General features: G+C 34.1%; 1 protein-coding gene and 1 long non-coding RNA gene across 2 annotated transcripts; both read left to right on the top strand.

The window, feature by feature from the left end:
- The first annotated feature begins 57,545 nt into the window (after nucleotides 1-57,545).
- LOC128237958 (E3 ubiquitin-protein ligase rnf213-alpha-like) lies at nucleotides 57,546-117,917 on the top strand. Its single transcript, XM_052953533.1, has 50 exons — nucleotides 57,546-57,634; nucleotides 57,896-58,169; nucleotides 58,527-58,683; nucleotides 60,356-60,576; nucleotides 60,976-60,993; nucleotides 62,706-62,952; nucleotides 64,486-64,719; nucleotides 64,864-65,011; nucleotides 65,281-65,417; nucleotides 68,039-68,113; nucleotides 68,640-68,746; nucleotides 68,994-69,135; nucleotides 69,535-69,730; nucleotides 70,735-70,975; nucleotides 71,729-71,849; nucleotides 74,141-74,333; nucleotides 75,276-75,444; nucleotides 79,185-79,294; nucleotides 81,199-81,402; nucleotides 81,616-81,762; nucleotides 81,952-82,072; nucleotides 82,336-82,577; nucleotides 83,838-83,943; nucleotides 84,971-85,081; nucleotides 85,212-85,304; nucleotides 85,939-86,079; nucleotides 86,545-86,708; nucleotides 88,822-89,044; nucleotides 90,642-90,812; nucleotides 91,092-91,154; nucleotides 93,009-93,118; nucleotides 97,581-97,718; nucleotides 98,833-98,998; nucleotides 100,369-100,448; nucleotides 100,778-100,922; nucleotides 102,248-102,441; nucleotides 102,587-102,772; nucleotides 103,200-103,308; nucleotides 104,190-104,360; nucleotides 106,956-107,095; nucleotides 107,697-107,892; nucleotides 108,219-108,513; nucleotides 108,711-108,852; nucleotides 109,725-109,890; nucleotides 111,255-111,476; nucleotides 111,905-112,092; nucleotides 115,544-115,729; nucleotides 116,279-116,527; nucleotides 117,357-117,480; nucleotides 117,642-117,917. The coding sequence occupies exons 1-50, from the start codon at nucleotides 57,546-57,548 to the stop codon at nucleotides 117,915-117,917; spliced, it is 8,148 nt and encodes a 2,715-aa protein (XP_052809493.1).
- A 5,556-nt stretch (nucleotides 117,918-123,473) lies between these two features.
- On the top strand, nucleotides 123,474-124,225 carry LOC128239374 (uncharacterized). The gene is made up of 3 exons (XR_008261868.1): nucleotides 123,474-123,551; nucleotides 123,749-123,802; nucleotides 124,037-124,225. It is a non-coding gene; the product is annotated as an uncharacterized LOC128239374 (long non-coding RNA).
- The last annotated feature ends 19,954 nt before the right edge of the window (nucleotides 124,226-144,179 follow it).

Genomic DNA, 144,179 nt, shown 5'->3' with positions numbered 1-144,179 from the left:
TTTCCACAAAACATAAGGGTTTTTCTTCTGTGTTTCACCTTAAAACAAGCCTAGCCGAATAAATAGTTACTAGGCGATACTGATAATACATCATTTTGCGCGGTTTTAAGGTTTCATCGCTGTCTCAGCAGAGTTTAACCTTCTAAAAAATGCACAGAATGGATTCCAAGTTTATAGTGAGCATATTTAGCATGTAAAAGTCACATAATTAGTACAGATAAATATACAAACGTTATTTGCAACATTTACTGGGATTTACATGGTAGAAAAACCGAGTACATTTCGAACTGGAAAAATATGCAAATATCGCGTCGTAAGCGATATGATACACCAGTAAGTGAGATTTAATGCGCTGTACATAACCATAAAAGTTTTATGTTTAGTATTAGACAATTGTCTCGTTTTCCTGTAATGCAATCATCATCTGCAGTCTTGTTGCTTTAATATTATATATTTAAAATTTATATATTCTGTGAAATAATTGCTTTCAAACATTTTGAAGAGCTGCATTTGGGTATTGAATACAGTAGTTTAAAACTGCACTCTTACTCTTACCTATTAAAATTGTTGATTTAATATTCCATTAAAAGATGCATAAATGTCGAAAACAATGGTTCTAACGAATGATTCCGAGTTTAATTTGAAGAGAAAGGTGCGGCAAACAGGATATTTTTACCTTATGAGACTAAAGAAGATCGAAGAAAATCTTTAAGCACTTTTAGCATTCACCAATCTTTTCATAAGTTTGCGTTTGCAGCTATTAAGAAAAGCGGTTATAATCTTGTTATCAGTAATTAGTATTTTCCATAGATGTATTATTAAGTATTTACCAATCATCTTTGTCTTTTGGTGTTTGTTGCCTCTGCTGGTCTGTAAGATGATGATGCTCCTGGTGTTCTTAAAGAGTGGTGTTCTTGTAGTCGGAGTTGTTTCTCTTGTAGACAGTATTATTACTCGTGTAGCTCGTGTTGCTGTTGTTTTTGTTTAAGATGAAGTTGTTCTTGAAGCCGGAATTGTTTTAGTTTAAGAAAGTGTTGTTTTTTTTGTAGATGGGGTTGGTGTTGTTGCTCTTGTAGACAGAGTTGTTCTTGCAAGAAGTATTAGATTGGGTTCTGGTAGATGGGGTGTGAGTTGTTTGTGAAGCTGTAGTTTCTCTTATAGAAAGTGTTGTTGTTCTTGTAGATGGAGTTGGTGTTTATGCTCTATTAGGCAGAGTTGTTCACTAAGCTGTCCGTACCAAAAAAGCGTCGCTTAAGCTTCGCAAAAAGGCAAAGCATGCAGGGATAAAAACACAGCTTTAAAAAATAGCTTAGCATTTCCACCCCAAAATAGGTTAGCTTTTTGTCAAAATAGCTTAACTTTTTACTAAAATAGCCAAAATAGCCCAGCTCGTTCAATTCCATTTTCTGTTAATACAATTTCCAATCGTCGCAGCGATAGTTCTCTGCACAGAAATCGCAGCGGTAATCTTCGAAATAATCATGGCATGAAAGGGGGATACCTTGAATTACAAAAAAGTGAACATCATCACGTCTCTTTTGAACTTTTCCCTTGTGCTTTTCTTAATGGTGCTGAGGTAATCATCCCTTAGCTCTCTCAAGAAACGGTCGCTAGTTCCTATTTAACCAAATTCCTTATAGTATCGTTTCCTTCCTTTAATGCGTGCTAGCGCAACTGGATGGTTCAACCAACAAGCAGGACAAAAGCCGTTGTGTTGTCAAAACCAAGCCTTTTATCACCCGATAGATATTTTGACATTTTTGACACTTTTGGATCTGTATTGGCTGTATCGGCTGTCATATTTTGTTTGTATGTTTGTTTGAGTTTACAAAGTGTTACATGTTTTGTAGCCACCACTAATAATGGAATACAGAAAATGGGTGTGAAAATATTCCATTTCAAATTTACAAAACTTTGCAGTTTGCTTTATAAACCATATTTTTGGACCAGAAACCTGATTTGCTTTTCACTATTGCAAACACTATTTTATATTTGCTGAGCATTTGGCCAAGATCTTTGAAAATCTTAAAAATTGTTCAACATTTCGCTGAGGAACTGATTATAGAGTACATATTTCCCCATAACCTGAACTATGTTTTAAAAAAAGATAACAAACGTACAGCGATAATCCAATATGAAGCGAAATGTTTTTGCGTCCTTCAATTATCAAATGTGGCGTCACAAATCACGTGGTATGTCCACAATGTTTATCAAAATGACATAATGTAATTTTTATAAACCATACAATAAACGGAATAAGAAGTTGTGCGTTTTTGCGCGTGACTCGTCCAGAATGGACTGTGCCAGATGGAATCTTGCAGCACGGCACAACTCACCGGTAATGCCATTCCGGTCTGCAAGAAAGGCTGTGTCGCAGTTAAGATAATTATTTAAATCAGGATCCATGTGGTCATTAAAGCCCGGACGACTTTGGGTGTTAAAAAAACTGGGTGCTGGTTTTTTCGGTTATTTTTCGGTGTAAATCTAAGTTTGGGTATCCTAGAGGGCACTATAACAAAAATTGTTCATAACTTTTCATAAATAAATTCACAGCAGCCTTCAACTTTACAGGGCGTTTTTAACCACTTATCGGTCGACCCCAATAAAAAACTGTACGACTATGGAGCTAAAAAAATACGTATTTTCACTCGTACTAATCCAACAAAAATCCCACCAGTAGTTATTTTCCGCGCAAGTATCGGCCAAAAATCACGGTACCAAGGGATATCCCCGATCACCAAGCATCGCCAGCTCGACCGAAAAACTGCGCTCAATTTTTGGGTTAGCACCTAAAACCCTTCGAAACTTGGTTTTTCTTGTTCAGAAAACCTTCAAGTAAAATCTAACACCAAAGTGACAGGGGTGCGGCCCCTTTTTACCATGAATTATCGCCCTTTTGCTAACCCTAGGGTAATATTAACCAACTAGGGTTAGGGTTAACTCCTAAAAGGCCCGGAAACTTCCAAGAGCGTAATGAGAAACCGGGGTACCCCCCTTACTTTTGCCAAATATTATTCGCCTTCTGAAAATGACGGCCTAAAGGCTGGCTAAGGTTATCTTGGGGTCATTTTGGCCAAATGGGGGTTTTGGTAACCCTAAGTAGCCCACTCTTGGTAACATAAATACACTAGGAGTGCCGGAAGTGCACTAAAACACCATTATTCTTGATTTGGGATTACTAAAGAGAAAACCACAATTCTTCCTGTCTCCGGCGGCAGGAAAAATACTAGGCATACCCTGCAGGGGGTGGGGATAGGGTTTGGGTGTGCGGGTAGTTCCTGACTTTTTTTGGACAAAAACTTTTGCATTTATGATTATTTTTCATCGCTTAAACCAGCTATATCGCGGAAACGGATACCGTAAGAGAAATAAATCGAAAAAAATGGGTCAGGGCGATAATTACCAACATGTCCCTAGGCCACCCCCATCCCCAAACACACAGATGGGGTTGAGATATCGCAAAACGGATTTCGGATTCGTGTTCAGCATCAAATCTAACTACTAAAAACAACTTTGATACAAAATCCTTGATTTTTGGCTAACCCCAGAAATTTCCCTGATTTCCTTGGTGAAATGTTGGGATTAAATTTTTGGATTTTAATATCGACTGATACTTTGATATATTGGGTAAATGTGTGCGCTGAGCACGAATCTGAAGTCCGTTTGTCATATTTTAATCGGTTAAAAAGTTATCAAAAAACGGTTTTCAGGTTTCGATTCAGCGCTAAATCTAACCACTGAATAACCTTTAACATAACCCCATTCGCCCCCGTTTAGATTTTTCACACATAGGATAAAGAAGGCTAAAATTTTTATTTCTTAAATTAACACAAATATTGCTTGGTGAATATGTATTGTATATGTTTTATGACACGGTGAGAAAGAATCTGAAATCAGAATTGTGATATCTCATTCCGTTCTCGAGATAGAACCACTTACGGTACGAAGGCCACCAGTGAAGGGCGCCGGATGTAGTTCTTTGGGGCGATTTTGACCAAAAACTATTAACGGCATAGCGTTTGGCGCATCTTCTAGTGAGCATACGAACACGCACAGCATTTTTTGATACGGGTCAATTTAACGGCCATTTTAGCTGCGGGGATTTCTTTTATAAGCAAAATACCCGGAATATATTCAAAAAAAACCCAATTATGTGTCCGGTATATCTATATGCTAGACGTACAGGTGAAACTGAATGCAAAAAAGCAACGTTTGTCCGCCTCTCTGAGCGCCAAAGTGGAAGCAGTGCTAGTACATGTAATCATAGAAGCGTACTGGTTTGAAACTTGTATTGTAGCTTTATTTTTTGAGCAGTGCTACTGAAATTTGGCCAGATTTTAATATAATCTATGCCTGTTTTAACGCTAAAAGATTTATGGACGTATCTTTGTTCGTTTGTCCTTACGAACTCGTGGGAAATACGAATAAGAAAAATGTGCTGTCTATCACGTCCGCGCGATCTGTTTTTCTTTAATAACTTTTTTGTCTTAAGAGGTATCTTACTGAAACTTGGACAGGCGCATTTTTTAAAAACAAACAAACCCGTCCAACGGTGTACAATACCGGGACTAGCACAAAAATGACCAACTCCAAAGTACAATTTTCGCGAAATGTGTTAAATTGCGCACTGAACAAGAATCTGAAAACCGTTTTTCGATATCTCAAATATTAAGAAAGTTATTAAGGTTAAAGCAAATTAAAGGGACCTTTGACCCATTTTTGGGGTTGAATATTTTCACTACAATACCGACTTTTAATATCATTTATAATGGTAAATTATGCGCTGAGCAAGAATCTGAAAACCGTTTTTCGATATCATAAATATTAAAAAAAGTAATGAAAAGTTAAGCGATGTTGAACGCAAAGTAAAGGGGCCCTTTAACAAATTCTGTTTTTGAAGTTTTGGACTAAATATCACATATATATATGTTTTCTGGGGGTATTTTTTGACGCTGATTTCAAATCTGAAAACCGTTTTTCGATAGCTCAAATATGTTTTTAACCCCAGATTTTTTCCTGACGTATAGCATGGCAAAAATTCTGCGTTTCGGCAAAAATTAAAAAAAAAAATCGACAAATTTGGTTATTATCGTGAAAGATTTAGTGCTGAACTAGAATCCGAAAACCGTTTTGCGATATCTCAATTAATAAAAAAGAAATTCGCGAAAATGAGTACTTTTTTGGGTATGGTTAGTATCGCACTGAACTGATAAGCCCTATCGTATAAGATAGTCAACTACTAAACAAGCAACAAAACACTCTAGTTACAGGTATTTCACGTCTCGAAAGACAACTTAACACTTTAGAAACCCCTAGTTCATGTTTTTGATTGTTTTTTAATATTTTCTCAAAGTGAAAAAATGGGCTTTTTTACGATAATATCGCCTAAAACTTTCATATATGTGGTAATTGACGACGCTGAGAACGATAATGAAGTCCGTTTTTTCATATCTTAAAAAATAAAAATGAAATATGGGTCAGGGCGAAATTAACCAGATTGTGAAAACCACCCGTCCACAGATTTTGGTAGAACGGATACAGATATCAAAAAACGGTTTTCAGATTTGAATTCAGCGTTAAAACTACCACCTAAATAAACAAAAAGATGAAAAACTTTTCCCTAAACCCATAATTTTTACTGATGTCTACCCTAAAAATAAAAAATCAACAAAAGTGGTTATTTTGGTGTTAGTTTTTATGCTAAACTCAGAGCTGAAAACCGTTTTACGATATCTCAAATATTAAAAATGTTATTCGCGAGAAACGGGTAATTTTGGGAGGTGATTAATATCGCCCCGAAATGATAAGACCTAACCCATTAAATGGTCAATCACTTAATAAGCGAACAAACACTCTAGTAACAGGTATTTCACGTCTCTAAACACGAAAAAAACACATTAGAAACCACAATTTCGACACCTAGATTTTTTACGAATTTACCATAACACGCTCGGGGATCCTACCACCCCCCCCCCCCCCACAGCTCGAAAACGGTTTTTGACACTGAACACGAAAATGAACACGAAAATCCACGAAAACCCAGCTAAAGATATGCGAGCAAAACTACCCAGGGCGATAATGACTACCGTAATCTTTCCCAGGGCGATACTTACCATTTTCAGGGCGATACTAACCAAAAAAAACTAACCCTAACCCTAACCCTTATGAGTTTACAATGCTTCCTCTGGAGTTCCGTAGATACATAATATACACGGTCGCTAACTTCTTTCGTGGGACCGAAGGCGGAAGAAAATTATAATAGTTTCGTTTTCGAGAGGATTTTCATATGACTCATCAAACAGACATTCTTCAAAATGTGTCTGATTTCTGCAGAATGCAGATTAGCTCTAACTAACATACGTACGAAGTTAAAGAAGTAACGCGCAGCACATTTCGATTGTAATAGGCTATCATCCTTTGTCAAGTTATTTGCTTAATTGAAATGTATATATCAATACCTTATTTAAAATATATTCTTTTAATGTTAGATATTTTGATCTAACATAGACAAAACGACATAAATAAGTATTGTTTTTCTTACTAATCTAATGCTATCAACAATAAATTGATGAATATTAAAGTGATATTTCAAATTATAAAATAAGCACAGCAGGTAAATTTATCTCTATTGCAGTTGCAAGAAAATGTGACATTTAGACATGTGAAGCTAAATGTATCATTTAAGTCAAGGAAATAATACTTTTTTGGCTCAGAGTACATAACCGCGGCAAGCATCCCATATAGACAGGTAGAGAGCCTGACAAGCAAGCACCTGACAAAATAGTTCAAGAGCGTTTTTTGGGGTTTATGGTCGAATCCTTTTTAAATTAAACCTTGTTTTCTCTAAAAAATATTATTTTGATAATTTGAACAAAACAAAACACAACACAAAACACGTGTTTCTTTCACTGCAGTGAAAATATAAAAAATGATACTTTTTAATCTTTTACTGTTACATGTTTTATTAATATATTAATCCAAATTCATTTTTTTAAAACATACTGAGCAGTACCTTGTGCAGTGTCATTAAGACATTAAAACAGCACTAGAATATGCATAACAATAAAAGTAACCACTGCATTGAAATGATATATTTGCAGCATTACCTGAAGAATATTTGAAAAAAATAGAGGGAAAATCTATCTTTGTCACTAAGTGTAGATATCGTTTGGAAATTTGTTTTGTATAATGTTCTTGTCTTTTATTCCTGTTTATTTGTCAAGCAAATTCAATATTTAAAGTGCTGAGCCATTGGGCATTATTTTGAAAGTAATAACCAGAGTCGATTATAAGACATACAATAAAAATAACTTCTTATCAATTGTCGTATCAGAAAATAAGACCAACAAAAAATGATGGAGAACATGACAAGACAGACCCCCCCCCCTAAATTCGTCCAAATTTACTTTTCATTTACAATATCATTACCCCCCTCAAGCGTCGAATCCTGGATCCGCCCCTGGTGTTCACAATACCGTAAGACAATTTGTTTGTTTATAGGCAAGTCCATGATAAACATTATGTCGACTGGTATATAAGTCACTGTGGTATTTTTCGAATATGTTTTAAGTTTGACATTGTGTCTAAGGTAAAATGCTTTTGGTAACCATACTTTGGTTAGTGGCTTCAAGATCTGAAAAAATAAATATTTTATTAACAATGCCATAGATATTGAATAGGGGCAACCCGTTTGTTAACCATCTGTGCCTCTCGAATGACTGGTATCGACTATTCCTTCTATCTATATAACTTAAGACAAGCGTATACAAACTTGTAAAGACAAGATGAGAATTATATAATGCTTAATGATATTTAAAGATAACCTGGTACGGTTACATCATACTTAATCAAAAAGTTCCTTTTCCTATCAGTATTATAGAAAGAAATTTTCTTTTCGAAATTTGGTTATTTTGAGTTTATTAAAAACATGTTTTGACATATTGTTTGGTGTACTATTTTATTGTGAGATTGTCTTATTGATGCATTTTTCGCTCTCTATGCATTGTCGTTTTTAACTCGTTTGACTTAAATTATCAAGGCAAAATTACAACGTATGAATTGGTTACAGATAAAAACATATATGCGACATTTTGGCGCTATTTTAACTGGGGGAATTTGTGTACACGTAGCTATTTATTATTAAACACATTCCTAAAGGCTAATCTTTGTTTTATATCTTTATTGTGCGCCTTTAAGACAATTAAGTTAATTGACACAAACATATCAGGGTAATCGAGTGTACGAGTATTTGCCTTCTCATGTACGAACATTTCGCATTTTCAGCCTTGAGTGTTCGTCGACATTGTTTATTTTAACAATAATAAGCCAATCATTGTCGGTTGACTTGCTTAGTGACACGCTGACTTACGGCTGATAAGGTTTAGATTTCTGTAGTTTTTCACATAAGTATTGGGCATTTAATTACATAAATATGCCTTTGTCAATCTTGCTAGGTATGCACTTCAATATTGAAATAGTGGATAATACCATTGCCTTATTGTTTCATATTTGGTCACTTATCTTTACATCATACCAGCATGGTGTCTATTATCCAGTGTAGATGAATAAATGCGTGTTATCGTCTTAATCAATGAAACAGGTTGTCGACATGATATATACATTACGGGGTTAAAGTAAGTGACCCGATATTTGAAATACGGGGTGCAGGTAATCATTCTCAGGTTCGAGCTTCCTTCTCACCTGAGATGGTTTCCTTTACCCCATTTATCCCATATCTGGTCACCTACTAACCCCGTTACTTTATGTGATATTATATCACATATGTTTAGTGAACGAACGCTACATACACTTGACCGCCATATGGAACAGACATATATAAATGATGTGTGCAAATACTTATCATCAGTAATCCGTGGAGAAATAGACTAAGATGTTACAATGTTACTATTGCAAACTGTATATTGAATAGATCACAGTCTAAAACTCTGAAAGACGTATCACTTTATAAATGCTTGTTTTTGCATTATGTTGATATGAAATATTCTTCACATTAAATACATGTTACATGTTTTACATGTTTGTTCGTAAATTGAATAAGCTTAACAATTTAACAATTCATATTTAGCTGATCTCATTAGCAACTAAATATTATGCTCTGTTTTTTGTTTGCTCTATAATAATGTAAAACAATTTGTTTGTCAGGAACATATTTCCTCTTTTATTATTTCTATTTTTAATTTGGTAATTACAAATATTTTAATATTACTAATTAAATCATTATGGGAACTTAAACCATTCTTCCATATCAACATCAAACCACTTTAATTAAAGTGAGACGTATCACATATACTATTTTCTTTTTACATTGTTTTCAACGTAGATGTTTAACACCGCACAACCTTCACTTGTATTTCGTTTCGACAAGTGCGGGTATTGGTGCCTAACTCATCTAATATTATTTCTACAGTTATCATCCCTTGCCAATTCATCACCAATCTAAGTTATTCGGCAAATCTACCTTATCAACAACACCATTATTAACCTAAACTTCTCTGTACTCTAGCCATTGCCTTTTTACGATAAACGAGTACTCTTCTTCCTATATTTCCTTTGCATAAAGTTTAATATTATATAAATGTTCTTACTTTTTTGTCACCAAATACTAGTATGATTGTGTTTGAGAGTGTGTAATAATGTTATAATTTGTTCATGGCATGTATGTGATATTGCATATAATTCATGATATTTCTATGACTGTTTATTATGTGTAACACTTGTACTATTTATTTAATTTGTATTATTTATATAATTAATCACTGTAATGGTGGAAATAAAGAGAATATAATATAAATATCAGTATTATAGAAAGAAATTTTCTTTTCGAAATTTGGTTATTTTGAGTTTATTAAAAACATGTTTTGACATATTGTTTGGTGTACTATTTTATTAAAGTAAGTGACCCGATATTTGTAACCTGAGATGGTTTCCTTTACCCCATTTATCCCATATCTGGTCACCTACTGACCCCGTTACTTACAATATTGTTCACCAATGCCGTCATCATCGTTATTGGGCATAACTCAGTGGTTAGAGTGTGAGCTATCAACATGATGTCTTTTTATTTCGTTGGTTCGAATCCCAATAGAGGGCTTTTTTTGACATGTTTGTGTTTTCGTTGCTTTGCATTCTGCCCCAAGTATTGTAAAAAAGATACCAAATAGTAAACTTTTGACCCCCATAAATAATTGATTATTATACAAATTATAAATTAACTGATTATAACTACCTGCTTAAAGAAGATGTCCCAAAACCTTATACAATAACAAACAACAACAAAAAAACTACAACATCATCAACAAGCTGTACTACTGCTACTACTTATATGCTACTGCTACTGCTGCTGCTAATAATACAACAACAACAATTAAACCAACGTAAACAAAAAATAGAGCTGGAGTAGCTGCAGCGGCACAACAACAACAACAACAACAACAACAACACTATTTTCATAGCTAATTTTATTCATAGCAATAACTCTACTATTGCTGCTACTTTTTCTACTTCTTATCGTTTTACTACTATTTTTACTTTATCAAATACAGTTACAAGTATCTTATGATGGGAATGGGCAGAGTCTATATTCTATACCTGGTGTTTCTAAAAATAGTGTTTTGTAGTTTTCTGAAATGTTATTTCTCGATATCGTGTTTGTTTTACCGTCATCAGTTTGAAAACAAAATATATGTTTATTGTACACGTATAATGCAAAAATAATATAATTAATTAAAGGGACTGTACAACAGATTGGCACCAAAAAAAGTTTTATTCTGTAACGAATCTCAGGATAACTATTTAATAGAATGTGTTACGCTTTGATATCATAATTGTCAAAGAAGTACCAACATGTAAAAAAAAATTTATGTCGGAGTCCGGGTTCGAACCCGTGTCACCAAAATTGCAATCTAGTGTTAAATACACTGTGCTACAGAGGCTTACTTCAATAGAGAGGTATATTTAAGCTATAAAGCTAACTTGGTAATATCAAGTGATAACATCGACTAGCCAATCAAGCATAAGGAATGAAATCTACTAGGTAGACAAACCCAGTAAACTTTAAATGGAAAAAAAATAAGAAATAACTGCTAAACTTAAATAAATTGTAAACAATGTGGTACTTCAGTTAGTAAGTTTCAATGCATTGTACACATTAAAACCAAGCTTATGTCAGTTTTCGACAAGTTTCTTTTTTTCTTGCAATTTGATCATCTGGTGCACAGTTGCTTTAAAACGATAATCCTCTATTTCGATTCAAACCAAATCCACTACATTCCTGATGACTTAACTGAATATAGAAGACAACTTAAAACATACACAATTACTACTTTCTATAGCAAAATGTTTTAAGAAGATTGAATTACTTCAATTATTAATAAAGAAACACGCAACAATTGAAAAGGAGAAATCTTAAACCTGTTTAATCTATCATCGCGCATTCCATTAACCGCGTTTCATTGTTCATATTGGGCGGACTGAATCTTCGAAGTCGTTATCCGATACAAGTATATAATTCTAAACAATTACGAACGAATTGAACGTCAATAAGAACGGAAACGTTCTTTTATCAAATGAACAAATATGTCTGAGTTGTTATTACAATTTACAAAAGATTAGCTTTAACATTTGGCTTATGTTACTTCAAGTGCTCGAGTTAAAATATAGCTCATTATGTGTTTGAAATGATACTTGAATATAAGTGAATACAACTTGGCCTAAATAGTTATGCGTCGTCTTAAATATGATAATACGGTGAAAACTACAGAAACATGATATAGGTCATAGAAGGTCACAGGTAAGCTCAAATTACTAACATTAAAGATGCCTAATTTGACACCCAGATTTATGGATATTTTAATCCCTGCCATATAGTTCACACCTAATTTCTAAAACCAATATTGAATAATATGACAAGTCATGAATAAAGCCTGTTTGTTGTAGTTTAGTGGCAATGGGTATTCTTTTTCTATTTTTACACTCATCGCTATAGTCCGTATTGAAAGCCAGTGCATATATTTATATACAAATACTACTATCGTTTTATTTAATCGTGTTCAATTGATAAAAGTTTCGTTAACTTTACTGTACACGAATAATAAAAAAAATTAATTCATCATGGCAATAAATATCCTTTGCTTGGGATCGAATCCACAAATTTTACGATGATTTAACGGAAAAGAGTAAACCATTTAACCACTACGCAATTGCAACTCTTAAGAGAAATATGCTGAAGTAGATTGAACTACTTAACTTATTGATAACGATACATTCAAAGAACTGAGAGTGCTAAATACGGCAATGCCGTGTCTATAATTGATGGTAAACGAAAAATATTGTCTTAATACTAAAAACTTTGTTTATATGGCAACATCAGAATTTTCAAATTTGCGATAACATGTACACATAGATTAAGTTAAACAATGTGACGGGTAAACAGGCAGACCATTTTAGTTTTATTAATGATCCCAGCAGGCACAAAAACGTTGAAAATCAATTCTTCAACGTTGAAACGTCGGTGAATTATGGTTGGTCTCAAAAAGTTGTAGAAATTGAGATTTAAACATTTAAAATACTGTGAAGTGTGTTGTTTGAAGACTTTGATCTTAGATTTACATTAGAGGATGAGTATATAAGTATCTAAGTAATATTAGTCATTCTGGACAAGTAGGCATTCTTACAATTTAGATTTATACTTTTACATGAATGTATTTAAGCTCAACATTGTGATCATCTCATTCTAAACCAAATCCAATCTTCAAGTCTCCATTATGTACAGTGTTATGTATATATTAATTTTAACTTTTATAATAGAATGTAAAAAACAAAACATAATATTGCAACCTTAATTTAAATGAAAGTGTCCAAAAATAGAACATAATTGTTCAGGAAAAATTGTCAAAAATTGTTTACGTATTTAAAGGTAAAATACAAAATATATACAACGTCACAAAGTCAACGTTGAAAAAAAAATCTTTCAATGCCGCGAAAACGTTCTGTTCTGATTGTTAAATGTAGTTTATCGCCCGAGCTCAACTTCTAAGTTACAAGAACAAGAGGGACGAAATGACTCTTCATCACTGACCTGATTAAAATGACCAACAAGTACTGAGATTTAAGGGAAGACAGGCATTGTCAGCTGGTTGTACCCAAGGATAATGGATGTGGTGTCAATGAAAGCCGACTGATATGGAATTAAATGGTTGCCAAAGAAATTATTTGTTGATTTGGATGCAAATAGTTTTGAAAAAATGAAATTGGTTTCTTAAGAGGAAAGGAAAGCCTTTGCTGCTATAAAAAAGGTAGTTATTAAGCTATTCTTTGGTCGCTGTGAATGACGGTAGTTGATAATGAAGACTTGGTAGTTTATGAAGTCTTTAGTTGCTAAGGAAGTAAGTGGATGCTTAGTCATTGGAAATTATTGGTTGCTATGGGTTTAGGTTTTTGTTAAGAAGTAATTGGTAACTAAGGAAGTCATTGCTTCATAAAATGGAAGTGTGTGCCAGGAATTTTTTGGTTGCTAAACTAGTCAATGCTCGCTAAGGAAGTCTTTGGTTGCTAATGACGTCCTTGGTGGCTAACCAAGAAAGTGGATGCTAAGGAAGTTATTGGATGCTTGATAGTCAATGGTTATTAATGATGTCTTTGGCTGGTATGGATGAGGAAGTCATTGGTTGTTACGGATGAAGGTAGTTGGTTCGTCGATCATCGGATGCAAAAAAGTCATAAAGTGCTGTAGAGGTGAGTGATTGCTAAGTAAGTCGCTGGTTCCTATATATCGAGGAAGAGGCTAAGGAAGTCACTGGCTGGTAGGAAAGTCAGTGATTTTGAAAGGGCGTCATTTGGTACTATAAATGATGGTATTTGAAAAGAAAGTCATGGTTGCGAAGATAGTCATTGGTTGCTTATGATGTAAGGTGTTGCTTATGAAGTCATAACTTGCTGAAACTTCATTGTTTACTTAGAAGGTAAGTGAATTTATCTGCTGACTAAGGAGAGCCTTTGGTAGCTAAGAATGTCATTTGTTGCGTTAAATGTAGGTAGTTGCGAATCTAGCCATTTATAACTTGAAAAAATGATTGGTTGCTATGACTGTAGAAAGTAAATGGTTGTTTAAGTTATCATTGATAGTTAAGACAGTAAGTGGTGGCTAAGTCAGGCAATGTTAGCCTAGGAGGTCATTGGTTGCTATGGAATTAAGTGATCGTTTAGGAAGTCAATGGTTGCTTTGGAGATAATTTTTTTTGCTATGAAAGGAAGTGGTTGCCTAGGAAAGTATTGATTACTTAAAACGTAGTTGGCTGGAAAGGAGGTGATTGGTTGCTAAGAAAAGCATTGGTTTCTAGGGAGGTTGCTGGTTGCTGAAGAACACTTTGATTGCTAAGGAAGTCATTGGTTTCTACAGATGTAGGTACTAACTCAACATGACCTGATACTACAAACCAAATATCAACGGTCTTTTGTCTTGCGGTTTTTAGAAGATTTTAGTATATACAATTTAAGTATAAAAAAGACCTGGGACACCTGGGCCGGTATTCAAAACACATTTCAAGTCATTTCCAACTTTAAGTTATCTTTCTCAGTTACGTATCTCACTGTTCATATAAAATTTTAATTTCACTGAATTATATCAAGACTTATAAACTTTATTTTTGATTTGCATACCTTCATGTTAAAATCCTTTGCATTTTTCTTAACTATTGATAATGAACAGTTTTGGAAATTGACATCAGTTAAGAAGTTGCTTAACATGTTTAATGAATACCAGGGTCATTATTTAAACATTTTTTTGGTATTGAAAAAGCCGCTACATGAAGCTACATACCAGATATAAATGGTCTTTGGCATGTATTTTCGATGAATATAAAAACATCAACACTATAAGTATATAGAAAACCTCGGACCAGAGAGGCAAGTCCAGCTTTGACTACAGGAACTTCATTTTGAACACACTTTGTTAAGAACCAACAAAAACCACGAGGCTGTACAAACTGCCCCTTGCGGTTTCACAGAAAAATATTTCAATGGTTTTTACTTCATTAGTATAAAGAAATCCACAGGACAAGGCCAGCTTTGACCACACATGAGGCTACATACAAATTAATCAAAGGTTTGGCATGTGGTTTAGGTTCATAATTTTAACAATATCTAAAGGACCACTACATTAAGCTGCATTTAAAATGTCAAGGGACAGGGCCTTGCGGTTTTAGAGAACAATGTTCAAAAGTTTACAATATAAAAGTAAATAGACCCCTGGAGAAGGGCAAGGTTTTTACCTAAAGATTAACACTGCGATTTAAACAAGATTGCTTAAGTGCCACTGCATGAGACTGAATATCAAATGTCAAACGTCTGAACACTGCCGCTATTAAGAGGAAGATTTACAAAGTGTTATGTACATGTATATAGAGCTTTGACTCAAGCTCCCTAATGAGGTCCATCTCAACAAAGAAAAGGTGCATACACTTGCTTATTCCGGTACACAGGCGGTTGAATTCAGTCCCGACGAAAAAGGGCACTCGATTAATCATGTTCAATGTTAATGTTAAATGTAAGCTACATTAGTGAAAAAAGCTGAACATTTATAATAAATATTGTTTACTTTGGTTTATAAACAAGCATGTGTTAAACGGTTCTAATTACTCCATAGTATGTTTACAAAATAACCAAAACACGTGTGAATATATATTTTTTCTATGGCACTGCATTCCTCGATTTTTCAAATAAGCTCTCAGAGTCGTGATATGAGGTAAAATAATGTGTCATACTTACTTTATGAGGGCCTCGTGCTCGGAAGTGTCATTGGAGGAACTGGAGACGCAAAATCATGAAATCATAAAATGTTTGTTATGAATATGTACGTACCTTGTTAATGTTACTAAATCCCATATTCCTGTGGTAGTACTTAAACAAATGTTAACAAATATTGATTTCAACCTTTTGTTAATAATCTTCAGTTGCTCGAGTTAAAATATAGGTCATAAGGTCTTTTAAAACACATCTTTCGAAATACAAACCAGATGTTATTACTGCACAATAAAACAGATTTAAACCCGATTATGCGTAACTGGATACCCAAGAAATATAAATCAACATAGAGAAAGTGCTTTGTCATTATCACGGATTTGTATCTGTAAAGAATCTTTCTTTATGCGCTATTGGATCTCTAAGTAATATATATCAATATAAAGAACATACTTGTCAACATACCTTTCTGCAATTTTTACCATATTGGATGCTTATCACAAAGTTTGCACTTTTAATTTCTGAAAGTTGAACCTTCACGATTATCAAGACTTTTCGGTTCAAAGAATAGTTTGCCTAAAAACAACAAATTGTTCAATGTTTTTTAGGATTAAATATATGGAGGTTGTGAAGAAAGCACGTGCATAAGATTAAAAACAACCTTATATTTCATTTGTATGCATTAAAATGTGGATAACATGTCAGTATCATTCCTATTTTTCACAAAACGTAACTATTTTTCATTATTTTGCAATACTATATCTTTAATATTGCACTACTCCTACAAGATCACACCATGAACGAATCTCTTTAAATTTCATCAGTTTTTACAGTTTGCACATGGACTAAGCATTTGAACGGTTTGAAGGATCGAAAAATCGTTGGCGGTACTATGCCCATGGAACATTAAGGCTTTTCGTACCAATTAAAAAAACCGCCGGGACTATGAGCGACTGGCGAGATATGTAATCTGACTGTAACTGTACTAACGAGGTGGTGTTAAAATCAAGTTTAATTTTCTGCTTTTGAGCTCATTTTATCCTTGAAGTGGTTTAAAGGCAGCTCAGAGGTGTCAGAGCGGTAAAATATGTCGTTCCTCTCGGTGAAATATATCATTCCGATCGTGCCTTGTTTAACTAGTCGGCAAGCGTTGCTTGCTATGATAAATTGCAAATAGGAGCTCTTTGGAACTAAATGACATGTAGTTGTACTTCTACTTGCATTATTATTTAAATGCCCTGTGGACATAAACTGTAGACTCTCTGTTAACTCGTGTGGAAATGTAACTTAAATAAGCCAAATACTGAAAAACGTTTGTAGGATGTATAGTTCGTACGAATCAACCTGACTTCAAAACGCGCTATTTTTGCTACAATTTTGACACGAAATAATTAAGATGATGACTTAAAATTCATCTTGGATGTCGTGGTGTTTTGCATTATTTTTTTAAGTTGTGATAAATAGTTTAGAATCTACTTTAAATTTAGAAAAATAATGAGTATATAATAATTTTTGATACTTGTCTACTGATTTAACATTAAAGAGATATGGAATGACGACCTTTCAATATTTCCCTACGTTTTGCTGCTTTTAATTATGTTCAATATGATGTTCTTACGTGATGAGTTACTTTAACTTGTTTAATTATTGTTAGATTCACACATTTGGAGTAATTTTAGAATAGAAGATGGGGACAGGATGGACATATGCTTAATCAGGAGTGAATTCAAATAACATATTTAATATAAAAATACAGCCAATCAAGAAAATAAATCTGTTTTACCTTCTTTAAAAACATCATGATTTGGGTTCTAGAACAGTACAAGAACGTTTGAGTGGCCGGTTTTATAGCTTATACTGTATAATAACTTGATGTTTTACTCGCCATCTAACGTTTGTGTAGTGTTTAAGAATCAATTTGCTGAATTGTTCAAGAACTGGTCTTGAAATTTAGTCAGAGTGTTTGCTTTTTTGAAATTTAATTGAACTCATAACGTCAAAATAAATGTTAATTGGTGAAACATGATCCAGTAACACCCCTTTTGCGTTATTGGGTCCTAATATTATCTACCAAATCTCGTCTATTTATTGTAACGTTTCAACCATGTCAAGTAAAGCACTTTATTTACAATCAGATGTGTGTACTAATTCTACAGGCAAAAGTGAATATTAAATACTAAAACGCATTTAATTTGCTGACAAATTATCATATGTATATCTATGTTTTTGTTAAAGGCTCGTTCTTATGTCCAAAGCTGGGATATTAAGGGCCATTCACATATAAATTGAATGACTGTCTTTTACCAATAAATCTAAGAAACATGAACCATAACGATATAGTTAATTATTCGTTGCAAATGGTCAACATTGATGAAACACCAATTTGATAAGTCTGCCCTAAATTTATTATATTAAAAACATTGTTATTCTTTTCACATAAGAATCACAAGAAGAAATCATGTAAAACGACAATGATCAAGTGTTCTAAACCTGATTGTCTGGGATCAGGACAAGAAGGGGAGTATTGCGAAGACTGTGGTTTCGCTTTAGGACAAAAACCCAACAAGCCAAAAACAATCAAATGCAATGGCATTCGCAGGAACGATAGCAAGCCTTGCACTGAAATCCTTATCGAAGGCGAAACAAAGAAGTTTTGTAAAGGTTGTGGAAACAAAATTGATCCAAATATATTCCTAGACGAACAGAAAACGGAATACTGTCAAGAATGTGGAGCAGAAAAAAATGTTGATGCAGAATGCGAAACATGTCATCAAAACAAGAGTATGTGTTTTTAATGTAACTTATATAAGGATCTTAGTTTAAGAACATCTTAATAGTATACTGGATCGCCAATAAGTTTATTGAAACATTTTTTGACGAATTGTTTCTTAATATGTTATTTGTTTTTGTTTTATTAACTCACAATCTTTATCTGGCGTAATTATAGACGCACCTGCAGAAAAGGATAAACCAATAACTGATGATACAACCGCAAGAAACATTTCACAAACACACAGTCCACAACAACATGTTCACACCCAAAACACTGCCCAACGAAATACGACACCAACATTCGGTGCACAACAAACTCCTTCCGAAATAAGTGTTTGTCAATTAAGCAAAAGTCAACCAATAATAACTTCACACATTGTACAATCACGAAATGGGGAACAAAACATTGCAGTAATTAACACATCAGAGCAAAACAAGTTGCAAGTAAGCAATCAGGAGCAAAACAATACACAAGGAACTACCTTTGAATTAAACAATTTGACAACCAACATTAGACAAGAAAATCCGGCCTCAGTAAATACCGCCCAGCCAAACAATTTTCAAAAAAACAGTGGACCAACAAACACTGAACTCAACCAAAATGCACAACCAAAAGCAAACAAAGAAAAAAGCCAGTCGCAAGCCGCGAACAAAGAAGACAAGCAACAAACTCAAGCGATTTCATCGGAAGCTCGCAAAATTTGTCCGGTATGAATATGAATGTTTTTTTTGCTGTTTATATGATCGCATAATTAAAAAAATAATTCAGACATGAGTTTTCAGTTGTACATCTACAACTATTTATTTATGCAAAGCGCCCGTTCAGTCTTGAAAATAATCAAACCAATTAAAAGTAATTTATTTTAGACGGTTTTTGTCGATTTGCTAATCATTAAAATCTATTATTTATGTTTAAGGTTGGTAACAAGCAGACGTATAACCCTGGAGGTGCAGCGTAAGTGTTTTAGATCATCCATTTCGTAGGACGACAATATTGATAAAGATCAACACAAAGAAGGGGCACTTAAGAAGGCTTAAACAAGGCCTAAAAGCAACATAACAAAGAAACAAAGAGCCTTTTTAAAACATGAAATTTGATCTTTAACAAAAAAAACCCGCCTTTTATATATATGTTTATCATTGAAGATTTACATACGTTCAATATTTTCTATACACATATATTTCGGGGAACAAACAAAACCTCTGTCTATGTAAGCTGTTCTTTTGTTGCTAACGTTATGTCTACACGCAAATGAAAGATCTGTAACGGGTCCAAACTAAAAGTCGGGGCATAGACTTTTAGTAGAAGACATCTAGCTGATTACAACTTCAAGCTAATGCTATTTACAAAACCTAAGTTATTGAGCTAGCAAATTCGGTAAAAACGTTTTAGTAAGCATTTGTATAAGTTAATGCTACCATGTTTAGTTTAATTTGGGCATTCATATATAAAGAGAGAGAGAGGAAACATGAATCAGTAAAACGAACGATCTATGCTGTTTATCTCTAAACGGTATAGCTTACTTCACTATTTAATAATTAGTCGGATCATAGTTAACATTATACTCATTTTGCAAACAAACTACAATAATATAATTTATTAAACAACAACAACAACAATTGTATACTAAATGTTATTGACAAGATGAGGCTGCGCTTTTTTTGCTGTAATGCACAAACAATAACTAATTATATATTACCATTTATATCCACCGAAAAGAGCTCTTATACACTATATTTTTAGTTATGCATGTATCAAAGTTTGTTGTGTTCTTTATTAAGGACATGTTTTAAAGGATAGATATATGCATATGCATGTTTATAAAAACGTAAAGCAATCTAATTTAAACATGTTAAGATGATAAGAAACTAGTTGAAAGTTGGAATGTGCTTTTTATTCTAAAGTGCATCCATGGAAACAATGATGGATCGCAAGGTCGGGATGGTTACAGTTGTTTTTCACGTTCTTGTTGATCGGAAGTTTGTGTCAAGCGATGCGGATTCGGTCATTCTACAAACTGAATTTGATTGGAATTCGAATCGACATATCATGGACCCAGTCAAGTATGTGTTTTTTTTAAACATTTTTTTTAGATAAACCAAGTTACGAACCGCATTTACAAACGACTTTATTCTCATATGCACATGAAGTTATTCTTTTAATTGATGAGGATTAAGTACAGACAATGTTATTATTAACATAACGCAATCTAAATATTCTTTAAAGAAGTTTCCTATGGGGAAATTAACCAATCATCAACACGAGCATTTTCAAGATTAGCGCATGTACATAACTATATGCTCTGACACTTAAATGCTTTTGATGCCACAATGATAGGGTCAGAAAAATATCTTGAACTTTTATCCAGCGCATCTAACAACATTAACCATACAAGAACCATCTTAAAGGCTGGTTTTTAGCTGTCTTTTTTATATTAAGAAATAATGAAAGAAATAACAAGTTTAAATTGTCCTCTCGAGAACAATCATTTGGACCTTCTGACATAGGAAACATGTCAAGGAAAAGGAGAACCTTTTTAAAAGTATGTTTGAGCAACAAACAAAACATACACATAAATGATGATAAACCTGTTTCCGGTGAGATCCATGCTGAAAGCGCATCGTGTTTTATTTTTTTCTCTCTCTTTTTTTGCATACTATTTTAAAATTTATTTTGATTAACAATTTATCACAATGTTTTTTTTTAAATATATTGAACATTTACTTACATCAAGATTGCACCCTTTTCAAATACAGGTCCATTTTTAATACAACTTTATTTGTTTCATTTCACTGTGTGTTTTATGATTTCTTTCCGTTCTACATGCTTTGAATTTATTAAGAAAATTGTCTTTTGACAAGCGCAGAAAGGATGAAACGAAAACAAAAATAATCGTGATATTGTTATACAAACCTGTATTCCTCCAAAATATCACCGATGTATATTGTATTTTCTGTGAAATGTAGCTAAATGTGTTACACTGTCATCATCAAAGTAATGACAAGCGGTTGTTTTAATAGCAAATTAAAAGTAATTTTTGAATGCCTGCCTACAACAAAAGAAGGAGGAATATATTGTTTCTCTTGTATTATCTTCTTTATGTGCGTTTGTCATTTGCCTTCCTTAAAAATATTCATTAATTTAAATGATGTGTAAGTGTCTTTTCACCCCCTTAAAGTGGTAGGCTTATGTCAATTTACTCCCTTACATTGATGCGTTTATGTCAATTTCCTCCATATGCGCTACTGTCATTTTCTCCCTACAGTGGCTAGCTAATGTAATTTTACGCCATTACATTGGTGCACTAATATCTTTTTCTTCCCTTACAGTGGTAAGCTAAAGTCATGTATGTCTCTAAAAGAGGTGCTAAATAGTAACTGTCAGTTACTTACAGTTGTTCATCAGTGTTATTTTCATTCCTGAAAAGTGTGCGTTATTGGCATTTGTTTCCCTTACATTGGTACATAAGTAACATTTCCTTATCTTACAGTGGTACTTAAGTGTTATCTGCATTCTATACATGGGGACGTTAGTGTCTTTTATTCCCTTAGAGTGGTTCGTTAGTGTCATTTGCCCCTCTAACATTGGCGCGTTAGTGTCATTTGCCTACCTTACATTGGTGTGTTAGTGTCATTTGCCTACCTTACATTGATGCGTAAGTGTCATTTGCCTACCTTACAGTGGTGCGTACGTGGCATTTGCCTGCCTTTCAGTGGTACGTTAGTGACATTTGCCTCCCGTACAGTGGTTCGTTAATGTAATTTGCCTCCCTTGCATTGGTGCGTTAGTTGCATTTGGCTGCCGTACCGTGGTGCGTTAGTGTCATTTGCCTACCTGACAGTGGTACGTTAGTGACAATTGCTTCCCATACAGAGGTGCGATAGTGTTATTAGCATACCTTACAGTTGTGCGTTAGTGATGTTTACCTTCCGAATAGTGGTGCCTTAATTACATACGCCTTCCGTGCAGAGGTGCATTAGCGGCATTTGCCTTCATTAAAGTGGTATGTTAGTATCATTTGCTTTCCCATGCAGTGGTACGTTAGTGTCATTTGCTTTCCCTTACATATGTACGTTAGTGGCATTTGCTTTTCCGACTTTGTGTCTTTTGCCCATCATACTTAGGAGTGTTAATGGCATTTACTCCCAAACAGTGATACGTTAGTGCAACTTGCCTCCCAAATAGAGGTGCATTAGTGCCATTACCTCCAATACAGAAGTGCAGTAGTGGCATTACATCACTTAGTATTGTGTTGACGTTGCATTTGTTTTCCTTTCACTAGTGAGTTAGTACTATTTGCCTCCCATACAGAGGTGCAGTAGTGGCATTTGCCTCCATTTCTGTTGTACTTACGTAGTATTGCTTTCCTTCTACTAGTGTGTTAGTTTAATTTGCCTCTTATACTGCTGTACGTTAGTGTTAATTGCCTTCAAAGAGTGGTACGTAAGTGTCATGAGCCTGCCATACAGTGGTGAGTTAGTGACTTGTTCCTCCCCTTCAGTGGTGCGTCAATTGCATTGGTAAGTTAGAGGTTTATGCCTCCAAAAAGTGGTGCGTAAGTGTCATTTTCCTCCAATACAGTGGTGTGTTTGTGCATTTGCATTTCTTATAGTGGTACGCTAATGCCAGTTTCTTCCCTCGAAGTGGTATATTAGTGTCATTGACCTATCGTATCGAAATTGGTTAGTGAAATTTATCTCCGATACAGTGGTGCGTTAGTGCCATTTTTCTCCCATACAGTGGTGTGCTTGTGACATTTCGTTTCCTTATAGTAGTACGGTAGTGTCATTTACTTCAATGCATAGGTGCGTTTATGATATTGTCTCACCTATAGTGGTACGTTAGTGACATTTGACTCCCATCAGCGGCATTTGCCTCCCTTACAGTGGTGCGTTAGTGGCATATGCATCCAATTGGTGCGTTTTTGTCATTTGCTTCACTCATAGTGGTACGTTTGTGTCATTTGCCTATTATAGAGGGATGCGTTAGTTGCATTTGCCTCCCATACAATGGTGCGTAAGTTGCCCTTAGAGTGGCGCTTTACTGGCATTTTCTTCCGTTACGGAGGTGTAATTTGCTTCCCTTTCAGTGGAGCGTTACTGTCATTTGCCTTTCATACAAAGGTGCATTAGTTCCATTTGCCTTTCATACAGAGGTGCATTAGTTGCCCTTAGAGTGGTGTTTTAGTGTCATTTTCTCCGTGGTACGTAAGTGAAATTTGCCATTCATACAGAGGTGCTATTGTGTTATTTGGTTTCATTCTAGCTGTGCGTTATTAACATTTGCTTCATTTACAGACTTGTGTAAGTGGATTTGTCCCCCATACAATATTGCGTAGATATCATTTGCTTCCCTCACAGAGCTGCGTTTGTGGCATATGTTTTCCTTACAATGATACGTTAGTTTCATTTGCTCCCCTTACAGTGGTACGTTAATATCATTTGCTTCCCATACATTGGTGCAATGCTGTCATTTGCCTCCCATACAGAGATGAAGCGTTATTGTTATTAGCTTCCTTTAAGTGGGGCGTTACTGTAATTTGCCTCCCGTATAGTGGTTTATCTGATTTGTCTGTCATACAGATGTGTTTAAGTTGAATTTGCATGCCATACAGTGATTGGTTAGTGAGATTTTCTTCTATAACAGTGGTGCGCTAGTGGCAATTGCCTCCCATTCACAGGTGCGTAAGTGTAATTAGCATCCAAAACAGACGTGCGTTATTGGCATTGACTTTCTTACAGTGGTAAGTGTCATTTGCCTCCCCTACAGTGTTCATTTAGTGGTAGTTGCTACCGTTTCAGTGGTGCGGTAGTATCATTTGCTTACATAACAGTGGTGCGTAAGTGTCATTTGCTTCCTTACAGAAGTGCGTTACTGGGGGATCCTCCCATAGAGTGGTGCGTAGGTGTCATTTGGTGTAGTGTTATTTGATTTGCTTCCCTTGCAGTCGTGTGTGAATTGCATTTGCTTCCCATTCCGTGATACGTTAGTCATTTGACACCCTTACAGAGTTTTGATAAGGTTATTTACTTCACTTACAGTGGTCAATTAGTGTCATTTGCTTCCCTTACATAGTCGCATGATTGTTATTTGCTTTCCTTGCAGAGGTGCGCGAGTGTTATTTGCTTCCCTTGCAGAGGTGCACTAGTGCCATTTGCTTCCTTTACAGAGTCGCGTGAGTGTTATTTGCTTCCCATGCAGAGGTGCCCTAGTGCCATTTGCTTCCTTTACAGAGTCGTTTGAGTGTTATTTGCTTCCTTTACACTGTCGCGTGAGTGTCATTTGCTTCCCTTACAGAGTCGCACGAGTGTAATTTGCTTCCCTTGCAGAGTTGCGCGAGTGTTATTTGCTTTCCTTACAGATGCGCGTAAGTGTAATTTGTTTCCCTTGCAGAGGTGTGCTAGTGTCATTTGCTTTCTTTACAGAGACGCGTGAGTGTTATTTGTTTCCCTTGCAGAGGTGCGTTAGTGTTATTTTCTTCCCTAACAGTGGTGCGTAAGTGTACTTTGCGTCCCTTACAATGGAGCGTGAGTTTCATTTGCTTCCCTTACAGTCGTGTATGAATTATATTTCATGGTACGTTAAAGTCATTTGACACCCTTACAGAGTTTTGATAAGGTTATTTACTTCACTTACAGTGGTCAATTAGTGTCATTTGCTTCCCTTACATAGTCGCATAATTGTTATTTGCTTTCCTTGCAGAGGTGCGCGAGTGTTATTTGCTTCCCTTGCAGAGGTGCACTAGTGCCATTTGCTTCCTTTACAGAGTCGCGTGAGTGTTATTTGCTTCCCATGCAGAGGTGCCCTAGTGCCATTTGCTTCCTTTACAGAGTCGCGTGAGTGTTATTTGCTTCCTTTACACTGTCGCGTGATTGTCATTTGCTTCCCTTACAGAGTCGCACGAGTGTAATTTGCTTCCCTTGCAGAGTTGCGCGAGTGTTATTTGCTTTCCTTACAGATGCCCGTAAGTGTAATTTGTTTCCCTTGCAGAGGTGTGCTAGTGTCATTTGCTTTCTTTACAGAGACGCGTGAGTGTTATTTGTTTCCCTTGCAGAGGTGCGTTAGTGTTATTTTCTTCCCTAACAGTGGTGCGTAAGTGTACTTTGCGTCCCTTACAATGGAGCGTGAGTTTCATTTGCTTCCCTTACAGTCGTGTATGAATTATATTTCATGGTACGTTAAAGTCATTTGACACCCTTACAGAGGTTCGATAAAGTTATTTACTTCACATTTAGAAGTAAATAAGTGTCATTTGCTTCCCTTACAGAGGCGCTTAAGTGTAATTTGCTTCCCTTACAGAGGCGCGTGAGTGTAATTTGCTTCCCTTGCAGAGGTGCGCTAGTGTCGTTTGCTTCCATTACAGAGTCGCGTGAGTGTTATTTGTTTCCCTTGCAAAGGTGCGTGAGTGTTATCTGCTTCCTTTACAGAGTCGCGTGTGTGTAATTTGCTTCCCTTATGTTGGAGCGAAAGTGTGTTTTTTTCTTTCCATGCGGAGGTGCGTTAGTGTCATTAACCTCCCTTACAGTAAAACGTTAGTGCCATTTGCCTTTCATATTAGGGCGCGTTAGCGTCATTTGATTCTGTAACAGTGGTGCATAAGTGTCATTTGTTTCACTTATTATGGAGCGTTAATGTCATTTGCTGCCTATACATAGGTTCGTTAGTGTCGACTGCTTCTCTTACGGACGTGCGTTATTGTCATTTGCTTCCCTTACAGGTATGCGTTATTGCTCTCTTGCTTTACATACAGAGGTGCGTTAGTGTTATTCGTTTCCATAACTATGGCTCATTAGTATTATTTGCTTAACTTACAGAGGTGTGTTAGTGGAATTTGCTTTCCTAACAGAAGTGCGTTCGTGGCATTTGTCTCCCCTACCTAGGTGCGTTAGTATCATTCGCCTCCCTTCCAGTGCTGCGTTAGTATCATTTGCCTCCCGTACTGTTGTACGTAAGTGTCTTATCCAATCCTAAGACAGGTGTGTAAGTGCGTAAGTGGCATTTGTCTCCCTTACAGTGGTGCGTTAGAGTCACTTGCCTCTATTACAGTGCTGCGTTAGTGTCTTTTCCCTCCCTTACAGTGGTACATAAGTGTCATTTCCATTCCAAAGACAGGTGCCTAAGTGGCATTTGACTCCCTTAGAGTGATGGGTTAGTGTCGTTTGTCCCTCGTACAGTGGTGCGTTAGTGTCATTTGCCTCCCGTACAATGGTGCTTTAGTGCTATTTGCCTCCCGTACAGTGGAACGTTAGTGCCATTTGTCTCCCTTACAGTGGTACGTTAGTGTTATTTGTATCCCGTACATTGGTACGTTAGTGCCATTTGTCTCCCGTTCAGTGGTACGTTAGTGTCATTTGCCTCCCGTACAATGGTACGTTAGTGTCATTTGCATTCGTTACAGTTCTGCGTTAGTGTCATTTGTCTCCCTTACAGTGGTGCGTTAGTGTCATTTTATTTCGTTACAGTGCTGCATCAATGTCATTTGCCTCCGTTACAGTGGTGCGTTAGTGGCATTTGTCTCCCTTTCAGAGGTACGTTAGTGTCATTTGTCTCCCTTAGAGTGGTATGTTAGTGTCATTTGTCTCCCTTACAGTGATACGGTAGTCTCATTTGCCTCCCATACAGTGGTACGTTAGTGTCATTTGTCTCCCATAGTGTGGTACGTTTATGTCATTTGTCTCCCGTACGTAGGTACGTTAGTGTCATTTGTCTCCCGTACAGTGGTACGTATGTGTCATTTGCCTCCGTTAAAGTAGTGCGTTAGTGTCATTTGCCACCCGTACAGTTGTGCGTTAGTGTCATTTGCCTCCATTAGAATAGTGCGTTAGTGTCATTTGCCTCCCGTACAGTGGTACGTTAGTGTCATTTATCTCCCGTACAGTGGTACGTTAGTGTCATTTGCCTCCGTTAGAGTAGTGCGTTAGTGTCATTTGCCTCCCGAACAGTGGTACGTAAGTGTCATTTACCTCCGTCAGAGTAGTGCGTTATTGTCATTTTCCTAACGTTCAGTGGTACGTAAGTGTCATTTGTCTCCCGTACAGTGGTGGGTTAGTTGCATTTGCCTACCTTACAATGGTTTGATAGTGTTATTTGCCTCCGTTACAGTGCTGCGTTAGTGATATTTGTCTTGCTTAGAGTGGTACGTTAGTGTCATTTGGCTTTTTTACTGTGCTGCGTTAGTGTGATATACCTCCGTTATTGTGGTGGGTTAGTGGCATTGGCCTACCTTACAATGGTTTGTTAGTGTTATTTGTCGCACTTACAGTGTTGCGTGAGTGGCATTTGCCTCCCTTCCTATGGTGCGTTAATGTCATTTGTCTCCCGTACAGTGGAACGCTAGTGTCATATGCCTCCCGTACAGTGGTATGTAAGAGTCATTTGTCTCCCTTACTGTGGTATGTTAGTGCCATTCCTGTACAGTGGTACGTTAGTGTCATTTGCTTCACGAACAGTGGTACGTTAGTGGCATTTGTCTCCCGTACAGTGGTACGTTAGTGTTTTTTGCCTCACATACAGAGGTGCGTTAGAATCATTTGCCTTCGTTACAGTGGTACGTTAGTGTCATTTGCCTCCCACACAGTTGTATGTTAGTGTCATTTGTCTCCCGTACAGTGGTACGTTAGTGTAATTTGCCTCCGTTTCAGTGGTACGTTACTGTCATTTGTCTCCCGTACAGTGGTACGTTAGAGTCATTTGTCTCCCGTAACTGTGTACGTTAGTGTCATTTGCCTTTCATACAGAGCTGCGTTAGTGTCATTTGCCTCCGTTACAGTGGTACTTTAGTGTTATTTGCCTCCCGCACAGTGATACGTTAGTGTCATTTGCCTCCCGTACAGTGGTACGTTAGTGTCATTTGCATCCGTTACAGTAGTACGTTAGTGTCATTTGTCTACCGTACAGTGGTACGTTATTGTTATTTGCTTCCCGTATAGTGGTACTTAAGTGTAATTTGCCTCCCATAAAGAGGTGCGTTAGTGTCATTTGCCTCAAGTACAGTGTTATGTTAGTGTTATTTGCATCCTTTTCAGTGGTACGTTAGTGTAATTTGTCTCCTTTACAATCCTGGTACGTTAGTGTAATTTGTCTCCTTTACAATGGTACGTTAGTGTCATTTGTCTCCTTTACAGTGGTACGTTAGTGTCATTTGTCTCCCGTATAATGTTACGTAAGAGTCATTTGCCTCCGTTATAGTGCTGCGTTAGTGTCATTTGGCTTTGTTATAGTGGTGCGTTATTGGAATTTGCCTACATTACAGTGAAACGTTAGTGCTATTTGCCGCCCTTACAGTGTTGCTTGAGTGACATTTGCCTACCTTCCTGTGTTACGTTAATTTCATTTGTGCCCCGTACAGTGGTACGTTAGTGTCATTTGCCTCCCGTACAGTGGAACGTTAGTGTCATTTGCCTCCCGTACAGTGGTATGTTAGTGTCATTTGCCCCCATTAGAGTGGTACGTTAGTGTCATTCTCCTCCCGTACAGTGGTATGTAAAGGTCATTTGCCTCCCGTACAGTGGTATGTTAGAGTCATTTGTCTCCCTTACAGTGGTATGTTAGTGTCATTTGCCTTACGAACAGTGGTACGTTAGTGTCATTTGCCTCCCGTACAGTGGTATGTTAGAGTCATTTGTCTCCCGTACAGTGGTATGTTAGTGTCATTTGCCTCCTATACAGTGGTATGTTAGAGTCATTTGTCTCCCGTAAAGTGGTACGTTAGTGTCATTTGCCTCCCGTACAGTGGTATGTTAGAGTCATTTGACTTACGAACAGTGATACTTTAATGGCATTTGTTTCACGTACTGTGGTACGTTAGTGTCACTTGCCTCACATACAGTGGTGCGTTTTTATCATTTGCCTCCGTTACAGTGGTACGTTAGTGTCATTTGTCACCCACACAGTGGTACGTTAGTGTCATTTGCCTTCCGTTACAGTGGTACGTTAGTTTCATTTGCCTCCCGTACAGTTGTGCGTTATTGACATTTGCCTACAGTACAGTGGTATGTTAGTGTCATTTGTCTCCCGTACAGTGGTACGTTAATGGCATTTGCCTCCGTTACAATGGTATGTTAGTGTCATTTGTCTCCCTTACATTGGAATGTTAGAGTCATTTGTCTCCTGTAACTGTGTACATTAGTGTCATTTGCCTCAGTTACAGTGGTACGTTTGTGTCATTTGTCTCCCATATAGTGTTACGTTAGAGTCATTTGCCTCCCGAACTGTGTACGTTAGTGTCATATGCCTCCCATACAGAGGTGCGTTAGTGTCATTTGCCTCCCGTACAGTGGTACGTAAGTGTCATTTTCCTCCAGTACATTGGTACATTAGTGTTATTTTCCTTCAGCACAGTGGTACTTTAGTGTCATTTGCCGCCCGTGCAGTGGTACTTTTGTGTCATTTGCATCAGTTACAGTAGTACGTTAGTGTCATTTGTCTACCGTACATTGGTACGTTATTGTTATTTGCTCCCCGTATAGTGGTACTTAGTGTTATTTGCCTCCCATACAGAGGTGCGTTAGTGTCATATGCCTTCCGTACAGTGGTATGTTGGTGTCATTTGCCTCCCGTACAGTGGTACGTTAGTGGCATTTGCGTCCCGTACAGTGTTGCGTTAGTGTCATTCGCCTCCCGTACATTGGTACATTAGTGTCATTCTCCTCCCGTACAGTGGTACGTTAGTGGAAAAAATTTCCAACCCGTACAGTGGTACGTTAGTGTCATTCGCCTCCCTTATAAGGTACTTAGTGTCCTTCGTCTCCCGTACAGTGGTACGTTAGTGTCATTTGCCTCCCGTACAGTGGTACGTTAGTGTCTTTTGTCCCCCTTCCAGTGGTACGTTAGTGTCATTTTCCTCCCGTACAGCGGTACGTTAGTGTCATTTGTCCCCCGTACAGTGGTGCGTTAGTGTTATTTATCTCCCTTACATTGGTACGTTAGTGTCTATTTTCTCTCGTAGAATGCTGCGTTAGTGTCATTTGTCTCCCGTACAGTGGTACGTAAGTGTCATTTGCCTCCCATACAGAGGATCGTTAGTGTCATTTGCCTCCAGTACAGTGGTATGTGAGTGTTATTTGCTTCCTTTACAGTGGTACGTTAGTGTCCTTTGCCTGCCTTACAGTGGTACGTTAGTGTCATTTGTCTGCCTTTCAGTGGCACCATAGTGTCAATTGCCTCCCTAATATTGGTACGATGGTATCATTTGCCTCCCGTACAGTGGCACATTGGTGTCATTTGCCTCCCGTACAGTGGTGCGTTAGTGTCGTTTGCCCCCGTACAGTGGTAAGATAGTGTCATTTCCTCCGTTACAGTGCTGCGTTAGTGTCATTTGTCTCCCTTACAGTGATGCGTTAGTGTCATTTGCCTCCTTTGAATTTTGCGTTAGTGTCATTTGCCTCCCATACCGAGGTGCGTTATTGTCATTTGCCTCCAGTACAGTGGTATGTTAGTGTTATTTGCTTCCTTTACTGTGGTACGTAAGTGTCATTTGCCTCCCGTACAGTGTTGCGTGAGTGTCATTTGTCTCCCTTACAGTGGTACGTTAGTGTCATTTGTCTGCCTTACAGTGGTACGTTAGTGTTATTTGCCTCCCAAACAGTGGTACGTTAGTTTCATTTTCCTTCCGTATAGTGGCACGTTGGTGTCATTTGCCTACCTTACAGTGGTATGTTATTTTTATTTTCCGCCCATACAGTGTTGCGTGAGAAAGTCATTCGCCACCCTGTGATAAGTAAGTGTCATTTGCTTTCTTTTTAGTGGATCGTTAGTGTAATTTGCCTCCCATACTGTGGGGCGGTGCGTTAATTGGATTAGCCTACCTTACAGTGATGTTAAAGTGTCATTTGCTTCCATTTCAGTTTTTCGTTTGTGTCATTTTACTTCGCTTAAAGTGGTGCGTAAGTGGCATTTGCATATCTTGGAGTGGTGCCCTAGTGTTATTTGCTTCCTTTACAGTGGAGCGTGCGGGTTATTAGCATCCCTTTCAGTGGTGCGTTAATGATATTTCCTTCCTTTTCAGTGGTGCGTTAATGATATTTCCTTCCCTTTCAGTGGTGCGTTAATGATATTTCCTTCCCTTACAGTGGTGCGATAGTGATATTAGCTTCCCTTCCCTTGAGATTTTTGAGTGTAATTTGCTTCCCTTACAGAGGTGCGCTAGTGTCATTTGTTTCCATTTCAGAGTTACGCAATTGTTATTAGCCTCTCTTATGGAGGTGTGCTAGTGTCATTTGCTTCCCTTACAGATGTGCACGAGTGTCATTTGCTTCCCTTACAGAGGTCTGCGAGTGTAATTAGTTTCCCTTATAGAGGTGCGCGAGTGTCATTTGCTACACTTACAGAGGTCTGCTAGTGTTATTGCAGAGCTACGTTATTGTCATTTGCTTCTCTTACAGTTGAGCGTTGTTGTTAGTTTTCTAAAATACAGAAGAATGTTAGTGGCATTTGCCTCTCATATAGTGGTGCGTTAGTGTCATTTTCTTAATAGTAAAGCGTAAGTGTCATTTGCCACTCATAAAGTGGTGCGTTAGTGTATTTTATCTTATTATAGAGCGTTAGTGTAATTTGCCTCTAATATAGTAATGCGTTAGTGTCGTTTTCCTTATAGTAGAGCGTTAGTTTCATTTGCCTCCATGCATAGATGCGTTGGTGTCATTTGTTTCCCATACAGAGGTGAATTCGTGTGTTTTGCTACCCTTACAGTGGTACGTTAATGTCATTTGTTTCCAATACAACGGTACGTTAGTGCCAATTCCTTCCCGTATATAGTGGAGCGTCAGTATCATTTGCAGGTGCCTAAGTAGCATTTGTCTCCCTTACAGCGCTGTGTTAGTGTCATTTGCCTAAGTTACAGTGCTGCGTTAGTGTCATTTGCATCCCGTGCAGTGCTGCGGTAGTGTCATTTACCTCCCTTACAGTACTGCGTTAGTGTCATTTGCCTCACGTACAGTGGTATAGTAGTGTCATTTGCTTCTCTTAAAGTGCTGCGTTAGTGTTGTTTGTCTCCCTTACTGTGGTATGTAAGTGTCATTTGCCTCCCGTACAGCGGTGCGTTAGTGCCATTTGTCTCCGTTACATTGTGCGTTAGTGTCAATGGTCTTCCGAATAGTGGTGCGCTATAATTTTTTTACCTCCCGTTCAGTGGTACGTTAGTGTCATTTGCCTCCCGTACGTAGGTACGTTAGTGTCATTTTCCTCCCTTACAATGGTACGTTATTGTCATTTGTTTCCCGTTCAGTGGTGCGTTAGTGTCCCTCTCCACAGTCACAGTGCTGCGTTAGTGTCATTTGCCTCCGTTACAGTGGTACGTAAGTATCATTTCCATTCAAGACAGTTGCATCAGTGTCATTTGTCTCCATTACAGTGCTGCGTTAGTGTCATTTGCCTCCGCTATAGTGCTGCGTTAGTGGCATTTGTCTCCCTTACAGTGTTGCGTAAGAGTCATTTGTCTCCAGTACAGTGGTATAGTAGTGTCATTTGCCTCCCTTAGATTGCTGCGTTAGTGTTGTTTGTCTCCCTTACAGTGGTATGTTAGTGTCATTTGCCTCCCGTACAGCGGTGCGTTAGTGCCATTTGTCTCCGTTACATTGTGCGTTAGTGTCAATGGTCTTCCGAACAGTGGTGCGCTATTTTTTACCTCCCGTTCAGTGGTACATTAGTGTCATTTGCCTCCCGTACGTAGGTACGTTAGTGTCATTTCCCTCCCTTACAATGGTACGTTAGTGTCATTTGTCTCCGTTACAGTGGTACGTAAGTGTCATTTGCCTCCGTTACAGTGCTGCGTTAGTGTCATTTGTCTCCCTTGCGGTGATGCGTAAGTGTCATTTGTCCCCTTACAGTGGTACGTTAGTGTCCTTCGCCTCCCGTACAGTGGTACATAAGTGTCATTTGCCTTCCGTACAGTGAATCTTTCGTGTCATTTTCCTCCCGTACATTGGTACATTATTGTCATTTGTTTCCCGTTCAATAGTGCGTTAGTGTCCCTCTACACAGTCACAGTGCTGCGTTAGTGTCATTTGCCTCAATTACAGTGGTACGTAAGTATCATTTTCATTTAAGACAGGTGTATAAGTGTCATTTGTCTCCATTACAGTGCTGCGTTAGTGTCATTTGCCTCCGCTATAGTGCTGCGCTAGTGGCATTTGTCTCCCTTACAGTGTTGCGTAAGAGTCATTTGTCTCCAGTATAGTGGTATAGTAGTGTCATTTGCCTCCCTTAGAGTGCTGCGTTAGTGTTATTTGTCTCCCTTACAGTGGTATGTTAGTGTCATTTGCCTCCCGTACAGCGGTGCGTTAGTGTCATTTGTCTCCGTGACATTGTACGTTAGTGTCAATGGTCTTCCGAACAGTGGTGCGCTATTATTTTTTACCTCCAGTTCAGTGGTACGTTAGTGTCATTTGCCTCCCGTACGTAGTTACGTTAGTGTCATTTTCCTCCCGTACAGTGGTACGTTAGTGTCATTTGTCTCCCTTACAGTGGTATGTCAGTGTCATTTGCCTCCGTTACAGTGCTGCGTTAGTGTCATTTGTCTCCCTTGCGGTGATGCGTAAGTGTGTCGTTAGTTTCATTTGCCTCCCGTTCAGTGGTGCGTTCGTGGCAATTGCCTCCGTTACAGTGCTGCGTTAGTATAATTTGTCTCCCTTAAGGTGCTGCGTTAGTGTCATTTGTATACCTTACAGTGATACGTTAGTGTCATTTGCCTCCCGTACAGTTGTACGTTAATGACATTTGTCTTCCGTACAGTGGTGCGTTAGTGTTATTTGTCTCCCTTACAGTGTTGCGTCAGTGTCATTTGTCTATCGTACAGTGCTGCGTTAGTGTCATTTGTCTCCTGTACAGAGGTGCGTTAGTATCATTTGTCTCTCAAATAGTGGTACGTTAGTGTTATTTGTCTCCTTTAGAGTGCTGCATTAGTGTCATTTGACTACCTTACAGTGGTACGTTAGTGTCATTTGCCACCCATACAGTGGTACGCTAATGTCAATTTCCTCCCTTACAGTGGTACGTTAGTGTCATTTGCCTCCCGTGCAGTGGTACTTTAGTGTTATTTGCCTCCCTTCCTGTGTAGCGGTGCCTCAATGGCATTAGCCTACTTGATGTTTAAGTGTCGTTTGCTTCCATTTCAGTTTTTCGTTTGTGTCATTTTACTTGCCTTACAGTGGTGCGTTAGTGGCATTTGCATATCTGGGAGTGGTGTTTTTGTGGTATTTGTTTCCTCTACAGTCGTGTGTTAGGGTTATTTGCTTCCCCATTCGGTGGTGCGTTAGTGTAATTTGCCTCTCCTATAGTGGTGCCTTAGTGTCGTTTTCCTTAAAGTAGAGCGTTAGTTTTAATTACCTCCATGCATAGGTGCGTTAGTGTTATTTGTTTCCTATACAGAGGTGAACAAGTGTCATTTGCTTCCCTTACAGTGGTAGGTTAGTGTCGTTTGTTTTCCATACAACGGTACGTTACTGCCATTTCCTTCCCGTATAGTGGAGCATTAGTGTCATTTGCTTCCTGTACAGTGGTGCGTCTCTGTCATTTGCTTTCCTTAAAGTAGTACTTAAGTTTCATTTGCCTTCCAAACAGTGGTGCGTTAATGCCATTTGTAATGCGAAAGTGTGTTTAGCTTCCAATGCTGAGGTGCGTAATTGACATGAGTGTCATTTGACTTCCTTACTAAGGCGCTTTAGTGTCATTTGATTCACTTATAGTGGTGCATAAGTGTCAATTGTTTTCCTTTTTGTGGAGCGTTAATGTCATATGCTGCCTATACATAGGTGCGTTAGTGTCAATTGCTTCTCTTGCGGACGTACGTTAATGTCATTTGCCTCCCATACAGGGGTGCGTTATTGCCACTTGCTTTACTTAGAGAGGTGTGTTATTGTCATTTGCTTTCCATACAGTGGTGCGTTACTGTCACTTGGTTCCCTTACAGAGGTGTGTTAGTCTCATTTGCTTCCCTTACAGAGGTGGGTTAGTGTCATTTGCTTCCCTTACGGAGGTGCTTTAGTGTCATTTTCTTTCCTTACAGAGGTGGGTATGTGTCACTTTCTTTACTTACAGAGGTGCGTTATTGTCATATGCTTCCCTTTCAGTTGTGCGTTACTGACATTTGCTTTCCTTAAAGAGGTGCCTTATGCTTTACTTACAGAGGTGTGTTTGTGTCATTTGCTTTACTTACAGGGGTGTGTTAGTGCCATTTTATTCCCTTACAGTGGTGTGTTAGTGTCATTTGCTTTCCTTACAGTGGTGCGTTAGTGTCATTTGCTTCCCTTACAGAGGTGTGTTATTGTCATTTGCGTCCGTTTTAGAGGTGCGTTAGTGTCTATTGTCTCTCTTACAGTGGTACGATACTGACATTTGCTTTCCTTACAGAGGTGCGTAATTGCCAGTTGCTTTCCTTACAGAGGTGCGTAGTTGCCAGTTGCTTTACTTACGGAGGTGCGTTAGTGTCATTTGCTTCCCTTACAGTGGTGCGTTTGTGCCATTTGCTTCCATTACAGAGTTGCGTTAGTTCCATTTGTCTCTCTTACAGTGGTACGATAGTGTCTTTTGCCTCTTTTAAAGTGTTGCGTTAGTGTCTATTGCCTCTCTTAAAGTGTTGCGTTAGTGTCTATTGCCTCTCTTACAGTGGTGCGTTAGTGTCTTTTGCCTCTCTTTAAGTGTTGCGTTAGTGTCTATTGCCTCTCTTACAGTGGTGCGTTAGTGTCTTTTGCCTCTCTTACAGTGGTGCGTTTTACACGGTAACATGTAGTTGAGTATTTTTAAGTGATTGGTTAGTGTTATTTTCTTCACTAACTGTTTTGCGTTGTGTCAGTTCTTCCCTTATAGTGTCGTACTATTTTATTAGCCTCCCTTACAGTGGTTCATCAGTGTTATTTGCGCATTTTGAGAGCCATTGCATTTTAAGGGTCTAGTTGGCTGATTTTGCTTCCGTTGAATTATCAACGATTAAATTTGCATTTACCTTTGTATTTTGTTTTCGTGAATGTGATTCCAGACTGATATAGATTAAATGATTATGACAGCTTTACAAAAAAGACCACCGCCAAAACTCCATGTTGTCATTATATAGTTATAGAATATGGGGTATTCAGCGTTTTGAGCATTTGGAGCTGGTTTGCACAGAGACAATTTGCGCAAACACTAAGTAAATAATAATTAACGTTTGCTTTTAAGAATAATCAAGTTGACTCTTACAATCAATTGCTGCAATCGCCTCACGCCGACTTTATGGTATAGCAAAGCAAAACTTCACAATAATAACTATGAATTAGTAGCTTTAGGTATATTCTGCTTGCCTTAGATGCGTTAAAGCCATGTTTTTGACATGTGGAACGCCATGTTATATTCGTATATACAAATTGTATGTTTATTCAGTATTATTGTTTGAAAATATTTTTTATATGAATTTAAAGACATTTTCTCGTAAGCTATAACCTGTCAGTATTTATACTTGTAGTTTCGATCAGAAATACGTGGAATACCAGTACCAATTTGACGTGCACAAGGACCGGTTGGTGGAAGAAGTCTTGAAGTACAAATACTGTTTGTTCTCAGGCAAAACTCAGACCATTGAATGGGAAGATTACTATGACAAACATGCGGCTTTAGGAGTTTTTATGAATAGAGTTATTCCCTTTCATGGAGAGGTCCTGAAAAGAAAAGGTATCTCTAACGATAAGGTATATTAGTCGTACATTGGTAATTTCTTAAAGAAAAAAAACAACATTAAAACATCACCATATATACATATAAAAAGATGAAGGTCAGTGGAAACATAAAGAATATATTTATCAAACTGTAGTGTTTGTATAATACTTCCAACGTCTCCTTTTCAACTTAAAAGTATGGGCTGGAACCTCTAAAGGGACTCACACAGATTTTATGTTGGGAACGATTTCGTTATACCTTGTTGACATATTGTACCTTATTGGACAAACAATTTGATCAGGAGTTTGTAAGTCCAAGCCTAAAAATCAATTTAGACAGTGCTATATACATTTGATGATTTTTCATCCTTAAAACAAGCATTTTGTTCATATTTTGCACGAATCTCTTTTGTTCTGTGTTTGACTCTATACCACGTGAATCAGTCCGTATAAATGCTATTACATTCCATAAATTGATTTCAAGCATTCTGTATGTTTTTTTTAAATTAGATATACAATAATACAAGCTTGACGGAAAACGCGCTGGACGTTCCAAGTCCTTCCACGGTTCACGTATTTAAAGGACTACTTCAATTATTTGCCTGTATCATGGGCCTTAAAATGTTTGGTTCAGATGGCGAAAAATAGAAATAAGCTTGTTATTATTTACTCATAAACGGCCCGTGCAGGCAGGTACGGCAATTGTGAACGGTTTTATCTCAAACAACAAATGGGACTAACAATAAAAATATTTGATGAACATGTAAACTTAAACATCGTCACTTGCCGTAAACTGATGCAGAATTTTTTTTTATATGTATGCATATCTTCTAATTTGACTTTTGAGTTCAGTCCTCTATAACAAACTATTAAGCAGCAAGATAGTTGTGGCATTGCCTGTAATAGTTTACAAAATATCTTGTAAACAAACTATTTGACACACGATTATAATTTTTAATTCCGCTTTTCGGCCTGGTCAACCGAAAATAAAGAAATCCAATAAATTAGTATCACGGTGTGTTGAACTGAAGTAAATGATTTTTTCCTTAATTAAATAGTTCAGATCAAGGTACAAGGCAATAGGTAAGGTTTGACTCATCACAAACAGTGACAATAATGCCTGAATCGAACAATGTAGATAATGTAAATGTTAACCATTTACTTAAAGATTGAAAACGCGAAAGAAATAATAAAAGTCAAATATAATAGTTTATTTTGTTTTCAGATATTGCTTATCAGCAATGACAGGATATTGTCAATCATGTTAAGAAATACAATGCAGAAATTGTCATACCATTAATGTCCGAGTGAAAATGTTATATTGAGGTTATAGAAGAATAAACCACATACGCTTTATCTCTAATGAAGTGGCATTGATAACATATGATACTGAAATAAACAATATATATACATATATATATATATATATATATATATATATATATATACGCATTTTTGGAAAATGAACGCGTCCAGTTTTAAGGTTAGGGATAGTATTGCTTCATTATTGTTAGTAGTTGAGTAAATGCCATGCCTTTTCTTTAAGGACTTTTTGCATTCATTTGTAGTATAATTGCAATAGAACTCTTGTTAGTAATATTCTTCTATGAATTCGTTATTGATATCTTGATATAAAATGCTTTCATTTGTTCTAAATAAAATGCTTTCATTTGTTCTAAATTTTATTTAATTTACTGTTACATATTATACGTATTTATTGGCATACTTTATTAAATACACAGTATTTTAGTTAAGATGACATTGTTTACAATATAATATTACATGATGATTTCGTTTTGTTTTTAGCTCACCTGAGAACGAAGTGCTCAAGTTGAGCTATTGCGATCGCCCTGTGTCCGTCGTAAACATTTTTACTGTAATCACTCTAGAGGTCACAATTTGGGCACAATCTTAATGAAACTTGGTCAAAATGTTACCTTCAATCAAATCTTGGACGAATTTGATATTGTGTCATCTGGGGTTAAAAAGTAGGTCACCAGGTCAGTTAACACTATAGAGGTCACATTTATGACTGTATCTTCTGGAATCTCGGTCAGAATGTTAATAATAATAATTTCTATGTCAAGTTTAAATCTGGGTTATGTGCGGTCAAAAACTATGTCAACAGGTTAAATTGAAGAAAAAGCGTGTTAGCACTCTAGAGGTCACATTAATGACTGTATCTTCATGAAAGTTGTTCAGAATGTTTATATCAATAATCCTTAAGTCAAGTTTAAATTTGAATCATGTGCAGTCATCAGGTCAAATCATAGAAAAAGATTGTTAGCACTCCAGAGGTCACATTTATGACTGTAATTTCATGAAACGTCAAAATGTATATATTGATTAGTTCTATGCCTAGTTCGAATCTTGGTTATGTGCGGTCAAAAACCAGGTCACCAGGTCAAATTTATGGAAAAGTTTGTTAACAATCTAGAAACCACATTTATAAATGTTTCTTCAAAAGCTGTCTTCTCGTCTACAGCATGTCCAGATGTGATATTGAGCCATTTAAATTAAGCCATATATATACAACAATTTGTTATTTCCCATTTCAGTAATCTGGCATCAATATGATGGTATGATTACAATGCCAAAATTGAAATCCGTGGGGAAGTCTATATACTCATATTTAGCCGGAACATTCACGAAAAAATGTAAAGAGCATGCCGCTGAATTTGCACACACATTTTTCCCACCACTTTTACAAAACTATTTTGCTCTTGGCAAGTCCAGGATGACAAAAGATAGCGTCAATGAATGCTTAGACACTTTTGAAAGCCTTGTGTATGGATTGCGTAAGGTGTATCATATTGACGCTGGTATAGGCAAAACCGAAGCAGAGTTCTTTGAAGAGGTACGTATGTATAGTATTAAACAGCACATGGTTTCATCTGCTCAAATCAGTTAATAGTTCACCTTAAATCTTGCGTTAATGTATGCAAATTATGAACTTAATATATTGACTTTTAGATATTCAAACCTATACTGGAACCGTATTTGAAGTCCATTAAAGCAACAGAGGAAAATGCGATGAACAGTGATAAGACTGTTCTAGCAATACTCCTATGCCTTTGTTTTCATCGGACAAATCAGAGCATTTTCTCAGAGTACTGGAGACATCTTTGTGAAAGCTGTTTAGTCGAAGTCGACTACGACTCAAAACGAAGCAGTACGTTGGAAATCCTCCGTCAAATGTTCGAATCCTAGTGAGTTTATTATATTAATGTTCTGTCTGTATTTAAACATGTGCGTATGCTGTAAGCAATAATATGATTTTCAATAATCTATTCAAAATTGTTAATAATTCGACAACATTTGAAAAACAAAATTTAAAACAGAGTCGTTGTTTAACAAATTGTTTAAGAACAATGTTTTCATGAGTTCAACTTCTAATAATTATTGAAAGCTGATATCATTTTCCACAAATAGTTCAATCGTGGCAGCCGTAATGACTTTGCTGAAAAAACGACCATCAACAGATCCCTCATGGATGTTTTGTCTTCCTTTGTTACACGTGGTCAATGGTACTTGCCGTCCATTTGAAAGTTGCAAAGACATGCGAACATATGATGAAAGGAGCTCTAGTTGGTGGGGAACAACTGGTTTTGAAGAAATGGTGTCTGACACAAAACCAGTGGCGGACAATATGCGTTACCGCAGGTAATGAAATAGATAGTTTTGACAGTTTATGTGAAAAGTTGTATTCAACAAAAGCAATGTTCTAGTTACCGCCGTTACCCATGGAATCATGTGATGTTATTATCACATGGCATATGATATACTGCATGATATTTCCCAAAATATTTAGATAAAACTAAAATGTTTTTGCTTTGATATTTTATGGACATTGGCAGCTTTTTATTTGTTCAAAAAAAAACACCTTTTCTCTATCATTACAGAACGTTAGTAGAAGTGATTGACAAACTGAAAGATGCTTTCCGTTTTGATTCATACTTGCCTAGAAGTATCTTAACGTGTGTAAGCCCGTCTGAACTGGAGTGGATTATCGGGAAAGAAGACTTCCCTGTAGATGTTTGCTGTGCTACACTATCAAACATTTACAGTGTTCCACGCACGCATCAATCTCTCAAAAATGATAACGAGATAAATGAACATGAGGTTTGTTTAGCACATGCATTTTGATAATTGATTACTGATTAGCAAGCCAATCCGTTAGTTTCACTGATTATATTAAAGAGGAAATACGAACATTTATTTACAACGATAGTTAATTTAAAAATATATTTTATTTCTGGGGTTGTTGAACAGTCTTTGATCTTGAAGTTTCCATTGTGTTATGCTGCGGTTTAAATATGCAACATGAATTGCTGTTTGCATATACTGCTAACTAGCATGGTGTAATATCTTTGTATTTTCTTTCATATGAGCTGCGTCAGTTAAGTTTATACTTATTCCTTTAGCTCGATTGCGATAAAAGCCATGATAAACAATTATTTGTGTTAATGACAACTTGAGTTCTCTGATATGTAAGTAACCGATTAATTCATAACAAGATAAAAGCCAAACAGATCCGATTTAGTTACTTAACACAATAGTATTTAATATACTCGTTTATGAGTGTGTGTTTTGTAAATTAAATTTCAGAAGTGTTTGAGGTCCTTTTTGAAGCGACTTCAGAAAACATTTATCGACTGCAAACGACCAGGGTGAGTGTTTACTTTTTGTTTTACTTGGGTTATTTTTACAACACATACCTTCCTGAACGTATCTGCATGATCTTTATTATTATTGCAGCACAACAGACGAAATTGAAGCTGCAAGCACTATTTCACAACAATTGTATGAGTATTCAGCAAAAACGGACAGATTCTTTTCAAGAATATATCCAGCTCAAATACTTCTCTATTGCGTGACATTTGATGACCACTTACATAACAGAACTGAAAGTGACAAAATAACTACTGTGAAAAGCGTTGCGAAAGAACTCTGCGACTGGCTGCAGCAAAACAGGAGTATCAGTGGCTTGATGAACACAAAGCTCACAAATTATCTACAGGTAATGTAATGAAAATATAGCCGAGGTCGAGTGATAACTCAACAATCCCTGGACCTATTGTCATCAATCTTGACATGAAGGTTAGGCCTGACCAGTAGATGACCCCTATTGATTTTAGGAGTCATCGGGTCAAAGGTCAAGGTCTTAGTGACTTTTAATGGTAAAAGGATTTTAAAGCTTGTCCGAATAATAACTGAAAAATGCCTAGATCTTTGGTTATCAAACTTGACATGAAGGCTGGGCCTCACCAGTAGACGACCCCTATTGATTAGAGAGGTCATTGGGTCTAAAGTCAAGGTCAGAGTGACTTGAATGATAAAAGATTGTTCGAGTGAGAACTCGACAATGCCTGCACCCATTGCCTTCAAACTTGGCTTGGAGGTTGGATCTGACCAGTAGATGACTCCTACTGATTTTAGGACAAATTGGGTCAACGAACAAGGTCACAGTGTCCTTGTAGGATAACTTGACAACATCACGACCTATGGTCATTAAACTTGACATGGAGGCTGGGCCTGACAAGTAAATGACCTCTATTGATTGAAGTAGTTATCGGGTTATATCACAGTGACCTTGAATGCGAATATGTTGTTTGAGTGTTAACTGGACAATGCCTGCATTCATGGCCCTTTAACTTGACTTTGGGGTTGGGCCTAAACTAATAGTGATCCTTTTTGCCTTAGGGGTCATCGGGTCAAACGTCAAGGTAACAGTGATCTTGAATGCAAAGAGCTTGGCTGTGTGATAACAATGCCTGCAACCATGCCCCTCAAGCTTGACATTAAGGTTGAGGGTGACCAGTTGATGACCACTATGGATTTTAAGGTCAAATGTCATGATCATAACTCATATTCATCACCCCCTGCTGCTAAGATGATACACTTTTATCTGCAAATTTCAGTCATCAACTGAACATGATTAAAAAAATATAGTAATATTCTTAAAACTGCATCCAATGTCAATGACAAATCAGCTCTCAGTTCGGTCGGTCCATGCATATTTCATTCAATTGTCCAAATAATTCTGACAACTTGGCGCTAAGGGTGGGGGGATGATATTTAATTACTTTAAAACTATAATGTCGAGATGTTTATATTTATCTACCGCCGCCAAAGGATTTTTGCGGATGGATATTGATTTGGCGCAGTCCGTCCGTACTTCCTGTCAATCCTACCAAAGCCATTAGTATATTACTAAAAGATCGGAGTATTAATTTCGTTTGATTATGCATCAGTTTAGGTCAGGAATACAAGATAAAATGCCTTGAATCTAACAACAAAAGCGTTTATTTGTCCATCCGGAGCTTTTTATATGTGTAATTAATTTACAAAAGCAATGGCACGTATACTTAGTCTGTTTTAGTGTGGTGGTGCTGGCCCAAGTTTCGTCTGGATCGAGACAGTAATACACCAGTGTTTGCTCTTCGATTAATAAGAAATAGCTGAATAAGTTATTGCTTTTACAGTAATTACAAAAGCTGAAATTTGCCCATTTATACGTTGCCATTTAATTGAAAGGTTGACTAACTATACGAATAGAAATTAATGCAATTTCATCTTGCATCGAATCGGTTAGAATTAACTGCTTAACGTATATCTATGTCTATCTTTATGTCTATTTGATGACAAAAAATACACAACTTATGAATCGTGATTAATATAAAATGCAAGTGGTATGAGCACATTCAATGCAAATCACAAACCTCAACGTCCAACAAATTTCACTTAAAGAGGTTTGTCTAAAATATAGTTTGAACAGTTTGCAAGTAGTTAATACATATATTAAGTTTCTAAAATGCAGTAAACATTCACAGTCTTCTTTTGAACCTCTATAAAACATATCTAATTCCATTTATCACACTCTAAAACTCATGTAGACAGTACATTTCATATTTCATTCGTAGTTTTTTACGTCGTTTGTATAATAACAAGAACTCAGGTTTATCACAGCATTTTACAACTGTCTTTCGTTTACTTCATAATGCAGTAGATCAGATGTTTATGTTTTGTATAAACCATGTTACCTGTGTCATCACAACTATGGTGGTAAGTTCCATCTGCATTTGTATTTAATCGGTAGATTCATTTGAACCACACACGTATATTTTCAGATATGGGACAATTGCGTTATATCATCAACGGTGTCAGAGAGTGTCTTAGAATTGTGGACGACGTCAGTGACTGGTCACCTTCAACACGTTCTTGAAGAAAAGGTAACACTTAATGACAGTTGTTTACACTTGTCATGTAAATATCATAACTATGATAAGCCCATGTGTCCGCTTTAGAATTCGGTGTACTAACGGAATTTGTTTCAGCAAGTGACAAAAAGGCAATATGTTCTCGACTGGCGCAGCCACGAGTGTAAATATAACTTTCTGTGAACATAAACGTTTCTTCAATACCATGTAGAAGATATTTGTTGAATTTCGGTGTATTATCGACTGATCCTAAATAGCAATATTTTCTGGGGTGGCACAGCCACAAGGGTAAATATAAGGGTCTGTGGTCACGTGCTGAATTAATTGTAATTTTAAACTAAAACAAAAATTCAACATATTTCCGCTTACCTTTTTCAATAGCTAAAAAGCTCAAATTTTGATTGAGTTTAACACCCATTTGACCGTCATTCAATTACCGACAAAACATCTGGGTATACAAATTACGGTTATAGATATTCATACAAACTACTGTTCGGGACATCATAGTCTACATTAGAGTGATTGCAATGCAATAACCCATTTTTCGAATAACGACTGTATATTGAATTAAAATAAACAACAATTGATCTAAATAAATAATATTTCTCGAAAACGAAAAATCATGGCCCATTTAATCGATGAGCTTGATATTTGAATACAACTAGGCGAGTGTAAGAACTCAAATTAAAGGTTAATTATTTAAATCAAATAATCATAGAGTAACCTTTTTACCAACCTATTTGCTTATAAATATATCAGGCATCGACCAAGAATAAATGTTTCGAGGAATTCGATTGTAAATGAAGCTCATTGTTAAGATGGCATAATAAAGCTTAAATATATAAAGTGATATATAAAGTCATATCTGTATAATGTTTTCCAGATTTTTGAGTAAAAACTCTCAATATTTGTTTGTACGTGAATTCCGGCCGCGCTTTCCCATGCTGAGTCTGAAATGAAAGGATTTAATGCATTAACTGAAAACCATATAACTGAAAGTAAAATTGCATGAATCTCCAGTGTTTTCAAAGGTTATAAGTGATATTGTGAAGGATTTTAACAGATCAATATATAACTATCAGAAGAAATATGTTGTTTTTAGCTCACCAGTTATTATGGTTAACTCTCAATTCTGTGATTTTCTCACTGTTCATGCTTTCTTTCACCCGATATATTGTATGTATGCAGTTCTGTATTTTCAATAGCTTATTTACTGTGTTCAATATTTTCTGAAATAAATACTGGTTAAACCAAGGTGAGCTATTGTGATCGGTCTTTGTCCGTCCGTCCGTCTGTCCATCCGTCTGTCCGTCCATCAGTCAGTCCGTCCGTCAACAATTGCTTAAAAACTTCTCCTCTGAAACTACCTTGCCAAATTCAATGAAACTTTAAAGGAAGTTTCCCTGGGTGACCATCTACAAAAATACAACAAGGAGTCAAAATTGATCACTAACAACAACAACAGCAACAATATCAAAATGGCTGACTTCCTGTTCTGCTTTAAAAAAATCTCCTCTGAAACTTCTGCTCCATATTCAATGAAACTTTACAGGAAGCTTCCTTTGGTGACTCTCTATGAAAATACAAGGGGTCACGATTGATCAACAACAACAACAACAACAGCAACAACAACAAAATGACCAACTTCCTATTTTGCTTTAAAAACCCATCTCCTTTAAAACTACCAGTCCAAATTCAATTAAACTTTACAGAAAGCTTTATTGGGTGACTCTCTACAAAAATACACCAAAGGTCATCATTGATCAATAACAACAACAACAACAAAATGGCCAAAATGTTAAGTTCTGATAGTTATGTAAAGTTTACTCTCGAAGCAAGGCAGCAAGTCTTGATATATGGTCTCCCTTTTTGTTGAAGATTTCATTACTTTCTATTTTTAGTAACAAGGTAATAGATTTTAAATCTTATTAAGTCTTCAACATAGTCACTTAAAGGTAATTATTGTTCTTTTTTAAGGTTCATAGATTCAAATAATTAATATTCACTTTATTCTTTAGAAGATATTTCATTTTTATTTAATGATAAATTTAAAAATCAGACTTTTCCATTGAACTTCATGTAGATTATTCTAGGCTACAATCTTATTGTCTGTGTGCATAGTGAATAAGGCTTAATGTCTTTTAAGAAAATTTGGATTTTGAACATGTGATGGAAGGTGATCTTGACCTAGATGGAAGAAGCAATGATATTAGTGGAAGGTGCTGAATGTGTTCTGTTTTATTTTTAGAGCTTAAGGCTGTTTATTGATTTTATTGGATGATGCACTGTGTGTTGTTTGTGTATCTATACTAAAAGTTCTTTCAGTGTGCAAGCAATTTGACATGGTTTTGTCAGTGTGCAACAAAGTCCTGTGTGTGTGTTCAGGCAATTGACCTAAGTCCTGTCAGTGTGCAGGCAACTGAAAAAAGTCCTGTCAGTGTGCAGGTATCTGTACCAAGTGCTGTCAGTGTGCAGTCAATTATCAAGTCCTGTCAGTGCGCAGGCAACTGAACGAAAACCTGTCAGTATGCAGGTATGAGAATCAAATTCTGTCAGTGTGCAGTCAATTATCAAGTCCTGTCAGTGTGCAGGCAACTGAACGAAAACCTGTCGGTGTGCAGGAAACTGTGACACGCCCTGTCAGTGTGCTGGCAACTGTGACAAGTCCTGTCAGTGATTATCCAGGCAACATGTGTGATCAGTATGTTTTCAATATTCTTTGAGAGCAAGTATCAAGATATATTGATTACAAAGGTTAAACTCTTTTATTCGGGTGAGCGATTTAGGGCCATTATGGCCCTTTTGTTTCGAAGATTTACTGAAAACATTTTGAAAACAACTGGAAAAAGAGAGATTTCTCAATTCATACCATCAAACTGTCCTCTCTTCAAACAACCATTTATAACCCTAGCAACTTAAGACAAACATATAACAGAGCATCAATGTCTTGGTAAGAATATGAGTTTCTAAATTTGACATGGAGGGCAGTCAAGTTTTGGTGACTATCTTTAGGCGTGGGCAGCTGCAATGCAACTGCAATTAAGAAAGTCACACTTTTAAATTTTCACCGGGCTTATGTGTCCGGCAATATCCTCGTAGGCGGATCAAGGATCTGACTTTCGAGGGGGACATAACTTATGGGCGCTACTTTTTTGACATGCGCCTCTCCCTCAGAACCAAATTCATTTTGCTTTAATGTGTTAGCAGGGTGTTTTGGGGTACTCCACACGATAATTGTAACAATTTCTAGTCCGAAATGGTGCACTTTGGGCGCATTGTATTACTTTTTGTCTCCAAAATTGAAATAAAAAACATGGACGATTTATAGCCCCCACAATCCCTTTAATAATAAAATAGTACTTACAAATTAGTATTAGATGAACTTTTTTTCTGTGCAATAATATACCTGATTTATGATTGCACGCACTTGCTGTAAATGCTAATTAGTTGTAATTTTCGACAGCTGATGGTCATAAATAAAGATTTCAATGGTAATTTTTCACATAATAATTGAACTCTAGTTTTTGCGTTTATATATATCGATTAATTAACATTGCTAGCGAAGTTTTGCATATTTGTACACATGTGATCAGCTCAATGATCAATGGTAAATTAAGCAAGTGTGACGTTGTAGCTATCGGCCATCATCATCATCATCATCATCATCATCATCATCATCATCATCATCATTTGAGGTGCTTATAAATTTGTTTTATTAAGTTTGCTATCATTAAAAAAGAATTGGTTATAGTTTCAGACTTCATCTGACTTAATGAAGAAATTCGTCTCTGTATACTGCAAAGAGCTTGAACAGTATAAGAAGCCGCTTCAGGAATGTCTCTCCGCCGTGGCAGCAACAGTATGTTTTAAGAAAACTTATTAATCTGCTTTAGATTTTTATGTGATGATCATATCTAGTACATCAGTCTCAAAGCAAACCATTGTCCAGGTCTTGAAACTGTTGTTTAACAATGCAGATTTTTTCCATAGCCTTATTGGCATTATTATTTTGAACTAAACTCATAATAGATCAAATACCAGTCACGTTGGAAATCACTCTTAAAGGCAAATACCGTTACCTGTTGTATTTTCTTGATGAATACATGTAACCTTCTGTAACATAGTTCAGCAATAGTACAAACACATATCTTACCAATGTCATATAGGTAATATTTAGCTGAAATATTGAAGAAGCGGGTTTAACTCATTTGAATAATCTTAGTGCATACCAAACGGGTTTAATGCAAATAACAACTCTAATCGATTTAGATATTCTGGAGTATGGAATTGTAACCATGTGATATTATTATATGAGTTCATGGATGAGCCATCATTATATACATTTCAGATTATCTTACACTTTTTAAGTAAAACTATACGATATGTATTAAGATTCTATGGTCTTATTTTGCCTAGTCTAACAAGAATGACTATTGCTTGTCATCTTGTGAACGTTAGAAGACAAGGTATACTGTATAACACATTTTTTTTGCATTTTTGTAAAGAGGCAAATGCCATAAGCTATAAATGTGTAGGAGTAAAAGGTGCTAAATGTAGTTGGCACTGTTTAAATTCATTTCTACAAGAAGTAAAAGGTGCCAAGTGCAAATAACACTTTTCGCCGCTATGATATTTCAAATTTTTTGAGTATTTCTTGAAGCAAAAGGGGCCAAGAAATGAGGTATACTTTAACAGTAAAGAATTTTATATTTTTCTTTGTAGTGTCTGTAAAAGTTCTACATTGTACAAAGGTTAGCTTAAATATTGAAAAATTGATGACTTGTTATCAGATAGTTACCCAAACTGGATATGTATTTGTAAACAAAACCTGACCTATGTCTCTTGTATTGTGTTAGACAATGAAATAGTGTAAAGTATACAGTAATAAGGATGTACACAATTAAACAGATATGCTGTTTACCAATAAACAACTTCCATTGGATAGAATGTTCTTTTTCTCCAGCATTTCGCAATGTTCACATCTCCTTTTTGTCCGTTTAATATCTACTGCTTATAATCTCTTAAAATGTTTTCCTCGTCGTTTCCATCCCTTGTACCTGGTTTTCGTACTTTGGTAAACAAGAAATTCTGCAGAAATATTTTATGTGACACCGAACACACTTACATTTGCACACCTACATTCCATTGACCAATGCAATAGCTGTCTTGTTTCAGACATATTCTGTTCTTCAATAAACAACTTGTAATACATTGCCCTCACAATTTTATGGATCCATTTTACTAATGTCTTATCATTAAGGTCATCGGAACTATGACCTATAACCTAGTCCATATTTGTGCTAATTTGATGCTTTAACCCATGTCGGCGTTTCGGCTTGTACATTGATTTTGTAACAATTAAATTTGCATAGAACACCTCATTATCGATCAATATCTTGATGTTAAAATAAAAAGACCCCATTCGAAGGCACTATCATATTATTGGTCGGTTTTGATACTCGTTTCAGAATCGATGGACGTTTTTCTTTCACTAACGTTCACATTACGATATATTTATAGCATAAAACATTTTACAACTAATTCAATAGGTTTTATTGCATAAAACCTATTGAATTATATAGCATTGCTGTTACGATGAGTTATGACATTCGTGTCAACTTATTCTTCAGTACTGACTGACCATTCAGACCACTCGTTCCCTCCATCTACGCAGGTTAAAGATATTTGATTTGTTTTGATAATTGTTTAGAGACGTGCTATGTTAAGAACATAATTTAAAGACAACACAAAATCAATTATTTTGAGACCAATAAGTATATAATAACTAATTATCAAAGAATGATAAAACAATTCTTATCTAATAATTAAAGATCAGGAGTATGCCAATGAACACATTTATAAGTACTGGTATAAATTATTATTGCCTTAGAATATTAAAGAAAATGATAACAATTGAGATAATCAACGATCAATGCAAGAAAGAACAATTTTAACCCTGTAGTACATTTTTTTAATGTAATTAGTAGCCTTTTCCTGCACTTGTATTATATAAAAAACGATACCCTAAATCTAATGCATTTTAAATGCTATTGAGGTATTAATAATTATTATTATTAATTATTATACCTCACGTGACCTATCCATGTTAATTTCTCATATACCCATCATGGGCAATTTCGTACTGCCACACTTTGACAGTACCGTTTTGACCTGTTGACATGATACTGTCACATAGCAAATCTAAAAATAGGCATTTTTTGGTTTCCCAAGTCTGAGGTGGTAAGCGCTTATTAAAATGTGTTGTAAATCTGGTTACAACCGGTGTTTGCATTATTTATAAACGAAATTTGCATAAAAATGACAACTAATGTAAACAAACAATAAATTCAGAATAAATTGATTAAACTTGAAGTTGTGTAATGGTAAAAAATATTTATATGTGGATATAAATGTGACTGTGTTCGGTATAATAAAATAAATAGTGCATGGCTTCCAGTGTGACAGTACATATTGTCAACATTCGGGTGAATACTGTTACCCGAGGCAAAGTTACCCGAGTACAATATGTACTGTCACACTGGAAGCCATGCAATATTTATATAATATGAGCCCACTACAACATTCGTTCTAGTAATACAGTAAAGTTAAATAAAATAGACGTTAGTTAATACCATAACACAAACATATTATTTTAACCTTAATAGTCAAATCAAGCATCCCAACATTCGTAAACATGAAGACAATTTTAATGATAATTATCATCTATTTTCTAGTTTTTAACCACAGCTTAACCGGTAAATAAACAATTAGCCAGAACAGTTCCTCAGATAAGGCGATAACTGATTGTAGAACCTCTGTTGTTAAATAAATACAGCCTAATTTTATTGGTAAAAGGTTACAAGTAAAGTTAACACTTTTTTCAAATGTAAATAGTTTACATTTTGTTGGGATGAATGTACCAACTGTACCTGGAACCTTTTACCTGGACAAATTTACCCTGAAAGTAGTTAGCTCAATATAATTCTGTCAATTTTGCCCATATAAGAAATGAACTTGAACTAGAAAATTTACCCACATATGAAAGGTACTTCGTATGCTTGAACAGACACAAAATGTCATATTTGACTAAAATTGATGTTGGCACCTTTAACCTTTGAACCCTCGATATGTTTGTACATTACTTATACTTTCACGATCATAGTGTTTTGTAGTTGACCAGGGTTAACACCTATTATATTGGCTGTTTGTAATAGGTGTGATCCTTGTCAACTAAAAGTCAAAGTCAAGTAAAACACCGTTTATTCACTCATACAATAAACATGGCAAATGAGGTCATATACAAGACATATCTATATACATGGCGGCAGATACATTGTTAATTTCAAACTACAATTCATATGATACCCAATACGATTATCGGAGAGTCATTCAGATGAAATCAGAAAACATAATTGGCAAATCACAATGGAAATGGATGTAACAATAGTATAAATAGTACCTTTAAATCACTTTTAGATGTTTGTCTTATTTGGACATGCGTTTTGAAAAAAAAAATATATTTAATCGAAATTAATTTTTCTTTGTTATTCTGTTATCTTATTGAAGTGCTAACTTGTTTATAACTTTATATATCAGCGGTTAGGTTTTTTTCTGTGTATTATTGTATGGTGTATGTAATCTTCCCCCAAAAAACTATATTTCTTTCTTCTATATCGATTGATAAAGGTTTCGTGCCTGTTTCGCAATAGACCATGTAGTTTGGTGTTGATCGTTTCTATTTGAGAACATAATTAAAGTATTTAAGTTGAACTTTTTCCAGTATGTTATTGTTACAAAATCCTCAAATTTCTGCACTGTATAAAAAATTGTTAAATTGTTTTATCTTAGAGTTCTATTCGTAAGTCAACAGGTAATGATAGGCGATTCGAATTTCTTATTAGACTATACATTGCACGTGTTGCCTGAGAAACTATATGTTTTTGCAGCTAGCAAATGAATCAGTTCTACTAAATAAAATCCCGAGATAATTGTATTCGTTTACTACATCTATTTGTTTTTTTTTTTTTTAATTTAAAATCATAGGGCCGTTCTTTGCACGATATTATGTTCATGATCTTTCAATTTATTACAACCATTGGAATTGGTCAGACCAAATGTACTTTCGCACGAATTATTGAATACATTATTTTAATGAGTCGACAATGATTTCTGCTATTTCTTGGGTAAACATATTTGACTACTACTACTACTGCTGCTGCTGCTGCTGCTGCTGCTTCTGCTACTACTACTACTACTACTACTACTACTACTACTACTACTACTACTACTACTACTACTACTACTACTACTACTACTACTACTTCTACTTCTACTGCTACTGCTACTGCTACTGCTACTGCTACTGCTACTGCTACTTCTGCTGCCGCTGCCGCTGCCGCTACTTCTACTACTACTACTACTACTACTACTACTACTACTACTACTACTACTACTACTACTACTACTACTACTACTACTACTACTACTGCTACTGCTACTGCTTCTGCTACTGCTACTGCTACTGCTACTGCTACTGCTGCTGCTGCTGCTGCTGCTGCTGCTGCTACTACTACTACTACTACTACTACTACTACTACTACTACTGCTACCACTACTACTACTAATATACTTACACGACGTACAACACACGCCGTAAATTACACAACGTAGGAAACACAACTAAGAACACACAGCGCATAATCCATTACATAAATCACAGATCGTAGATTACCATACGTAGAAAAGACAATTAAAAGCACCCAATGTAGAATACACAAGACAAAACGCAAACGTAAATTACACACCATAGATTACAAAACGTATAATTCACAGCAGGGATTATAAAACGTATAATACACAGCATAGAGATTCCACTGCTACGATGAAATAAGTCACTCATCGTAGATTACACATCGTAGAGTCCATACCATAGAACAGACAAAGTAGAATACCCAACGTAGAGTCCAAACCGTAGAACACACACAGTAGAATACCCAACATAGAGTCCAAACCGTAGAAAACACAACGTAGACAACACAAATCGTAGAGCAGATGAAACAGATAACACACACGTGGAATACACAAGTAGAACACACAGCGGGGAATACACGACGTAGAACACCCAAACTAAAATATATAGCGACGAACACAAAACGTAGAGAAAACTCATTGTTGGCAAACACATGACTAAGAATACACAACGTAGAACACAAAGGTAATATAAACAGTGTAGAATATTAACGTAGAATACACAACGAGAACACAAACGTAGAATACACAACGTAGAACACAAACGTAGAATACACACCGAGAACACAACCGTAGTATACACAACGAAGAACACAAACGGAGAATACACAACGTAGAACACAAACGTAGAAAGAACGAAAACGTAGAATACACAACGTAGAACACAATTGCAGAATTCACAACGTAGAACACAAAAGTAGAAAACAAAACGTAGCACACAAACGTAGAATACACAACAACGGAAAACACCCATCCTAGAATAGACATAGTAGAATACCTAGCGTAAATTGTATAGCGTAAAACACACTATGTAGAGAACACATAGAATAGAGCAGATACAAGATGTAACGCGACCTCGAACACACAACGTACAAACCATTTCTAGAACATAAAGGTAGAACACAAACGTAGAATACACAACGAGAGCACAAACATATAATACCCAACGTTGAGTCAAAACCGTAGAACACACAACTTAGAATAAAAACTTAGAATACACAACGTAGAACACAAATGTAGAATACACAACGTGGAACACAAACGTAGAAAACAAAACGTAGCACACAAACGTAGAATACACAACAACAGAGAACACCCATCCTAGAATAGACATAGTAGAATACCCAACGTAAATTGTACAACATAGAACACACTGTGTAGAGAACACACAAACTAGAGCAGATACAAGATGTCACGCGACCTAGAACACACAACGTACAACCCATTTGTAGAACAATAAGGTAGAACAAACGTAGAATACACAACATGGAACACACAAAACAGAATACACAAAGTATAACACACAACGCAAAATAAATAATGTAAACACGCAATGTAGGGAACACCAATGTCGCGCAGATAAAAACGTATAGAACACACAAATTAGAACACTCGACGATTTTTCTAAGCATTTTAAGTGACTACCAATATAAGACTCCAACTATACTGAATAAGCATGGTCTCAACAGTTGGCCATATTTCCCGATCAAGGGCATGCTGTCCCTTTGTGTACTATTGTAGTTCTGATCACACCTCCTGAATATATTGTTGTGTTACAAATACGGTATGTTTGGGAAATAATATTTTAGACGATCTCATTTAAATGGATATTCCCATATATTAAAATGTTACTATCTAAATATATTTGCAGGCAATAAAATATGGTTATACAATTCAGTATGACCATTTTGTAGCAAAAGAACGGACACGCTTTGGACAACTTCTTTCAAAGATGTTCCAATCAAGTTGGACCGTTTTTTTTAAAGATGTAGAAAACTGGGAAAATGATTACGTCACTATGCTTACGATGGTACTGCAGTGGCCCCCAATGGAAGTATTTCTGCAAAAAAAGGGTATGGAATTAAATATACATATATTATGGAAGATTGATTGTTTTGAGCTAACAACTAAAAAGCATAGAAGTAATATGTTAGTTGCTATACACCTTGCTGTTGAGGTATACATATACTCAACGACTATTTATGAGCTATAAACCTTAATTCATAGATTAAGACATTTCTGTTTCATTAGTGGAACTACATACATTCAGTATTAATATTATTGTATCAAAAGGAAAAGAATTGCAATTTCTCAAGTCTAATTCATTGGTCATACTTCGGTCAACTAAATGAATGGGCACCTGAGTTAATAAACATGCATGTCTTTGTTGTAACTTACTTGACAAAGGATTTAATATTGAGACTAGAAATGTCTTAAAAATGCATTCATAGGTTTTAAGTGACGAATATTTTAATTTAAATGTATATATTGTAGCGGATTTCCATGTGACTGACATTTTAACTGAGGATTGCAAAGATAAAGTGACATATTTAAATGAAAATGTCTGGAGAGTTTGGACCGCAATATTCGAAGGCTATGTTGAAGTCAGACTGTTGCGTCTCGTTCATGAACACCTAAAGACGTTTGCTATGCTGGTCAACCGCCTTTCGAAAGAAAAGATGCTCACAAGAGTACACAATGTTGTCAACATCAGGATAAAAGAACTTCAAGCGGTGGAAGACAGACTTAGTAAAGTCACTATCTTCATTAGCCACTGCAAATATTTGAAGTCGGGTATGAAATGTTCTTATTAATAAATGTATTGCTGAAATTTATTCGCTGCTGAGACTGTTCTTAATTGTGCCTAAATTAGCTTGCCTCATAAGTGATATAGTAAATAGGAAGGTAATGTGGCAATTTAGTCATAGTGTATAAACGCCCAATGCTTAATTAAGACAAACATTTGTCGAACCTACTCGTTTGATATCATCGCAAGGGCACAGTTCTAACGACAGCCCGTCTATGTCAACCTTTAAGTGGTACTCAATACTTTTGACTATCTGACAATTGTTATGTAAAAGACGTTAGCTACATAATACAGTGACTTCGTCGCTCCCCGATTTAAACCTGAGTTTTAGCCAAGTTCCAATTAAATACATCGTTTATTATATTTCTTTTAAAACTCATATTCAGCGAATTAAGATACACACTTAGGCATACAATATTAACGAAAGAGACCATCCTGTCAATATGATAGCTATAACTAAAACCCAGGCAGTCGTACACTGTATCGTTCACTAAAACTCCTCTTCAGACCATGAACAGAACTATAGACCATACATGAACAGAACGCTTTCATTACAATCATTTGCCTTTTTGTAAATAAAAACTATAATTATTTATATAAAACTACTGAATAACTCAAATCTAATGAATTTATTTTAAGATGAATATGCAAATTCTACGTCTCACACAATTTGTGTACGGCAGATGAATGGCGGATAAAATCGACTACAAAACACTTTATGCATGCAAAATGTGTGTTCTCACTTAAAAAAGTAAAACAAACGAACATTTAAGCCAAAAAGTTCAAAAACTGTCGTTCAATTCTTTTCGCTTACGATGATGTGGCATTATTAAATTATCAACTTTAGTGATATTAACGGCATTCACGTTATAAGGTAGGATGACGTAATATTTAGCTTTCGTTGATGTAAAGCTTTCTGTTTGCTCATTTCTGTTAAGCTAATTTTCTGCTAGAATTAAATATGGTGTTCATCATTTCTATTGTAATTAAATTAAAAAAAAAGAAATCATTAAAAAAGACGAAACCTTTAAAATGAGAGATGGAACCAAAACAGCTTCCTCAGGTAATTTTCAGTAACTGATTTTTTGCCATTATGTAACATATTATAATAGTATTCTCCATTTTGATACACATAACTATACACTATATTAGTCTGAACCCCTGAAATAGCGTCATGCGGCGTTAATTCCCGTTTTTACCTTGTTCGACTTAATATAATTAAACATAATTTGGGTTTTCCAGATTTTGTCATTGGCATGCGGTACAAATAAACTCATCATATTTATTTGGTATCATTTCTGTTGAGGTATACATACTATTTTTCTGAGCGGTAATGGCATCATGATGTGTTTAATTCCTAAATATGGTCAAAACAATTGACTGCTTCGCGTTAACATGCGCATATAACAGTTATTACCGCTACGGTAAAGTGTCCAATACCCATGAATATGCATATGAAGTAATAAAATAGACGTACTTTCCCTTAGAGTAAAGTTGATGAATGACCAATAAAATGGCAATATTCTCGTGTATGACTTCTCGTATATGACCGTTTAAGTGTATTAAACTGCCATTCCTTTGTTTTAACATATATATCTATTCAAGATTGTGTATGACATATAGCAAACACGAAGGAGATAGAAGCAGAAGTATTTGAAACGACGGACATGAGGTTAGAATGTACACAATTGGACAAAGTATGTAATGCAACAAAACTTGAACAAGTGTCAACAAATGAAACCTATCAAACGGATGTGAGTATTTTCAATGGCTGGCCGTCATTGCTTCAAATCCTAGACATGCTGTTCAGTGTCAACCGAAGTTGTGTTTTTGAAAGAATGTGGAGAGACAATTGCGAACAATTCGAAGAAGATATGCCCGCTATCGATGTTGTCGTAGAGCAGGTGTGGAAGCCAACATTAGAACGGTAATTTCATTACGGTTGAAATTCTATAAGTCTAGGGTGCAAAAGTATATAATTTCACAGTATGTATTTTTTTTCGAACGACACTTTTATTTAAAAAAACAAACAATAGCATATGTAATTAGCAAGTTATTTCCTATTTCGATATTTGAATCATAAACGTACCTCAAATTATAGTTGTGATTATGTCTTTAAATATATCCAGCAACACAATTTGTGCTTAATATTGTACTAGTTAGTGAACTTTCAATGACTGATCCCCAGATATGAAGACTTTGTACACAAACTTAAGACGGGTGAAATCGAATTCAAGTTGGTTGAGCAACTCATTGGAAAGAAATGTGGAAAAGACACAAAGCTCCTGCATGACGAGCTCAAGTACCTAGGATTAGAAGAAAGAATGATTAACGAAAGAATTATTCAGATTGAAAAGCACGGGCAAGTCAAACATTGTGTCTACTTTGCCAAAGTCATAATTGCTCTGCAGGAAGCATTTGATCTACAAGGAAACTTTCAACCAATCAGAAAAATTACAGAGGTAACAATAGAGTTCGTATATAGCATTTCCATAGATAGTAAAACGTTTTAATTATCATCCGAACCTTATATACTTATCTCAGTATTTAATTTAACATTGGACACATAATATATGTTTATTCGAAAATAATTGCCAAAATGACGATTGCGTCAGGCCGTGTGTCCATATATCAGTCTGTTCGATAATGCCTTTTCATGACTATGCTCTGTGAGAATTTAGATTAGCTGCACTAATGCGAACCATGCATAACCAGGGTTTTAAATCATTTGTTACAGCGTCTCGTCAACATAGCTCAAGACTATTTTTAGATTCATCATTGTAAATCTAACCTTAATACAATACAATCTTATATTTCAGCACAACTTAAAGGCGACTAGAATTAACGATTTTGATGAACAATTAGTTGAAGCGTGTGCGATTCTGCATCAAGTAACAGCAGAGCAAAGTTTCTGCATGGAGAACTATTTAAGAAGCAAAGATCTTGTTTCTTGGATAAGGAACTCAACAAAAGAATGTATGTTATCTTACGTTTAAAGACAGTGTGGTTCAGACAATGTCTTCTTATTCTATTTGGACGTAACAGTTTTATGTGATTTTATTATAAGCATAGTACTTAACACAAACGCCCGCCATTCCTATATGCAATAATAAGTGTGTTCTTTAAATTTACACACATGCCATTATTCAGAGAAAAGTTGAAATTGCATTTGTTAAAAATGAAGATTGCTTGCGGTATCCGCACAGTACGCTACATCGTGTGCATACATTAGGCACATGTTTCAGAGTTAAAATTGCAAATATCCTTCATGTATGTGTCAATAAGTTGTTCATAAAATATTTTTATCCGTATATTCAATTTCCCATATATCTTGTATCCACATGGCATATATATATCATAGGGAAATTGTTGGTATAAACCGTTTATTTCTACAGTGGTTCAATTATATACAAGCATTGTACTTATTTAAAAACATAATGTATTCTTGAATAGAGATAAACGTTAAGTAATAGGTCTCTTGTTTGATAGTTTTACATTACCTCAAATAGTTTACTGGGCTGTAGTTTCCACTGTTTTATTGACACTTTTGAGCGATGCTAAGTGTTGTTTTTTCACGATTTTCGATGCATTAGCAACCACATTGTTGTCAGCAAAAAAAATAAAGATGTGCACAATCTGCCCTTACCAATCACCACCCTTCAAAATATATTGCATACTTCTTGGGATATATCTTAGCATTAAGCTTCATGGATGAAAGTACGCATTTAATTGGCGAACAGATATACGGAACATAAAAATAAAGTCCACATCGTTGAAATTATAACAATATGGTGATTACATTCGCTACGATTGATAACAGTTACTCCATGACTGCTCTTAATCAAAGTTCTAACGCATTCCTTTTTAAATCGGTATAGTTATCTTATTTCTTAACTTAAAATTATGAAAATTCAGATAAAGATTATCTTATCTTGTCTCATAGTATTATCTTTCAAAAACCGGTCGCAAAATATAAATTGTTGAAAAATGCACAACTGAGGATAGAATGTTCGAATTTCAGTGACATGCTGCTTTTACAGGCAATCTTTTATATGACTCTTCTTCAAAAAATGAGTTGCTTTGTTTTACGTTGATTTAAAAAGTAAAACATGTCCGAACGAAGTGTCAATGGTAATTGGCACAGTAGAGTGGAAGCAATTGTATGTCCGTTGATAAATATGGTTAAACTCGTATTTCTTGTTGGACTAAAAGCTATTTAACAGAGGAGTTATTTCTGAGCTTATTACAATATTTGTACATGGTTCCGAGCGAAAGTTTATTATATTTAATTAGACAAGAAGTGGAATTGGAGTCGTCAAAGTGCAAGCTAAGGGGTCTCATGTACTGTTTTCCGAGACAGACGATCAAAAACCATTGCCGCCACACACATGCTCAACGAAAACATAATTTATAATTTTGCGCTGATACAAAGTATTATATATTTACTTGTTCTTGTTTTTTTAGACAGTTTTTTCCTTAATCCTATGAAAAATAAATAATATTGACTCCAACAGGCCTACGTATTATTGTGTTACAATACCATGGACTAATTTTACAAAAGTGGACATGTCTATAACCTCGAACGATTCAGATTTAAAAGATTGAAAAGATTGAAATGTATTTTAAACCTGCATTTTTTATCTTTTAGCCGGACCAAAGGAACTCAAGGTATTCATTGAACTGGCACTTATTACAGCTGGTGAAAACCAAATGAACGTAAAGAAAGTCCAGTGCCTGCAAGATGCTGTTGACGGATATGCAAGTCTGATATTTGATCTGAAAACGAATGATGGGTATACGGAATTGCTTGAAAAATGTGCACTTGTGTGGAAAATTCTCAAACAGAGACCTGAACTTCCTGAGAAAATTGTAAGCGTAACAACTAAAATTAAACAAAAACAATAACATTTATGTATGAATATCAGATTCAATACGTTTTTTTGAAACCGTTATCAGAAGTAAACTCTCACAGTAAACTACGTTAATAACTATTATAATATTACAATGACATCAGTTGTCAATTTCAAAGAACATTTCAAAAGCTGGATGGTAGGAAAAACCCCAATTTAAATCGGCATTCAAGGTCCGAGCACTGGAAGCATATATTTATTTGTAATGAATTTGATTGACCTTTACAATGTAGGGATTTGTAGCACTATTTTTATTGCTTTTTTGAATGCGGGCTCTCAATATTATATCGTTTTTTCTTAGTTTTGTTTTTAAACTGCATTAAGAAGATAAATCCATTTGGATTAAAACGTCTTTCAGCTTGACTCAAATCGACAGGTAAGTTGGTTTGAAGAGATTCAAATGTCCCATGGATCTGTAGAAGTATCTTCACTCATTCAAGCGGACACAATTAATACAAAAGGCACAATCTACATTGGACAAAGAGTCATCAACATCAAAGAAAGAGGAACAGCTGATTTGGTAAAGAAATTACAAGTTTTGTTAGTCGTTATATTTTAATTGTTTCATTACTGTCCATGGATTGTCTTTCGGAAACGCCGTCCGTTGTCCGTTGGACTTTAGTTACAATCCACCAATAATTGATTAATGTCATTTTTCAAAGAAATAGGTTTCCATTCCTTTGACCTGGCGTCGTGTGAGGATATAAGTCACTCCCACGCCAGCTCTTACAGCAAAAGATCATATATTAAAAGGATTATCACCATTGATTAAAGTCTATTTTGGGGCGCTTGTAAAAGTGTTGAGAGAGTAGAAGATGCGGCATTAAATTATGTGGAAATATATAGCGCCTGTTATCGAGTGTCGTTTTGCATTTAAGGTAATAGATAACGTCATGAAGCTTTCCATTCCGAAGTTAAAAAATGCTGAACTACAAGAGTACTCTTTCGAAAATTTGCAAGAATTACAAAGTAAACTAATGCTCATTATTGGCCAGGAAAACGTCAACAACGAAAACGTGCAGAGATTCACATTGGTAAGAATGCTTCTCAGTTTAACAAACAAGTCATTTTTTAATTAATAACATGCAAAATGATGTTAGGTTTAAAATAAATAAACCGTTATGAAGTCTTTACTTTACTTTTCCCACTGAGCTGACAACTTACCCAATAACAAATGACGTTTCCAAGAGATGGCTTATAATTATGAAGTTGATACTTTTTTAAAACAGGCTAATAAGCGTTGATTACATTTACACAATTATTCTTAATTTGTTTTCATTCTTTTTCAACTCTTATCGACAATAACACATTTACATTCACGATGTTTACGCATTTTGTCTTTCAATTTACTTTCATTACTTATCTTGATATATTTTCTTTGACGTACTGTCGCTGCTCTTCTTATACTTTTACCATACTCATTTAAAGCGTTTTCTGTATTTGACCTTACTCGCAAGTTTTATAGTTACACGAACAGTAATAAATATATCCATTGTAAAGCAGTAAACCTTCATTTTTGTCGCTACCCTTCCTTTGAAGCGGAAATGACGAATATGTAAACCATATGGAACGGCCAAAAACAAAAACAGCAAAATATTTTGTTTCTAATTGCTAGATTTACCGAAATTGGAAACATGTTAAGCAAATGTGCTTGTAAATTGTCATTAAATGCGAACAGCTGATAAATGTAAACACATCTTAAAACATTGTTTAAATCTTGTAAACTTGGTCGGAGGCTTTTATTTACAGTGCATTGAGTTGACTTTAGTTGAACATGGATTGTATTTTTATAGATATTTGAGAACATAATGCGCCTCTGTAACGTGTACATTCAACTGTGTTCGTCCGGGTGTGTACTTTTTAACAACTGGAACATAGAGTTTCTCTGTTCACCGGAGCCTGATCAACCTATTTGTGCAACAATTGAGTTTGATAATGTTCCCAAACTGACCGTATGTATAAATTGCAATCAAAATTGAGTTAATGATATTATTTGTATTCAAAATAATTAACAAAATCATAAACGTGAATTTCTTACGATGTCCAAATACTTTGCATAAATATGCGTTACGTACTTGTGTAATACAGGGTCGAAAGTCGGATAAAGAGGGTATAGTAGAAATAATGCGCGAGATTGCGAGGTTTCTCGAATCATGTCTTGAAGATTGGCAGAAACACATCAAAGATCGAAGAAATGAGTTTCCACTGCTGAACTTCTTCACAACAGACCAACTTGTTTTTTTACAAAAGGAACTTATTAAGTTTGAGACAAACGCTGATCCGTCTGTTTTTGTTTATCCCGTGCTATCTGTTTTGAAGGAACACTGTACGAAAGGTCGGTGAATATTATATTTAGTGGTACTTGTTCACGAGTGCCGAAAACACGAGTGAAATTTTCATTTTTGGGTGTTCATGTGGTGAAATATACTGCCCTCTTTAGTTGATATTAAATTGATAGTGGGACTGTTTAAAACTGTGGACTATCAATTTTATTTTACTTATGAATCCCTTTTAACCACAGGAACGAATGTAATAAATATATCTATTCATTTCGGCATATAATGCACATGTATCAACATATTAAATATTTACATAGTTTGTGTAGACATAACATAATTAACATAAATAAAAATGTTTAAGATATCAAAAGCTTATATGTAACCCGCTGATAACAATAAAGAAACTGTAAAACAGTGTCTAATGTTTTAAAGACTTTAGTCCTATTATTAAACCATACATTTCATTCAATTCACAAATTGCTTAAATTCTATTGTAGTGTTTATGTCGGAAGTTTGTCTAAACAAAATTCATGACAGTTTTTATTTTAAGAGTTAATGTTTTGTGAATAAATTATTATATTATTTGCATTGCTTGATTTTTTTTGCGTTATATTGATATTCATTTATCAAGTTTAGAACAATAACCCAAAGGCTACCAATTAAAACGGCTACTTTGATAGAAAACCAGTCAATGAAATATATTGCCAAACATGTAACTAGGTGCTGGACTTTTTGGTTCGCGTGTTATTCTTCTTATATGAACGTAAGCAATATATAAACCATATTTCAACAGACATCCAGACATATATCAACTTGAACAGCTGGTAAACACAAACAATAAAAATGAATTTTTGATTATATGTTTAATTGTAAATGTTTTTTGTACAAAATCTTTGATTTTTTTTTTATTTATGTTAGACATTTTGAAATGTAGTTTATGTTAATATTTATGGGAAAAGCTTTAGAAACAAGCTCAGTAGCAAAATGAAACCACCGCTGTTTATGTAATTAGTAATGGATTTCGTTAAGGCATATATGTAAGTTAAAGTACTTACTTAACCAATTTTACAATTTATCTATAGATAATTTGATAAAGTGACAACAAAAACACTGAATCCAACGATCTATGAGCATAATCATTACTTCATTTAATGGCACTATGTGGATTTTAAGTATGTGATAAACTTGTATATGATGTTTTTTAATATACCATTTTCGTCTCTGAATTGTATTTTTTTTATCAATAACGCCCTTTTTCATTTTGTGCATGAATTAGGGTGAATAGATGTGTTGTCTTAATGAATTTAACAGGACGAAAACTGCAATATCTATCAAAGGGCTGCGGTTTAAATCAATCATGATGTTAGGTTTTTCACAAAGATGCGAATATTGTTAAATAATAACATCGATCAATAACTTATTTTGTATTCTGTGTTTGAATATTCAGTTTAAAGCATAATGTTTCAATAATTTAGTATTGAAAAAATAAAAGCATTGCACGTTTTAATCATACATATAAGAATTACAATTTAACAATGATTATTTCTTTGATAAACAAGTATACCTTAAAAAGTATTGCTTTTTTGAAGATGATATCATTGACTCTATGACAAAGGCGAAACGAAAGGTGCTGGAAATTGCTGAGGAACAAAAAGCAGAAAAAGAAAGGTTATTGGCAAATAAAAGTCAAAGCGAAATAGATGCTCAGAAGAGATTGGAATTTCTCAAGAAACTTGACGAAATGTGCATAGAAGTGGATTTAGCTGAAAGATCTCTGGCACACGTCAGCAATGAGGACATTGTAAATGCAGACATTACTAACGGTAAGGAATATAAACATATCTATAAATTATTTCTTTGCAACGATTATATTTGGAAATATAAACAAATCATCTAGTTGAACTCTTTGAGCCAGCAGATAATCACTGACAGTGATCTAATAGTATTGACGATTGCGTCGTTTTCAGCAATGATGTGGTGTATGGAAGAGCGAGAAAGGATCACAGACTTTCAGAAAGGAAATGACACGGGTTCTCTGAAAACAACATTTTTGCACTCTGGTAGTTCATTAATGGCGTCCATAAATGAAAAACTATCTCATGCAAGAGATAAAAGGTATGTCGAATTGGCAAAAACTATAAAAAAAAAAAAAGGATTAACGTTATCTGTGCCTTAAGACTTCCTGTGAAGCTTTTTAACTTCTCATGGTGTATATCGATTTTAAGCTTAACCGAAACAACAATTATGTTTGCCAAGGGCAACTCAAGTGGGTTGCTTATAATTTGCATTTTTTGTTGTCCTTACTGTATATTCTTCACAGTAACGCCTTAAATTCTCAAGAAGACACAAATAATACCGTTTTCAAGTTTCCTTTTTTTTTACAGAGAAACTGGATCGGCCCCACTGATTAACAGCCTCGAAGACCTGTGGACACATTTCCTTGGTTCAATCTCATCAAGCATTAAAGATTTTCTAAGCCTTGATCACCTTGGAATAGTCTTGAAAAATCTTCAAATAAAAGGTAAATATTTGAAATATTTTTTTTTCGAAAGTTTACGCAAGACGTTATCCAAACACATCTATACTAATGGCCAAAAGTCGTGTCCGGTATGGGTTTCCATAATATATTTTAAACGCGTGAAGTTAAGACCTTGAAAGTTTGCCTACTTTATACCGCGTGTATTTCAAACCGGTTTCTGAGTTTCGATAGTCGTCTGCGCCCTAACAATGGAGATACTCTACCGGCGACGTTTTTCTCGTTTCCCCTTATGTATACAGTATTCTGATCAAATGGATAAAATAATTTACCTTTTCCTCTTGTCTTACGATATCCCAATCGGAAGCCATCAGAATATTTGAAGAAAATATTGATTTTGATTATAAAATGAAGCTTTCAAATGAGCAGCGAGTGCGCGATATAGGCCAACTTGAGGCAGAAGCAACTGCCACACATGTAGCCCGGCATTTCGGGGTAATGAGAAAACCATTCGTCGATTACATACAAAATTCGCAATGCACGGCACCGTGGCATATCTCCCACGTTCGACGGCCGCGTGAAACGACGTTACGTCAGGATAGGCATATTTCGCTTACAAACTTACGTAATCGTTTGGCCGCTCCAAATAACACGGCAGGAAACACACCTGCTCGTAATCGACCTCGCGTAAGTGCCAGAACGGTACGGCGATATTATATTTACTTATCAAGTTTAGAACAATAACCCAATGATGACCAGTTAAAATGGTTTCTTTCATGGAAAATCAGTCAATGGAAGGAAAGCCCAAAATGAAGCTACTAGTTGATTTTTTTTATTTCAGTGTAATATTTTTATATAATCGTTAGAAATACATAAACCATATTTTACAGACAATTTAACATATATTAACTTAGACAATTGGTAAACACAAATAATAAAAAAGAGTTTTTGATAATATGTAAACGTTTTTTCTTTTAAAAAATCGTTGAAATTATTATACTTTTACAACATGCAAATAACAATTAAATTAGCATTACTTGTACTTGTTGTACCTCTTTACTACCAGCTGGTTTGAACTGTTCCGTTTTAACACTTTAGAAAATTGATAAATTCAACTTTATTGGACGGAATATAAATAGATTTATATAATCAGAAATGTTTGCGATCTCTCTTAATACATATTAATATTATGCAATTACTTTGTACTGCCATGTATTTGGTATCATGTATAAACAAGAAGGGCCAATACATCATTAGGGGTACCATATATTGTTAATTTGTATTCAATACCAATGCACACTGAATTATAACAATAGTGAAAATTACACCAGGATAGTACAGGGAAACTTTCTTCTTATACATAATTGCTAATAAAGTACGTCAAAATTATTTAAAACGTCTCATGTTTTTTCAAATTATTATTTAGGCAATGTATATTCAAAGTCTGCTGTCAAACGAAAATGTAAGAAAAATAACTTAGAAACATGCTTCTGTACCTTATTGTACAGTACTATACGAACTGACGTAAAACCTTTAATCGCTTGGCTCGATTTTATGATGTATTTCCTAGTTTTATATTTGTGCTTTACTAACAACCAGTAAGTCCGTCTCATTTTGTCTGCCAACCGGGCATGTCAGCTGCTAGCATATGTTAATAAAGGACATGTTTTATTTAGAACGAAGCTTAGTAATGCAAATATTGATCAAAATTTACATAGCAACACAATAAACACATATATGCGCTCGCTAATAGCAATAATTGTATAGGGATTATATTACACATAAATTGACGATGTTTTTCAGAAAATACCTAAAACATAAATGACGTTTCCACAAGCAGAGAATTCGCAACAACACATGCGATATGAAACATTACTCTAACAATATTTAACAGAAAATGCATTTCTACGAAAGTAAATTCAAGTCCAATATTTATTACATTGTTCTTTAAACGGCTTAACAAACATAAACTTTTTACTGTAAACAATGTTTTCTAGGCAAAGTTTCCCCTCAAAAAATACACGTGTACACAAAACCGTAAAAAAATGCGTGTGCTTACATACCGATAAATGACAAACAAGATAACATTTTGAATATGTCTTCATGTATGAGTTTATGTCTAAGGTAAACTACTTATGGAGTCCATTCGTTTGTGTGCCTTTTAAAGATATACATAAAACATTTTAAAAACATGTATTGTACATGAATGTCTCTTCGTAAAACGCATTTCTGCTCATAGTGTGATATGTATAGGGGTCATTCGATTATTGACGTAATATGCCTATTGGATTCTTATGGCAAAAAGTCTTGTCCGGTCGACAACTATTCCTATATTTAAGACATATCTGGAAAGAATTATAGAGTCAAATTAAACTTAGAGTAAAACACAGCCCAATAATATAAAAGTATAAACGTATATGTTTACATCATACTTGATTCGTGTAAACAGGCTACTGTTTCGGATTTTAAATACGTAGAATATTTATTTGTTTGTAATTGATTCCTTAGGAACGCATTCTTTCACATCTTCTAGTAATTGATTGTTAAATAGGTTCATGTGTATTTGTTTGAATTTTCGTTTACATATAAAACACACTTGTAGGTAAATCGATATATTCGTCTGTCATAGTTTGTAATTCTTGAAACTTGATATTAACTTTTTCCAGATGAAAGGAACGTACGGAGATCTTTTACACCTAATCTGAGAGAAGGAGAACCAAACTTATTTGTTTGCCAAGAAGGTTGGTATAAATGTGTCTGAATTCCAGGAACAAATTAAACAAGTATCCGACATTTACTTTTTGAATTGTTTTGCTGATATCTTTTGCTGAGTTTTGTGACAATTTGAAGTTTTAAAAATGACAGTGTTCGTCCGACCAACATTGATTGATTTTATTATGTAGGGCCTTGCAATTTCTAAAATAAATCATTTTCGCATGACACAGTTGGGGTGGGAGAACTTTCAGTTTAGCCTTTCCAACAATAAAACGCAAAGTGATAACGTTAGTTGAGTATAATTGTCTATACGCGCTCCACACATCCCAAATAGTTTCTGAACACAGATATGTTATATATCAATTGTTTAAAGCGGAATAAACCGCTAATTTTATTACACTGTATACACTCTCCTGCTATCCAATATGTAGAAAAGTTAACGCCATAAATAAACTTGTCAAAACCATAATACTACGAGTTTCTTTTACTTTTACAAAAGAGAGAGGTCCAATAGAAATTCCAAACGAACACTGTATTTTATGTTTCATACAGATGAGGTGTTGCAGACGTGTTTGTCACTTTATAAACACAATGACGATCAACCGCTGCCGCTTTCTGATGAAGTGTTACAATGCTCTTCTCAAACTTCCACTGACGAGGCAAGCACTTCTTTATCGTTGTACATTAAGTATGAAATCGGTTTATGAAATGCATTTCATTTGAAAAGACGCGAAAAAAGCCACAAGTAGTCATTATTGTCAATATGAATTAAACAGTTTGTTGACAAAATAGAATATATCATAATATGTACATAGTCACACTTATTAAATGCAAATCATAGAATGAAGAAAGTTAAAAAAAATACATTTTACTTTCCTTAAATATCACTTCCTTTCCAAATTTCAGATGGACATATTTCTCCGCCGTGTTTTTAGTGGTGACGATCAGAAAATACATTGTCTCGTAAATGTTGAGAAACTGAACTATGATGTTGCTGAATTAGCGGAACAATATGTCGAAAAACATCTAGACGAACAAGGGCGAGAGGGTAAAACACTTACACTGTTGCACTTTGATTATAACTTTATAATGACATTATGTTTTTTACATTCGGAATTCCAGGTTCTAGTTCTTCAATATCTATACTTCTGGCAATATATCATACTGTTTAACTTTAAAAACATATTCCCACAATTTTACATAAGCGTGTATTTATTACTATGTTTTGAAACATTGTTCGATATAGTTATAAGTAGTTTGTAGTAAAACCGACAAAAGCATTTCAAAAGATTGTTATGATCAATGGTTAAGTAATCATAAAATGGACAGGTTTTATTTTGTATCGTGTGGTGCGTGCTTAGTATATGGAATATAATACAAGTTTTGTAAAAAGAGTATTTTTATTATGATTAATCAAATAACACTAACTATTGTAATAAACATTTAGACAAAGGTTTCTACAAATTCGTTGTCATATGTGCATCTGGAAGTGAATACCGATCAAACTTAGTATCTTCACTTGGGAAGTATACAAGAACTAGAGATGCGGTGGATATATCGTCATTACAAGACTATCTATTGACAAAACTCGAAAATGATGAATTGCAAGACTTTGATCCTGCGGCTGCTTTGCATCGTCATAGGTATGCCACTTCCGGTTTAAAGTTTTAATTATTTCACTCCCAGTTGATGCCATGAACATCGCTAAAATATGGCAAGCGAGCAAAACAAATAGCCATATGAGTAAAATATAAAGAGAAAGTGATGAATATATGAAAATAAAATTATTTTTGGATTTTCTCATTTCCTTAAAAGTGCTTGATGGCGTATTGTATTAGGTATTTTTAATATGTTTTAGTGGGTCATTTTAGGGACGTTTATTATCTTCATAAAACAAATCGATACATTTGGAAAGTGACCCTTCAGTCTCAAATCACACGAGGTATTTGTCTTTAATATTACAAACATTTAAGTATATTCAATTGTTTCCGATACCGTATACCATTTCATGTTCGAAATAACGCGGGGACGTTTATTTTTAACATGGCAAATATCATGAACACTGGACATTAATGGTTTAGAATGATACAATTTATTATCAAGTTGTTATCTACTCCTATATCTTGCGCTTACTTATAAACTATAAGCGTTGGTTTTCAAATGCATTAATGTCTATTGTAAGTTCAGGGTATATAAATTAAGTGCGCGGTGTTTGGTTTCTCCTGATATCTTTTAGAAAAACACCCCAAAAGTGTTTAAAAGACAAATACGTATGCGAGGTTGAGCTAAGCTAAATTCGAGGTAATTGTTAAATAACTAGGTGTTGCCTTGCCAATGTATATAAAAACATAATGTTGAAATACACTTGATTGTGAATGTACATAAGCAAGTTTAAGTTTTATATATTTTGCGAAATTTCACCTTAGACTTGTTCTTGGTGGTTGTCAAATACTTTTTTGTGCTATTGTATATCTTAAACATATTCACTGTACAGATATCGTGATGTGATGATACAAAAACGTACGTATACCTGTTTAAGAAGTATTCCAGAAGTGTTCTTACGTCTTATGTACAGTGCAGCCCTTAGTTATATTTATAACAAAAGCTTAGTGTATAAAAATAAAATGTGTTATTTTTAATTATTTAGATCAACTGTGTGGGTGGTTAAATCAACCAGAGCTGGCATGGGAAAGTCTCTGTATGCCGAGAGACTTACTTCACAATTAGCAACTCTGAAAAAGCGCAGTGACACAGACTCTAGGAGAATAACAATTCCTTTGCAAGAGAAGGCAGTTAACAGCTTTGCAATATCAGAACAATTGCTCCAGAATACAACATGTCCTGAAAGAAGCACAACTAATATTTTCCATTTGGATGTTTACCCTGAGGTGAGTGTTATTAAGCTTCCACAAATACTATTCGAATGGGGTATATTGAAATTGTCAAAGAGTTGGTATGTCGTCGGTTTGACTGGCAGGTGGCAGCTTCAAAGATTGTTCTGGTAGACATGCTAACATTTAAGTGTACAAGTGTCGAACATTAAGACCCACGGCCAATTTGTATCAGAGTGATGCGATTAAACGTAAGTTTATTTTATACCTGTAGATATTTGAGTGATTTTGAAACGAACTCGGTCTATGTTTTGAAAGTGACTGATCTGATACTTGTTCTCGATTAATACTGTCACAATGAAGTGTTCTGGTGTTCGCCTTGACTTCGTCACGAGTGAACCATTTGTCTACTGCCCCCTGATAGTTATGAATATTGCACTAGTGACTATATGACAGGCGGAAAATTAAAATTCTTTCACAGTTTAGGCACGATTTTATTGAATACTGGTACATATCACAAACAGCAGGTGTATACGTGTCTGACATTTTTACGAAGAACAGCAAATTCCTGTTATAGTAAGTGTAATATTTTTTCGCTTTTTACATTATAGCTCCATTGAGGCTTTAAAATTTGGTAACACATCAACACTATGACATGTTCATTTACGTGTCATTGATTTAAGAATTTTACACTGCGGCTTGACGATCAAATATTATCCACATTTGTACATTGGTTGTTTGTTGATCCAGGTCATTAGGTTTGGTTTATTTTAAATAGGTGCAAGAAGGATTAGACAACCTCCTCTTCAGTCTTCTAATACTGAACTGCCTAACAAATCGGAAAGGCTTAGTATGGCGCCGTTCTCTGAACGATCTATATTTGATAGAATCGTTGCCATCTCTACGCAAAGTATTGGATTCGGATGGGAATGTAAGTCATTTGCATCTCGTAAATCATGATAAGAGTGATTTAAGGGTGAAAGTGATATAGTAGTATTGGTGTCCGCATTGCAACCAAAATGTTGTCGGGCTACCTTTACATTATCCGTAGTAATGGACACCAATACTGGTTTCAACAGATGAAACAGAGTCGAGTTATTTTTACCTATCAGCTTTTGTCAAATGCGAGATTCATTGAATTAATATATACTTAGCTTAAGATAATTATATTATGATTTGATATTATAAAATGCCTTTCAATTATACAACTGAGGTAGAGGCATAGGGCCTTAAAGAAATGCAGCGAGTTACACATAATGACGAAATACAGCATTTACTGATTTAATATACACTAAGGTATTTATTCATAAATTGGTTCAAGCGAAAAAAGGGAGTTTAATGAAGGTTTAAACCAGTCTTAAACATTTGATCCAGTTTGTTTTCTCTGCAAAATTTACACGACAGTAAAATGTTTATGCAAATTTTAAATCAGTTCATTTTAGAATAAAATATATCTACTGAAAAATACAAAATATGAGGTTGTCTTGACATTATGAACGAGTTTTGGATTTACACAACATACTAAGATGTTTCAAGAACGGTATTGTCGTAAGCAACTGTTGTGTTAGCTGTCAAGTGACAACGGCTATTTGCGAGTTCTTTTGCCTTTGGGTTAATATGTGACTAGTTATAAACAAATACTACAGTATCTGACCTTTCACGAAAATCACATCCATATTGATTGTTTGTAACAAACTATACACTGAACAACTTTTTATATTGTCAACTTTTATTTCTATGAGATAGATACGACGAAAAAGTATGATTCCAGTAAGAAATCCTGTATGTTTATGTGCAACATACTATCAAAATTATAATTTAACGACAAGGCAATGATCCCAAAACCTAAACTGGCGGAATAGATAATTAAACATGTACAGAAGAATAATTTACAAATTTGAAACACACTATAGCTTTAAAGATGTTTACGTTGACAGTTTTAATTGTAGCTTATTGAAATAAATGAAATGTTAATATATTCACGATTCGAGCAATGTTAAAACAATTAAACCAATGCGGAATACATTGGCGTTTAAGAGAATTTAACAGAAACATAATTACGGAAAATTAAAGTTCAGTGACAATAATGTTCTAAATATAAATTTTGAAAAGTACAAGAAAATGGAGATTGACTGAAAAAAATAATATATTTGTTTCTTTCCTTCAATTTAAAGGTAGGTAATATCAAACAATTATGTAACTATATGAGCTACGACGCCGCCTATTCAAAATGCTCCAGGGTTTGGCACGACAGCCGTACTTTCAAACATGTAAATACATTAAGCGTATCACTATAGAAAAAAGGATTATTTTTTTCTCATTTCTTAAAAGGTATTTCATGTAATGAACAAAAGTTGTTACTAAAATAGAATTCCTTTTGCACAGTTTATTCCAAATGTTGACAACGAATTTTACATTTTAATTTGAGCATTATAAGTACTGTTGTCTCGTCTTTATTAACAATACTATTCTGAAGTTGCCTCGCCAATATTTGGTACTCACTTTTCAGTCATTCTTAGACTGTTTTAAGGAAACTTGTTCTTTTGTTAAAAGGACTAATTTCTTTTTGTTCAGTGTATTGCTAGTCTATTTTCACTCTTCGTACAGTGAATTTGGCAAACTGTTTTAAAATAGAACTGTGTCCTGAAGCGAAGAGTTTAAACAATGTTATCCTATTAAACTATACTAGTTCGTGAATATATTGAGACAATATTAATTTTTGTTTAAATTGCTGCAATGTGTTTTTATACGCGTGCGTTCTTAAATGAAATGTGCATCTGCTATACTACATGTAAAATCAAATGTGTATGTGCTTTTCCAGTTTTTAATTAAGCACAACGTTTAAAATTTAGATTGCGATAAATAATAAATATATTGATAGTCGTTTACTTTATCAAGACTAAGTATCGAGCATCGCTATGATCTTGTTTTGAAGAAAGGAGAATGCCAATGCATCCACGAGATGTTTCGTATTCTTCCCGACATCGTTTGTCGCCCCCCATCGGAATGCTTGCAAGTGTACGCTGGAGTTCCTCCCAATGGTATATCACACATCAAGTAGTTATTCAGTAAACGAAATAATATTGATGTTTCCAAAAGAATTATAAACTGTGGCATTTTATAGCACTTGTAGTTTGTGATAAAATATTAACAAACGCACCACATGGCAATCATAACTTAATAGCGTTTTATGATTTGCATATCGAAAATGTGCATTTTCAGGCTATCAGCAATCAGATCTTCTCTTCGATAAGGAAAAGTTTCATAGTGAGGTGTTTCAACGCCCCTATCGCTATTTGAGTAAATTGGACAATAAAGAAAATATTGCGTTTGGTGGTGGCTGCTCGATCATGGCGACAGGGTTATACGAAGATACATGCAAAGAAAGACAAAAATGCTTAGAAACACTGATCAGGTAATTATAATTAAAGTATAGCTTGTCATCTAAATTAAGTACTATATCTGTTCTAAGTCAAAGTTCAAGAAGCTATATTTTCAGATCAGAAACATTTTTTTTTGTTAAAATCTGTCTCATTATCAAAATTTATGTAAACATCATAAAAGGCTAATTTATACATAGTGTGTTTTATTTAGGTTCGTACTTAATAAATATGTAATAAAAAGTAGGTTTTAGTTAAAAAAATAACCATTTTGGGTTAATTTTGAGGTTATTGATAGAGACATTAAATGTTGGGGCTTATATCCTAACACAAAAATATTTAAACCAAATACTTTGTATGTGAAATGCTTAACGTAGGCGAAAAAAGGAAGGCTGATTAAAAATGTAGCCACTACCAATACACAACGAATAATTACAAAAAGGTTCTTAAGTTCATATTCAATGGCAAAATGCATTTGTTTGCCGCTTGTAAGTATTTAACTCAAGATGTTTTTAATTCTTTGGTAAAAAAGAAATGTATCAATTCATATTTGCCCCAATCATTTTGTAATTTTTAAACGTGTTTGAAACACTGTGATGGTTTTTTTGTTTAAGTATTAGCGGGGCAGAAATGAGCATTCGCAAAATGATCCAAATCGTAGAAGTATATCATATAAATAACTGAAACTACAGAGACAAAATCATGAACGCAACATTTAGCCATCGTTTTGGTTCAAGGTACAATGATGAAGATCTAACATACACCAAACGAGAAACACACAGCGTTAATATTAAAATGAGTACAATAAAAAAGTTTAGGTTACCGTTTTAGAACGATCGGTGAAAACAAAGTAAACAATTACTAGCGCTTCCAAAGGTAAACGAGCGTTTAGCGTTTAAATAAAAAAGATTATTTATAAATGTATACAAAAAGATAAAACAAATAGTACTAAACGTTGTTGATTTACGTTTTTGCAGACACTGCGGAGTTGAAAATCCGTCATGGGCAGAACTTCACAACTTTGTGTGGTTTCTAAACACACAACTAGTAGATCTAGAAAACAACCAATTCACTTCAGCATCAGCGTCATCAGATTTGCCTGGATTTGGACAATTCGCACTTCGGTTCATGGTGCACATGTCAAGGGTTAGTTTTTTCCTCTTTAAAACTCACGGGAGTCAAAGCTTTACTTACATATACTCAGTTTTCAGTTGTTTTGAATTCATTGTTTCTTCCTTCTTTCATTTCTGCTGCTTATGTAGTTCACTAGAATGCGACAATACGTAACCATCTAGGTATACAAGTTTAAAGTGTAAATTTTGTCGCCTACGTCAGACAAGTAAACGTTAATGGCATCCGTCTGCCTTGTTCTCAGTGAAGGCTAACGAGAACTCTTATTTTCAATCTGATTTGTTTTGTATTAGTGTTGTGTCGCAGCGCATATTCTGTAAGTGGTGAACCAAATCGCAAAAGTCTACACATCTTCGACAATTTAATATCTTTTCATATCTAATAATCTTAAACATATGTTTTTGATATCGACAAGGATCTATAAATTGGTACATTTTAAACATTTCCAGTAGTTTCCAAACACATGTGTACATATACATATGTGTATAAAGATTAGCGCTAAAGCGCGAGATGTATTATTTAGATCAGGAAGGTTGCGTATATTTTTTGCAGAATGTGTTTAAGGAAAACGTCCAAAAATAGCTTGCATGTTAAGTAAGTTGTTATTGATCCGCATTGCGGCCTTTCTACTTGTTAAAGTTCCGATATAGAAGTTATAGAAGACGAAAACAAAGAGTAAACGCTACAGAGCGTATTCTTATAGGTTAAACTTGGTTATTTTCTATTGCACCGCTACCTAATAGCGATGAATGTTTTAACAAATCATTGTTAAGGTATATCATCGACATTTAGTAAAATCATTGTCCTAAAACACTCACAACCTGCGTTAAAAATAATCGAAACAATTGAATATTTCCCTTATAGTGTTAACAAATTCTGCTACAAGTACGAATAGTGTTAATTAAGTCATCAAATACCTCTCAATAAGTTAGAATGATTCTATAACCCGGTGTAATGAATTGATCCTTGGTTAAATTCTGCTGCAGATTGAAACCTTTGCCATATGTTTACATATTTCTTTGTTATTTATGCTAGTTATATACTGATTAAAAGTTCCTGTATGCATTCCTAGAACAACGGGTAAATTTTTTAATCGACCATGGCCATCGTTAAATTACATTTCTACTATATTGTTTAGATATTCAGGCGATTTCATGACATCAATTTGCATTCCCTAAGGCACGTTTAAAGTACTTAATTGAAATTTGACTTTGCATTACGGACCCAACCTATTAATATTTATGCAAAAAGTAGCAGAAACAGGCTCAGTAGCAAAAAGTATTAACTCATGTTTTGTTTCAAATAATGTTGTATTATAGCAGGTGTCCACCATTAACATATACAGTTATATATAATAGTGTATTCATCGATTTTACTAAAGCCTTTAATTATGTTGTTAGGGATAATCTCGGGGGTAATCTTATTAAGTTAGGACTACGAGGAAAAGTTTTTGGTATAAGTAAATCCATGTACTCATCAGTGAAATCCAGAGTAAAGTATTGTAACCAGTTGAGTGGAACATATGAATGTGTAATAGGTGACAAGGAGAATGTTTATAGCCTTTCTTGTTCTCGATGTTTTTAAATGATTTAGAGTCAATTTTCTATGAAAAGGGTATTAATGGTATCAATATTGATTCGTTTAAACTTTTTCTAATTCTATATGCTGATGATATCATTGTGTTTGCTAATAATGCTGTGGGATTGCAAGAAAGTCTTAATTTATTGTCAGAATATTGTGAACGTTGGAAATTAGTTGTGAATACTGATAAAACAAAAGAAATCGTTTTTAGGAAGGGAGGACGGCTCCCGGCAAATATTCATTTTTATTATAATGGTAAAGAAATTCAGATTGTTAATAAGTTTAATTATCTGGGAACAGTTTTTACTCCCGGGGGCTCATTTTCAGATGCCCAAAATACAATTGCAGGTCAAGCTTTAAAAGCAATTTTTAATTTGAACAAGTATTTGTATAAATGTACGGACCTTACTATTAAACACAAGTTAGATTTGTTTGATAAACTTATTTCGCCCATTCTAAATTATGGTAGTGAAGTCTGGGGCTTTGTCAAAGGTAACGCCATAGAGCGAATACATATGCAATTTTGTAAAAGATTGTTGGGTGTTAAAAGAAGTACACAGAATGATTTTCTTTATGGTGAGCTTGAACGTGTAAACTATGAGACAATTAGATACAGTAATATTATAAAGTATTGGGTTAAGTTATGACGTACAAGTGATAATAAGTTTAATAAGAAAATATATCTTACTTTATTGAATGACTGTGAAAGGTACCCTTATAAGAAAAGTTGGTGCTCGTTATTACGAGATCTGTTGAGTTCATTCGGTTTTTATGATGTATGGCTCTTCCAAGAAGTAGGGAACGATAAATTATTTCTTGCTTATGTTAAACAGAGACTAAATGATAATTTTATCCAAAACTGGAACGGAAGATTATAAGCCTATAGTAGAGCTTTGTTTTATAACAATATAGCATGTTTTAAACTCCTACCTTACTTAATCTCATGCAGTATTAAAAAGTTTCGATTTAGTTTTTCAAGATTACGTGTATCTGCACATAGACTTATGATCGAGAGTGGAAGATGGGCGAAACCCAATCCAATACCCGTTGGTGAGAGAAAATGTAATACATGTCAAGTCTTAGAAGACGAATATCACTTTCTTCTGGAATGTGGCCTATACTCTGATATAAGACGTAAATATATACCAATATTTTATAGACGTAGACCAAACATGCAAAAGTTTATCCAATTAATTACATCTGATAAAGAAGACATATTAAGAAATCTTAGTATATATGTTTACAATGCATTTTTAGTTAGATCAGTTGACATGTATGCGTCGTAATTATTGCTGTGTATTGTGATCTATCCGTTTATCATGTAACGTTTTCTATTGTGTAGTTAGTTATAAATATTTACTTGTTTAACAAACATGTATGATATACTTTTACATAGAAGTACTGTTACATAAGTGAGTGTTCAGCTTTTATTATTTAGTAAAACAAATTCGAAAGTGATAGTTGCATAAATGATGTATGCAAATACTTCTGGTGAAGTATCTCTACCTGAAACAAAATAAGTACGCTGTTAAAAGTACGCATGATTGCTTTAATCTATAAGTATTAATTAAATATAACTTTTCACTTCGACACACACTTTCTGTCTGTATTGTTACTAGACTGAATATTTGCACACAGTGTTCATGTACAATGATTCTCTTAATTTTGTTACATTAACAGTCATTATCTAATCTTACCTGATTCAGATATGACTATTACAAAAGTGAATTTTAAAGTTTAAATGATTTTCCTTAGGCTTCCTATGGTTTCGTTTTGTATAGGTTGTCCGATATAGGGAGTTGCAGATATTTTGCAAACATAACTCTCATTATAGAACAACTATTGTATATATGTACATGTATTTATTTCAACTTATCTGTGATTAAACATATAACGTTATTGACACGTTAATTTAATTAATAGATTGCATTATAAAATATTTTGATTTACTGAACTTATGAAGTTGGTGTATTTGTGTATTTGATACTTATGTTGTTGTTTTTTTTATTGTTATTTTTTGGTTGTCTAGTTTTGTTATTTGTATGCATGGACTCACCTGAAGACACTATATTGTATATATATTTGTCCACATGGGCTATGGCCTTCTGGATACTCTGTAAATAAATCTTGAATCTTGAATCTTGAATCTATAAAGTAAGAAATTTATATTTAAGGATTTCTCTACACGTTCTTTGAAAATCAGTGAGGCAGTTGAAGAGGAGGATAATAGGTCAGAAAGCGATTACGTCGATGCATTCAAGATGAGAAGAACTTGGGAAAGCAGGTACAATTACTTCATCGTAAAGTTATGATAATTTAGTATAGTATTAATGATAAGTATTTGGAATGCTTCGTTAAATCGGCATGATTGTATGTTTCTTGTTTTTCATAAACAGCAATATATACAATCATATTGCGTTTCTTTAGATATCCTTTCAATTGCATTCATATTCTGATGAACGCAACATTTTCGGCATACAGTCAAACCTGTACTAAGTGGCCACCTTTCGGAAAAGGTAAAAGTGGCTGCTTACTACAGGTGGCCACTTAGTCGAGGTTGGACTTTCTGATACTTTTGCTTTGTTCAAACAGAGGTCGATAATGTATCTTAACCACCACCTCACCCCGTTCGTAGAAGTATAAAGCCGAGCAATTTGAAAAATAATACGGAAATGAATACACATCGTAACTAGTTTCACACCATCAAGTGACAGTGCAAACTGTTAATTCGTAATTATCATATCCGGCGTTCTTTGTCGGTATTTGACAGTTAATTTCGTAATTATAAAAAACATTCGCCGATGTGTTTTAACATGATCTCTCGATAAGTAAACACGCATGGTAATCGCGTGATGTTATAGGCATTTTCATTGGACGACGGAAATATCCGAGGCTGTCGTTCTTTTCCGTCAACTTCAGTATTAATTAAAGCTGTGTATTGGCAAACATTGCGGAAGAGTCAGTGACAAGGGATTAGTGGCCGCTTATTAATGTTTTTATGGCTTCATGGGGACAAATATTAGTGGCCGCGGCCGCGTTAAACTGTTGGCCGCTTAATGCACGTAATTTATATAGTACAAACGTATTGGGGGAATTCGGAGTGGCCCGATAAAGCAGGTGACCCCTTAAAGCAGGTGACCGCTCAACCAGGTTTGACTGTACATCTTATAGTGCAAATAGGACGCATGTTTACTGTTTGATGAAAATTTATCACAGTAAAATGTATTTAACATTGATAAAACAAATAGCGTCATTGACACCGACTACGCCGCTGTTCAAACAGCCGGATTCACGTTCAATTGTCTTGGAGGCGTCACTTTTAGCGAAGTAGTAAGAGTATCCTAGATAAACATGAACAATGTTTGTACAAGTAAGGGACCTATTTATCAGTAGCAACAGTTCACTAAACATCAACTTGGCGTTGAACGCGTGCCATTAAACGGGGTTAATGTTTAAACTTTCGACTATTGGATTTGATTCTGTAGTTTTTCATATAAATATTCACTTCTCGTTCAGCGAGTTTGCAATATTTGCTGGGCATTTAAACTACATTGCTCACTCTACAATGTGTTTTTTTCCTATTACTCAAACGAGTTTTTTTGTATTCAAACGTTGATAGTTAAATTAAAATGACATCCATTTCTAATAGAGTTTTTATAAAACAAAACTAAGATGTGTTATGCCGTATAAATAGTTTAAGAAATTTCTTTATAAAGTGGAAAAGTAATATCATACCTCTTTTCAATAAAATTTGTTGTTTTCCCTCAATAACTTAATTTAAGATAGAGGTAAAGTAGTTAAACTGATGTGTATCATGCTTATACTGAGATGTATCTTGGAATTGCACGTATCGTGTTGGGGGTCAAGATCAAAGTTGCTATGAACCATTAAACAACGGGTTTCTGCTCAATAAATTAGGATAGTATTTACTGAACTAAACATTTTTATTGCACTTATTAGTTTCCTGGTCTTCTGTCTTAATAAAAACACCACTTAATGTGTAGGTTTACGATTATGTTTTTATGCATTCAATATTCGCTTACCTTTGAATCAGTAAAATTACCTAGGCTACCTATGTAATATTGGAGTATTTATAGGAGTCGTTTCGATGCGAATAGAAAACCTTAGTATTTAAATGTTTGTAAATTGTTTGCTGAACTAATTAAGTGTCTTTGTTTTCGTTTTCAGTCCGCATCCGTATATTTTCATCAACTCCGATCGAATGTCGTTTACGTTCTTAGGATTTTCAATAAATCGAAGGACTTATGACTTGGAAAATATTAAGACGGGTTGCACGATTGAAGGGGGATCTAAGATCATAACACGACAATTGTACGACGCTCTTATGAGGAATGGAGTTCAACTGCATGATAAATTTGACTCACTAAACAGGTGCATGAAAATATTTGCATCTATTACTGGTAGCACCCTATGTTATTAATAAAAACAGAAGTTAAACGTCTATAAACCGTCCAACCGGAAACAGTATTAAGTAGTTGCCGTAAAATTAACCTTAAAATTGTAAAACGTATAAGATAAAATATAGAATAAAACTAAGGTCGAATGCTCTGTGGAACTAATTGCTGGGCAATATTATCTTAACAGGTCCGAAAAACTCATGAGACTTTGTTTTGTCATGGGCGTTAATGTTCCGTTCATCAACGGGAAACCAACACCAAATGATCCTGATGTTACATACGAACTAACGACGGACAATGTGAAGAAAATGCTGGCAATTTACATGCGTTTCAGGTAGGTACAGAAAGAAACAGTAGTTACGTCGAAAATATAAAAAAAGAAAGTACACTCATTCAAGCTTAAAAAGGGGCTATGATTTCAAAATTTAGGTTTATAGAAGCAATTAACCCCTTATCTGTTCAAAAATAAGCTGATGATATCAACTTATTCCTCGATTTTTGTATCAGTTGCAAATTGTTATAGATGCAACATTCCTGTGATAGTTATGGGGGAGACAGGTTGTGGCAAAACAAGGTTGATCGAATTTTTGTGTAAGCTACAACGACCCCTGGATTCAGTGATACAGAACATGATTATAATAAAGGTAGGCAATAAGGAACTTCTATGGTATTCGTAATTTATTGTCATAAAGACAACACGTACACTAATACCATCTTATTTGGCCCGTTTTCATTGTAGTTTTACATTATTTCAAACGAGTTTCGTGAAATCACCAGTGTACATTACCCACAGTAATCTAAGATCAAACCTTAAAGTGGCGAATGAAACATCGTTTTATATCTATATCATTTTAACTATGCCGCGGTATGTCGTTTTTTAATATTAACAATAACAAATCATTCGCAGATTCATGGAGGAACAACTGCTGGAGCCATTGCAAAGAAAGTGGAATTTGCCCAAAAAATAGCTCAAGCCAACTTGACAAAATATGGACAACAAATGTACACAGTGATGTTTTTTGACGAAGCGAATACAACTGAAGCCATAGGTGTTATTAAGGAAATCATGTGTGACAGAGCAATTGCAGGAAATAAACTAGTCGACTGTCCGAATTTAAAATTTGTTGCAGCATGCAATCCTTACAGAAAGTAAGTACTGCAACTTTTTCTTACTCTAATCAATCTGGAGCATACATTGCCGCTTAAGCCAGACTGAATGCAATAAGCTACGGTACGTTTTTTGAGATAAAACATATATTAAACAACAAAAGAAGGTTTTCGATTTTGTTGTTTATATCTTTTGATTTTATTGTATGTAGAAGATTCAACACATAACTTTGGTGGTTTCATTCATTTTTGGGGCATAATATAGTTCTGAACACAGCCCGATAATTTCCTTGAAATGAGAATGGTTGTGTTTGTTTTTCGGTTAAGAGTCCAATCTGATTTGTAAAGCATCGCAAAATAAACAAATCAAATTAAGTCAGTATTTAAGGATGTCGAAGGAAATCAGTTGTACTCTAAAGGTTGCAGTGCGATTTATTTAAACAAAGATATATAACAAAATTTACTTTTATAAAACGTGGTTTACAAGGTTAATAATACTTTGAACTACTGTGCAATACACCCTTTTATTTTCAATTTCGTATACGTGTGTGTCCAAAGCACTCCTTTCAAAGTGTTGGTTTGATTTGAACGATTATTTTATTGAATATTGCAGTTAGGGCGTAGTTATGGTATATTATTTTTCAGGCGATACAATTATGCACAGCGCAGAGATTTTAACGTTTTATTTATGTGTTCGTTGACTTTCTTTAAAAACAGTATGCCAGTAGTAAATCTCACAATCTACCTGGAAAAAGTTCGCTGAACGGAATATAATGATAGACAAAAAATGCGAAGTTAGGTATAATAGGTATTAACCCTCGTGAAATCTACACTCTCCTGTACTTTAATTGACTTTAAACAAGGTTGATTTTGTGCACAGTTTGCATGAAACATAACTCAACAAACACAAAAAGGATGAAGCTTTGCACATTAACAGTGGATGCAAACGTATTCAGCTGTATACATCACATTAACTTTAACGTGTGGTCATTTCCTTTCAAAACTATCCCCCATACTATTTTTTTCTGCAAACTAGTTCTTTTTAAAGGCCCTACATGGAAATTAAGGAAGTGATTTCACATAAAGTTAGATTCTGGATGGCAATATGAAAACGTGTTACTTACAGGTGCCTTTTCACATATGTAACATGAGTGGTTACGTAAAAACGTTCAGGGGATACTTGGGTTTTCAATATGACGCTGCAAAAACCACGTTTCTTATAAACTCTTTTTGGATAAATTCAACTCAGTTCTAGTCTTTCTTTGTATCTATATATATAATATTTTGTAATAAACTAAACAGACACTCTGAGGATTTGATTGAGAAGCTCGAGAAAGCAGGCCTTGGATATCACGTTGACGCTGAGAAAACAACGGACAAACTAGGAACAATTCCAATGAGGAAACTGGTAGGTAAAAAATTACAAATGATTAACTATTTCTGAAAGAAATGTTGAAATTTTGGATTATTTTTTAAGCGTATACAAATTAATGTTACGAAATGTTCGTAGTGGTTTATAACCAATCGTAGTTTGTGGGTGTTTAATCTGACATAAAACACTTTATTTGTAGCGTTGGTGACAATTGCGAGATTGAGTCATGAAAAATCAATTTGATATTCATTTGAACATAATTTGAGCCTCATGGATCACCAAAAAGTAGTGTTCCTCATAGATTTGGAGGTGGTTAGTGTTTATTGTTAAACAACCTATTAAAAATGGGGCGTATAGGTTATAAATGTAGAGAGGTCGATCTGGTGATCGGATCGAATACAGAGCTGTCGGTCAGTAGGTCGATATACCCTTTTTCGTCCGTACGAATACGCGAAAAAGGTTTGATAATGTAGTGAAATAGTGTACCTGACTAGTTGATGGCACATGTGAGGTCAGTTGGTCAAAGGTAAAGGGAACGGTCAACTGTTTTATGAAAACGTTACTTGCTTAATAACTTAAGAACTATTATATCTATGACCATCAACATTAAGTCGTTGATTGAACTTGACCGGTGATGGTCCTTTTTAGATCAGACTGTCAAAGGTCAGTTTCTCGGTAAAAAGACTTAACCGGTAGCTGACCTTTTTTGGGGGTTCATGTAAAGGTCAATAGTGTTAAGACAATCTCATCCGCTACTCATATGTAAACATGATTAACTTTCCTGAAAATGAACTTCCCCTCGACAATTTGCAATCTTCACAACGTATTTGACAACGCGGTGATTTGACCTCATGTTTATTTATTGTTTAGATTACTGTGCCATTGAAACGCTAACGCTTTTTGGATGATCTGTCTTGATTGTATTCAATTGTCGGTGTACATACTATGTGTAAAGACTAGGATCTGCATTTTACTATTTTACATTATATGTTACCCTCCGAAGATATATTATCCAATACCTTTTCGTTATTGTGGTTATTGTATACACTGTTTACATCTGTAGGTCTACCGGGTGCAGCCTTTGCCAAGAAGCTTGTTACCGTTTGTTTGGGATTTTGGTCAACTTGACTCGGTTGATGAGGAAACCTACATTCGACAAATGATCCTTCATCGTGTTTGTATTATATTTTATCATGATTGAATCAAATGCACCTCCCATACAATGTACAGTGATGTTAACAATACATATTGTCTTTAAACGATGTTTAGACAGTTCACGTATTTCTGTAAATATTTACTTTCAGTTGTCAAGCGAAAATATTCCCTTGCAAAAGCGAGACGTCGCTATCATAGGGAGAATTCTCTCCGCATGTCAGCAGTACATGCGACAGCAAGAGGTAATTTAAACAATAGCATTGAATTCAATGCAGTTTGAAATAGTGTACACATTTCGGCCTGGTTAACGCTTTGTCTCGAAAACTGTTATTGTGTCTACCTGTTTTATTTAATTTATTCCTTCGGTTGTAAAGCCAACAGCAGTTTAAGTCTGCTTTGACAACAATTTATACAGTTTTGCTGACGATGTGGTTGCTACAAAAAATACGTAGAAACTATGTATAATTAATTGCACTCGAAATGTAGATAAATGACTCCTAAGATAAAATGCTTTTACAACCCGTCGGAAGATAGGTGTATTGTACATAATTTTTAGAAATAATAGTTGTAGGTTTTTATTGTTGAAGTAGTAATCTTAGTAGTATTATCAGTAGAAGTTGACGTTGATTAACCTTGAAATTTCAATACTGGGGTTAGATTTTTGCGATATTCAAATGAGCAATCAGCCACAGACCGACACTCATTTGGACTTCTTCGGAAAATTCATTCCTGCCTGTTATATACATATAACCGAGAGGTATTTTGAGTTAACTGTAAAGGATACGCATGGCTTTCATTGTTCATTCGATTTTCAAAAATGTTGATAACAAGCGGCCGTTAAAAGTATGACCAATCACATATTTAAACGTGTTATAGGATGAATGCAGTTTCGTGTCACTTCGTGATGTGGAGAGAACATTGAAAGTGATGGCCTGGTTTTATGAGACTGGTCCAAAATGCCTCTTTCGTATGATGAACGAACACATAGAAAGTCAACAAAGCCCAAATGAAGTATTGGTAGGTAAAATGTTATCTCAACGGATAATATAAGTTTGGAAGCAATACTAGCTACTGTAATTGCAGCATCAAACATGTGTACTTCCATGTTTGTTTTACCTTTGTTGTTGTACCTTTGATATGTTCGCATTCACGTTACTCATGCAAATGAAATAAAGGATTTTACTCTTTACCATATAAGCTTAAGATTTTCCACACATTATACTTTTATTGTTTTACTACGATAAAAAAGGCATTAATACGCAGCTATAAACGGCAACATTATTTATAGTTCACCTAAATATAGGATAAATAAGGATAGCAATGGTTGCGTTTTACACCGAATAAAATATTCAGGCTATATTGTAGTGTTCATTTTTCAAAATTAAGGAGAATAGTATTGGAGAGATAAATCATTCATACACACATTACTACATATGCAATATTTATTTTATCACATGTTTCACTGATATTCAATTTTCCAAGCGTCCTCTCAGTGACATGACGAGATCACTTGTTTTGGCTATTGGTGTGTGCTACCATGCATGTCTGACAAGTCGAGCAACATTTCGATCTTCAATTGCTCATTGCTTCAAAGATACGTTTGCTTTATCAAACGATGCAGGCACAATTAAAGCAGAAATAGACGCGTAAGTAAAATTTTTAATCTAGTCTTCTTTATAAAAAGAGTAACAGATTATATATGTTCTTCTCGTACGTATTTGATTTATCCCCTCGCCGAAGGTTTCAGAAGAGTCTTTCCGTGCATTAGTAAGGCCGTCAATCCGGAGTCCGTCTTCCTGTGGCAATGTGTATATACATTTTTGAGTGCGTGAAATGTTTATAATCATAGTGCATGGATGCATGCGTAACATCTATCTGGAAAGAGGCAGGAACACAAGAGTTAATGACCTTTGATCTTAAAAATAAGACAAATCAATGTCAGACCGTTCTTCTGTGGCCATTACTATGTCACTAATAAATAACTAAATAGCTTAATTGATGCAAACTGTATAAAACTCAAAAGCGGTGGTGCAGGCACAGCTTTCGTCTGGATCTAGTCAATAAAACGATAGTAATTGCGTTTAATTGAATTAAAAATAATGAATATTCAATTATACCATTCTCTAATACGATTGCTTACGTGCGCGATCAAACTTGATCGGGCTAGAAAAAGGAAATATATTATACGGTAATTAATGCAATTAAATGAGAGGCTGGGGCTTTAATTCTTCAATTGCTCCATCGAAACAGACGGTTAGAGTGGTCTGATGCTTAAGATGTCCGCCTATCACGCAGGTAGTTGGGTTCAGCCACACTGGGATTAGGAGGTCTTAACTTCTTGTAGAGGACACCAGTGCTTTTGAATATACATAGGCAATAATAAGAGTGATGTATATAACTTTTGACTGTCTTCGCAATCGGGTTAGCATGAAGAAGTATAAACTAAAAAATGACACAACTAGATTTGATGAATTAACACTACTTACTATATATTTGTGTAAAACTATTGCGGTGAAATGCATGCGCAAATTTATTCTACATCAATTTAGTGGCAGCAGGGTTATTTCCTATAATGATAAAAGAAACAACTTAAATTTGTCCATTTGCAGCTTTTCTATAAAGGTTCATCACATGTCTCTAAAATGTCCTTTTTTAGCTATTGTGTTAATCAATATACAAATGGTCGAAAATAGAAAACTAAACTACGTTAACTTATATAATTGAGTATTGGTTCGAAAGCGAGATAACGAACATTCGACATATCCGAATTACAAAAAAGTATCACCAATACCAACACATATGCGTTTGATATATATCCGACATCCTGCAATTGAACGGTCTTGTTACGGTCGTGGAAACAGCAAACGTATTATTTAAAAATAAAGTGATAAAAAATAAATTTAATTCACGTTTAAGGATTACACAAATCAGATATAAAACCATAATCACATACACTTTTATATTGTTACAAGACGGTAAAGCACATCTGACAACATTTTAAAATAATACATTCGTTACGACTGTTTTGTACAAGCAGTGTAGAGAAATTTCTTCGTCACGCAACTTTCAATGTTGTCAAATTGTCCGATGCTGTCATCGTCGACCTAAATTGTGCGTTTCAATGTATAGCTTGGTCAATAAAAGACTTTTTAATCAAAAACATAAACAAACAACTTTAATCATTCACACTTGCCAATTAACCTCCAATCATGACAGTTTGTTATTTTGACACGCATGGTAATTTAGCGACATGTCGCAAACCCTCATGACAATTTTCGCACCTACAACTCGATCTACAGTTCGACATAAGAACCAAGGCAAATGTGTGAAATTCGACCTTTGGGACTGAAATAGAAGGTTGACATAGCGAAAAAAAATCGAGATAGAAAAATCGACACAAGAACTTCTATTTTATATATAATGAGAAGGAATAAATTCGGGACCGGATGAACAAGTCGAGATATCCGATGTCGACATAGCGAGTTTGGACTGTATGTGGGTGTGGCATCAGCGTAACTGTTGTAGTGTGCACTATTAACCAACATTCACAAAAAGCGCCATTGAAATTTCTTTTTTCGATTCTCAAAGAATCGTTTGCTTGTTGTGTTTGCCAAAACTCGACTCAATTATTGACAAGAAAAAAACATCGACAACCAAGATGATGTGTGCTTTGTCTGGTCAGGGACAAATGCTACTAATATCAATTGTGAATGTGATATGTAAATTTATGAGTAATATCTTTGTTTCGAACAATTGCAGGTGTCAGTTTGTCTTCGCTGACAACATCGAGGTAGCAGACAACATTGCAAAAAACACAGCACTGAAGGAAAACTTTTTTATGATGGTAGTTTGCACAGAATTGAGAATACCTTTGTTCATTGTTGGGAAGCCAGGTAGTTCAAAGTCACTAGCACGTATCATTGTAGACGATGCAATGCAAGGCGACAGTTCAAAGTGTTGCCTATTCAAAATCATGAAAAAGGTAATTTTGTCCAGCTTGTAAATGTTTGATGTGCGCTTTATTTTACAGTCGATTTCAGGAAATAATGAATATTTGTTCAAGTATAACGTTGTTGCTTTTAAAATTGACATACACTCTAACACGTTTCGCAGCGGGTTATTAATGGATTAACCAGTTCTAAAGACAACGTTTTTAATCATCGCTCATTATAACATGAATAGAACATGAAAAAATGATAGGGATTCATTGACTGAACGGATCATTAAAATTTTCTGAAATAATCACTTTCCTAGTCCGAACAAAGCAATGCATTAACAAAACTCCTTTTTAACTACTTTGAGACTCGTTAAACGTTAACTGTCCTTAAAGATTCAGATAAAGTTATGTCGGATTTAATTAGCATTTGAAATAACCAACAGGCTTGTTTAACTATAACTGATTCGACAAAGCAATAAATTGGGGTTTACTCTTTTGGCAGGTCCGATTTCAATAATTCAACATTGCATTTTATCTCACCTGTGTAGCATAATATATACTACAGCGTTGTCACACTTTCGTGTCCGCTTTTTTACACCATTGGTCGCATTTTGAATTGGAACGATTAATAGCCAGTATACAAAGTTTAAGGGAAAATATCTTGTTAAAGTTAAATCAACATCCAGAAAAAACTGGCTTTTTAACATTAGACGTCTAAAATACATCCATCAACTCGAAGAGTTAAATTCGCAGAGCATAAACATCTGTATGACTTTTTAAAAACAAAACATGAACATAAGTGTACACGATAAGTCTTGACTTGAAATGTTTGGGGGTATATATTCAAAGAAAAATACATGTTTTTGGTTGAAATTACCCCGGTGGGAAATATAATTGCACGAGGGCTTACGGTCAGAGTTTTTTTTCACAGGGGCAAATATCAATAAACAGCCATGTCCAATCATGTTTAATTCTGAAAAAAAAACGAGTGACTTAAACATTTTCTCACGTGTTTTCGGAATAAGACGGCAAAGTGTCCATTCTTCGAATGTTTCCTGTTTTGACATCGTCTGATTTTAACGTTCGTTTTAACAAGTGAGCACAGCTAGGGTCGACTGAGCTTATGAGCAGTTTTATACGAACCTCGGTTTGAATGATTTGTTTGGAATAATAAACATTTATCAACATTTTAAATTTAAACAAAACATTTCCTTGTCACACTGCTTTTAAACCTTCACTGAGGGTAAACATCCGGTAAGGGTTTCTTAAACACGTAAGGTGCCATAAATGGTAAAACTTATTTAACCTTCCTTGCATTGATAGTTTCTTTTAATTAAAATCCTTTTCAAGATTTTCTTGTTTAAATGTTTGCCTACCAGATTCGTTGACCATTTTTATATTCGTGAAAACGACGTCATGGTGTGCGTCCTCGTCTTTCTCGGGCAATTATGCCATAATCGCCCTCACGTGCCGTGCAAAACTCACTGATGGAAACGATAATCATTATTGCGGGAACGAAATTCCATGGTAAAATGTTACTATCTGTAGTAACATTTGTATAATTGCTTGAATGAAGTAAACTTCATTGATAATGCTTACCTGTCATACCATGATTACTATTTGGAATATGCTATTAATTCAGGTACAGATGATATCATTTCAATGTAGCCCACACTCTACCGCTGAAGGAATAGTCGGCGTTTTCAGACAGTGTGCATATCTACAAAGAAACAAGGATACTGGAATATTTGTTGCTACAGTGGTTCTAGACGAAATTGGGTTGGCAGAAGACAGTCCAAGAATGCCGTTGAAAGTATGTTTTTATCAGATCGGCTTTGGTTTCTGAGAATTAAATCTTTGTTCGACATCATTTGCTTTTATAACAATTGTATATCTTATTGATTTAAAGTGATAGGAATAAAACCCACTCAAAGAATCTTTTTTTTTCTAACATGCGGTCCAATAATTATATCGACAATTGAAATAAAATTCATTAACATGAAAATTGCGGTTATGGAAAAATCAAGGCTATTGTTTGCCTTAACAAAGCTTATCCTGTAACATTTTTCTTCACTATTTTCTTCATTTTCAGACACTACATGCGTTGCTCGAGGAAGGGTGTGAAGATGAAGATATTTCGCCACATGAGCGAAAGGTAGATTAACAAAAGTCCAAAATTAAACGTACATACTCACAATACTAAGTTCGTAATATATTTAGTTTTTCTTTAAACAAATACAACTTTCAGACGAGCTGGTGTTTAAAATTCTTTACTTTTCCTGTTCACTGTTTTGAATGAAGCAATAATAAAATTAAATTGCACTTGCTTCATAGGTACGTCATGGCTGCACCGTAAACCTAAATTATGTTAATGAAGCCTCACCAAAAACACACAATACAAAACAAACAAAACAAATGTTGGATACGGTACTTGATACAATATAAGAAAATGTGACGATATGGATTTCTGCCCATTATTTCATAATACACTTTGCCTTAGGCATGGGCTGCTATCCTTCGAAATTTGCTTACTAGTATATATCAGAGCAATGATGTGAGTTTAACGCTTTAGATATGAAAGTGGTAGTGTCACTACGACGGCCAATGAGCCATTCAAAGTCAAATAAGAAAAAAAGGATTGATTTCAGATTTACACATGACTTGTTTTGGCATTCAAACGACATTTTCAGTGTCCGCAGTTATGAATGGCAATACATGATATTGTTGAAAATGAATCGTTATTGCTAAGAGGCCTAAATAATATGTATGCAAAACACATATATAAGAATTTTATACTTTGAATATACTAATTAGGTTGTTTAAATAACGTGACTCGAACTTTATTTATGTAGCGTGGCCAAGACGACCGTCTTACATGAAGCTCCTTTAACACGTTTGGAAAGGAAATAGGACGAATTATGTCTTACATACGCACAAACTATGAAACAACCTGAAAATTAGGATTCTTTACAGGAACATAATAACAAGATACGCTTCCATTTCTCCCAAATATATGGATATTTGTACTCAAATGAACTAACATGTATTTCATTATACTTATCTTTGGTGCTATCTCTGTGTACTGCCATTCAGAAATATAAAAGATACCCATACCCCCACAATGTAGTACGGACGATAAAGGAATCATTTTGTCCCGTACGTCCAGTCGTCCTTAGGACTGCATATTGAGCGTGATTGGCAGAAGAGCTGTTTAAAGGAACATTATTTGTTTTATGTTATATTTAGAGTAATTTCCCCTTGATTATTTTTTTGTTAAGTATGTTTACTTCTCTCCACCGGGCAGTCTTGTCCGGGGCATCGGCTGAAATGTCTTTGAGGTTTTGACCTCAACCTTCATATATATATATATATATATATATATATATATATATATATATATATATATATATATATATGTATATATGTATGTATATATATATTGTATTGAGGAGAAGTGCAGTACACGTTCATCATAACTCTTGCCGGGGGATCTCTTTCAGTTATAGATTTTTGTAAACTGTCATATTTATTTTTTCCACATTATAATCTAAAATATCTAAGAGTTATTTACTGAAAAGTTCATATACAGATTTACCTCATAAAGAAGAAGTGTAGTGCACAGGAACCATAAATCCGTCTTCATAATTGGCTGAGTTATTGCCCTTGTTATTTTTTCATATTTCTTTTTGTTCAGAGCATTTCTTAAAAAGTCTTAGAGGTATGCACTTCAAACATATCTCATTGATAAGAAGTGTATTAGAAGATATTTTCTTGATGTTATAGTCCTTATTCTTATATAAGAGGACCATTAACTTAATGGTTCCCTTGTCACCGACAAAGCGCATTAAAAGAGCATACATCACTCCCAGTGATACTCCTTATTACAAGAAGTTGTGTAGTTGGGGTATTAAATTAAACTCACATCCAGTTATAGCCCCAGTTAAGTTTCGTTTAACCTTATTTAGCTTAATTTACACAATAACATGTTTAAAGAATTTTTGAAATGCAGGTTGGTTTTATCGGCATATCCAACTGGGCTCTTGATCCAGCAAAGATGAACAGAGGACTTCTGGTACAAAGAGCTGTTCCAGATATTGTCGAGCTCAAGGCAACTGCAAGGTATTATACATGGTGTTTATTGCCTTTTATTGATTGTTATTTATGAGTGTATTCTTTGCATAACCAATGCAAAATTAAACGTTTGTTATAGTTAATATGTTACTATACAGCCTAAATATAATCAATATTGTAGATTAAGGGATATAACTTTTTCCCATCAGCAAAATTGCAACAAAATATAGATGAGGTCAACGATTATCTGAATCCTTCAATAAGACCAGTTTACAAGAAAAGTTACTTTCGTTGGATGACAAATAGCCATGTTGTGGTGAAAACAATTATAGTATACACTTAAAACTGCACGGACAAGCACAGTAATCAAACAATAAAATAAACACTGTCTAAGTCACAAGGCAAGGGGCTAAACGACAATGAATGACAGACAAAAATATATAAACATTAAATACACATTTACCAACACAAAAACCAAACCACATTAACAATTACCTCAAATAAACCATATAATTAAAACTGATTCAAAGCATAGTTTCAAGGTTAATGACTGACTTATGGGCGAATAAAACGGAATTTCGTTTAATAAATTTGTATTTCGAAATTTTGCAATGCATATTTATAGTGTAATTAGTTGGCATATCAGTTGATCTTTAATATAATTGCAATGTTGCAGTGATATGTCCAAAAACTTTATTTTATACTTTGCTTAAAATTTAATCTAAACACAAATACAACTATAAGGCCACACCAAATTGATATTTCGTTCCGCGGATTTACCGCTCCTATTTTTTTTGAAAATGTTAAAAAAAAAAATATTATTTTTGTGCGCTCGCACCTCCATTTTGATCGCCAAGCAGATTTCTTTCAGGTAATAATTTATTGAAAGGCTAAAAATAATCAAGTATAATTTTTCTACGCTAGTTTTTGTAAAGGGAAGTTACTGATGCGTAGTGTTTTTATACTGTATATCGATCGGTTTAGCATGGGTTTCAATAAATTCAATCAAAATGGCGGCTTCCGGTATAAACAATGTGGCTCGAAGTTTGGAAATTAAATCTTATTTTTGATAATAAATATATTTTGAGCAAGCTTGAAGTCATTGTTGATCGTCTCATGCACTAAAGGATCATTATTTAAAGCAATCATTATGCAATAGAGCATGTGTATCTGAGACTGGTAGCGATTATATTGCGTAATTAGTGACTCGTTTTGAATGGAAATCGGACAGGTCAACTTAACTAAAACATGAGTCATTGTTTGGTCCAAATTGATGTATCAAGCTCATTTTTTTATCAAATTTTGACCAAACAACACTTTTGAACAAATATCTGTTCACAAATAGCAATATTAACACTGGTCTGGATATACCTCAACATAAGTAAGCCTAAATTTATCACCTTATATTTTGTTTTTATTTGCAGCATAATCCGAGATTGTAATGCACTTGTCAATTGTAACCATTGCCCCGCCCACCCCTCGCCCTTGTTCCGTGGGTATAACGGGAACAGCAGAGGCAATGGGCTTTGTTTTTACCTTTAAGGTGGCCCCGCAGTGCCTAGTGAATGTGGATTAGTCTTCATATTGCAAATAGGTATTCGGGGCTGCGGGGCCATTTGGCAGGGATTTTATCAGCAGTGTGTCCCTGCAGGCGGGTATTTTACCCGGGTTTTGAGAGACCGGAAGTCAATGTCCCAGCTATAACGGACATGGCTGGTGCATAAAAATAACCAAAATAAAGTACTCTGAAAAATACCCTTGTTCTATTTGTTTGAATAAGCACATGTCATTGCATTTCCTGTGATAATAAAAACAAAATTTAGTCTATGTTATAATATATGGAGTCTGACGTTTGATGATGCCTGTGTAAGTGATCATTTTTTACAAATCCAAAATCAATCCTAAGTTATGTCTAAATACAGTTGCATATGATGTTAAACTGATTCAGGTAGATTTATATAAGTCGTTTCAAACTTTTTACTAAAAGCAGGGTTAATTAATATTATGAATGATCGTCAGATTAAAGTACGTTTTAATTATATAAGACATTAGATTAATCCATATATGGTAATGTTTGTACTAAACACGGATGAATAAATAGTATGTATTCCGACATTTTCCAAATGTCCATTAGAGGTTCAGTTCAACATGGCATTAAAATGGGTTTAAGGCAATTATTTTGAACAATCTTTCTTATCTATATTGAATATAAGGAAACATATATTTTTCGCTCTTCGCTCGCTTCGGTTTTTATGAAAACTGACAAAATTTCATTTTTTTTCGCTTGCTCGCTCCATTTGTTTGGGCAAAAATCCGAGGAACTAAACATTAATTTGGCGTGGCCTAAAGCTTTGCGTGGAGCAAAATTCGAGGTGGCATTTATCACATCATACCTAGAGTTGACCAGCATGAATTTGTATTGCACATTAACGTGTAGCGTGATACAATACCTAATGTTCGATTAAGTGAACTTTATGTCGCAAAGAAGAAACTAAAAGATCTAAAATGTTACGGACTTTTTGGTATTTGTAGTCTAAAATGCTGACTTCCACACTATTTTAGAAAAAATTGTTATCATAGATACTCAACGGGAAAAAAATGAATGACATTGAAAAGAAGATGTATATTTTTATACCATTCCATCCATAGGCTGGTGGCATACATGTGGAGGAAAACAATACCAGTAAAACACTATCATTAGTTTTTGTTTTGCAATTGTGCAACACTAGTGCGGTATTAGAGTTAGTAAAACCAGTATGACCCAAATGCCAAGCCTGGTAGCATGCAAGTAGGTCTTGAAAAAGTAATTATCAAAATTTCATTTGAGGTTTCGGTCTTATAAACAAGTTCTCGCGATATACCGAGATTTATCGTTATACTGGCTGACGAAGTTCATACCTTAATCTTCTTTATAGATTGAAACTGTCCTGTCATAGCAAAAAGACTTACATTGTTTAAAGCTGGTATCATATGGTACCTTCAGTTAAAATATGATGAACCTTTTGATCAAAATTATACCGTATTTCGTCTTTATGGTTTTTAAAAAGTTAATGCAAAAGTTATATTTTACAATAACATTTTCCAGCGTCAAGCTCAATCTGTTTTGAGTTCATGATTGCGTTTAAAAAAATAATTTAATGATAATCGGGCTTGAAAAGTAAGTCGCCAAAAACGTTATAAACTATACGATGATAAATTGCAACATGCATTGTGTCATATTTGTAGTTTTATTTTAAGCCATCGCTTTTACTTTTCACCATAATACTTGAAATAATATTTTTCCACGATGTAACAAATTTAATTGTTGTCAATTTTTATATGAAAATCTACAAAAACAAGCACAGTAGTGGAACGTTAAAACATATTCCCCATTTAATGACTCAGGGTCAAGGTTAAAGACATAGAACACGAAAACAATCACAAACCAGAAACATGGAGCAGCAGTACAAAACTCCAGAAACAACACACATATGATGATTATACAAACCACAAGGGGTTTATCAAGGATTGTTAGGTACCGCTCAAGAACGGTCAGTAGAATGTTAATTTACTGGGGGTTTAAACTAGTTTGTGTGCAGAACCACACTTTTATCCCAACACTCCCGAAAAAAGTAAATTCGTGATTTTTTTATCAAAGTGTGCATTAACTTGAGGAAACTTAATCATGAAATAAATAATAACCCTCCCCCCAAGTATTTCTATGATAAGGGGTCCCGACTCTTTCTTCAGACGAAGAAATACAATTCAGAGAACCAAATGTAGATAATTGTTTGAAACTGTAAAAAATGCACACAGTCTGCCTTAGCAAATACAATGTTTAAAACTGTTTGATCATAGAGTTTCATAATGAGAAGCATCATTGTACTAAATCTTGGAACATACAAAGCAAACAGTATAAACAATACAATAATTATGTATTTGCTAAAATCTTCTTCCAAAAATTATTTCCCTAAGCAAAATTAAAAAAAAAGTTCTTAGAAAATCAAACACGCTTTCTTATGAATGAATCATCGATTATTAATTAAACCATGAAAAAATGTCATTTTATGTCTCCGATACTTTTAATAAGACTCCAAAATTGTCCTCTTGCGAATTTAATTGGGGTAATGTCTAAATTTCTCTTACTCTTTATGTAAAAGTTTATTCTTTGCATTACTTTTACTTAAATTGATCTCGCTCCTGATTGTATTTACTGAGAAGATTGTATTATTTTTTGCCTGTGTGTAAATAAGCTTTATATTAATGAATGCTTCTTTTTCGAGAAGGCGGTGCCTTAATTTATGTTTTCGTTCCAGTATTTGGTGGTGATAATAATTACTTTCGAGATATTTTTTGTCGATACTTCTATCTTTATGTTTGTATGTAATTTGTGCAGTTGTCCAATCCATATTATACCAATGTGTTTCATTCGTAGCTTATGATTACCATTAAAATGAGATACCATATGCAGCATGAACTTTTTATATACGTGTTGTTGTTTCTACTATAAACTTGCTGTTGCAATTTACAGGGGCATTTGTATGAACAATGAAGAAACCGAGCAACTGTTGCTACCAATAGTAGAACCGTTAGCTGAATCATACCTGGTCGTCTTTCAGAGAGCATCTGAATGCTTACGAGAGTTCTTTGGTCTGCGCGACTTCTACAGGTAGATATAAAATATAGCAATATAACTCATGAATGCTCTGATCCGAAGTTTTTTAACCATAGAAAGTAGATCGGCAAAATTTGTTTTTTTTATTGTATCAAAGGGATATGCAGGAAAAACGTTTTCAATTGAAAACCGAGCACTTTGTTATCTACGTCGTATGAATAATGTCGTCCGTCCGACCGTCTTGGAAGATTGGTTAGTCACTGACGACCAGATATTAAATGACACTTGATCAACATATTTGTGTCCATAAAAGTAGTCATTCGATTCTTGATCAAGTGGGGTTAAAATGTAGGTGAAAGATCATTATAACACTCTAGACGCCACAGTCGACACGATCAGACTTTGTTTTGACTTTTTCTATCTAGGTCAAATAAGAGTATTTTCAATAATGAGTCAATACAAGGAAGCAAGGTAAAAAAGTAATATCATCAAACATGCTGAAATGTTGCAAACCCTACGTCAACTGCGATATCAAGTTGTGACAGGTCAAAATTTAGTTCACTTTTCCAAGTATAACAAACCCCTAGTTTATATAATGCAGTCCAGTATTGTGGCTCAAATCGGCCAATACTAATGTCTTTATAAGCGTTTGTCAAACCGTATTCACATCATGGATACTTCATGTACTGCCCCAAATCAATGGAATTTGGTCAGTGTTTATTCCGTTATTATCTAGAACTTATTTGGTAATGGTGCATTTGTTGTCAAAATAGTAGATCAATAGGTCAAATTCAATATTTTCTGAAATAAAGCACACTAGTGTTCACAATATGGTACCAAATTCTATAGACTGATTCATTTTCATACAAAACAATGCTATTAAATCAAGTATTTGTGAACTTTCAAGCAGCAATAAAGAATATTATCGAACGTTTGTAGATGTTAAATGCGTTACATAAAATGCAACAATCTATTTTTTTTAGGACTACCTTAAACGTACACGTACGTAATAATCAAAACATGGTCCATCATAGCCTATCCGGCTGAAGCTACCGATAACATAATTGGTACAATGAAGACGTTTTGCATCAATATCTTTGTATTATTTTAAGACGTTGTTTACTATTTTTTACTTTTAATACATACATAAAACATATCCTTATTGCAGTCTCATTAAAATGGTAAACAGTTTTGTGGAAAAGACAAAGAAAAGACCAACATGGCCTCAACTGTTGTACTGCATAAAGCGTAATTTCGGTGGATTGGACAGATTTGATCCAGTCGAACCATTCCAAAAAAGGATTGCACATGTTACTTTCATTTCTTACCATAAGGTATGTATGTGGGCTCCCATTGGTTTGAACATCACATCCAAACAAGTTGAATGTTTTGAGTACAGACGTATTGATATAAGTTTAAAGATACACTGTGTTGTAAAAATCACAATGAATAACTAGCCGTGTGCAGTTCGAGTTTGTTACAGTCTCATTAAGGGAAAGGACTTGAATCAGGATTTCCCTAATAACATGTTTAATGGACTCTCCACGAATTACAGTAAAGTTTATTGTATTTTATTTATGTGAATTATTTGTATGCTTTTAAAATGTTCAAGCTTTTGTGTTCATATAATTCTATATTAGGCATAAGGGTCATGATGGAATATCTGAAACTGAATACAGTATTTATCAAAAACCAGACTCAAATAATGAACTTGAGGTTTTCGACTTTGGACTGCATTTATAACGCGATTCATTTTGCGCGTGTGCATATTAAAATGGTGAATGTCACCAGGAATAAAATGACAATACTGTATTGAGACAAACAAATTTATCAATTAGTCCTGATGTAATGGGTTTGCTGGGGCATTGCTTGTTTTGCCTACTATAAGTATTTTTCTAAGATTATCTAATTTAAATTTATACTTCAAAGTTCCAATTTTATTATTCCATTTTTCATAAAATTTTTTGTTTATTCCCTTATGTGCTTTAACGAAAATCATTTTTAACACAGAAATTCAGAACTGATGGAAAAGCTGTACAAAAATAACACGAAAATGACATCTTTTTTAAACGCAAATATTGATTTTATTATACTAATTTCACTTATTGTTTAAAATAAACAGATGATTATATTCATTGGCATTTGCCTGGGCTTTTTGATTAATTTATCACTTAAGTTAAATTTTCTACCCATAATACACTGAAAAGTACAGGGACTACATCATGTTTCTTATGGGACAGAAACGATAATTTGCTTATATAATTTCATTCACAAGTTTTGTTCTCTGATATGACGTTATTATATCTTTGATTGATCGGGGTTGAAAACTAGAAACACTTAACTTGGTCGAGACAATAACTTTATTGACATTTGAATAGGAAATCAGTATAAAATGAACTGGCTCTTCCCTGTTATTTGTACCTTGTATTTTACTACAGGTGAACGTTGAATTTATCATCGTTGTTTTCGATTTCAGTGTGTTATTATTTAATCAACAGCGTGTAACATATCCAGTTTTTTATAGCAAAGTATTACACATTTTGTTTAAAAATGTGATATCCATCAACAGTTAGTTCCCTTTCAAGATAAACATTTAAGCCGTTCAATATCCACACTTGATAATGCATCCAGGAGAAATAATCATAATGCATTTAACAATTATATTTAGTAAAGCACTGAATTAATCAATTGTTTGTTTTTAAAGGATGAGAGTGGCGAGGAAGTTGACAATACAGCGGCTGGTTTGATAAGAGCTTGCCTGTTTGGAGACGAACGCGTCAAAGTGTAAACCTTAACGATTTCTATTTATTTTATATTCATTTGTTTCGTTGTTTAAACGATTTTTGTTATATGTATGCCTTCTTCCTGTGCTTTGTCCATGCATTGAGATTAGTAATTTCCTTTATATGTATTTTAACAACCAAACCATCGGTATGTAAATGGAAGGCATTGTCCACTAGTAACAGTATCCTGATCTATAACTGTAACAACATATTTTAATGCGCTGAAATAAGAAAAATGAGTTGATAGTGAGATTTTGATCGGCGAATTATAATTATAAATTGATGCTTTGCTGCGTTTTTGTTTCTCATCGTTCGTTTATTTTTTTACAGAGACAGTAGATATCTTCTGCTGTTGACTGAAAACTTTGGAGCTTTGACAATAATTCAACAGCAGTTGTTCTCAGACAAAACGGGCAAAGAACGTCCTGAAATCATATTTGGAAGTAGTTTCAAAAGTGACCAAAAGTATACACAGGTACGTATATGAAATGGAATTAGCATTGCGATTACAACATACACACACACACACATTGACAGTATTTGATATTTTCTTGAATTAGCTGACTATGGATTGTAGAATATTTTGCATGCAGGATCACCTTGTCAATACACCAAGAAGCGGTAAAAATAAGAGCTGTTTCAATACGCATTCTGTAGAGACGTACACACCTATACATCGAAACGGCACATGTGTCTTTTAAGGGCAGACTGTGTATACACAATCAGATACTTTTCGATAAATGATTTCTTTCACTTACGTTATCATACCTGTAATCAATGATCGCGTTTCAAGACATAGCATCTTTATAACTACGGCAATATGCGAAAAACTTCATATAAGACGCAGCTCATAGCTTAACCATTTCTTCTTTCATGGATGATCGGTTTGCTTCACCTCTAACAGCTTTTGTTTTTAAATAAAAGGTCACTTTAATTGTTTAAAAATACTTCTTCGATGGATTACATATACCATGCGTCTTGTGTCAACCACGCAAGTGCGCCTATGCATCAATCTCGATGAGCATCTGTTTTCGAAATTATTTACAATGCATCTTGTCGGAGTGTGGAACCTGAAGACATGTACCACTTCTTCTTACAATGCTTACTTAACAACATGAAATGATACTTAACTCTTGAAATTCATCCTTCAATTTGCACTTTAGCTACTAACTTTAAACTGTCTTACCCATCATTCATCACATCAACATGATCTGACCTTGAGCACTTTAAAAATGACTGTGGCCTTGATCCGTCACACTTCCCTATTTTTATCTCTTGATTTAATCAATTCAGTAAGTATCAACATTTTCCTTCACAAAATACAGTACATTCGAAAGAACCTAAATGAAGTGCAGAAGCCAGGGCTTGTATATTTTTCCAAGTTCTTCTGTCTAACTCTGTAATATCTTATTGCCCTTTTCTCATGTCCAGAAGCACAATACAAACTACAGGGACAAGCACAGTAGTCAAAAATGTAGCAAAGAATTAATATAGTTCTTCATTTGTATTTGTTTGATTATGCAAAATGTTTCTTTATTTGCTGCACGTGAACTATTTATTATTGTTTTAAATATATACTTTTAAAACCAAACACACTCCAGTGATATCAATTGTAAATTTAGTGGCGAATATAGAAGCGGGAGACATAAACAATTGTATACGTGTCATTTCAAAGCTAAATTAAAGTTATCAGAGGTTTTAACTGTTGTGCCTACCACTTCCCCCCAATAATGAATTTCTGTTTCCGCCCTTGAAATCGAAGCCATTGTGTTGTTAGTAAAGTTAAACTTAACTGTATAGGTATGTCGGAACATCAACAAAATAAAGGTTTGCATGGAAACGGGGAAAACGGTTATTCTACTGAACCTAGAGAACCTCTATGAGAGTCTTTACGACGCACTTAACCAGTACTACGTTCGCTTCGGCGGAGAACGTTTCGTAGACATTGGACTAGGAACACACAGAGTTAAATGCCCCGTGCATATTAAGTTTAGGTAATTATTGATTAAAATACTTTAATTATTTTGATACCAGTGAAAAATTATAAAAGAAATGGATTTGCTACAAAAATTTCAAATGCAGCTGTACTTTATTCCTGAGTTACTGTTTAATAGAGATAATATTTTCTTCTGCTTTCAGACTGATAGTTGTTGCTGAAACTAAAACGGTTTACAAAACATTTCCCATTCCATTAATCAATCGTCTGGAGAAACATTTTCTCAGCTACAACACAATGCTGACAGACAAACAGAGAAAAATAGTTGTTCAATTAAATGATTGGGCAAGGGATTTTGTCACTGAAGACAGACAGTCAAAAGGAAAAATGTAGGTCTACAATGATTTCTTTACTAATAATGGATTGAACGATTAAGCGTAAATTAAGTTTCAGTTAAAAGTTGTTGTTTAGCTGTATATTAAGTGCGTTTAGTAGGCTGGCCTTATATCATCACAATATTTGATTCCGATATTTATGCTTAATGGGATTTATTTCACATCAGTAACAGAAACAAGATATTAGTGCAGACATAAAACATTATTGCCATGAGTGTTTTAATGTTTATTTTCTTTTAAAATTCTCGATTTGACAATTTGTTGACTGGCTAAACGTATCTGGCTTTAAATTGAATTGAACAACTAGATTTTTTATTAAAACCATTTTCATATGCCTATGTTTGCCTTAAAATTTCTGGAATTAAAGTGAAAATGCATGCGAACCGTAAAACGTTTATTTTTTTTATTTTGTGTCTCTCAGACCAGAAAAAAAGAATCTAGGTGACGTCTTCATAGGATTTCATCCCGATACATGCTCTGCTATTACATTGGATCTGTGTGGGAGGTTCCAACACGAGCAAGAATATCAGGTAGTATGGTGGCTTAGATCTGCCATCTCCTTATGGACGGCATTTTAATATGTATTGGAGATTTTTACAAGTGAAATATAACCTTTTGTGCTGTTATAGTGTTACATCGGTATATAGGTAGAGTGCATCATTTTTCGAAGGATCAAGAAGCTAATTAATTACTCATTGAATTACTCATTTCATCTTAGTCTTATTTATTAAAAAATGATCTTTAAACTGGTTTATGCGTTTTTATTACAAAACATTTTACATCTTAAGTAATACCGAGCTCTTTTGGACTATACCCTATAAGGCTCTGTCTTTTTCGGTTGAAAATTAAATTATAGTGTTATATAAAAAACAGCAAAGAAACAAATGTATTAAAAAAACACTATAAAACAAAAAGCGATTCGATCTCGTAATCATAACTGTCCGACAACTATCGAACAAGGCATATTCTGCCTTTTCAAAGTACACCATTAGTTTTCACAATGAACTATCACATCAATCATATCTACTAGTGATATACCCAAAATATAGAATACTCTTGAATACAAAACTATATTCACGGCTGAATGCGTTATATCGGACTCTACACATATTAATTTTAGGCTGTTAAGTTTCAGACAAATGTCTCATTCTCTTTATTATTACAGTTGAACATCATTTTGAAATTCCAAGTCTAAAAGCAATAGCTCTTAGCTTTAACATCAAATATTTCTCAATATTTTTGAAAGCACCAAAGTTATGTAAAACGATTGTGAATTGCTGTATATATTCTAGTGGCTTCAGCTATATATCAAGTATCACATACATATCCGAAAAGTTTAATCTTTAAATGCTTTATGTGATAGAACTTGTTTATACATTATTGTATATATTGATTGATATGGTTTTGATAGCTTTTGGAGCGTGGAAAGAGGATTTTGCTCTGGTGTGCCATACCAGAGAGTCTTGTGCGTAGACCTGAGATTGAGGTCGAAGTCTACAATATTGAACAACAGCACGAGAGCCTGGAAGATTACTTAGAAATCAATGTGAAAAAAGGAAATGATGCCCCTCTGCTGGCACAGGTAATGGTTTGCTTTACGATTTTATTTTTGTAGCTTTTATAGGGAACGTCATGCAAAGTTCGTGCGATTACTTTTTCAAAACATCAATGGATGGTTTGCATAAATTAAACAACTTTCGTCATATTAACAACAAATGGTCAAAGCATTGTCTGGAAAGTTTCAATTTCTTTGTTAAATATATCACAAAAATAGTTGAACGGAAAATTTTCAAGAAAAACTATTATGGAGAGACTCGAAAAACTCGACGTAGAAACACATACAATATCACACACGTGTGACGTTCAGTGCATAATATAACTGAAAGATGTCAATAGTCAGGTAAATCAAATTTGAACATATTTCGATAAATTATTCCATACCGTGAATAACTTTGAGTATTAGAACTCGACCCTGGCCGAATTTTCGAGTTTATGTCCGACAATGAGTATACAAGTTAAATAGCAAGTAGGGATTATTTTTACAGTTTTGAAACTACGAGTCTTCAAAATATTCCACTGACGTCAAAATAAAATCACTTCTTTTAGGTTTCAGCTACAATAACCGATGCTTTCATCGATTCTTAGTTAACCGCTATAAACTCCCCACCCAAGTACGTCTTGTGAAATAGTTTACGGATATCGGCGTCGCGTTTCACTGAGTAAAGTGCGCCTATTTTTAATTTAAAAAAACAACAAAACTTTTCATTTGAATTTTAATTTTTTGAAATATATTATTTCAAGATTTTATTTCAAATCGCCTGATATCAAGAAAAGAGTACCTTACCGACTTCGATATATTTGCACAATATTAAATGATCTAACCCCTGTTTATTATTCAATACGTATTATATTAAATCGTTTAACATGGCATTAATCGAAATAGTGTTTATGTTGATTAAATTAAGACGGGCGCTAAATAACCAGATTAAAATTTTTAACATATGACTTAAATTTTGCGGCTATTTTTATTAGAGGCTTTCTAAATGATTAAGCAATCCCATTTTCTGAAAAATAACAACTTTAAACTACACATCACCAACGTTTCAACTCATTGGAATATGCTGATAAGGGCCTTGTTTTTATCTATTCAGCTTCAGTTAAAACACCACAACAAACAGTCTATTACTTTTTCAATTACCAAAATTTGATTAGTATTAGCAGAGATATGCAGAAATAATGTTCTTAGCAAAAACAGTAAATACAGCTTGTGACGTACAATTCACTTTTCATTTTCCAATGGGGTCCAAATGAAATGTGACACCGGCGTTAACATAGAACACACTTGCATATTAAGCATTGCGTATTGTGTTTGATACTTTTTTGTTCTGTTGACGTTTTATTAGTATGATTCAATCAAAACTGCGCTGAATATAAATGAACAAGAACAATCATGGTTTCAAAACTGTTTCGAATATTAAAAATGTAAAATCCGTTCCCAAACCTGAATATGCTGTTTTACTTGTATTCAAATGTTCAATCATTTACATTAAAATTTGCGCAGGCTCGCGTTCCACCTTAAGGTATGGAAAAGTATACTGCGTGTTCTTTAATTTTGACAAATAAAAACTACTAAACTTGAAAACTTGCGATAGAGCATGGCAAAAAGAAAATCGCTTTTCCATTTTGAATTTAGTTATATATTTTTTAATGGAAATTGACAATTTCTATTTTTCAATATACACTTGGCCGAGAACCTTTACCGACAGCAAACGTACTAAAATACTATATGTGTATTTTATATTTAGTGCTGTTACAAACCACCGTCGTTTTGTATAATTCAACATGTATGCCCTGTTAGAAACCTATTTTTCTAAGACAACATATCAGACGAACATTCCTTTGATTAAACTGGCGCGTATGAATAAACGATATTTTTCTAATATGTTTTCGATTCAAATTCTTTGAAACATTTTTTTAACATGACGCTGTATACGCTTTATCGTTTAGGCAAGTATACCAGAGCTTCCCCAATGCAAAGTTTCTTAAATTATCAATTACTGACGAAGGTACACGGACATGCGATGACAGGTCTAAAAAGCTAATATTTTAAAACGTGTCTTTGTACAATTGTAACTAAATCACATTATATACGATCATTCGTAATAAATAATGTCTAGTTAATAAACGGTTACGTAATGAATAACGCACGCGTATTCCTCTTAAAAATGAATATATGTGTATAACGTTTTTGTAATATGATTCAGTGTTGTTTGTTTTGGTTTAAACAATATTTATTTCAATATAATATTTACGATTAGTTTGGTTCTACAAATTTGAGCATAATCCAAATTAACAAAGACCAAATACGTAATGCATTGAAACAGAAAAACATGTAAATTATGCACAAAACAATAGTGTACACAGAATTGAGAACAAAGCCTTGAGGCTTATACTATGTCTCTCTTCTATTGTTTTTTTGACAAACATATCATAAACATTGAAAATGAAGTCACTTATTCGCAACGGTGTTCGGAATAATTAGTGAGTATTTCCACTCTTAATTTCAACTGTTTTATGACTTTGAATATTTGACTTATATAAATATATGAATATTACTTTTTAAACTTCTAAAACATTCATTTTATTAAAACTAACATCACTGTTGGATATATTTAAGATAACAACACATTCAAAGCTACTTGCTGGTGTACACAAACCACTTCTTAGTAGCTCAAGTGGAATTCCTATAGAGAATATTCTTTTGCTCGAATCTCTTCCTGCATTTGACACCGAACAGCAATTTTCGTCCAGGATTAAGTAAGTTATATTAATATCAAGTTTTATTTGTTCAATAAATGGTTGTTAGACAATTATTTATGTAATAGTGAGATGACAGGAATGAAAATCTTAAAAATTAAGTATGCGCGTAGTAAGCGTTACGAACGGGGATTTTTATTCAGGTCATCTAACTGACATATAATACAACTCAGGGAGTATGTATCGGATAAGTGGCAGTGAGAGGACTTTTTAAACACCCGCGGAAGTTGTAATTTTTAAAGATTAAGCCTATTATTTAATAATCTACATTTTCATTGGCTGTAAATGTAGGTAGCATTTTTTAGAAACGAATATACTATATATTACGTTTTAAATATCGTTTTGACAGTGCATTGGAAATTTTAAATATATATATCGATTGATACATCTCGATTTTACAATTTTGCACTGCAATCGTATTGGACGATATTCAATGGTATTGATTGATATTTTGATAAAAGACCACACATCAATGATGGTTGCAATATAATTTTCAAACAAGGATGGAATGAATTTGACATATTCCTATTCCTTTAAACGTTTTTGATATATTTCCATCATTATAAGGTTTTCGCTTATATTTTTATGTTTCCATTTATAGACAACATATGGTACAGAACGTGGATGGAAATCAGGGTATGATAGTTATACAGTGTGACTCAGGTGATCAGAATGAAACATTGATCGCAAGTGCACGGTACTGTATTCTTGCTGCCATGAAATCAATGACAAACGTACATGTCGTATTTATTGTTCAGTTGCCAAGAAAAAGTGGTGGATGCTTCGGTGGTTTCCAGGTAGTTAACAAAATTCCGCACTACATGTAGAAACAAACATAATCTATAATATAAATGTATCCATTTTTAGATCTAAAACCTTAATTACTTTTAATAGCTCTTGTTCTCTGTTTATAGGCAAATCGACCAATCGCTGATTTACTACTCGGTAGTTTGGCGTATTGTCAACCAGTTTATATATTTGAAATTTGAATACATTATACTTAATAACTGTTCGGTCTCTTAATTGAAACTGTTACATAGTAAAATCGCATTTTGATCACGTCAGTAAGAGTCATGATGTCTTACATCTGATATTCAAGAAGTGTGTTCCATCGCTCTTTCAGAGTGGGATTTGGCATTCTGCTCACATTGACGAACTTTACTGTGAAGAGCAAACCAACTTGTATTTGCGAGAAATGCAAGGGAAAACTCTGAGCGAAATATTCCGAATAGGACTCGGACGATCTACCACTCTAGCATCTGTTGAAAGAACGATTCCAGTGGAAAAGATAAGACAGATTTTGATTGCCTGTGTCCACTCATCATTGTCAGTCGTAAAAGATGTAACTGGAAATCGAGAAACGGAAAGACTAGATATCGTGCTGAAATGCCTGCGTCGAAATGAAATATGTGGTCAAGGTATTGTTATTTTGACCGAGAGATCTTATTAATAAGAAATACTGACAAAACACATGTGTTTGCATGAAACACACACTACTATCACCAATTCCTGACAATAATTTAACGTAAGTTCCGTCTTTCGCTATATACCTGCTAGGTTTCTTAATGATCAAATTAACGCATTTCGTCATTTTGTTTTTTGTTTTCTGTTTCAGAACGATATATATTTGTTGACGGGCTTATTGGCATTGTATCAAAACGCCTGAAATATTTAGAGAGAGATCCAATCAAGGCTAAAAGATGGACAACATATGATTCTGCACAAACGAAATCAATTTCTAAGGCAGGAACATTTCGGTAAGTGACATAGACTATTTTGTCGCTAATTTACATACATTGAACATTGATTTATAAGCAAGATTAACCATATTCTTAATTCAACCTTAGCAAATTTGCCAGGGAAAGAAGCTCGCACATTCAGTTCAAACATACAATTCTCAACTTGTTTTACCATTTGAGTACAGTTTGAATCCTTGTAAAACTTTTGCATTAAACGCAAGTGTAGTCGTCGAAAGTACTAATACTATCATGAATTCACACTAAATAATAGGTTTTTAAAATAATATCCAGTCATCCATTTGCTGGCAAGATAATCTGATGTAAAACAGGGTTGTACTGAATGATGCTGGCTTCATTGTTGGAAATTTTAAAGTTATATATGGTGTATGAATCGTTACATTGAGTGTTGATAGGTTATGTTAATTTACAACTACATTTACGCTTGTAAACGAAGGATGCTTGAAGCACAAACAGGATGGCCTCGCTCACCCGGTTAATTGTCTACCATTAGTCAAATATCTTGTAGTACCCGACCTAATATACTACCGTGTAATATAGTTTCAACCATATTATTGAAACCAATAACGCAAATCTATATTATTAGTAACATTCAATCACACTACGAATCGCTCTGTACTAACAGTTGATATTTTATAATATAACCGTATAGCGACGGTCTGCCGAAGGAAAGAAACATATCATTTAAGTGAACTCTAGTGTTGTTAACGGTATGATTTAAACATGATTTAGAATTTAGAATTAGGATTTTTTATACTGGTAAATGGACAACTAGCCTTACCTCTACGTGACTTAAAATGACGATTGGCAAATAAAATGTATAATATGAGAATTTATATGTTTGTTAATTAAATTGTATTTGTTGATTTAAGCCGGGCCTGTTTGCAAACATTAATGGAAAAGGTGTCGCCAATAGTTGCACATAGTATTGCTTTTCTTGATACTGACAAGCAATTAGACCTGCTGTATGACGGAGAAGACTGGAAGCAAATGCTTTGGTTAAGAGTGCTGAATACAGCAGATGCACTCAACATACAGGTATATACTATATACTATCTGGTATAATGAAAGATAAATATATACATTCTCTTTGATTGCGGTATCCTATTTTAGGTAAACAATTAAATATGCATGCTCATAATGTCTGGTGTAACTTAGAGATTTTATAATATTAATATCGAAATGAAATAGTAGCAAAATTCTTTTTCATGAATAATAAAAATGTCGGCAAAAGATTGTTTACTACTTCAGTTTGACACAAGCTCCCAAAGTCAAGAAATCTTTGTAAACAGCTCTGGAAAGGAACACTCGTTTGGAGGATTGTTTCCCTTTTCTTGGGTCATTAGCCGAAAGCTTAATGAATTATTAGATCAGCCTTTACCAACAGCCGATGACACCAACAGTAAGACAACTCAGACTTCTTGCGTTTATGTTGAGTACATAAAGTTAAGGAAATCCTAATATCTGATTTAAACAGTAATATAATATGCATTTATGAAATGTACTCAAATAAAGCAATGATATGTTAAAGATAATTATTTTTTTTGTTAATTATTAAAATATACAAGTTATTTTATTTCAGTCACGTCTCCAAGATACATCATCACAACAATTTCAAACGTTTTTGCCGCAGATCCACTAGGAAATGTGATAGGCAGAATGGAAGTTTCACAGAATCTTTTCAAAGACGTCATGGCTGCATATGTTCATGATTGCGCTCACATTAAATACAATGCAGAGAAAGATTCAGAAATGAATGTAAATTACGATATTCACATGTATCATATAAAGAATAGTGGGCTAGTTATCCTTACTAGATTGTCATACAGTCGAAACTCGTTGGCTCGATATCTCATGGCTCGATATCCTCGTTGGCTCGAACCTGATTAAAAGGACCGATTTTTTTTACTCTTTGTTCATATAAAATTCGATCGGATGGCTCGATATCTTGAGGGTCGATATTTCTCCAAGCTCGATGAAGCCAAGCAAACAGTCATTTTCGCGGTCCTAAGATGACAAAAAAAATATATATATATTTTATAAGTATCGAATAAGTCATGCTACGAACCTCACGATTTTAATTATCGTCAATAAATACTTTTCGCTTCTCTTGCAGAGACGCGTAGCCAATAACAAACGACGTCAACAATTATTTTTGTAACGAATAAAAAATAACATTCTGTAAGCAATCCCGCTTGGCTCGATATTCTCGAGGCTCGAAGTATTTTGGCCGGTCCCTAGGATATCGAGCCATTGAGTTTCGACTGTAATAAGGACTTCTTTCTGAACGATATTTCCATGGCTTTTTATGATTTCAATTAAATATTTGCTTTAGAGTTGTATATGTATTGAAAAGTTGTATGTGCGAAGTACATATAAAATGATAAATCTCCTTTCTGTAGATTGTGTGTGAGTGTATTGAGGAAAAGGCCTGTCAACTCGTCTCGAAAACTGGGAACAAGGGACTCATTACAGAAGTTCTGATTAGCGTTCATCTTGCGCTGCGGGAAATCGACGAACATCTTGCAAACTTTAGATCCATCAATGCGCTTTGGCCGAAATGCGGCTCATTTTTGCAGAGTTTCAAGCAGGATAAAACGTTTTCCAAATCAGCGGACGGTTACGTAAGTGTTATAAATAAAATATATACATGAACACGATTGACAATGCAAGAAATTTAGGATATATACTGTCCCAAGGTAGTAATCGCATTATTCATCGTTGAAGCTATTTTGATGCATGTTTGGTCTGTTTGTGATGTTTTTACGTGTGTATTTATGTTTGTACGTTTGAGTCAATTTTGCAGTGTCTTTTGAGATTTTGCCATGGGCCTATAAACACGGTTTATATTTGTCTATTTAGTTTAATTGAAGTGTACATAAACGTGTTAACAAGTATAACGGACCGAAAATCATTTTAAAACTTTCAAAATATTTTCTTAAGAAAGCACCAGGAATCATTAATATTTATTTCAGCTTATACCTTTATAATTCGGAGGAAAGCTTAAATAAAACACTTCAATACAGAGTAATTTGGATATTGTACGTTTCAGCTGTTGCATGCTTTGCATGGCCTGATCGATACACTGAAACCATCGGTTGCTGATATTTCAAACAAGGAAGCAATGTGGCTAACAAGCGTACATCAAGCCCGCCCAGTTGTTGAAATGACGTTCAGCCACATTTACAAAACAATTCAACTAGATATCCAAGAAAACACAGACTTGTTACGAAACTCAAGGTATAATTTGCAATACGTTTACACTCGTGACCTCTAATGGTAAAGGTCAATGCCAAAACTGATATTTTAAATAACAGTGAAAAGACGTCGTCCGTAGTCCAAATTTAAAAAAAAAAAAATCAACAACAACAACAACAACAATGCATACTGTCTGCGTTATTTAAAAGTTTAAAGCAGGTTATCTTTATTAAGGATTGTTGGGATAAGAGTGAGGTTTGTGCACATAAACTGGTTTAAACCCCCAGTCAATTTACATTTTATTGACCGTTCCAAGGCGGTAACAATTCTTGATATTTAAACTTTTTGCTACTGAGCTTGTGTCTGTATCTTTTTGCATACATATTGATGACTAGAAATGTGAACGGAAAATTCTTGTCTGAACAAGTTCATTGACATCTCTAGTGGTTTGTCACAAGAAAGCAATCGAAAATCATCTGGTCCGAACCACTGACCGATTTTCTATATAGATTATTATGTTTAATCAAATATTGTTCATTGGATTGTTTCCTTTCATTTTGTGTTTTTGAAGTTGTTCAATTTAAACATAACGTTTTGACATGACAACCAAAAGGAAAAAAAAAACACTTTGAAAGACTCCTTCACATGTTTGCTTTGAGCTATATCATTGCAATTTTGACACTGCAGTAATAATATTTTCATTCTGATGATCTTGTCTCTGACCTTTGGACCTTTTTAAAGGCACAAAAATCCCTGCCCTGGTAGGGAGGATTTTGTCGGTGTGTTTATCATTTAAACAAACTATAACTCACTGAAGTAATATTTCAAGCTTCAGGAATAGGAACTCTGCCACTTCTTTTTGTTTACAATCCGCAGTACATGACCCCAGAAAATCCTTCCCGGATTTTCAAATCTTTGACAGTTAATATAGATGTTTTTTCAAAGTACTGTATGAAAATTTCCCTGCCATTTCATTTGAAATGTTCAAATTACCTAGTACATTGTGTACTTAAAAAAGTTTTTAGGGTAAATTATTGGTTCTTTCACGATTTGGAAAAGGGGCTCACATAAGTAAAACATGTTAAAAACTACCTTGAAAACCTTCCCCAGCCCCATCTAGAAGCTTAAGTAGTCAAGTTGGGGAATTAAGAATTTTGAACCATGTGAACAATCTTGCAAAGTTTTGGAAGACAGTGACCGAGACATATTTTGCATTCCTTCTAAATTTTGATGCTAAAGCATTTAAATGTGGACGATGTATACGGCAAGACTTTGACAACAAAAAAGTTGATGCCATTGTGTTTTCAGTTCTGCTTATTGATTGTTTTAATACGACGTGGTTCAATTCACTTTACCTGTCTCACCTTACAAATATTGACTATTCTTTTACGAAAGAATCTGTTTCTCAAATAGTTAATGATAACGACACGTTCTTTTTCTAATTAAATGAAATTACAATCGTGGTAAACACGCATTTAGATTGCCACTACAACTGACAGTATGGTTAAGGTGACTACTTGAAATAAATACTAGGAAGTAGAGAATTACTCAAACTGGCGCTAACGGGCGAGGTCATTATTGCATTTTTGACTGTCAATAAACAGGTTCAATCAAACTTTTATTTCAAATCATAGTCTTTTTTTTCTATTTTAACCCAAAATAGAAACATTTCGAAACGTTTATAGCTGTCAATTGTTATCTTAGTTTCTGATTATCATTAGTGCTATTATTTGTTCTATCATTATTAATATTATTTTTTTTTCTAGAGAAACGTGGTGCCGAATTAGTATACTGAAGTTGTTTGTCGAGTGCGTTTGTTTTAACACCGATGATGCCATTGTCAGTTGGAAACAGGGCGCGGTTCTTTGGAAGGTCATTTCATTTATATATTGACATTGACACAAACTTTCGATCCTGTCAAACTTCATTGATATGAGAAACCGTTTAACTGTTCTGTTAGTGTTTGTTGTATAAATATACCTATACGGAGAATGTTTATTACAGACACTTGAAAAAATCTCAACCGTCAAGGACGAAAAAGCCCTCAAAAGTATCGAAGCATGGTTGAAATTGTGCTGCGACATGGCCAAGGCAAAGTATTTTGAGTAAGCATATATTAAGAAATTATATTGATTATACGCTATAATGTACAATGCAATGATACTCCAAGGATAAATTTAAATCATATTGTATTGCACTGCTGTTTTTAAGATTCTTAATTAATTATTTTTTTACATAACATAATAGAACAGAAGCTTGAATTTAGCTTACAATTTGAGTTTTATTTAGTTAGTTGTTCTACCAGGTACATGTATTGTTTAATGATTTGATAGTAGTTGAACATATTTAGGGCTTATCTTTTATAAAAAAATATCATGCGAAGGTCCACGTCATGATTTAAAAGTTGATAAACACATGACGCAAATGTTATAGAAAATACGTTAAACTATAATAATATTTCAATTGTTTTACAGTAGTGTATATTAATTTATATATAAGTTACAAGGTTTGATTGGTCGGTTCTAAATTAAGTTAATTTACACAAAACTCCACAAACCGCACAGTACATAATCATATACTTTATAAAATAAACTAGGTATGTTTATCAAGAATTGTTAGCTACCGCCTTGGAACGGTCAGTAAACCCGAAACAAGACTTAATATAAATGATGAATGACGATTTGAAAATACAAAGTCACCCTTAAAAATTATGAAGCAGTTTATCGTTAAGGTAAAAATACTAGAGGTTAAATTTGTGTGTTTGCTGATATTTGCCATTCGATATGGCTGTACATATAAATTATAAGAATTCTTACATTAATATTTTCAACTTACAACTTGTCCTGAACATAGCATGTTCATACGTGTACAGTTGATGAATTATATGAAAAGGATGGCTATTGTAATCTGACTTAATTACGAGTTAAAGGTAAATGTTTGAAACTATGTTTAAATAAGTTAATAACAAATGCTTGTTTACTTTAGATAAGTATATTCGTTCGAGTCCGTACTATCGCAAACATATTGGATATAACGTGCTATCTACTAACAAGATAGTTTTAAAAAGCGGAAAGGAGTTAAATCATCAGTCATTCTAAATCACCTAAACACGACAATAAGTTCATATAGATTATTGTTTTGAAATGTTTATTGTTGGTAAAAGATATTTAATGGCTTTTTTTTATCTGCTCATAGTGGTACTGTCATGTGTTTATCTTCTAACGCTATTATCCATGTTCTTGCAATATAAACATTGAGGATGTGCAATTATTATTTTTTCTAACCTAAAAACAATTTTGGCTCATCAGTGCTTCCCCTTGGTTGTGTAATACTCAAACAATCATATGTCTCATACCACAGCGGACACAAGTAACTGATATTGTAAATGTATTTCAAAATATTGCATAGTACTCGTTATAATGACTTTCTACCATTTGGCATTTTCAATAAGTTTTAAATAAACGTTTGTTTAGTTAAAAGTTTTCTTTTTCAGTAAAGGTAACTGCTGCTGTAAGTGCGAACGAAAGATTAAAGAACCACCAGTGGAGTTTCCATGCAAACATTTACTGTGTGATGAATGTTATGAAACAAAGTTCTTGCTCTTGGAGCAAAGAACGTGTTTAGGCTGCAGGGAGGTTGTACAAAATGAATGGCAACCAGATAAATCAGCAGAAAATTGGTAAACATTTGTCCTTACTTTATGTCATTAAAATGCTTGTTGTATCTCATTACGGGGCTCGTCCCTGCAGTTTTGTTGTCTTAATACTCACACGTTTGTGACTTGGATATTATTGACAAAGTAAAACGTTCATACTCCAGACTTAGTTTTCGATTGATGAAAAAACCACATCCAGGCAAAATTTATAGATTCAAAGTTTGATATCAATTTTCCCCTACACCAGGAAAAATAAATATTGGGTATGCTGTTTAAACCAAACGTAGATTTTAAAATGTTTCTGTATAGTTTTTAGATTGTTTAATATGAAAATGAGAAACGTGTATTGCAACTGTGGTAGTTATTCCATGTTTTGTGTATTTTATTTAATAAGCATCCGTGTATTGTCATTGCTGTAAAATTAAACAAAATATCATGTTTCATCACAGCGTCTGTCTCGACATGACATTCAAGTTTGTCAACTTGTCAAGGTATTTATTTCTTAGACATGTATATTACATGTAGGTGAACACGAGAAGGTATTTTGATTTGTGCTTTTAAATTATTTTTAAGGACTGCAAAGATTAAGTTCAACAGATATCAGCAATGTTGTAACGCGTTTTACATGGGACTGGTGTCACAAATCTGCTTTGATGATCAGGGTCCTCCGTCAGATGAAGTCATCGACAGGTTGTTGTCATACACGTTTTCAACCTCGGACGATAAGAAACACTTCACAAGGGATATTACTATTTTTGATACAGGTGTTGACCCAAATCCAGTTTTCCGGACCTACTTGCTGCAGATGTTGATTAGATCCAGGTGAATAATATATAATACATCTGTATATAACACTGGAAATTGAGAATTTATAAATATTTTGGAAGCGAAACGGGCATAGTCATGTAGCTGGCATCTAATCTATTAATTATAATGACGGTCTGCCACGAATACAATCCAGGCAACACGACCAAAACCTGGTAGCTAGGTGAAAAGTTAAAATGTACAATGTCTATAAGGATTTATTAGCAGTCTGAGAAAAACAAGTGGTTGAATTTTAAACAAAAGCTTATGCTTGTAAATATCGTCTTTTAAATGGAAAACTAAAATGATCTCGTCCTTCATCGTACAAAAACTAGCATTCTTGCGCTTTGTTTTCTATTTTGGTTTCGTTTTAATTTGTATATATATTTAAACGTTTACACAAACATCAATTGATTGGCTATATCTATAACATTTGCTATAAAAATGTGTTCATTTTGGCGTATTTTGGTGAATATTCTTAATAAATCTTCAATCTTTTTCAAAGTTTATTTTTATTTCCACTACTAAACGTTGTGTTTCAAACTGTATGTACTTTACTATTACATTGGTTTCGAGGCCATATTAAAAATTCAACGCTTATTCATACTGACATACATGTACATAGCTGAAAAGAAGCTATATAGATGTTTAATGCATAACATGTGTTTCATTTATTATATATATATATTCTTATTTTTTAAAGTTATAAATAAATATAATATTTACATTTGTTTATTTCCATAATAATGATCACGGTCATTATATTTTGTTCTTTGTAATATATGCATATATCATATTTAAATAAATTACCGTTCTTTTTATCTTTACTGAACGTTTTTGGTTTCAGCTGTGGAACATTTTACAGGCTATCAAATAAGTTCTTTGATAAAGCAAAGGCATGCATTCAGAAATCGGACGGCTGGAATGAAAGTCTTGTCGAAATATTCAGTCTTGTGTGCCAGTGCATTGAGGTATACATAACCTATGTACCCATTTTAAAATGAAGCCACAATGTTTCTGAGTAATTATATTGCCGGATTTGAAGGGGAGAAACGACATCCAAACAATCCTTTCTTCGCAACAATGGCATATGCAGATCATCGCATTTACACTCAAGTTTTCTTTTTTACAGGACGAGCTGTACCAAAACACACGCACGGAGAACATTTTGCAGTCGTGCTTTAAGGCTCTTGATCTAGCACAGGGAATGTTTGAAGCAGATGCTGCTTCCATAATAGCGAAACTTATCGCGGTAGCAAATATGAAATTTCTACTGAAACACATCACTGTTGTTCTTGCAACAAGTTGTCGGACTCGGGAGGGCAATCCTGTTGATGAAGGTGAAGCAAACCTGCTACGGATGACAAGGCACATGTTAAAGAGACCTGAAGCGGTTCTTCCAAGGTAACTGATTAACAGATATTTTATTTGTCAGGCAGGAGCGTTCTCCTGACATTCTTTTAAACATTTGATCGAAACGATAAACAATGTTACCATGTAGGTAATCAGGATATCGTATTTAATATGGTATTATTTTCCAACTTTTATCTTCTATAATTGACTTTATCTGTTTTTCAAAATTATTTTTATATTTATTTCACCGACAGATGAGTTACAGCGTATGTTAAACACGGGAATAAAGTAAACAGCAGAAGAAAAATAGTGTGCATTTTATGCCGATATAGGTTAAAACACCGACATCAAAACTTTTTTTTTCGTTTATCCACGTTAGGATTTTTCAGATTAATGCCTTTTCCCAGCTTTTCCATTTGCCAAGCTATGTATTATTGCTAAGTAATGTATTAAGTGCAGCACAAGCATCAAGTCATAACAGGCATTAAGTCAGATAAATACAAAACCGCAAAGATTAATTGCACTGTGCAACACGTCATTTAACATATGTCGAAGTTCCTTATATTTTAGTTTTCTAGACATTTTTCGACTGTATCCTTGAAGTAGGTTTTGCCAAGCTCAGAACAAGATGTAAGCCCAAAATTGAACTATGGTACTATATTAACTGACATGATAAATTCTACTTTCTACACTGAAAACAATTTCACATTTCCAGTGTTTTAAATTCCAGCTCAACCGAGTGTTACTTTACCTTCTATTAGTTTCTAAGAAATCCCGACAAAAATGAGGAAAAAACGAAGTATAATGCGAGACGACTTATAAGCCATAACACAATGATATATAACGGGATGTGTATATTTTACATCACTGTTTATAAGTGTTTCAAAGTGCAATAGGTTTCCCTGATCAGTTAAAGAAATTTCCATTAATTGACACTAACATGCAATATCCATTACATTCACAAAAATCACTAAATATGTATATATTTATTTTTTTCAAATTAGGAATACTTTTGCTCTTTGAAAGATGTATATTTCTGAAAATCTGATAATAACCGATTTTCAAATATAGCGTGAGCACGTGCAGTATTATCACATGCAGCTACCATTTATGTTGTAGCATTGTGAATTGCGCATGCATGGCGTGCTATATTATTCACAATCGCGTTATTAACGCAGTTCACAATCGACAATTTTAAAGACGGTTTTATATTCCATACTTAGTGCAATCCCTAAGTAATTTGTTTTACTAGTACCTGTTATGAGTGACTTGGAAAAACATTTTCCATAAAAGTTGCTATATGATGGTCTATGAGAGGTTCCATTTAAGGGTAATGGTTCTTACAACTATTTAAGATAATATCATTAAATATGCAAAATATATATTTCACTCTAAATGTGTACAACTAAACGAAGAAATTAGAAGAAAACCGTAAGTTTTCTTATTCAAGTACATACACTTCTAAATATTACTAGACAATGTATTGCATATCAAAGCGTTATATGTTTATTATATACTGTGTATCAGTCTTCCACCATTAACAATTTAAAAGTTAAAGATAGATGATAACAGTCATAGCTCAGTGGTTTCCGATATTGACGCTGTAAACATTTAACGTATTACTTCTTACTTTCATGCGCAATCAAATCAAACAATTGTTGGCTTTTTTACACAATTCTTACATTTCACAATACTTTCATTTACCATATGTATTTATACTTAAATAATATCTCAGATCATTTGCCGACACGTGCGGCTTAAGTGTTAAACCCCTGTTTGGTTTTCAGCTATGCATGTTGCTGACATAATGTGAAATGAAACCATGAAGACAATCAATATTGATGTTTCTATTATTATTAAAAGCAATCATATCAACTCTACCGAATCATAATTTAACAAATCAATTTTAATATTTTTTCATTTATTATTCAATATTTTTTTCTAAAACCCCTATCAAATATTATCAAATATGAAATATGTCAAGACTTACTTTAAATGGTCATAAGTCCTTGCGCACAAATATAACTTATATTTCAATCTACCAATGATTGTAATTGGAACCTTTCTTTAGGATTTATCTAAGTTTCCAATAATTTCTTGTTTGAATAATGTTACAAACAGAGGATATTTTATTCGTAAAAACTAAACTCTGTCTGTTTTTTTCAATCTTCTGATTGACAATGACGTATATTATCACACCGTAGCTGTTAAAATGTAAATTTTATTAAACCAGTCCACGTTATTCTTTAACTTCGAGATAAACCCTCGTACATATTGCCTTAATATTGTCTAAACATTCCACGTTTTATTCAAATCTTATGTTCCATGTAGTGTTTCGATGAAACGAATACGGGGAAATATCATTTTAAAACAAAGGTTCGATTTGCAATAGCCATATTTCAGTATTCCAAGCGTTATTGATGTGATTCTCCCTTATCGAGGGCCAAGCCTATTAAACATTTTTATAAGCAGCAGCAAAAACTTAAAAATAGCAAATCTTTAAAACGACTTTAATGAAATTGTTATTTTTTGGATTATTCCAAATTCAGTTAAATTGATTTGCTTTTCAGATGCTATCTGGTGAAGTTGATATGCCGACAATATAATGTTGAGGTGTATCACAGGCTGAGTGAGAGTGTCAACGAAAATGTCAATTGGATAAGAGTTGAACGCCTTCGGCAAAAAGAGGTAGATACTCGTAGAACATTTACTATGTAAATATTTAAGTGAAAACTACAGAAACAACCTCAAAAGCCGAAAGTTTAAACATAAACCTCGTTTGATAGCACAGGGCAAACACCAAAGACAGAGAACACAAAAACAAAAAATCACAAACAAGAAACATGGAACAACAGCACAAAACTCCACAAAAAACACACATTTTCTGAGGAAGAGCAAAGTAAACCAGAACGTATGTTTAATCAAAAACATAAATATCGATATACAAATAACGGGTCAATGGTTAATAAAACAACAACACAACTGAGATGAACATAATTATTTCTCCTTCATACCAGTAGCATTTTTTATAATTTTAAAAAGTCTCATACTTCCTTGCCTTTCCACAAACGAACAAAAACTCGTGTCTAACAACTTGCAACACCTTCGACTAAGTTCCTGTTTGAAAAGCTATTACCTTAGCCCAGTCTATACACGCTAGCGAAATACTTGGATGTGTTAATACACGCTGCATATTTTCGTTAACCGTAGGGCAAGTATATGATAAATATAACGAAGATGAGATATTTTCTCTTCTTCCATGAATTTTTTGTTTATGATATCGTGGGTCAAATTTGATTTGCCTACTTCAAAGTTTGAGTTCGATTTATAACTTTCTGTATGTTTATACCTTTGTTGAGTTGTCGTTAAGCACCTGTTGCAAAACAATACCTGTACTCAACTTCACTGAATATTCATATGATACTGTTATTGTATACTTTTAAATCAATGACACACGTTTATAATTCCGGTACGAACCCCGAATTTAACCCCAATATTTGGTCGTTAGGGACAATTTGGCAGTTAAATAAGGTTTGGGCCTTTTGTTATTATTTGTACAAAGTGTCAACATCAATAGCAATTGTAAAACATGTTTTAGGAAACATTGCATTTAAAGTCTGGTAAGAATGTGGGAAAAGACGCGTTTCATTTTCCCACTTTTTAAAGAAGGATTAATATAGTTTTTACAGAGCGTTGAACAAAGTATTAAATCGTTATGGAGCATAATTAGACAACTTGCTTAGAAAAATGGAGAATTCGAAAATGTTTATATAATAAAAAATCCATTTAAATTTAAACAGTTAAAGTCTATAAGCAAAATCCCGACTATTTTGTCACTGCTTTGCCATCTTCTTCGCGTACATTGAATATCTGCAATTCAGTAGCAGTACATGAATCAAGCAGATGTGCCCCTTCTGAGTGTTTTCTCCAGAGTTCACTGCAATAGGTATGTCGGATAAGTTCATGATGTCGCCGGCATTCATGTTCAAAATAAAAAAGTCATGTTTATACCATTGCCGTCCGTTCATATGCCCTGAAACTTAAACTGTCCCAAGGTCTTGAAATCGTCTCCCTCAAATATTTCGAAGAACGTACAGTAAACACAATATACGAGTCAACCTTCTTACCATACAACGCAGCCTGAAACAATACAATATATTACATTTAAGCAGGATTCCGACACTTTCTCTGCACCCAGTTATGTTTGTACATATATAAGTAATGGACCCATTTAATGATTCCTGCTTAAGCATAAGTGGAAAAACAGACACGAAACAGCTATTTGACATAGCTCAAGGTTTAAAACAAATACTCTTACAACCTCTTACAACTTTGTAGTGTTTGTATAAGTTTTCAAAACAAATGTTGATGTAACGCTGTCTATGTTCATGGTTTACTGTGCATTATAATAAGAAGGTTGATGTTTATTCGTTTAGGACTCTTTAGTACCAGATAGGTTCATCATTTGTGGTGATGTGTACACAAATATCAGAGACAAGGTAGCGCAAGTATTCGCAGGTGAAGACATGTCAATTTTGGAAGAAGCTCTAAAGGTAACATTTACATTTACCTTTGAATTAGATAATACACTGACGTATTAAGTATTAGGAATGTTTATTATATTGCTCACTTGTTAAATGACAAAATTTAATATCCAATGTTCCAATTAACCATTCGTGTAATAGTAAACGAAACGTTCAAAAATTGTAATTTATTAATATAAGTTTCTATCAAATATGTCTAAAAAGAGTTTTTAAAACAATTATGATGTGGAAACTGCTTGTTTTTACAAAATAATTGTTATACATTTGCAAAAACGAAACATTGCGATTCTTTATTTTAGTGATTATAGGTATGTTGCTGATTATTTTTTATGTAAATACAGTGAAGAACTTAATGGGAATAATTGTATACGAAAAGTGTGTCAAAAGTTATACTTTCACACGGAACAGAAACATTCAACCGTATGCACATATGTAATATCAACAATTAAACGTTTACATGATAAAATATTATAATGATAACACGCCGAACGATTGCAAACGTGCGTAGGAAGACCAAAATTGCCAACATATTTAGTTTTATGGGTTTGAAAGATATTTTGCAATATCTTTAAATTTCTTAAGGTTACCTAGTTTTAATAGCTTGTCTCATTAAGCCGAATTCTTACTTATTCTCGGTTTTATCATATAATGTAGCGGTAATCATAAAGAAAAAATATCTTTTAAACAACAAATATCATTACAAGATAAAAGTTTACACAAATCATACTAAACAAAATGGGCCATATCCTGTTATCAAGAACGTTCGAAAAATCTTGGTGTGTGTTAGGCGAGTAAGGCCATTTTTTAAAAGAAGATCTTTTCTGGTATTGGCTAAAAATACATTTGCATTTTGTGAACACGATGTAACAGGATGAGGAATTGTTCCCAGTACCAATATATTTTACACTCTCTGGTCAAAAACGTAATTTGGCATTATTGTGATTGCTTCCATTTATGTGAAATTAAGTCACAATACATTGTACAGTACGGTAGTTTTTGACACAAAACAAATTCATGTTTACGATGTGTTTTGTTTTATTTTCCAGGATAGTCAAAGACATTCAAAACAAACCGGACTTTACCTAGAACTGGCTGTTTTCAGGGAAATCACATGCACATATGCTGTTGATAAGAAATGCAAATCGGTAATTAATGTCAATTCAGCTATCCATGTTAAAATATTTTGTAAATCGTTTATGTTTATATGTTCAATATTTGCAGTTTCATAAAAAAATATGTTTTAATGTTTATTTTCGGGGCATAGCAAAAATGCTAAGCTTAAAGAGGTAAAGGAAGATAGCAGCATGTGTTGTGTCTAAGTCTACAGTGTTTGTTTTTTCAGAAGGCGATAACGTTCAAACAAAATTTAGAACGATGTGACGTTGTTGAGAACAAGGTCAGTACATTCTTCATTTAAGTCAATATTATATTTAAAAAATTGAAAGCTTAGGTTTAATAATTAAAAAAGACTATTCAGTGGTACGATTTTGTTAATATCAAACCATAACTTGATTTATAATAAAGAAAAATAATAATAGTTTTAATACTTAAATAGTGGGGCAATTAGCTCTTTCTTTTATACATATATTGCCGCGTTTTCCAACAAAAATACAGTAAAATACACTTACAGGATATAATTCGGCGGATGCTGGACAATGAACTGATGCCAAGCAGCAAACTTAAACTTCTTGAAGGAGACAATTCCAAACAGCTTGGTCTGCAATGTCTTCTTGTCCACTTCCTATCGATGATGCTTAGAACAAATGAAGGATCGTCCGTTGTTCTGCCATTTCAATTGTTGATGAAAAGTCCTGAAACTGCAAAGGTACTTTAGGTTTAGTTTTATTGCTACTTGTCTGAGATTTCGTTTTTAATATTTCATGTTCAAATTCAATGCACGGTTCATCCAACTTTTGTCAAGATTTTCAACGCTTTATTTATCATACAAGTAAAAAATGATAATAAATATTGATATATCAATACTGGTAGGCGATAATCGGCGAATATCGATTTATCGTCGCCGCGGGCTAATACAAACGATTGTCGACGAATTTTTGACGGTATCGATTTATCGAAGAATTGGTGGCGTGAACACTAGGGATGAATCGCGTTTTATAAATACATTTTGCATTAAAACACAAGGGAACTAACTCTACTTGACTAGATAAAGCAATTCTAGGAGATGAGAATGACCAAATGTCTATAAGAATGGGGAAGAACGGTAGCTCAGCGACAGTTGTAATATTTGTTATCTAGTTATTTAGTATTTGAGTATTTTTCATTGATAAATTCATTTCCTAGAGAGTGCCTTTAGATGATGTGTTTTGCTTCTAGTCCTCAGTACTACTAGTCATTTTCCCTGAAAGTGTAAACGCACTTATAGTTGTATGAGTTTGTAATAAATTTTATTTTCATCAGGGGCGTTAAACATTAAGTTCACACAAACTTTATCTACTGTTTGTTTACGATGGAGGGGAGAGGGGGAGTCTGACAATTTAACATATGTGTGCTTGCCAGTGTGCTGAAAAAAGTAACCTACTACATAAAACAATGTATTCTTCTTTTTTTAAGAGTGATTGTTGTTTACCAGTTCCTACTCACTAATTGTTGTAGACAGCGACGTCCGCAGCGTCAAATGTCGTTTGATCACTTACTGCTGGATAGTGTGTTTAATCGTGACTCAGATAGATCACTCTATATTTTTTGCATAACATTTCGAACGTTTAAAGGCAAGCTAAGACAGCTCACAATAGAGTTTTGACCCTTACTTTGTCAAACTTTGACCATATTAAGTGTGTCTACACTCTAACCCGATTTTTCATTTCCAATATTTCCAACACGACGACAAACTTATAGAAAATATAGATTATGCTACGACAACGTGTCAATCGACAGCTATTTCAGACGATCAATTTATGACGTAGGTGGCTTTTGCAATTTTTACCGTTTTCTTACTGCCATCTCCATAAATGGAAAACTTCGTATTCAATATTAACCAAATATTGCGACTCTGATAACTGTGCTGGACATAATATCTCTACTGTTCGTTATAAAGAATAGCTGTATGAATTCAAGAATTATGGAACGTCCTTAATTTGACGAGATTTATTTCTGCAGCTCTATTTTATGAGAATTTCTTAACCGCTATTTAATAAACTAGGTGCAATATATAAGGCCATAATAACTCGACTATTGTTCAGTTGCAAGGTCGGAATTTACTTTGCACTGGAAATGTCGCAGTATGACATAACTTTGCTTCGTCAACTCTTAAACATTTCCTATTTAATTCTAATCAAATGAAATGTGGATTTTATGTTAATACTCGTATGCATAACACTAGTAAACGTTCAAATGACACTATTCATTATGTGATATGTTCCTTTTACTATCAAATTATACTCCAGTTATCAAACCAACCAAGTTTCAATACTACTTAGTTATTTCTATCACCGTTTTTGAACGCTAAGTAAAACTGACCATGACCTTGATCCCAGCAACCGCAATGCAACTAATACATCAAGTTCCGTCAAACAATAATCATTTCTAATAATATAGTATAATGCATGGTTATGACGCTGATTATCATTATCTTTATTCAATATCATCCGAATTACCCTAATGTAAATTATGAGACTCTCATGTCGGTATAAATATGGCGCCAAGAGATCGGTGTCTCGATGAAAATATTTTTCTGAAAAGTGATGAAGGCATATGAGATCATTGGCATCGTGAATGTCATATCCACTATTAAATGCAAAGATTTATTGTATTTTATAATGATATTACCTATTTGATTGATGCCGTCTAGGTAAAACAAAAGTCAAATATAGTGGATGCTTTGATAAAATTGTACACCGCATATTCAATATCGCATTGACCTTTTATATTTTAAGAATTCGTGGAGCACCAAAACATCTACATTATCTTATATTTCGTACTTAGTAGATTCAAATGTCGGTGTTGTTTATTAAGTCTAAATGTTAAGTTCTAAATGGTACTGATGCGTTGTATAATTTCGTCCTAAAGCCACCTTAAATGGACATCATAAGTAATCACCATTTTCGTTTAACAAGTTAGTCCAATATGACATTGCGCAATTTGTTTCTATCTAAGAAGCCAATCCTCTATAAATTGAAATCGTTGAGATAGATACATGAACTTAATTTTTAAACACCGTATTGATAATGTAAATGACTGTATTTATTAGTATAAAGCAATAATCGGAAGTGGGGAGCATGCGTGAAAACAAAATGCTTATTTTAAAATTAATGTTTATCCACAACCCATAAAGCTTAGCTATGTGGAGCTGTATGTGTAAGTAGGCAACACATAGAGCTTATTAGGGATAACATAGTATTTCTGCAATAACGTTGTTAATAGCGATACTGGTGCATTCATTTACAAACTGACATATTGTGGTAATTCATAAAATGGATTAATGGAATATATATCAAGTGAAATATTTGTTTTATAATAACCGGATATTTTTATACCATGCCCAGCAGATATCAACGTATGTATGGGCGTACAATAAATTAAACATTCGTAAGTTGCATATCTAAATCTAACACATCATTAATGTATGCTTTTAAAAGCATACATCACTTGCTATAAAAACACCGCTTAGCACCTGTTTTAAGTAAGGCTTAGTTTCAACTTTGCTATAATTCTTAAAATTTGATTAGGGGATGTACTTACCCACTATGCCACTGGATGAACTGGAAGAAATATTGGACGTTATTCGTGAAGCGCATAAGAATGAAGAGTATAATAACCCAGGGTTTTGGAGTAAGTGCTCGTTGTTCTAATGTTATCTTCACTTAAAAGTCAAATTATAGAACGTTAAACACATTGACCTTTTTCGATGGTATGTTTAAACTCTATTTTTAGTTTTGTTTACATTTCATAAAGTGAACATTCTATTCAAACATTTGGTTAAGATATCGGTCCGTCATAAAAGCAATAAATTCAGCTCGACACACTTTTCGATTTAAATTGACCTTCTTTATCTATTCGTTATAAAGCGCTTATTATTTTTCAGGATGTCCAAATGGCCACCCATACGTGGTTGTTGACGTGAGTATTGATTAAATATTTTCTCAACAAAAAAACATGTGATGCAATATTTCAACTTTTTATAATGGTATTGATGATGCTTGGTGGCTACATATTACATATTCAGACTTTAAGCGATTTATCCAAGTAGCTTATCATTACTAGTATTTAAAGAAATTCGAAGACGTTGTTAACATACAAAAAAACAAAAATTTGTGCGAAAGGAGAGTTGTAGTGTATTATCAAAATATACTAATGTAAACTAAAGAGAAAAGGCTAGTATGACAAAATTAAACAAAACTATATTGATTAAATGGCACAGTAATGAAACAAATTAAACACTAAAGAACATATCGGTTAATATTTATGTGATAAGACATTTTCAGTGCGGTAACAGAAATGAGGAAGCAAAATGCAATAAATGCGGTGCAGATATTGGCGGAGGCGCAGCAAACAACTCTAGACTGGAATACAAGTAAGGAACCGACACTTTTCGTTTATGTGAGCTACCGTCTGGATGTTTGAATGTTCATTTAAATCAATTCACGAACGGTTTTATCCTCTAATGTTGTACATATTTTATGAGTTAATTACATAATCTATCATTAAACTTGACATACATATGATTAGTTTTTGATTATGTGTAGCAACCAATTGATTGTATATACCTGGATCTTTAACCAAAATATGTATCAAATGGTATATTATTATATGAATTATTTAATTAATTCAATTAATATAAATAGTCAAAAAGCCTTAACACAAGGCACTTGGATTATTTATATAGTTATAAACACTTTACATCAAAGCGATGTATTTTACTTGCTCAATTGCTTTTTCGTTAATTATTAAAACTATGATTTATGTTAAAATATGTTTCCCTGTAATGTTTGTGTGACATCTAAAGTAGCTAAAAGAAAAGATCGTAAACAACTTTGTGACCGATGTTGTATTCAGTTTTTATCGTATCATTGTAGGCCGAAGCCCAGTGTTGAGCATATTCTTGGACATGCCGATTCAAAGGGCCTTGTTTTTCCTTTGAGGGAAATGTCTCCGATATATATTGCAATTTTGCGACTTCTGACGCACTTTGCAATGTTTCTGGGCATAGCTACTGACAAAAAGGTAAAACTTAAGTCTGTTGTTTTTATTTGATTTTGCTTAGCTATTCTATCCCTTATATTTCTTTGAACATTTGTTCAACAGAACCTTAAAGCCAAGTATGAATATGAATAAAATTTCAGTATAATTATGAAAGAAAATGGCAATAAGCTTAAACATATTACCTGTGGAAGAAAAACAGAAACAATACGGAAGATTGAATACCATCAACACATCTTTCATTGTCAATGAATATTGTGAAGATCTTGTTGCTATTGTTTTCTTGGCGTTATTTTATTTAATATAGATGTATATGTATGCATAAACATAGAAAACCCGTTTATATTTTATTAGGCAGTTGCAAATTTGATCAGTCCAAGCATTTCTGAAGATGATGTTGACTCTTACATTTGGAATCATATAGAAGTGGACTTGGATGCCATCAAAACAGTTTTAGCTTCAGGAGACAATCAAGACGACATTTTCACTTTGATCCATGTTGTTATAGCCAGACTGGTTGCTTACAAACAGGGTATGCGTAAAAGTTGTTCTGAATTATATTTGAGTCACGACTTCTTAACTATTCACATCTTGTATTGTATTCATTAGAAACATAGTAAACAATGTGTACCGCTTATATTCATTCTCAACCTCGATGTAAATATAATGAATTCTTGAAGTAAATACATCTTAAAAACAAGCAAAACTGGATATATCGCGTCCCTTTTGCTTGCAGTCTTGCGTTATTTATAAGATTAGGTGTGAAGAAAATACATACTGACACGTTATTCAAATTGTAGTAAATTGAATTAAAAAATTGTCTTTGTTCTATTTATTTTTTCACTTTAAGGATCAGAATGGGCCGGTAGGTACGATTTCAGACAAAAGGAAGATAGAAGACTTTGGGAGCAGACTTTTACAAAAACGTTGTTGCAACCTGTTATGGAGGTATTTGCGACATATTTGGGACTGTTATTTCTAAGGTTTCATAATATTAGACAATCAGGTGTCAAATGAATGGCTCTTTATAGCAAGAATAATAAATTTGTGATGTTTAGCTGGTAGTTGTCAATGAGCTATTTTGTTCAAAATTTGACTCATTGGCCATCGCAAGTTTAAGGTGTCGTCTAAAGTAATCCAAATATTTCTTTCAATCGCTTATCATAGGCATTTCCTCTTGGAAACATGATTTTAAACAAATTTAGAATTTTGTAATTTTTTATTATTTTAAAATTGTTATGTTTTAGAAAATGACGGAAACAATAGCCGGAATCAACAAAATGCTTGCTCAGGATACTAGGCTCGGTACGTTAAGTAGAAGTGAAATAAAACTCGTTGGATTATTTCGTTTTGCAAATACAAACTTACACATAAATCACTTTATTACTTTATCTTAATTGAATAAATCTTTATTACTTCACAACATATGCAAGGTTCTATTAATAGTTACTTTTGAAATGGCTTTGTAATATCTATCAAATTTATTCAATGAACAATTGCAGGAGCGCAGCCACTTCTTCATCATGTGTTTGAAGTTGACAATGAATCGATAAACGACAATGTGGACCAGATATATATCAATCCGTGTATGTGGCGGTACCGAACACAAGTGACCTTCCAACATATGTGCACTCAACTTGAAGCAGAACATGGATCATCCACAGATGAATTTGCCGTCCTCAAGTTGTTTACAAAAGAAGTGAGATTCATTTCAATACACTTCATTGATCAAATGTCACTTTTTTCATCGTTAAGCATTTAACTATTATCAGAATAACAATTCTTTCGCACGAGGAAAAGAAAATTCACTTAATATTTCATGTTGATTTATTTTTAACTGCTTTGCAAAATTTTCATAAATATCTTTTTTTCTTTTACTGCAAAACTATTGCAACTATTGTATTCCATATTAAATAAGTGGTTTGAAGGCTACAAACTCCTTAAAGTGTAACGAAAACTACAGGGACAAACCAACGAATGAACTACTGTGATTTTCTATAATATTACTTATGAAAAGTGATGCTAAACACTAGTAGGCGACCAATAAAAAAACTAGTTTAATGTATGTTTACAATTGTTCTGTTGTTTCATTAGAATAATGGTCATATACATATATTGTATATTATGTTGCAGGATTCAGTTTTGCAGGTGATGCGGTACTTACCTGATATACTGACCTTGCAGAGAAAACTTCTTTTCAAATATACTCATGTCACTCGCATTGACCGAAGTGAGGCTAACGAGATAACAGTTGCAAAACTGATCGAAGGTATTAATAGATTCCTAAATACAAAGTTTAAGTGATTATTCAATCGGAATTGACATCTTATAAGGGTTGAAACGAAAATGAAAACGATGATAAGACTTGCCACATTTTCTGATTTAGGAACGGTTTTGAATAAAATATTTTCAGAAATACATTCATAACACACGGATTTCCAAACGTTCTTGTAGCACTTCATCATTTCAATACATTCAGATAAAAAGCACTAAATCACAAGTATCAAATAGTTTGACTTAGACTGTCAATGAATATTTATTGTAAATGCTATCGTCAGTCTTACACAAGAAAAAACTATGCCTTCGATATTCCTCCATTTGTTTCGATAAGCCAGAGGTCGTCCTGTTAAAATAAATAGTATGTATACGAACAAAATTTCCGTTCCTGCCGTATGTTTTTACAACGAAAATGTATTTTCAAGGGAATGTTTAAAATGTTTTTAAGCCAAGGCTGCCGGAGATGAAACAGAGCGACTTATAGCCAGTTTTGCTTGTGCTTGGCAAATAGTTAGGGAGCAGCTTAAAACATACGGTAAGTATGCTGTCAGCGTTTGAGTACATTACATGTGTATGTAGTTTAACAGGGACTATTTGATCGTATTTGAAACCTTCACTTAAATGCACAGTTGCCAGTGTAGCGATGCCTTCTAAATAAAAACGATACATCCAGATAATTTATCTTGCTTTTCCTGGTCTTATGCCTTTTGCTGTATGCAAAGTGGTGTACTTTCCTTCTATTTTCTGTCAGATCGTAATTTAGGATACATCTGGCATGGCTGCGAATCTATTTGTCATATTTATTTTTCTTCGCATATCTTGACGATGTACATTCATTGTATTTCTCCTATTTCGGTTTAAAAAAACTTGCATAGAGTAATCATCTAACAAACTTGTTTACTTCATTGTGTCGATCGCTGAGCGCATAATCCAATTACGTCAGCCTTTTTACGATACGTTTATTAAACATATAATGCTCTGGATTCAATTGTGAAAAAAAATGTTCATGGCACTGAGTAAAAGAAAATGTGAAGAGAAGACGCTTTGGCTATAGCAAACGAATTCGTATTTAATTATTCTCCAACCGCATTGAAGCGTTTATGGGAAAAGGTTGGCTATCTTTTCTGCATTGAGCTAACTATATGCATACTAAAGGTCTACCAATCACAACTTAAGGTCAACAATGTTTTAAAAGAGCTTTACGCTAACCTTTTTAGTCTAATTTAGTCAATTTCGGCTACAAGGGATGTCCCTGTAATATTTTCTATTGTAGTGTTTGTTAAAAGTCATGTCCAAATCAATGTTCAGGCGATGTATAACATTTTTATTATTATGTTTGAAGTCGATTTATACCGAGTAAGTACAATCCTAATCCAAATACTTGGTATTGATGTTAAGGGAAAAAAGATAATATATCACATCATTTGCAACCTAGTTATATCATTTTTTATTTATTAAAAAAGAAGAAAACGGTTGTTTGATGTTTTGCGATTCACGTGTTTCTCTTACCTATATTGAATAATCTGTTTTTGTATTACGCATTATTCGTAATTATGCTCAAGCATTCTGAATTTGAGCTTACGTAACTATTCGGAATTACATTTATAAATACAATGAAACAAGCCCAGTAGTAAAAAATGACACTGACGAGACACAAATTATACAAGCACACAGAAAGCCCATATAAAAGTGACTGTATCAATACATGAACCACTTTCAAACGGTCAGTGAAACATATTGTTAATCTAGCTCACAATGGCCGTATGTTTGCAATGCGTCGAAAGGATGATTAATAAAATATTTGTCGGTGTTATCTTATTTCACGAAAAACAATTGTACAGTGATGTAATTAAGATCATAATTTATTTTAGGATTTTCGTGTAATTCTAATGTTTCAGTGTGTGTCACACAATTTGACACGGCCAAAGTTGATACGAAATATTGTGAAGCCAACATTGATGACAATACCCCATTGTCAGTTTTATTGCCATCCCAGAAAGGTCCTGGCTTATGCTCATTTGCGCTCCTTGATCTGCTATATAGACGACAAAACAATTTTATGGATTGTTACGCACAACTTCACAAGAGGTATCTAGTTGTTTTAACTATGGTTTTGTATGATCTTGATCGTCCTTTCGAAAGAAATAACTCAAGACGTGTTTTATTAAACACTTATAACAATAAGCTGTTGGGAATATATCCAGCTGTGTGTAAAATATTTATTTCGTAACAAATCTTGATAATCCAAAATTAATATCAATTAAGAGGGTAGAAAGTGTTTAATAAAGTCGATACATCTTATTCAAAAAACATAATAATTCATTTCACTACTAAGAATCTAATATCAGGGCTTAATTATATTATGTTAATGCATGCCATTCGTTTCCTTTATTTTTTTTTTATAAATGAAAAAGAAATCAACATGTATCTAGAAGAGTCAAAGTTTTTTTAACATTTCTGTAACAATCAAGCTTTACCGAATATATACCTGATATATAGTCACTGTCGCTGCATTCAACGAAATATATGCTAGTTGATCTAAGAATTCATTTTGTTTAGGGACCAGAAAAAAATTCATCATGTAGAGCCTCACTTGGTCACCGCTGCTCATCTGATCGGCTATGATCATGAAAAAGACATCAGACCGTTGATCTTTGCCCATTGTCAATACAGTCTAGAACTTGGACAAGGCACTAAAATCGAATACGATTTTCATGGACTAGAGCGGCAGCTTGTTGACCAAATATTCTTTTCAAAGTCATTCATAGACGTTGGGGCTGTTCTCAAGGTGAGGACTATTAATTATTTTCACAACTCCAGATGATTTTACGTTTACCATTGCGTATTGTATCTTTCTAAAGTAATTATGACATGGTGAAACTACCGATTTTGTCGTTTTTTTTAATTAAATGATTATAAACTAGGTATAATGCACGTCAAACAATCAGACTTTGAGTTTGCTAACGTGCCGTAATCGCCGAATTGACAACTAAAAATGTATTTTATAATTATATTACATATTTATAACGTATTATCGAATAAGAACTTGAATTGAGGAAAAATACGAGCGTCTGAACTTGATCCGTTACCAATGTAAATGTTATATCGGAGATATGATGCCGACAAAAAGAAATACACGAATTCACTTCGTTTTAGCCCAATGAATTACCTCTGCACACAGAACATTTCTGTATTCCTTCTTACCAGTGTTGAAAAACATAGAGTAGTCTGCTTTTGGTATGGGTATAAGGCACTAACATATTTATATTTAAAGGTTATTCTAATCATAATACTTCAGGCATGAAAGGACGTTTTTGAGACTATGACACAGAAGAAAAATAATCTTTAACATAATTCTAGTGACAATCATTAAACACGGTGCATATCTATATCGGTATCCTCTTTGCGAAATCTAGTGAAACGATACCCTCTTTGCACATGCCCCGGTCATTCTCTGCTGAAAACAAATCGGCGATGGACAACAAGCCAGTAAATGTTCATGTAACTGATAAAAGGTGGTATGTCATATGCAAAAGAAGTATACCACGGAACACTAGAATGTTATAGCTATGTCTTATTTAGTATTGTGCCCATTTTTCAATTACTGCAACTCCACAATAAACTACACAATATTAATATGTCTTGCCTCGCTCACCGCCTTTGCATGATCTGCGGGCTTAAATGAGACACTGGTTTGAGTATGTACACCCCATACATAATACATGTATTCATTTATATATCATGTTCATACAAATGGCAATTAAAAGGCTAAAATACATTAAAACTGCGATCGCTCGAGGTCGCCGGGGACCGAGTCTAAACCTCGAGAGAACCGATGTTTCGAACGACCCGATTTTCAATTCTCCAGTCTGTTATGAAATATGTTTCAGTGTATTTCAAGTATATAGTTGTCTGTTTACTAAGACACCGATTATGTGTTGTAGAAATCGCTCATATGTTCAAAGTCTGTCGTTTACGATATGTATACTAAACATAAAATGTAAAACAAATATCAATAAATCGATTTTGTTTACAAAATGGCCATGTTGCAAAGCAAAGTGACACCAAGCAATTTTGGAACACGCGTTCGGGAAAAAGTGTGAAAATATGATATCAAGGGAGTCATAAGGTTTTATGCATGATTTGTGTACTTGGGACGAGAATATAGCTCGACTCCTCGACATAATTAGGTTTCGATGCAGCGTAGGTATATTTTATATGAAAAGAGAAGGAAAAAAGTTCGGGACCCAACTCCTACCTCGAAAGAACGCCGGTTCTCGAACAATTTTACTGTATGTGGTTAATTCATAAAAACACCCTACTTTCGGTTTAGCAGCGGCACGGGATACCTCTTTGTCATTGACTTTTTTATATCACAGTTACTCTCTCTCTCATTTTTAAAGCAATGGAAAATGTTTGACTTTTTAATTTTAATCCTATATATATATATATCGGCGTTCTCTGTCACATATTAAACGATTAACGCAAAAATACGATAACAAAGTAAAAACATGTTATTAACTCGATACAGTGCTACGAGGGTACCCGGGAGAGACTTCTTTTGCACATGACATACCTCCTTTCATAAGTTGAATGCGCATTTACTGGCTGGTTGTCGATTGCCGATTTGTTTTCAGCAGAGAATAACCGGGCATGTGCAAAGAGGGTACCGTTTCAGTAGATTTCGCAAAGAGGGTGCCGATTTGGATATGCACCGTGTTAAAGCTTCAGAAAAATTCATGCGTGTTGGTGTAGTTTGATTGCCTAGAAACGATACAACCTCCTATTTGTATTTGCTTGTGAATTTTCATAGAACAGGACAATGCCCTTTATTAGTTTCCTTTCCTAGTCTTGATAGAAAACATACTTCATTGTGAAATCCTTACCTCATAAGCGATACTTAAGATCAAGTTTCGCCGATCTTCTTTTACCATATCATTAGCAGCAACAACAAACCATACGGTCAAATTTTCTTTGCCACACACAAAGGTGGCAACCTTTTTTAATTTATTGACCACATTAAAACTAAAAGTATTTCATTAGTTTATAAACGTTAGGAATAAAACTATAGGTCACATTTTCTTTGCCGCTCACTAAGGCGGCAACCTTTTTCAGTTTATTGACGATATCAAACCTAAAATTATTTCATCTGTTCATTTACGTTATGAATAAAACTCAGTTTCTATCAGACAACACATTATGTTTTGATTGAATTAAAAATGAAATTTAATCGCTAATTGTACGCTTATTATATTTTTAAATGTCCTACTTATCCAAATACTGTCCAGTGTAGATAAAATACACACCTCAAAAGGTCTTGACCAACATATTCCTTTCTAGGACTTAAGAAATATGACGAATTCTAACATGTTATATAATTCAAAAAAATATGAAGTAAAGTTTCCTCCTATCTGTTAAATTGGTAAGATTATTTTACTCTAAGAACTTCACATGGATTTATCATAATGAAGGTCTATGTCTATTACAGATTGATCTTATGATGTACAGATCGGACGTGACAAACCTTCAAATATTTGAAGAACTCGAAGTCAAAATAAAACAGGTATGTTTAAAACAAGATATTAATTAAAGAATTCGATGTACTATTATCGCATATAAAATGTTTTTGTTTCTTTGATAGGAGGCTCTTACGTCCAAAGTAAAAGATGTTATATACGAAGAGTCAAGCCATCTACCAGAAGTGTGCAGGTCGATTGATGCCCTCGACATTGCCATACGTTTCTTGAGGTCTACCGGCGGGGATCCAGATATGCCTTTGTTACAATACCTAACTGACAAACTACAGATGACGACCGAATTATGTAGTAACAAGGTAACAATTAAAATTTACACAAAGTACTAAACATATCCACTACTCTGGTTAGAATCGAGCCCTGAGAAGGGTTAGACAGATTAAGTTATACATGTCTGTAGTAATTTCAGCTCCCAGCTTAAAATAACTGATCAAGTATCCGATCGATAATCTGGTCGATATTAAAATGAAGAACACATGTATTGACTTGATAAAATCATTTTTATTTTATTTTCCCATTTCAATGATACTCTAAATTGAACGTTTCATTTAATTGTGTGCCATTATGCAAATTGATAAAAGCGGGAACAACTGTATTTGTAAACCTTTAACGGATTGGTTCTTGAGCAATACTCGGTCTTATCAATGATTTATTCTTATTTGTTAATCAAGGCTGGTGAAGTATGTGCTCTGAAACATTGCCGATCGCTGTGGCTTTCTCTAAGCTTACACAAAACAAAACTGTTGGAAGAAGGAAAACAGGTAATATGAAAGTGAGAATTATAAAACATAATTGTAAGTGTCCCATTATTTGACATGTGCACCACAATAAGAACACGTTAGACAATCAGCGGCTGTAACACTTGTCATCCTTATTGAACACATGTATGGTATATCATTCAAATTAATTTAACTTCATTTAAAACAAAATTAACTTAATTATTAAAATATTACTAAAACGTTCAAGTGAAAGACTAATACTTAATTGGGCACCTCTGATCAAGATAGCATATAAAATAGAACACTCAAACATTATAATTTTCAAAAAATGAAATGACGTTCAAAAAATCTTGTTTTTTCGTATATTATTAACCCTCACTATATTCGTATGCATTCCCATCCGACAATCTGACACGTGAACGATACGTAAAAGCTTCTATGATTTAAATGTGCAAATATCCAATTCTCGAAAGGAGAATACAATATCCTATTCAATACCTTATTGTACAATCGTAGACGAAACTTTTTAACACGTAGCCGTAAAAAAATATATTTCAATATCGAGACGCACGTGCGTACAAATATTCCGTATTTTATCCGTATTGTACAATTTAATTGACCAATATTTAACAACTGATAGAGATCGAAACACGGGAAAAGGATTCAGAATGAAAAACTGAATGGACAGACGCTCTATTGTTAAAATGATATGAACCTCTGTAATAACCATGATCACATGTCATTTGTTTAGAAACAAAATATCAAAACTGATGCCGGAATCTGATATCAACAACTGTAATGTTGAACAAAAACACGAAAACACCTGGTTCGTAAACCGTATCTGGGGCGATGATCCTGTAGGTCCATCAATAATATTAATCATTAAAATATTTTGAATAATGAATGTATTGAATAAAGTAGTTTTTAACATACAACATGTTCTCTGCTATACGGAATACATATTTGGACACGTACATAGCTGGGAAAACCATAACGGCTTCTTCAATACGGTTTTCCCAGCTGTATTCTCGTCTAAATATTTGTCCGTATTAAATAGAACAATGTTAAATAACCTAAAATTATAGAACCAGTATAGACTAGGTTCAAAAAGAACTGTTAACGGGATCTTGCAATGACCGAATTATGTATTATTTGTAATCTCTATTGCTGCCTTACGAATAGTTTTTACATGAATAACAGCTAACTCATGTTTGTATATTTGGATATTTGTAAACGTGTTGTTCATTTGGTGTTGTGAAGAACATTTTGATGTGATGCGGACTTATTTTCGTGTTAATGGCATCTGGTGGGCAATGTGATGAATGCAGCGTTAACTAAAAAATTAAAACTGATTTTTGTAAAGGATTGTAACCTTTTTTTAAGTTATTATTAGTATGTAAACAACATGTTTTTGTTAATACAGGACGTGTTTGATGCTCTGGACAAACCATTTCACGACGATTTGCCCGACAACTGCGTTACTTCTTTACAAGGAGTGCTAAAATCGTTCACGGAAAAAGAGCTTACAATCTTCGTGGAGAAACTACACGAGTTTACTATCATGAAATTAGCGGTTAACCAAAAGACATACGGCAGTGAGTACAGCGGTGATTCGTCAAAGCAAAAGTAAGTTTTAATTGTGTTTGCTTAATAAATGTTTTTGAGTGTACTTCTAAACTTGATCCGGTTGTATGATTTTTGCAATTCAGGATAAAACACCTTATTTTCTAAAAAGCATGTTCGACAATTGACCAATGACAGTATGTAATTTATATAATTGTAGTTTTTATTGAACGAGAATAACAATCAACATTGAATTCAGATTTAAAAGAAAAATCTTACATGAAACATGTTGTATTTTCTTTTTACGATACAGCATTTGTTTTTAATACATTGTAGGCTTCCGGAATGGCTAAATGCCTACTTTGAATTTGACGATGAAGAATTCGACGAAACAACTGCCAGACTTTCGCCACTGAGTGACATTCTAAACAGCCACTGTGTAGCAGTTTGGAAAACTGCTAACACTCTCTTGAAATCGAAGCATTCTAACTAAATGGCCATAGGAATATTTCAAAATCAGTTCATGATAACAGGTGATTGACATTAGTTACTGTAATTGCTTTACAATTTAAGACGGATGTGGCTATGGTTTTAAATTCTTTGTGTTTTTGTTAGTGTAGAATATATCTTTGATTTAACACAGCATATTTTGTATGCGGTACATTGTGTAATGTGTTAATAGTTTATTTAGTTCAACTGCTTGCTTTTGGGCAAGTGTTATAATACATTTATGTCAGTAAGCTGTTTCCTAATTATTATAGGGTTCCAATTTATAATTGTTAACATTAGTTTTGTGTGACATTGTGCCTATCTAGACATTCACTAATCTATTGACAGTATTCATATATTTCTCTTGATATATTAAATGTAATAAAGAAAGCTCGTCTATTCAGTAAACAGACTGTTAAACTGAACTTGTTGTAGAAGACATATGCATATATATATTATTTCTGTATGCATGCTAGGTTGTCAAGGGCAATGAACTACCGCATGTTAAATATTATGTTTTGTATGTTAGTAAGTCTTTGTAAACATTGATGGTTTGCATGTTTGTCTTCGTTTGATAAGGTTTTTGTTGAAATTTTGTGGAACTTCTGTGACTTTAATGACAAATGTTTCTGGATTATAATTGTATAACATTTATTTGTAAATAATATCATTTGTGTATTTTGAGAACACAACATATAATTAAGTATATTTATATATATATTTCATGTGTTATTTTATGTTCATATAATTTGTTCTTTCCGATGCATCTAACATTTTAAGAGTTGGTACTGAAAAGCTTTTTGATGCGGGTGTGGTTTGTCTGAAGTGTGAGAACATTTGTGTATTTCCTTCAGTTCCATTAGAGCCTTCACCTTGTGCATCTAAACAGGGTTTGTATTTTATTGTTTTGAATACTTGGCTTGTCCTGTAGTATTTATTGTAGTATTTAATCAGATTTATTTATTGTCATGTTGATACTTATCATCCGCTGTGGAATGATATATGATTTTTTTTTTTTTTGGGGGGGGGGGGGGGGGTGTGAAGTAGTGCACGTATGTATGAGGAAGGAGGTGTGCGTTTTTATTTCGGAAATGCTGTGCTGTGTTATTATATTGGAACACTAAATACAGACTTTGATCAATCTGGATTTGTTGCGTATTAATTTCACATGTTGGAGATACATTTAATTCTCCGATCTATATAACTGTTGTGTTTTCACATACAAACATAATTTGTCTATTTTCTTTGGTTTGTATCACACACTTTTGAATTTGATACATGTTTTGTGTCACACAATTTTAAATTTTATACATGTTTTGTGTTGCACAATTTTGATTTTCATACATACTTTGTGTCACAAAATTTTGAATTGGATAGATGTTTTGTGTCACATAGTTTTGAGTGTAAATTGAATACATGTTTTGTGTCACACAATTTTGAATCGAATACATGTTTTGTGTCACACAGTTTTGAGCTTAAATTTAATACATGTTTTGTGTCACACAATCCTGGATTTGAGACATATTTTGTGTCACGTAATTTTGAACTTAAGACATGTTTTGTGTCTCACAGTTTTGAATATGATACTTGTTTTTGTCACTTTGTTTTGAATTTAATTCATGTTTTGTGTCACATAATTTTGAATTTAATACATGTTTTGTATCACACAGTTTTGAGTTTAATACATGTTTTGTGTTACACAATTTTGAATTTATAACATGTTTTGTGTCAAACAATTTTGAATTTAATAGATGTTTTTGTCATTTAATTCTAAATTTAATACTTGTTATTTGTTACATAATTTTGAATAATATACATGTCTTTTATCGCGAAATTTTGAAATTAATACATGTTTGGTGACACAAATAGAAGCGTTTTTCAAGGGAGCATCGATAAAAAATATAAACAGTCCATATGCAAAAAGTTATATATATTTTTCTCTTGTTAGTATTTTATGATTTCATAAACTTGATCGTTTTATTATTCACAAAGTAGAACATAATGGAGTCTGTGCTTCTTAGTTTCGATGAACTATTTACGTTTTAAATTTTAAATATGTATTGATAGGGTGACTGTCAGAACTGTTGTAGCCTTATTGTGACTTGATTTGTTTTTCATGTTGTACAGCAAGAATACTTGAGCAATTTATATATTGCTTTGGAGTTCGTGTTAATAGTAGCATGTCTAGTAGAATGTTTATTGTATGTAATATCTGATTTTTTTTTTAAACTGTACCCATTAAATAATGTATTCACAATAGCATGCATATATACCCGAATAACCTGACATTGATAACATTAAACTTGTATTTAATATGTAGATTGCATGTCTTATGCACCCTCTACATCGAGTATCTTAATCATATTTTGTTTGCTTACTTTACGTGTTTTTTGTATTTGCTAATATCCAGGGTTATAAAATCTTCCGTGTTAATAAAATATTCAAGCTTTGGATAATAAAAATACTAAGTTGAAGGATATTTATTGTGCATAAGACAAGTTGTTATTGTTTGAAGATTTTTTTTATTGCATGTATTGGTATGTTTCTTAAAAGACATGAGAGTAAATGTGTATATTAATAACCTTTTGAGAACCTCTGCAATGCTAAAATAAGTAATGAACGTTTTTTGCTAATCCACATTTTAGAGCTTGCGCATGCTGATTTTAAGCAATGTAAACCATGAATCATGTGTATAAAGTCTGAGAACACGAAGATGAATTGTTATTTTAATTAAACTTGTCTGCGAACGTTTCATAACATTTTTAAATGAAACTTAACGTTTATTTCGTTTTTGTCTCAGCTATATAGCTCGTAAACCTACAATCGATTGTACAATAAGATTTTTTTCATACTTTTGCGTTGAATATCATGTTGAAAGGAAAGCTATTTTTGTGTTATGTGTCGATGTTATGAACATAACTTGTTTAATACTATAATGTTTTGTATCCATAAAAAATGTTTTGATATTCTTACATTACGATTTGTTAGGGGTCACATGTTTCTATTATATACATGTTTCAGAAATTATCATTTGATATTTCAGTTCTCGATTTTTATGTATTTCAACACTAAAATGATAACAATGTCAAGCAAAATATTATTTAAGTAGTCATCTCTTTTCAGAAAACGTAATCGACTATTGTTGGGAATGCATTCGGTTGAAATCAATAAGCATAAACCCTTAACTTGTAAAAAGCAAAAGTTAATTTACTCCAGAAATTTTGCCTTATCGTTGTATTTACGTATGCCGTTATGTCGGTCATATAACTTGCATTGGTATTCCTACCTTTATTTAAACGTAGCCTGTGCGAAGATACGGTATTAAACAAACAGGATAATGCAAGGTTTATACGCAAAACGTTTTTGTGTTTTTGTATCATGTTTACAGTGATGTAAACATGAATGTTATACTTGGTATTACCTGTTTTGTATTACAAACCTTATATAATCACCATTATAGTATATCCATGATTTAGAAATCATTCTAAATTTATCTCATGTATTAATGAAGATACTACGAAGGTTATGTTAACGATTTTTGTAAAAGAACCCAATGACTTTATATTAAAGATGTTATCTATGTCATTTCTATGTTCGGAGAGTCATTCAAAACAGTTGATTGTAGTATCAGATGTTTTATTTTGGAGATGTTTTTAGGATGATTTCAACTTTAATAAGTTTCATAGAATTATTATCATGACAACTTTTGGAAATACAAATAACGGACATGTTAATGACATGCCGTTATGTGTTTTTTTTTATCTTCCATCAGTTTGTCATGCGTACGGTCAGATAAGACTCGTGCATATTCTGTGTTCCTTCACTTTTGTTTCTACAAACGAATGTATTATGTTGCGAAGTAATATGAATATTGTAATATTATATTTGTCATATAGACTTGCAAAGCATTCGTCTTGTTGTTAAACAATAAAATCATGCGTTTGAAATAAATGTAATCGAAATTTGGTGTTGATTTTCTGCCAACGTGAAATAAATGAGATTCAATTGTGCCTTGCATACAAGGCTTTAAGTGACCGGTCTGTTTATTATTGTAGTACATCTTGCAGTGCTAAGGTTTCTATGACCAATTCATGAACTAAATAATCAACTCAACTCAACTTTATGCAGTACATAAAGGCCTCCGGCCCAAAATACATACTATAATATATACATCATTAATTACAATATTTATGCAAAAAGCTACAGAAACAAGCTTAGTAGTAAAAAGTTTAAACATAAACCCGGTTTAGTGGCACTGGGCAAACGCCAAAGACATAGAACACAAAATCACAAACAAGAAACATAGAACAGCACAAAACTCTACAAACAGCACAGTGCATACATACTATATATATATATATATATATATATATATATATATATATATATATATATATATATATATATATATATATATATATATATATATATATATATATATATATATATATATATAAATAATTGGTATGTTTATCAAGAATTGTTAGGTACCGCCTTGGAACGGTCAGTAAAAATGTAAATTTACTGGAGGTTCATACCAGTTTGTGTGCACAACCTCACTCTTGTGATACAGTGGTGTCATTGCTTAATACAAAGTGTTTACAAATTTCAATCTGCCATTTTTAACAAGTATAAAATAAATATTGCCACCTGTCGAATAACAAAACTATTGTCTGACTTTAGGAGTCTGTAAAAGGCATATAGGTCAGATCGACCCGTGAACCAGCTAAATAACAACTGATTTCTTACAGTAGAGAACCTTGGGCATATGAACAACACATGAAATTTATCTTCTAATAAAAACCTGTTCTCTTTGATTAAGCAGGGCGCACATAATCTGTCGTTTCCTTCTATATTAAAATGCCTGCCAACTTCGATATTTAACCGGTGACTTGAACATTATTATATGGATACTTGGATTTTGATTTTGTTTATCCCACGTAGCTATCTATAACTTTTAATTAAAATAAAAAGAAACCTTTCTAGTTGTATTTACTGTACTAAATGTTACGTATGTAGTTTATTCTATCCTGTT

This window comes from Mya arenaria, chromosome 6, assembly GCF_026914265.1.
Source record: "Mya arenaria isolate MELC-2E11 chromosome 6, ASM2691426v1".
NCBI classification, from domain to species: domain Eukaryota; kingdom Metazoa; phylum Mollusca; class Bivalvia; order Myida; family Myidae; genus Mya; species Mya arenaria.
Note: the sequence above shows the minus strand (reverse complement) of the source record. Positions and strands in the feature narration are given on the sequence as shown.

Excerpts from the sequence above, each read along its gene's own strand:
- LOC128237958 (XM_052953533.1), top strand. The coding sequence starts at position 57,546 with ATGTGGAGAGACAATTGCGAACAATTCGAAGAAGATATGCCCGCTATC. Across the intron at positions 58,170-58,526 it reads CAATCAGAAAAATTACAGAG|CACAACTTAAAGGCGACTAG; the intron begins GTAACAATAGAG and ends CTTATATTTCAG. Across the intron at positions 74,334-75,275 it reads TGCTTAGAAACACTGATCAG|ACACTGCGGAGTTGAAAATC; the intron begins GTAATTATAATT and ends ACGTTTTTGCAG.